Source organism: Capricornis sumatraensis, chromosome 5, assembly GCF_032405125.1.
Source record: "Capricornis sumatraensis isolate serow.1 chromosome 5, serow.2, whole genome shotgun sequence".
Classification (NCBI taxonomy): Eukaryota; Metazoa; Chordata; class Mammalia; order Artiodactyla; family Bovidae; genus Capricornis; species Capricornis sumatraensis.
In genome coordinates this window covers 104,191,259-104,335,437 of record NC_091073.1, presented here as the reverse complement: position 1 = coordinate 104,335,437, position 144,179 = coordinate 104,191,259, and the positions used below count along the sequence as shown (strand labels likewise).

The window sequence follows — 144,179 nt, the reverse complement described above, 5'->3', positions numbered from 1 at the left end:
ATGCAAAGTCAAGTGGGCCTTAGGAAGCATCACTATGAACAAAGTGATGGAATTCCAGTTGAGTTATTTCAAATCCTAAAAGATGATGCTGTGAAAGTACTGCAATCAATATGCCAGCAAATTTGGAAACTCAGCAGTGGCTACAGGACTGGAAAAGGTCAATTTTCATTTCAATCCCAAAGAAAGACAATGCCAAGGAATAATGTATTGGCTGTCTTCAAATCTCCAACATTTGACTTTTAATTTTAATTTTTAAAAGAGCGTAAACCCCTCTGGTCAGAGAGATAGAGGATTCCCCTCTGCACAACACCATGGATACAGACTACAGGGAAAAACAGCTTCCCTATATGGCCTCATTATATGTATTTCAGGGTGACTGTTGGCAGAAAACCAAAAGCACTGGTTGCACATTTGCAGGTAAGGATTACTAGTGGATTGAAAGCATCATTGCTCTGTGTTCCACCCTCAGTTTCTGGTTCTAAGTGGACCAAGTGAATTTTCTGTTTGCCATTTCCATAATTGTTGATACTTTCTCACCTGCACACCTTCGCACACACTATGCCCTCTGGAATGGCCTCTCTCCTGCCCTTCCCCAACTGTTGACCTAAAAACTCCTGCTTATACTTCAAGACTTAGTTCAAATTTCACTTCACCCTGGCCCTATGAGACAGAGCTAAATACTGCTTGGTTCTACTGTAACATCGCACTTCCACCTTTATGAATTGCCATCATTACTCTTTCCATGCATTCCCCTCCTCTCAACCCCTACCTGTTAGCCTGAGAACTCTGGAAAGTATAAACTGCCTTCTTTAGGATCTGTATAATCTCCATTTCCTAACCTAGTGCCTGGCATGTGGTAACACATAAGAAATATGTGACAAGAGAGGCAGATGAAAAAAAAAGAGACACAGATACAGTGTCAGGAGAAAGACAGAGAGAAATAGGAAAAAAAGCCCAGAAAGAGAAACCAGAGAAGGCAGGAGAAGCCTTGATGAGGAAGGAAGGAAGAAAAGAAAAGTTAATTCATGAACATAATAACTACATAGCCCCCTACTCCTACAAAAATATTTGCTAAGTTCTTGCTGAATGCTGAAGACAGCTATCAGTGGAATAAAACTAGCCAGCACAGACAGGTACAAGGGCACGTGGAAATGGCTCAGAAGCAAAGGGGCTGCTCTGACAAACTGTCTAGAATCTAGGCAGACCTGCAGACCTTCATTCCCCCGCTCATCGAAGTGTAGGGGGAAGAGCGAGTTTGCTTGCTGCAAATATTCATGAATCCTCCCACGTGTGGAAGCTTTCTATTTCAACTGTGTTGTGAATAAGTGACTTATCTGCTTGCTAAGAGCATTTCCCAATTCTATTTGACTTGTCTCATAATTTAAATGCAGAAGAAAAGAGTTTAAATGGATTCATTTTTAATTTTGACCTCTAAACCCCATGGCGGGGCTGTGGGTCTCTTTGGTAACTTAAACATTCATGTTTGCGTCAGAAGGCACTTTCCCAGTAGTCACACCATGGATCTGCAGGATGAACTGTGAGTCACTCCTGCAGGTGTGGAGGTGTTAGCATGTGATTACATAAGCATTCCCAATAATGGAAAAATTTCTGGAAGTTATGGCAAAGGACAAATAAAAGCAGCAATATCCATCGAAATGTTGTATCTCCCTGTCATAATAAAAGATGGTCTGTGTATAAAGTAGTTTATAACAGCTAGCAAGCAAATCAACACTTTTTAGATGATGATCAGCCAAATCATCATGTACCAAAGAGGGAAAAAAAAAAAGAACAAAATATAAATAGAAATAATAACTAGCTGTCTGTTATTGTTTAGTCACTCAGTCATGTCTGACTCTTTTGCCACCCCATGGACTGTAGCCCTCCAGGCTCCTCTGTTGATGGGATTTTCCAGGCAAGAATATTAAAGTGGGTTGCCATTTACCTCTCCAAGGGATCTTCCTGACCCAGGGATTTAACCTGTATTTCCTACACATCTCTTGCATTGCAGGCGGGTTTTATATCACTGAGCAACTGGGAAAGCCCAATAATAACTAATAATAGTAACTATGACATGTCCTCATTTTTACATTGTTTCTTCCAATGAGTGGATTATTTCTTCACAGAGTAAGGAAGTCTATGACGTATACAAAGCATTTCCTATGTCTACCTTAAGGCGTCTCTACTAGGCTGTCAAGTCATAGTGGTCAAGGACCAAAGTAATTCCTTGGTTTGCATTTAGCACTAAAGCACATAAATAGGTTTTTATATTTCTTTCTTGGTGGTAGCAGTAGTTTTGTTTTAGGGGTTCCGTTTTCTAACATTTTGTTTCCAACTCCATGCACCCAGCATCTGCTGGGCACCTTCTCTTTAGCAAATACTGTGCTAAGACCTGAAAAAAATGTTGTAAAAAAACAAATGAGACTCGGGCTCTATATTCAAGGATCTCAGGGTCAGTAGATTAATATAGACATTCTATCTTCCATCAGCATGGTCCCCATAGTTTCCCCGGGGAACTTAAAGAGAGAGCTTAGAGGTCCACTCTGCCACCCTCCATCTCTCTTTCCCCTCAAGCATGTTTCATTGGGCTCATTTCACTCTTTCAACACCTATTTTATTTGCCTCTACATCAATGCCATGCATCTCCTTGCAATATCCTCTAAGCAGGTCATGGGTGTTTTCAGTACAATAATAGGTCTTACTTGTTTGATGTCATTCAGAGCAAGGAGACAGTACCTAGGCTAATAAACTGTTTTGTCTCATCTTCCTAATGCTTATTTGAAGACATGAACTATGTCTGATTTTTTTTTTTTTTTTTTTTTTGGTGATAGCCAAATACTCCAGCATAGCACAAATTCCACAGAACACTCTTAGGAGATATTTGTTGAATGAACTAATAGGAACATGAACTACTCAGAGCAGAAGCACTTTTGTCTGCTGGTCTAATCGCATTCTCTTCTGGCTCTGGAATTTTGTTCTGCTATTTTCTTTATTCCTCTAAGAATGATTTCATCTATCTCAAAGTGTGTTATGAAAATGAAAAACTTTGAAATGCTCTATACAGTTCTTGGCTCTCAGAGAGTGCCTTAGTAACGGTAGATGTAGTATAACTTAACTCTCAAGATTAGAGGATTAATCTCAGGATGAAGGAAGACCACCCCTCCAACTCTTACTTTGAGGGGTGAAGGAAATTGAACCTTCATACTCTGGCCTGAAATGTGTCTTCACCCTCAAAAATACTCAATTTGTCAGATTTATAGGTGGAAACTAAAGGAATTTCTGAGGGTCTGTGTGAGAGCTTAGCAAACAGTGGTTTTTAGCTTAGATGTCATGAATGGGCTTCAATCGATTCATTAATTCCCAAATGCTGATCCAAAATGTATGTGTAAGCATGAAGATGAATTTTTCTGTGCAATGATTACGCAGCTTTGATTAGGTATTCAAAAGAATCAAGGGCTCATGATAGAGTTAAGAACTCCTGCCATTGAATATCCTTAGGGTGAAGTGAAGTCGCTCAGTTGTGTCCGACTCTTTGCAACCCCATGGACTGTAGCCTATCAGGCTCCTCCGTCCATGGGATTTTCCAGGCAAGAATGCTGGAGTGGATTGCCATTTCCTTCTCCAGGGGATCTTCCTGACCCAGGAATCGGACCCAGGTCTCCCACATTGCAGGCAGACACTTTACCATCTGAGCCACCAGGGAAGCCTGCTATACCTTAGGGTAAGTTCTGCTATTCCCTAAAAATCATTGAAGAGAATTTTCTTCATGAGTTGAAGTGTCCAGGAAGATCCTTGCACCTAGGGCAGATGTCATATTTAATAAAGTCAAAGAATTAGTGATTTTAAAAAACAGAGAACTGAGAAAGAAGGGAAAGATCTGATATCCAGAAGCACAAAACAGCAAGATGCCCTATGAAGAAACAAGTTCCAATGATCAAAACCTGACATATGCTCACTCAACACTTGGGCTTGAAATATATTAGAAAGAAATGTCATAGCAATTAATAAGCTTCCATTACGGACACGACTGAAGCAACTTAGCAGCAGCAGCAGCAGCATACCTCCTCTCCATATTCATTGGGGGAAAAAATAAACAGAAGATGAGCAATTGCAAAAATCAAACAGCTGAGTTTCGTTAGTTCCACAGGAAATTCCAAAGAGAACATATTTCTTTTTTAATGGAGTATGCCACCAGCAGCCATGAGATGACATAAAGGAAGTTTTGTGGCAATATAAGAATATTGTTTCATGGGGCCAGCTCTGTAAGTCTGATTTCAATCATCTCAGATTTCAGAAGCCCATAAAATGCAGTGGTTCCAGATATTCTTCTCTTAGTATTACTATTTAAAACTACCCAATTATTTCCTTAACTAAAATTTTACCACTGCTTTCTTTCGGTGCTTTTATCCTGGTTTGTTGTTTGTAATCATTAATGAGTTCTATTTTACTGAATGCTTTTTTTCTGTATCTGTTGAATTATTTATATTTTTTATTAAATTATAGTTAATTTAGAGTGTTTCAGGTATATAGCAAGTGGCTCATGTGTTTTATATATATATATATATATATATACATACACAAATATATGTGAATATATATACTTTTTCAGATTCTTTTCCATTATAGGCTATAGGTTATTACAAGATATTGAATATAGTTCTCTGTGCTATACAGTAGGTCCTTATTGTTTATCTATTTTATATATAGTAGTCAGTTCATTCACTCAGTCATGTTCAATTCTTTGCGACCCCATGAACTGCATCAAAATTTGTCTCTAAGCTTCATTTGCAAAGTATAAAAATAATTCTGAGTCACTTTGGGGTTATAAAGATGTTCTAATTTTCATCACTCAACTCCATTGTCTTGACAATTGTAACATTTTTGGATTGCTCATATAATTTAAAAGCACATCGAAGAATCTGGAATTTTGCCCACATTTCTGCTTTGATTATGCTTATAAGATTTTTTAATGGACTTACATATTACTGGAATTTAAACTGCTTTTCTTGAAAGTCAGCTAAAAGCTTTTATCTGATGTTCCGAGCTTGAGTGATAGACCTTCACAAAACTGGTTGTATACACCTTTCTCCTAGCTTTGAAGATTCCATGATGTATTCTGAAAAACCTGGCCTTCTCTGATATCTTTAATTGCATTGCCTGATGAGTAAAAGGTTGTCTTCTATTGAAAAAAAAAAAACGTTTAGTTTCTATGTGGCTCTATGGTGCAGGCTTGTTTAAAAATATTTTTGTTGATTCTTACAATTTGATTTCAATGATATAGCACCTGTGGGACTACCAAAGTTTCTAACACAACCAAGGTCAACATCTACCCTCCACATCTAGTAAAGCTGGTACATGAACACAGCTAAGTGATGGCAACTTGTCAGGTTCTCTCACAAGCACCTGGAAAGTCTCTTTGGAAAGGTTTTCAGACACATCCTGATTTCAGAAATGTCACAATGTGGGAAATGTTCATCTTGATATCAATCTAATAGCTGATATTCTTTTATTGAGATAATACACCATAGACTTTTTCATGTAAGTAAATCACATGGTTTAATTCATTTAATCTGCACAACAATCTAGAAAGCTATAGCTCCTATGCCCATTTTACAAATGAGGAAACTGAGGTCATGAGGTTAATTAATTTCCTGAAGACCACCAAGTTAGATAATAATTGAGTGAGATTTGAGGCCAGCCCATCTGATTCCATATCCCATGTGTTTAATCAGTGTATCAAAATGCTTCCTAATTAATTACATCATAGCCAATAAAAGTCATTAAGAGAAAATGAACCATCAGAATCAATCTATCTTGATATTATTCAATAACTGAGCTCAGTTCAGTTCAGTTCAGTTCAGTCGCTCAGTCGTGTCCCACTCTTTGCGACCCCATTAATCACAGCACGCCATGCCTCCCTGTCCATCACCGACTCCTGGAGTTCACTCAGACTCACGTCCATCGAGTCCGTGATACCATCCAGCCATCTCATTCTCGGTCGTCCCCTTCTGCTCCTGCCCCCAATCCCTCCCAGCAGAATCCAAGAAATGCAGACAGCGCTACTAAGCAGTTAATGTATACATCAACATAATTTCTGGCACTAAGTTGGATAAATCACAAGTCACATGTACTTAGTTCTCTCATCTTAAAATTCAAGGAACGATTTCAAATGACAATAATAATAAGTGGGAAATAACTTGCAGTTAAGGGGTTTTGAGGCGCTGAGCTCTTGTTTCACCTCTTCTGGTCCAGGCGGCTGGAGCAGGACAGTGCCATCCTAACCATCACTTTCACAGGATGAGGGACCAAGCAGATGAACATGAAAGGCCCCTGCCCCTTTCTTTTTTATTCATGTATTTGCTTTTATTGACATATAGTTGGTTTATAACATGTTAGTTTCTACTGTATAACAAAGTGAATCAGCTAAGCATATACATATCTACCCTCTTTTTTTAAATTTCCTTCCTGTTTAAGTCACCACAGAGCATTGAGTAGAGTCCCCAGTGCTATAAATAGGTTTTCATTAGTTATCCATTTTATATGCAGTATCAATAGCCTATTTTATACATAGTATCAATAGTGCATATTGATATAGTCTCAATTTTCCAATTCATCCTATGCCCCTATTTCCCACCTTGGTATCCATATGTTTGTTCTCTACTTCTGTGTCTCTATTTCTGCCTTGTAAATAAGATTGTTGATACCAATTTTTTCAGATTCCGCAAGGATGTGTTAATATATATGCATTGTTTTTCTTTTTCTGACTTTTTCACTCTGTATCACAGTTTCTAGGTCCATCCAGGTCTCTACAAAAGACCCAATTTTGTTTCTGTCTGTGGCTGAGTGATATTCCATTGTCTATGTACCGCATTTGCTTTATCCATTCCTCTGTAAAGGGACACTTAGGTTGTCTCCATGCCCTGGCTATTGTAAATAATGCTGCAGTGAACACTGGGATGCATGTGTCTTTTTGAATTACGGTTTTCTCTGGGTATATGCCCAGTAATGGGATTGATGGATCATATTATAGTTCTACTTTTAGCTTTTTAAGGAACTTACATGCTGTTCTCCACAGTGGCTGTATCAGTTTACATTCCCAGCAATAGTGCAAGCTGCTGCTGCTGCTGCTGCTGCGTCGCGTCAGTCGTGTCCAACTCTGTTGTACCCCATAGACGGCAGCCCACCAGGCTCCCCCGTCCCTGGGATTCTACAGGCAAGAACACTGGAGTGGGTTGCCATTTCCTTCTCCAATGCATGAAAGTGAAAAGTGAAACTGAATAGTGCAAGAGGGTTCCCTTTTCTCCACACCTCCTCCAGCATTCTTTATAGATTTTGTGATGTTGGCCATTCTGGCTGGTATGAGGTGATATCTCATTGTCGCTTTGATTTGCATTTCTTAATAATTAGTGATGTTGAGCATCTTTTCATGTGTTTATTAGGGTTCCTGACCCTTTCACATCAGGACTGGTACCAAAGGAATGGGAATGGTACCAAGGGGTGGAGTGTGGCACAGCAGGATGTCACTCGCCTCAAAGTGTCAAAGGACAACTCAAGCACAGTAGCTGTTGCGGAACATTAATGCCATCTAAGGGCCTATATTCTTTATCAGGAAACTGATGCTTCCTCATCCAGACCTGCCAGGATGGGTGAGGAAGGCCTTCCTCTGTGCTGTGCTGTGCTTAATCACTCAGTCATGTCTGACTCTTTGAGACCCCATGGACTGTAGCCCGCCAGGCTCCTCTGTCCCCAGGCTCCTCTGGGGATAATCCAGGCAAGAATACTGGTGTGGGTTACCATGCCCTCCTCCAGGGGATCTTCCCAACCCAGGGATTGAACCCAGGTCTCCCGCACTGCAGGCAGATTCTTTACCATCTGAGCCACAGGAAGCCCAGACCTTACTCTAGCCACAGCCAATAGCAAACATCTTGCCTATTCAGTTAAAGTGCATCAATAAAGTTTGCAATATTATGCTTCAAGCACAAGGAACGTTTGCAATCCAAGCATAGTAACTCAATCAGGTCACCATCAGGTTCTTAAGATTTCCTTCTCTGATTCTGGAAACCCATCCTGGAAAGCTTTATTGACTTTCCAAAGTGGTCAATGTGATTATTTGTTTTTCTTTAATAGTTTATCTAATGAACTGAAGAAACGCATGATTATTGTTTAGAGAACTAAATAGAAGGCACAGCAACTTTCTGTGTGGGCGTTAAATGTGTTTGCCTTATTTCTCATCAGGCGCTGGGCTTGCTCTGTTGCCCATTTTTATGGCTTCCTTCCTTTGACGTTTCCATCTCCCTGCAGCTCATCATGCTCATCCTTGTGACTTTTAGGTTAAAACTGGTTACCTCTGGTTGATGTATCCTTTTCTTTCTTTCATTTATATTTTTCATTTATCTGTGCTACAAACACTGACTGAGTTCCTACCACATCTCAGGTGCTGCTAAGTATGTGGTCCTCATTCACTGGGAACATTGCAGTCAGTTCAAACAAACACCAGCTTCATTCAATAACAAACAGAAAACTCAGTTCTATTCTTCCTTGGAATTGCAACTGGCTTCTGAGTTGCCTTGGGACACTCTTAGAACAGAACCTAAATCTGCCTGTGTTGAAGTCTCATGCATGCTGTGCAGGGGGAACCTCGGCCTTTGGAGGATTATGGATTTTGGCCTTGTTCACTTCCCATCCAAATTCTATATCAACTACTAGGTGTGAAATCAGAAATAAGTTTCATAAATTCTCCAAGTCTCTGTTTTCTGCATTTAGTAAACGTCATTTTACCTTTACCTCAGAGTAGTTCAGAGGACCAAACGTTACTGTAAGTAATGACGAACCAGGCAGTCAGTAAATGTTACTTCTCCAAGGACTTACCTCATTCTTATTTATATATTCCTCCTATTTACATTGTGTTACATATTCATTCTTCATCTGTTTACTGAGCCCCTATTATGTGCAGGCCCTGGGCCAGGCTTTGAAGACCCAATGGAAAACAAAATGACTCTGTGGCACATCCCATAGAGTTTACTGCCTGGCAAAGGTAAACTCTTAATTGAATACAAAGAGAGCTAGACATTTTTCCTCTCAAATGGGGCAGAAAAGAATGACAGTTCTGGAAGTTCTAAATAGGAAGTTCTTACAGGCACTCTGATAGAATGGAGACTTATCTCAAGGCTTTATTTCCAAAGCAAGCTAGCTTTCTACTAAAATCTCTGTCCATGGGGTTGGGACTGGGAATGCTGATGGGCGGTACAGCCCTACCCACACTGCACCAGCCAACCTCCCCGCAGAGAATGCCTCCTTCTGCTTACACCTGAATTGCTTCAGCTATTGATACTGCAGGCCTGATCAGTGCATGGAGGTGTTTCAGGCTGCCCTCACTCATGAACCAGATGAAAAGAAGTTTCCACGGCTTCCCACATCCTTGTCCAGAGTTCCCAGCTCTCGTTCCAAACTGGCTTCCAGGAAGGCAACCAACTGCTCTGCTGGTTCATCTTTTCTGCCCTGGCTGTGGATGAGGAGACCTCTTAAGCCAGCTTCCTTAGTCACTGGACTCTTTTTCTTCTACTCACATGTCCATTGCTTATAAGGCAGCCGTAGTTCATTTAATTACTAGTGATAAAACCTATTTTTTATTTCCTTTGTTCTTGGGTTTGGAAATGAAATGCTTTTGTGCATATATATTAAGAATATCCATTTAGTGTTCTTTTAGGCCACATTTCACACACCTTATCTCATTTAACTCTTAGGACAACCCTGAGATATAGGTGTCATTACTCCTCCTATTTTGAAGATTTAAAAAAAATCAAAACATAGATTGACATGTAGGAGTCTTCAATTCCATAGGCTCGTTCCATTACCCCAATATTGAAGAATTACTACAAATATTCTGCAGACAAATTCATAAGTAGAATAGGATACAAAAACTGTATGTGCAATGGCCAGCTGATGCATGCACTGAACTTGCCTTTATTTTTCACTTGTTAAATATTCAATCCTAAGCACTCAGGCATCTTCTACTCTATAGAGAGCACTTGAGTCTAAATTTTGAGAAAGCAATATCTCAACTTATTCATCCCTATCAAGCTAGTATTCAGTAGTATATTTTCTTAAGCATCAGTAGACCAGAGGACTTTATAAAAGTAATGGAGTACAATTATTACCATGCACATCAATTCTTTGTGTCTGTGTTACACTTATTTACTGACAATGTCCCCCCAGGGTCAGCACTGTATCTTTAATACAGCTTTAGAAGAGAATTGTGTTCTCCTCTGACTCATACATCTCTAACAAAATTACTAGCAAAGATCCAGTTCTCAATTACAGGCACAAAATAGCCTACATTTTAGCATATATCAAACCCATCTAGTTCAACAAGTGCTCTCTGACACTGATTAGGGCGAACAGAGAACAATGATTAGTATTCTTTGACACTGATGTATTTCCTCAGGATGGGACAAGTCAGTAAGCCTTACAAGTTCCCCTAATGTCATATTATTAGATTGTATTTTTCTTTTAGATCTTCACTTTTTGCCTTCACATCCTAAAATCAATAGTGATCAGTTTTAAAGTAGATTTTTTAAGGCATATGTAACTTTGAAATGGACACCTCACCATCAAGATGGGAAAACTTTAGCAAATTTGCCCAAGAAAACTCCTCTAATTTTATGTGAAGTTTTGGGGGGCAACCAACTTACTGCTTTATTCTTACTCACCCTAGTAAATGTTCAATAGTATAATATATCCTAAATGTTACAATATGAAGGCCTGCCTTAGTCTTCTCGAGCTGCTATAACAAAATGCTATAGACTAAGGGGGCTGAAACAACAAACATTGGGAAGTCCAAGATAAGGTGCGGTTATGATCACATTCTGGTGAGAGGTCTCTTCTTGGCTTACTTGGCTACCTTCTTGCTGTGTCTTTACACAGCAGAAAAAGAGTATGCAAACTCTTTAGTCTCTTCTTGCAGGGCATTAATTCCATCAAGAAGAATTTACCCTTATGACCTCCTCTAGACCCAATCACTTCCCAAAGTCTCTACCTCCAAATACCATCACAGTTGTGTTGGGGCTTTAATACATGAATTTTCGGAGGACATAAACATTTAGTCCATAACAATGCCCTAACCATCTAGGATGATTCATAGATTCATTCTGTGATGATCTGTCTAAAAGGCTTTAAATTGCTGGTCCTATCCCTGGCTTGTGTTCACTCCAAACTATGCCTAAAGTATCATTTGCTAATCATAACAAAGCAACAAAAAGCCAGGGTCTGACCAGGGAGGAAGAGTAAGAGGCAATAAGTTAGGATAATAAAAAGAAGAGACAGTTCAGAGTTCAGGGACCTGGACCCTGTACAGCTCTGTCACTATTTCTGTCTCCTTAAATTGCGTCATTTGCTTGGGCTGCACCTTACTTACCAGAAAAATGAGCGAGGCAGAATGATCTCTAAGGTATCACCAGTTTCAATAAATAAAGATTCTATGATTATATGAATAATGTATATACTGAGATTGTTGAGAAAACATACCACAGACTGCACTGAGGAAAGCTTTACAAAGAATTAAGTGTGAACAAAGCCATAGTGAATAAAGAGTGGCTACTGACTGCAATAGTTATCTTGCTAGGTTCTCTGTTTCTAAGGGGAACAAACTTCAGTGAGATCAACAAAATTTTCCTGCTGGGAACAGACTAAGTAATAAAATGTGAATTTATAATCTATAATACAAGTAATGCTTGCCATCTGTTGGGTTGATATTCTGTGCTGGGCACTTTATGTCTTTAGCTCCTGTGATCCTTAAACAACCCTGCAAAGTAGACTCCATCACTGCCTTCTTCTCTCTGCTCCAATCACATTAGTTTTCTGGATCCTTCAGATACAGCAAGCTCACTCACACATCTCCTGGCTCATCTTGCTTCTAGTTTTATCTCATCATTTGGGTGTCTACTCAAATGGCACATATCAGCTGAGAGTTTTTCCCCGACTAAGTACCTACTCTGCCTTTATTCACAGTCACTTTCTATCCCATTGCCCTGTATTCTTCATACCACTTATCACTATGTGAAATTATTTTAAGTGTGTTTTTTCTCCCTCCACTCTCTACCCTGGCTGCAGTGTGAGCTCCATGAAGTCAGGTACTTAGCTTGCTCACAGCTAGATCCCCAGAACTTAGGACAGAGTTAGCTTAGTTTCTACACATTGAATAAGTGAAGGTCATCCTCATTTTACAAATACAAAACTTCCAGCCCAGAGAGGTTCAATGACTTCTGTGAGGCTACATACCAAAGTTCAAGGGCCAAGGTTTCAAGTCCAAGGTTACTGAGCCCTAATATCCATGAGCTTCCCAGTGTTTCCCAAATTCATAGATGTCGGAATCCTCTCTACAATAGTTTGTTTTTTGGTTTGGTGGTTTTGTTTTTCTGGTAATCTAAAGTAAGCATGTTCAGAATGATATATCATGTCAGCTTATTACTTTAAAAATAAATACATCTCCCAAATTTGGGGGCTTGGCTTGCTCTTGGATTTGCCATGACTTTAACACCGTCTAAGCAAACACACAAAGGAGGCTTTTTTCCAAGAGAAGACTAAGTGATATAATGACATACGATAGGAAATAAAAGTTTACAACAGTTCAAATGCGAAAAAATGGTAGAAGAATGGAATCATCACTTGACTTACGATGATTTAAACATGCCAAATTCAAATGAACCGGTGTCCTAGCATCTAGCACCAAGACACAATGAGCAGAATTGTCTGAAAATCGTCCTAAGAACTCACTCTGAGTCACCTGAATTACAAGCCCAGTGGCCACCTTCCCCCAGCAGGACAGTCTGGCCAAAACCCAACTCTGCATGGATTCCTTAATGTTTCCAAATAGCTGCTTTTCTCAGACAACTTTTTTAACACTGGAATCAAAAATTCAGATATCCCAAGGAGTTGAGGAGTCTGTCTCACTGCTAACATGACTCCTTTGCTGCATTTATACTATAAAAAAGGTACAGCAGTAGAGGGCAAAGAACCTTCCGGAAATCACACACCCACAGCATGTCCAGTTAAGCTTGCTAACTCCAACCTCCCTCCATAGACAACCGTATGTCTTTCTTCTCACAGATTCTTGCCTTGTAAGTTTCCCCTAGTGAGACCTGTTCCCTATTCATTCTGGCTGGCATTGTGAAATTATTTCTGAACCCTCTTGCAAGATGGATAGTAATCATGAAAGGACCTATCTTCAAGGAAAGGTGGTAGCTACAAAGTATCCACTCACATAATGAAAGGTAATTTAGTTTTTAACAAACCAGCATTAAATAAGTGTCCCAGATTTGGATTCTGTTGATCTTATATGTTGTATCTAATTAGTTTGTAAATTTGATTCGTATGATAGTTATGTAAAAGCTATAAGCATAAACTATTGATATCTGGTTCTGGATTTATTCATATGGTCATACCTCATCTTACTGGGCCTCACAGTTACTACAGTCTGGGATGGGGGGAGATTTTTTTTTTTTTAACAGGTTAAATGTTTGTGGCAACCTGTGTCAAGCAAGTCTATCAGCATCATTTTCCAACAGCATTTGCTCACTTCATGTCTCTGTGACATATTTTGGTAATTCTCAAAATATTTTCATTATTATTATATTTCTTATAGTGATCTGTGATCAGTGATCTTTGATGTCACTATTGTAATTGATTAGGGGCATTGTAAACTGTGCCCAAATAAGTAGTTTGGTGGGACATATATATACCACTTCTTTATTCATTCATCTGTCAATGGACATTTAGGTTGCTTCCAAGTCTTGGCTATTGTGAATAGTGCTGCTATGAACATAGGGGTGCATGTATTTTTTGAATTACAGTTTTGTCTGAATATAAGCCCAAGAATGGGATTGCTGGATCATATGGCAATTCTATATTATTTTCTTGGTAAATCTCCACACTGTTTTCCACAGTGGCTGTACCAATCGACATTGCTATTGACAGTGTAAAAGTATTCCCTTTTCTCCACACCCTCTCCAGCATTTGTTATTTGCAGACTTTTTAATGATGGCCATTCTTTCCTGATTGAGGTGGTACCTCACTGCAGTTTTGATTAGAATTTCTGAAATAGTTAGAAATTGTTGAGCACCTTTTCATGTGCCTGTTGGCCATCTCTATGTTCTCTTAGGAGAATGGCTGTTTGGGTCTTCACCCATTTTTAAATTGTGTTGTTTTGTTGCTGTTGCTACTGGCTTGTATAAGCTCTGACTAGCACATTTCTGTTTCCCTATGGAAAGAACTCCCTAAGAGGGTGCATCTTGGTAACAATGAGTTTCTGTAGTCCTTCACTGACACTACCTAAGCAGCATCCCAAACATGTGGGTAAGAGTAAGCCTGAATGAGGAGGATGCTATTCAACCCTCAATATTATAAAACATACTTTGGGCTGAGTTTCCCCTTGCGGTCATAAGTTGTACTGAGTCATACATGGTTCTCCCAGAGGTTGATGGAAGAACCCCTTGATATAGAACATTTTAGTCTTAAACTACTTCAGCAAAACCTGACCTTATCAAAATTTAAGATTTGACTGGAGTACAGGAAGGGAACATTCTATAATACTCCATCCCTACTGGAGGACTGAAAATATTCCCTTGAGTTTCCCTATGGAATCAAGCAGTCCCAGGCCCCCTTTCTGACACCAACACTGAATTTGCCTAAGAAACTTGGAACAGTAAGAGTTTTATCAGACACAGGAACCCAACCAAATAGCACAAAGGTGAAGGATAAATCACTGGACACATTCATTTTTCTCTCCCTCATTGTACTTTTTCAAATCTGTAACCCCTAGTTCCATTTCTGCTTCTCCCTCTGCCTTTAGGGAAATCTTGCCAAGCATGTGATCCCTTGGAAATTAAGCCCTCATGACTACGTCTCTAGTCAAGTTAAGTTGGGTTCTTCTCTCATTTGTTTTTCCATAAATCATTTGAGCTTTTGAGTTTGCCAACAAGCATGATTCATAAATTCATTTGCTGTTGAGTTTCTCAATATAATTTTAATTCTGTAGTTTAATGAACTGGCTTATAACAATATTCTAAAGACATCAAATCTCACTGCTGATCCTGTTTTGGCATACTGTGTTCACCCTGCCTCCTACCTACATGTTTATTCTTTCAGAGAATTAACTTATTAAGTCAAATTTCCAGAAGAAGACATTATTTAATCCCGCTGCTGTTTCTAACTCAAAGCAAGTGCAGTAATTGGTTTTGTATACAGAAGAAGCAGCCAACTACATTATTAATATATAACACTATCAAAACATATATGTCAAATGCTATTTTAATGTGCTGGCTATTGTTTAATAAATTATCCAAATATTATCAAAATGTAATGTTTCCATGTGCTTTAAACCATGCATCTGTTTAACACTTCTTTAGGAAAGGGTTTGTATAATTGTTTTCCTGTTTTGTATTGAATTAGACTAAACAGACCAGTAGAAAGCTCCTAGGAACTGTTCAGAAACCAGAGATAAAAGCTTAAAAATAGAACAATACTTTTTTAGTGTTTATTAAAAACATTCCCCATAAGGCTTTTGAAAGGAATCATTTGAAGAGCTATAGCAGTTTAGTTGTTCTGGAAATGAGGTTTTATTAAAGAGAGAGGAAAAAAGCAAGATGTTACCAAAGAGATGGAATTTCAAAGAAACTGTGAGTTAAAATTAAAAAGTAATTAAATATCTCAGTTCATAGGACTCTTAAGACTTCAGCTCAAATTTTAGACATGACTGAAAATATGATAGGAGTATTCTGATGACCACACTCTTCTCCCCTCAGTGACCCTCACTGACCCTCCTACTCAGACCCTTCATTTGGAGAGACTCACAAAAGAAGACTGTCTTCACACTTTCTTTATTGGGCATCTCAAGAAATGCCCAAGAAATTAAGATGTAACCTGTCACAATTAAGAAAGGGAAATAAAGACTCTAGTATTAAAGAAAAAAAAAAAGACTCACCCAGAGATAAATTTAAGTATTGCTCAAAGAAGCTCTCTGTGTGTGTGTGTGTGTGTGTGTGTGTGTGTATGCGTGCATGTGTGCTAAGTCGCTTCAGTCATGTCCAACTCTTTGCAGTCCGTGGACTGTAGCTCACCAGGTTCCTTTGTCCATGAGATTCTCCAGTCAAGAATACTGGAGTGGGTAGCCATGCCCTTCTCCAAGGGATCGTCCCACCCAGGGACTGAAACCATGTCTCTTAGTCTCCTACATTGGCAGGCAGCTTCTTTTCCACTAGTGCCACCTGGGAAGCCATATATATGTATACACATATATATACACCCACAAACACACATATGTATATAAATGTATATGCATATATATACCACAATCCATATATCTATATACATGTATATGGGTGAATAGACCATATGTCTATGTATATATATGTGGAAAGAGAGAGCATGTGTTTTCTTTAGGAAGATTTTGTTCATTTCTGGTTTAGTCTTTCTGTGCATAATCCTTTAAACTTATATATTTCAAAGAGCATCTGTATGTCAATATCAGTATAGATATATATTGATAAATATACAGATACAAATATGTTAACAGTAGCAACATAAAGAGTTTTTACAATACTTTAGGATTGAAATGCACACACTGCTATATTTAAAATAGATACCTAACAAGGACCTACTGTACAGCACAGGGAACTCGGCTCAGTACTCTGTAATAACCTAAATAGGAAAAGAATTTGAAAAAGAATACATATATTTATGTATTTATCATTTTTCTGTACATGTGAAACTAACACAAGATTGTTGATCAACTCTGCTGCTGCTGCTGCTAAGTCACTTTAGTCGTGTCCAACTCTGTGTGACTCCATAGATGGCAGGCCACCAGGCTCCCCCGTCCCTGGGATTCTCCAGGCAAGAACACTGGAGTGGGTTGCCATTTCCTTCTCCAATGCATGAAAGTGAAAAGTGAAAGTGAAGTCGCTCAGTCGTGTCGACTTTTAGTGACCCCATGGACTGCAGCCTACCAGGCTCCTCCATCCATGGGATTTTCCAGGCAAGAGTACTGGAGTGGGGTGCCATTGCCTTCTCTGTGATCAACTCTACTCCAATACAAAATAAAACTTTTAAAAAATACCTAAGAATAAATTTAACTAGAAAGAAGCAGAACCTTCTTGAAGCAAATGTTTATCTATATTGAGGTCCATAAAAGAAGACTTAAATACATCACATACCCTGTTCTTGGGCTAAAAATCTTAAGCTTGTAAAAATGTCAATTCCATTTAGATTAACGTACAAATTTAGTGAGATCCAAGTAAAAATACTGGAAAGTCTTTTAAGCTTGCATAACTGCAATTTTTTCCTTTTGTATAATTTTATTGGCTAATTCTTTCAGAAAAAATTAAATAATGATGGTAATAACTATCACCTTTTTTTTATTTTTACTATACTTTCCATCATTAGGAGTTAGGCCAGCATTGGTTGATACAACATACACATACTGTAATTTTTTAGTTACAGGAAATAAACTTAACACTGAACTTCTTAAATTCAATCAACACTGCTTATCTGCCTTTCTGCTTTCTTCTTGTGGCTTCGTATGCCACCATACACTCCTGCCTCTTCTTCACTATGGTCCCTTGCTGTCTATACTTCTTTATTCTGACGTCTAAAAGTTGAAGATCCCTCGAGTTTTTCTTTATCTAAACTCTTGTTCATGTAATCTCATCTGGTCCATCGATAAAATCCTAAATTAAAAGAGCCAACCTGGGCCTCTTTCCCAAGTTCCTTCCTCATATCCAACTCCCTTAATGACATCTCCACTTGCGTGTCAAATAGGCATCTCAAGATTATCATGCCCAAAATAGGACTCTCTGTTCTCTCTGCCCCCAAACCTATTAGTCACCTTACACACTCTTTGTCTCAGTAAATACCACCAACAACCCACTCAGTTGCTTAAGTCAAAAGCTGAATTCTTCTTGATTCTTCCTTTTCCCTCATACAGTCCTTTCGGCTGTACCCCCAAAATATCTTTCACATTTCTTCCTTTCGATTTCTATTCCTCCATTCCAGTGCAAGCCACCATCATTTCTAACATAGACTCCTACAGCAGCCTCCTGGCCAGTCTCCCTGCTGCCACTCTACTTGTGCCCCTGAGCCCACAGCCCATCCTCCGTGCAGCAGCCAGAAGGATTGTTTTAAGCATTAACCACATCTTGTCACTCCTCTGCTTAAAGTCCTCCAATGACTTCCCCTTGAAAGTATCATAAAGTCCAAGCCTTTCTCTGCACCCCAACCAACAAAATCCCTTGCTGGTAGGATTCCCACTCACTCCTCCAACCTCAACTCACACCACACTCTTCATCACAAGTTTCCAGCTTTCTGGCCATAAACAGAGAGGGATCTGATTAACTTTTGATTTCCAAATCAATAATTTTCTCTTGATGCTGGTGTTTATATATACAATTTTTTCAATGTAAAGTTATGATATTTTAAAGGAGTCCTCTGTTTTACCCAGCCTGTTGTCACTTATTGATGTATAGCTAGTGTTGCATTTAAACAATTCTTGTCCTTTGCACCAAATCTAAACTCCCTTCTACCACATACAGTCAACACTTTCCCACTCCATCAGGTGCACAAAATATCTTTACTGAGATGAGCTTATATTCAGTGAAACAGGCAAACCAAGAAAAAAAAAAAAAGGTTGGATAGAAGGATAATTATGCTATACAGATCCCTCCAGGGGATCTTCCCGACCCAGGAATCCAACCCCAGTCTTATAGGTCTCTCACTCGATTGGGTTCTTTACCACCAGCAGCACCTGGGAAGCCCCATGTGGAAACTGACACTCCTGTGAAATTTTGTGCATGTGCAACTGAGCTCAGAGAAAGACTTTCACACACGGCTTCTGATTATGGGCATCCAACTGAAGCAGAGCAAGTTTGGGGGTTCCTGTCCCCCCCTTATCTTAACCTTTTTCTTGCTCCCTACCTCACAGTACTTCATGCTTCCTGCCTCCCACTTCCTCCACCCCGAACCAGAAGTCACTCAGCATCTTCACTGGCACTTGTCTGGTGTGCATTAGTGAAAATGATCCAAGGCTCATTGTAAGCATTTGTCATTTAAACTTTTATAAAAATAAAGAAGAGAAGGACTTTGTTTCCTATTAAAGGCTTTGGGAAACTTAGGGAAACCCTCCATAGTCACACTGTCCTGTGCTTAGTCACTCAGTCACCTCCGACTCTTTGCGACCCCATGGACTGTAGCCTGCCAGGCTCCTCGGTCAATGGGATTCTCCATGCAAGAATACTGGAGTGTATTGCCATGCCCTCCTCCAAGGGATCTTCCCAACCCAGGTATTGAATCCAGGTCTCCCACATTGCAGACAGATTCTTTACTGTCTGAGCCATCAGGAAAGTCCCCATCGTCACATTAGGTTATGTCTTTTAGGTAAAATGTACACATTCTTTAAGGACACTTGTATATCCAAGCATGTTTTGTAAAGTCCTTACATTGATTATTTTAGGTGGTAGAAGAAGTACAGAAAAGTGGAATTAACCATTGTATTCACTTCCTACTGCTGGGGCAACACCTTTCCAAAAATGTGGTAGTTTGAAACAGCACAAGTTTATTTTCTTCTCATTCGGTCAAAATGGGTCTCACTTGGTTGAAATCCAGGGGTCAGCCAGGCTTCTGTTTTTTCTGGAGGTTCTAGGGAGGAATTGTTCCTTGTTTTTTTCTGCCTCTAGAGTCCATACAAAAAAGATCTTCATGACCAATATAATCATGATGATGTGATCACCAACCTAGAGTGAGACATCTTGGAGTGTGAAGTCCAATGGGCCTTAGAAAGCATCATTACGAACAAAGCTAGTGGAGGTGATGGAATTCCAGTTGAGCTGTTTCAAATTCTGAAAGATGATGCTGTGAAAGTGCTGCACTCAATATGCCAGCAAGTCTGGAAAACTCAGCAGTGGCCGCAGGATTGGAAAAGGTCAGTTTTCATTCCAATCCCAAAGAAAGGCAATGCCAAAGAATGCTCAAACTATCGCACAATTGCACTCATCTCACATGCTAGTAAAGGAATGCTCAAAATTCTCCAAGTCAGGCTTCAGCAGTACATGAACCACGAACTCCCTGATGTTCAAGCTGGTTTTAGAAAAGGCAGAGGAACCAGAGATCAAATTGCCAACATCCTCTGGATCATGGAAAAAGCAAGAGAGTTCCAGAAAAACATCGATTTCTGCTTTATTGACTATGCCAAAGCCTTTGACTGTGTGGATCACAATAAACTGTGGAAAATTCTGAAAGAGATGGGAATACCAGACCACCTAACCTGCCTCTTGAGAAATCTGTATGCAGGCCAGGAAGCAACAGTTAGAACTGGACAGGGAACAACAGACTGGTTCCAAATAGGAAAAGGAGTGTGTCAAGGCTGTATATTGTCACCCTGCTTATTTAACTTCTATGCAGAGTACATCATGAGAAACGCTGGGTTGGAAGAAACACAAGCTGGAATCAAGATTGCCGGGAGAAATCTCAATAACCTCAGATATGCAGATGACACCACCCTTATGGCAGAAAGTGAAGAGGAACTCAAAAGCCTCTTGATGAAAGTGAAAGAGGAGAGTGAGAAAGTTGGCTTAAAGCTCAACATTCAGAAAACGAAGATCATGGCATCTGATCCCATCACTTCATGGGAAATAGATGGAGAAACAGTAGAAACAGTGTCAGACTTTACTTTTTTGGCCTCCAAAATCACTGCAAATGGTGACTGCAGCCATGAAATTAAAAGACGCTTACTCCTTGGAAGAAAAGTTATGACCAACCTGGATAGCATATTCAAAAGCAGAGACATTACTTTGCCAACAAAGGTCTGTCTAGTCAAGGCTGTGGTTTTTCCTGTGGTCATGTATGGATGTGAGAGTTGGACTGTGAAGAAGGCTGAGCGCCAAAGAATTGATGCTTTTGAACTGTGGTGTTGGAGAAGACTCTTGAGGGTCCCTTGGACTGCAAGGAGATCCAACCAGTCCATTCTGAAGGAGATCAGCCCTGGGATTTCTTTGGAGGGAATGATGCTAAAGCTGAAGCTCCAGTACTTTGGCCACCTCATGTGAAGAGTTGACTCATTGGAAAAGACTCTGATGCTGGGAGGGATTGGGGGCAGGAGGAGAAGGGGATGACCGAAGATGAGATGGCTGGATGACATCACTGACTCGATGGACGTGAATCTGAGTGAACTCCGGGAGTTGGTGATGGACAGGGAGGCCTGGCGTGCTGTGATTCATGGGGTTGCAAAGAGTTGGACATGACTGAGCGACTGAACTGAACTGAGAGTCTGTCAATGTTCCTTGGCTTGTGTTCACCCTCCATCTCCAGAGTAAGCATCTCATGGCCGCTGACCTCTGCTTCTGTCATCACACCTCCTTCTCAGATTCAGACTCTCCTCCCTCCTCCTTTTGTTTATAAGGACCCTCGAGATTACACTTGGGTGAGACTGGATAAACCAGGATAAAATCCTCATCTCAAAACCTTTCATCACATCTGCAAAAATTCTTTTGCTGTACAAGGTAACATATTCTCTGGTTCCAAGGATTAGGGCATGGACATCTTTGCAGGGGAAGGTGTAACTAGTTTGCCTATCACAGTGATGAGGGGGGAAAGAATAAAATAGAGCAAGAGAAAGGTAAATTAGCAGTAGAAATAATAGTGTATCTGTAAATTCCATGCATCTGAGATTAGAAACTCCTTGTTTCACCAAAGTATTGTACAACCCAGTGATTCTCAGCCTTAGCTACATGTTGCAATCACCTAAGACGTTTTTAAACCTCCTGAAAACTAACCCAGGGGCTTCCCAGGTGGCTCTGTGGTAAAGAATCTTTCTGACAAGTAGGAGATGGGAAGTGGGAAGATTTCCTGGAGAAGGAAATGGCAACCCACTCCAGTATTCTTGCCTGGAAAATCCCATGAGCAGAGGAACCTGGTGGCCTACAGTCCATGGGGTCACAAAAGAGTCAGACACAACTTAGCAACTGAGCATGATCACAAATAACCAACCCACACCCCAGGCAAGTTAAATCAGAATCTCTGAACATGGGGAGCATCAGGAGTCTTTTTTTTTTTTAAGCTTTTTTTTCTTTTTTTTTTTTTACTTTTAATTTTTACTTTATTTTACTTTTCAATACTGTATTGGTTTTGCCATACATTGACATGAATCCGCCACGGGTGTACATGAGTTCCCAATCCTGAACCCCCCTCCCACTACATATCATCTCTCTGGGTCATCCCCATGCACCAGCCCCAAGCATCCTGTATCCTGTATCGAACATAGACTGGCGATTCATTTCTTACATGATAGTATACATGTTTCAGGGCCATTCTCCCAAATCATCCCACCCTCTCCCTCTCCCTCAGAATCCAAAAGTCCGTTCTATACATCTGTATCTCTTTTGCTGTCTCGCATACAGGGTTATCATTACCATCTTTCTAAATTCCATATGTATGTGTTAGTATACTGTATTGGTGTTTTTCTTTCTGGCTTACTTCACTCTGTATAATCGGCTCCAGTTTCTCCCATCTCATTAGAACTGATTCAAATGTATTCTTTTTAATGGCTGAGTAATACTCCATTGTGTATATGTACTAACCCTTTCTTATCCATTCATCTGCTGATGGACATCTAGGTTGCTTCCATGTCCTGGCTATTATAAACAATGCTGCAATGAACATTGGGGTACATGTGTCTCTTTCAATTCTAGTTTCCTTGGTGTGTATGCCCAGCAGTGGGATTGCTGGGTCATATGGCAGTTCTATTTGCAATTTTTTAAGGAATCTCCACACTGTTCTCCATAGTGGCTGTACTAGTTTGCATTCCCACCAACAGTGTAAGAGGGTTCCCTTTTCTCCATACCCTCTCCAGCATTTATTGCTTGCAGACTTTTGGATCGCAGCCATTCTGACTGGTGTGAAATGGTACCTCATTGTGGTCTTGATTTGCATTTCTCTGATAATGAGTGATGTTGAGCATCTTTTCATGTGTTTGTTAGCCATCTGTATATCTTCTTTGGAGAAATGTCTATTTAGTTCTTTGGCCCATTTTTTGATTGGGTCGTTTATTTTTCTGGAATTGAGCTGCATAAGTTGCTTGTATATTTTTGAGATTAGTTGTTTGTCAGTTGCTTCATTTGCTATTATTTTCTCCCATTCATAAGGCTGTCTTTTCACCTTGCTTATAGTTAGCTTTGTTGTACAGAAGCTTTTGAGTTTAATTAGGTCCCATTTGTTTATTTTTGCTTTTATTTCCAGAATTCTGGGAGGTGGATCATAGAGGATCCTGCTGTGATTTATGTCTGAGAGTGTTTTGCCTATGTTCTCCTCTAGGAGTTTTATAGTTTCTGGTCTTACATTTAGATCTTTAATCCATTTTGAGTTTATTTTTGTGTGTGGTGTTAGAAAGTGATCTAGTTTCATTCTTTTACAAGTGGTTGACCAGTTTTCCCAGCACCACTTGTTAAAGAGATTGTCTTTACTCCATTGTATATTCTTGCCTCCTTTGTCGAAGATAAGGTGTCCATATGTGTGTGGATTTATCTCTGGGCTTTCTATTTTGTTCCATTGATCTATAATCTCCTGTCTTTGTGCCAGTACCATACTGTCTTGATGACTGTGGCTTTGTAGTAGAGCCTGAAGTCAGGCAAGTTGATTCCTCCAGTTCCATTCTTCTTTCTCAAGATTGCTTTGGCTATTCAAGGTTTTTTGTTATTTCCATACACATCTTGAAATTATTTGTTCTAGTTCTGTGAAAAATACCGCTGGTAGCTTGATAGGGATTGCATTGAATCTGTAGCTTGCTTTGGGTAGTATATTCATTTTCACTATATTGATTCTTCTGATTCATGAACATGGCATATTTCTCCATCTATTAGTGTCCTCTTTGATTTCTTTCATCAGTGTTTTATAGTTTTCTATATAGATTCCAACAACACGTTAAAAAGATCATACACCATGACCAAGTGGGCTTTATCCCAGGGATGCAAGAATTCTTCAATATTCGCAAATCAATCAATGTAATTCACCACATTAACAAATTGAAAAATAAAAGCCATATGATTATCTCAATAGATGCAGAGAAGGCCTTTACAAAATTCAACATCCATTTATGATAAAAAAAAAAACTCTCCAGAAAGCAGGAATAGAAGGAACATACCTCAACATAATAAAAGCTATATATGACAAACCCATAGCAAACATTATCCTCAATGGTAAAATATTGAAAGCATTTCCCCTAAAGTCAGGAACAAGACAAGGGTGCCCACTTTCACTGCTACTATTCAACATAGTTCTGGAAGTTTTGGCCACAGCAATCAGAGCAGAAAAAGAAATAAAAGGAATCCAAATTGGAAAAGAAGAAGTAAAACTCTCACTGTTTGCAGATGACATGATCCTCTACATAGAAAACCCTAAAGACTCCACCAGAAAATTACTAGAGCTAATCAATGAATATAGTAAAGTTGCAGGATATAAAATCAACACACAGAAATCCCTTGCATTCCTATACACTAATAATGAGAAAGTAGAAAAAGAAATTAAGGAAACAATTCCATTCACCATTGCAACAAAAAGAATAAAATACTTAGGAATATATCTACCTAAAGAAACATCAGGAGTCTTAAATGTTCCTCAGGTGATTCCATTTGGCAGCCGAGTTAGAAAACCCCTGGTCTAGGTTCTTGATGCTTAGTAAAGACCTCTTCCTGTGGTTTTTCACTAAAGACTTGTTCCTGATTGGTTAAGGGACCTGGAGCTCTCCCAGTTGACTGCTGCCGACTTCCAGCTACGTTCACCCCTGACTGGGTGCTCCATTCTCAGGTGAAAGATGCCCCATTCTAGTTACTGTCCCCAAGGGCTCCTGACTCCTCCTTCGAATCCGACCCTCCAAGCTGCCAGGGTCCAGTCACCATCTCACTGTGCTCTCCACCTACCTCACGATAGAAACTGCTGCCTAAATCTCTTCTACTCCATCCTAACTTCCTCGCAAAGTATTAGGACAATGCTTTGCTCTCGGGAAAGGTCATTCCCAGTTCCTTGGCCCCATCTCTCTTTTAGGCCTCCAGCATCCAGCAGAGCAGCCTCTGAAACACTCAGAGGGTGGAAGCGAGGACATGGAAGGAAACACAGGAAAAACACAGCTGCCTAAGATCTTAAGAATTGAGAGGTTAGTTCCAGACAGTGTGTGTGTGTGTGTGTGTGTGCATGGGTGTTTTAAACTGCATGTGTAAAAAGTACAAGTGATTATCATTTTGAATAACTCATGGGAAGAAAAACTGTAACATCTCATCTTGATTCCATAGAAAGTAATACCAAGTGATTTTCATGAATTGTTTTTTACTTGCATAATCATTGCATAACATGAATATTATATACAATTGTATGCTGCATAAATATGTGTATGTATATATCAGATAAACTTCACTTAACAATAACCCTTATAGCTCCTTGTATTACGTATGCTACAGGTTTTGGTTTGTAACATCATACAGGAAATTTTGGTATATGAGATTCAGTTTTGAAGTCCATTGTTTGATCAACAACATACCCAGTTAATGCCAAATGAGCCCTGTTCTATCCAGTGATTCTTCACGGAGCTTTTTACAATGTTCTGTCTGATAAGATGCCACCTTTTCCTGTGACCTGGTGTAGAAACAAGACTGATTAACTGAAATATTTTCAGTACACTGAATAGGTACAGATAGTGTATAGAATATTCATTCTTCCAGCAGGGGGCTGTCTCACCATTATAAGTGTAGCTGGGAAAAATTATTTAAAATTATCCACATCACTGTACATTCAGGTACCCATCCACCAAAATATCATTGAGTGCCTACTAACTGCCAACCTCTGTTACTTTCCAGGAATACAGTAGGAAGGCCTTGGTTTCAGGGAAATTAGAATCTAATTTCTAAATTTTAGCTACCCTTAATAAAAGTAATCATTGTTTCTTAAGTAAAAGCTGTTATTACTAGGACATTCATTTGGGGATTGGGTGATTCTGGTTGCTGAGAAAGTACTTCGAAAAGATTTGGAGTATACGTTAAATTTGATTTTGTTCTCCTCTGTGCTCTGAGAGATATACTTCCTGTGGCAACTAGAAAGAGAAACTGCCTCTGTTCCTTTGATATACTCTTCTGAGATCCAGTCAATGTTCAATTCTGAGAGAAAATGACTGAGCTAAAGGTAGAAGCTTCCTATGCCAACAATTTCTAACTGCTTGTTTTAGAATCAATTATTCTAAGAGCTGGTGGTTTCCCTGGTGGTTCAGTGGTAAAGAATCTGCCTGCACAGCAAGGGACACAGGTTCAATCCCTGGGTGGGGAGGATCCCCTGGGGAAGGAAATGGCAACCCACTTCAGTATTCTTGCCTGGAAAGTTCCATGGACAGAGGAGCCTGGTGGGTTACAGTCCATGGGGTTTCAAGAGTCGGACATGGCTTAGCAACTAAACCACCAACCACCACCATTCTAACAGCAATGAGAGAATGAGAAACAATATTCAAGATGCAGAGACCATAAACATTCTCTAGTACAATGCTTGTCAAGCAGTTTTATATAATGACTAGTCAAGAAAACTCAAGATTTTTCAGGTTACATTTCTGTCTTCCTTCCCAGTGAAAATGGCATAATTGCTTCTTATGGGAGAAAACCATTCCTACAACTTGGATTTTCCACTTTAATGAGTTTTTTAAATGCAAATGAGAAGATTGGTACTGTTTTAACAACCAGTAAAACATTAACATGAGAACATATTTGAGAGGTAAAACATATTGGCAGCTTCTAATCTTCCTTCTTAACATTTCAGGCTGGATGCAGCTTCAGGGCCACAGAATGTACCTTGATCCCATATGCAACCATCTCATCTTGCAGATTAAGGTCTAGAGCCCAGTGACAACTCAGGATTTGTCCACATTGCACAGTGAGTACACAGGACATCTTTTTTTTTTTTTTTCAGAATTAGTTCTTTAAAATTGTGAAACCAGAGATTCTGTGAGTTAAAAAAGCATCTTAGGAAGTCAACCAATTCAACCAGCCCAAAGTGAAAGCCAGTTCAGTAACCCCTCTGAAAAGACATCACTTAAGAAATGACAGATTGCTAACTGCCTTCACCCCCTCACAGGAGCCCACTCCACCCTGAGAATTCTCATCTTATAAAATCACACTTTGGGCCCAAAGACAACTTCTCATTGTTTCTAGTTTTGTTCTCTGCATCTGTATAAAGGGTTTCACTATAATTATTTAGGAACAACCATCATAACTTCAGTTCTCTTTTCCAAGTTCAGTTCAATTCAGTTCAGTCGCTCAGTCGTGTCTGACGCTTTGCAACCCCATGAATCGCAGCACACCAGGCCTCCCTGTCCATCACCAACTCCCAGAGTTCACTCAGACTCACGTCCATCGAGTCAGTGATGCCATCCAGCCATCTCATCCTGTCATCCCCTTCTCCTCCTGCCCCCAATCCCTCCCAGCATCCAAGTTAAACATCCTCAATTTTTTCAGGCATTTTGCATTTCCAAAGTTTCTCCCTAAATCCCACCCAGATCCTAACATGTGATGTCTAATGTGAAGTTATTTCAGAAGAATGTGACAAGCAGTGAGTACAAAGCAGTGAGTGGGATAATCAGAGAAACAAAATATTTCCATTTACCAGAAAATATTTTATCTACAGATGAGAGAAAAAAGAATAATCACTCTGAACAACTAAAGGAAAAAATTTTGCCTTTCATGCCATTTCAATCAATAGAAGGGCTTTTTCAGTTTAGCCAGTTCTTCAACCTTAAGAATGAGTTTATTTGGGGGGTGGGAGGGGGACAAGACATTTCATCCATATGATAGCAATTTACAAATCAACCCAGAAATTCCAGACACCTCTCCTTCCTCCCGAAAATCCCAGAGGGGTCCAAAGGGATCAATGTGTACCTGGAGGTTCAGTGCTCTTCTGGGGGATTACATTGTCCTGAAACACATAATCTCCACTGTCTGGGATATAAGAGGTCTTTGGATTAAAATAATAAGCATACCAGAAAAACCACCAAGGTGTCATCTTCTATTGGTAAGTAATTCTAGATGTGTTTATGCAAATCAATGAGTAAAGGATACTCTTTACAACAATTTCCAAATACAGTTCCTAAAACTAGTTTTAGCTGATCAAATATGGTAAAAATGAATCCATTGTCCTCGCTCAGGCTCTTCATCATTGAGCGAATCAATTGTCACTCAGAATAGTCCAGCTTAAGGCCAGCAAATCTGTATTGACAGGTGTTCAAATTTCACACTAGCCCCTAACAACTTACATGATTTGTCCTTTGAATATTTTTAATTAGAAACCAGCCATGTGTTCATCTTGTTACCTGTGTGTCAAGGCAGAGTTTCTTTTCAGAGACTTACAGTGATCATATTCACTGTACTGAATTGGAAGTCAGAAAACTGCATTCTAATTCTACCCTCCCCAACTACTCCTGTGGGTAAGTAATTGCTTGGAATCTGTTGCCTAACAGAAAGCCCTCACGTAAAAATAACTGAACTAGTTCAGTTCAGTTCAGTTCATTTGCTCAGTCGTGTCCAACTCTTTGCAACCCCATGAACTGCAGCACGCCAGGCCTCCCTGTCCATCACCAACTCCCAGAGCCCACCCAAACTCATGTCCATTGAGTCGGTGATGCCATCTAACCTTCTCATCCTCTGTCCCCTTCTCCTCCTGCCTTCAATCTTTCCCAGCATCAGGGGGGGAGGGTGGTTTGCCTGCTGCAGGAGGTTCTTAAACCTCTTAAACCTCATTCACTCCTGAATGAGTGAATGAATGAAGATTCTATTCTGGCTGAGTGGTTGTTCCAGGTGTAGCACTTCTATTCCTCACTGTGGAGTGTAAAGTCTCTTGAAATGATCAAAGGAAAGATAAGGAATCCTTCCCTGAAGAAATATGAAAATTAAAAGAGCAATGGAAAAGGAAACTTTTCACAAATTAGGCATATGTCTGCTTTATTAGGAGGACAGGCCCTGACATCAAATAGCTCAGATTCAAAGCCCAGTACTGCATCTTCCCAGTCATGTCCTCAAGTTCTCTGTGCCTCAGCTTGCTCATAGCACACAGTTGTCAGGAATCAGTGAGTTAATAGATGTAGTGAATTTAGAACAGTACTCGGCAGAGAATAAGCACTCCAGTTACTATTATTATTATTACTGCTACTGCAACTACCAAGTTTCGTGTTGAAATGAATTTTCTGCTTTTATAGTTGTTAATGAGATTCTTATAAGTTAATAATTATATCATTTAGGGTTCTTAGTTGCAGGCAACAAAACCCAACTCCAGCTGACTTAAACATGAAATGGAGTTCATTAAGGAGTGACTCCCTGATTCACTGGAAGAATTAAAGAAATGGCATGGGGCTATGTAATCAATAACAATACCCCAAATCATGAGGCAGAGCCTGTCTGGTGTGGCCCCCTCTTCCCTCTTTCCCCACTATGGCACTGTCATCTCTGAATCTCAGGTTTATGGCTTGCACTGCTGGCAGCCCCAGTTCCAGATGCTGTCCTGAGGAACTCAGTCTTCCTTCAGCTGTCACAGCCACCATATCACTGGCTGTGGGCTCCAACTGGCATCATCTAACTGATGGAGGCTAGGTCTCAGAGAGATCCCAGAAGAGCAAGGATATAGCATCTTCTTCTATGGTTGTGGCTAAGCCCACCTCCTTCCAAGATTCATTAGAAGGGGGATTTCTAAAACCTAAGATGAACATCTTAATAGTTGATGGCCAAAACCATTTTTAAAGGTGAATGTCCACTAAAGTGGTCATTAATGATTTCTCCCTGATGTTGTTCAGTCACCAAGTCATGTCCAACTTTTTGCAACCTCATGGGCTGCAGCACGCCAGGCTTCTCTGTCCTCCACTATCTCCTGGAGTTTGCTCAGACTCATGTCCATTGAGTCAGTGATGCCATCCAACAATCTGTCACCCTGTTCTCCTCTTGCCCTCAATCTTTCCCAGCATCAGTTTCTTTTCCAATGAGTTGGTTCTTTGAGTCAGGTGGCCAAAGTGAATGATTTTTTTAATACATGGGCAAATAATCTGCTTGCAATGCAAGAGACACAGGAAATGCAGGTCTGATCCCCAGGTCGGGATGGTCCACTGGAGGAGGAAATGGCAACCCACTTCAGTATTCTTGCCTGGAGAATCCCATGGACAAAGGAGTCTAGTGGGCTACAGTCCTAAGGGTCACAAAGAGTCGGACATGACTGAGTAGTTAAACACATATTAAAATTTCAGGATGTTTCTGCAGGAAAGTTCTTTTAAGGATTTACATCCCTCTTTAGATTCTTTTCAAAGTTATAATGGTATTCTTGGAGCTGAAATGAAAGTTTCGATCAAAATACTAATTGTTTAATTTATTTGCATTACTATTTTTTCACCAATGGATTTTCCTTCATCAGGAAATCATTAATTGCATATTATACTTCTCCAGCAATCCTTGTGTTCTTTCAACACTCAGAAGCTGTGATATTACAAGCCTCTTGCCCTGTAAATATTAGGTGGTCTTTATTCATGACTTCCTTGGAAGAAGTTCAAAATCTTATTGCTTATGGTATTTTAATTTTATTTTTCTAGGAGACAGTCATAAGAGCATCTCTCATCAGAAACTTTGGAAGAGATGGCTCTGGGCTGTTGTAATTCAGTACTAAAGTTAAAGTTAGTCACGCAGTCGTGTCCGACTCTTTGTGACCCTATGGATTGTAGCCCACCAGGCTCCTCTGTCCTTGGGATTCTCCAGGCAAGAATACTGGAGTGGGTTGTCATGCCCTTCTCCAGGGGAATCTTCCCAACCCAGGGATCAAACCCAGGTCTCCCACATTGCAGGCAGACGCTTTACTGACTGAGCCACCAAGGAAGCTGTGATTCAGCACTAGTGAGCTTGATGTGAAGTAGAGACTCCACATGGTAAAGAAGGAGTTGCTGACACCAACATCAAGATCATTTTACATGCCTACCAACAGCTTACATTTAATGTAAAAGAGGAAGACAAGATATTTCTGCTCCAGGTAATATTCTACTGCCATTATCTCAAGAATCTGGAATTTTTCTCTAGTCTTTTACCTTGAGACCACAATTTCCTCTTTTATTTATACCTGATTTTTTGTTGTTGTTTAGCGACTTAGTCTCTAAACATGACTTAATCTCTAAGTCATGTCCATTTATTTGCCACCCCATGGATTGCAGCCCGCAAGGCTCTTTGGTTCATGGGATTTCCCAGGCAAGAATACTGGAGTGGGTTGCCACTTCCTTTTTCAGGGGATCTTCCTGACTATAGAGGGTCACCCAAAAAGCACTTGACAAGTTAATTGCATTGCTTTAAAAAATACTTTACAATAGTTTGAAGCAATAAAAAAAAAAAAATACTAAAATGCAGTTCATGTGCAGGCTGGTAAACACGAAGTTTAAATCTTCATTATTTAATTCAGCTTGACTCATCTTAAATAGTGGCTCAACCAAGGCAACTTTGTCCCTTGGGGGACATTTGGTAATGTATGGAGATATTTTGTCACAACTAGGGATATGGATAAAGCAGAAATAGATGTTTTTCTGGAATTCTCAAAAAAGCAAGAGAGTTCCAGAAAAACATCAAATTCTGCTTTATTGACTATGCCAAAGCCTTTGACTGTGTGGATCACAATAAACTGTGGAAAATTCTGAAAGAGATGGGAATCCCAGACCACCTGACCTGCCTCTTGAGAAACCTATATGCAGGTCAAGAAGCAACAGTTAGAACTGGACATGGAACAACAGACTGGTTCCAAATAGGAAAAGGACTCCGTCAAAGCTGTATATTGTCACGCTGCTTATTTAACTTCTATGCAGAGTACATCATGAGAAACGCTGGGCTGGAAGAAGCACAAGCTGGAATCAAGATTGCTGGGAGAAATATCAATAACCTCAGATATGCAGATGACACCACCCTTATGGCAGAAAGTGAAGAGGAACTCAAAAGCCTCTTGATGAAAGTAAAAGAGAAGAGTGAAAACGTTGGCTTAAAGCTCAACATTCAGAAAACAAAGATCATGGCATCCGGTCCCATCACTTCATGGGAAATAGGCAAACAGTGGAAAGTGTCAGACTTTATTTTGGGGGGCTCCAAAATCACTGCAGATGGTAACTGCAGCTGTGAAATTAAAAGACGCTTATTCCTTGGAAGAAAAGTTATGACCAACCTAGATAGCTGCGGGGGGGCGCTCCGCAGAAAGAGAGAGGCAGTGGAACTTCCTCAGCAAAGCCAAGGGGTCCCGAGGAGAGGTGAGCCTGCTGCCCGCCAACCCAGCCCCTCGGCGAGCGAGAGACAATCAGACGCGACAGGGGGTCCCTCTGAGCAGTTCCGCTTTATTGCCACAAACTCTTGGTTTATATAGGCAAGCAAGGGGGTTCTGCGAGGGACCTCCCATAGTTGCACCAATCATGTTAAAGGTCAAATTACAATATGCCATAGTTACACCAATCATGCTAAAGGTCAAATTATAATACGCATATAAGGTCAAGTCATCATGAGCTTGACAGGAGTCTATGGTAATCACACACTGTCCACGTGTACGGAAGTCAAGAGAGCCAATCAAAAACTTTAACATAGACCACGCCCCTATCTCTTCCGCCAGACGCCATCTTGGCTTCCAACCGCAAAAGCTAGCCCCCTTTTTTTAAGGTTTCCCACGTAGGGCCCCACAGATAGCATATTCAAAAGCAGAGACATTACTTTGCCAACAAAGGTCCGTCTAGTCAAGGCTATGGTTTTTCCAGTAGTCATATATGGATGTGAGAGTTGGACCGTGAAGAAAGCTGAGCGCCAAAGAATTGATGCTTTTGAACCGTGGTTTTGGAGAAGACTCTTGAGAGTCCCTTGGACTTCTTCTGGAGATCAGCCCTGGGATTTCTTTGGAAGGAATGATGCTAAAGCTGAAACTCCAGTACTTTGGCCACCTCATGCGAAGAGTTGACTCATTGGAAAAGATTCTGATGCTGGGAGGGATTGGGGGCAGGAGAAGAAGGGGACAACAGAAGATGAGATGGCTGGATGGCATCACTGACTCAATGGACGTGAATCTGAGTGAACTCCGGGAGTTGGTGATGGACAGGGAGGCCTGGCGTGCTGTGATTCATGGGGTCGCAAAGAGTCAGACATGACTGAGTGACTGAACTAAACTGAGGGATGGGGAAAGGCAATGCTACTGACATTGGTAGAGGCCAGGGATGTTGCTAAACACCCTACAAACAGCTGCCTACAACAGACAAAAAAATCATCCCACCCAAACGCCCAGGTCAGGAAACCCTAATATGAACACAGTGACTTTCCCCGGCATTTCCAGTTTTCCTTCCTCACGTCATAGTCCTTTCCCTTCCTGGTCTAGAGATATCTTGTGGCTCTCAGGTCTTTAAAGAAGCAAGATTCTCTCCAGATGGTCGCCCCAGAGCCCAGCGTCAAACTTGAACTGTAGTAGATGAAGCCTACTCTTCAATTCTGAAAATCCTTTGGGCAAATTTGCCTCGGTAAATACCCCTTCAGTTCAGTTCGGTTCAGTTGCTCAGTTGTGTGTGACTCTGTGACACCATGGACTGCAGCTCGCCAGGCTTCCCTGTCCATCACCAATTCTGGGAGCTTGCTCAAACTCCTGTCTATCAAGTTGGTGACGCCGAAAGATTGTTGCTGAATCAAGCAAAGACGCTGGGATTCTTGGCCCCCCGAGAAGAATTCAATCCGGGGCCAGAGACGAGGCTTGATCGCTCAGAGCTTTGTGTAATAAAGTTTTATTAAAGTATCAAGGAGATAGAGAAAGCTTCTGACATAAGCATCCGAAGGGGGCAGAAAGAGTACCCCCCTGCTAGTCTTCAGCTGGATATTATATAGTCACTAGCAGTTTGTTAATGAAAGAAAGGAATGTCTTCAAACTCAGAATGGCACGAGGTCCTCCCCCATAAGATGTATTTTCGGATAATCTTGGGGCCAAATGGTTCATCCTGGGCCATAAAATGATTAACTTGAATTTTAATGGACAGATTACCATACGAATAGTTTCATTTACATAGATTAGGGGAACAATATCTGAGTATAACATACTGGTTTGTCAAGTAGGTTCTGAGCCCAAAAGGCAGAACTGACTTGAAGACAGAGTTTGGGGTAAATGTATGGTACATTAGCATAGCTTAAGACAAACTTTTCCATAAGAAAAATGCATTGATTATCTCAAGGTTCGAGAGCAGTTAACTTCAGGTGAAACCAGGTGTCATTATGGCAACACAGTATTTTAAGAGAAACCTCCTTTTAAATTTGTATAGAGAAGGAAAAAAATATTGCTAGTTTGTTTCCTTCTGTTGCTTAAGAGAGATAAAAATGTCTGACACTTGCAGGCTATTTCCTCCTTTTGGAGACCCCTGGCCTTCCTGCCTGTTACCCTTTCAATGCCAGTCAACCATCTCATCCTCTGTTGTCCCTTCTCCTCCTGCCTTCAATCTTTCCCAGCATCAGGGTCTTTTCCAATGAGTCAGTTCTTTGCATCAGGTAGCCAAAGTATTGGAGCTTCAGCTTCAAGACTAATTTCCTTTAAGATGGACTCCTTTAGGACTTAGGGGTAAGTAATACGGCTTGGTTTTGAGCCTTTTCTGAAACACTCAGTTATGTATATTTGAACCTGAGATTTAACACACTTAACTGCTGTTCTCACCAAAGATGCATGTTTGTACACCCACCCCTGCAGTTTCTCTGAACAGTATCATCCTAAAGCCCTGATGGGCTTCCAGCTTCTCCACCTAGAGCTCACGTGGCCTTGGAAAGTCAGACAAGCTCTCCCTGCTTCATTTCCATATCTGCAAGATAATATAATGAAACTATTAATAACTATTAACAACAAGGTAGTTTTATGGTCAGATGAAATAATACAAAAGCATTTCATAATCAGTGAAACAGTAGAATGCTTTTGCCATTATCCTTCTTTTCCTTGCCAGTTCTTTTGCATACCTTACTCCCCTGTGGTTAATCTGTGTAGCCTCCCTGATAAGGATGTCACACAGCATGCCAGTCAAACATTTCCTTTTAGCCACAAAATCAGCATATCTATAACATGAGTTTTTGTTGCTCTTGCTCCTACCCATAGAGACAATGAATCTATTGATACATAATTACATATTTTAAAGCATAGAAAAGAGATGACAAGGGACTCACTTCCCTGGGAGTCCAGTGGTTAAGACTCACCTTCCAAGGCAGAAAGTATAGGTTCAAGCCCTGATTGGGAGCGAAGATCCCACATGCCTCCTGGCCAAAAAGACAAAACATAAAACAGAAGTAATACTGCAAAAGGACAATAATGAAATTGGCCCCTCCCCAAATCTAGCAGAAAAAAACATTATAGACATGGTTCAGGATTTTTACTAAAAGACACCTGGGGATAGAAAATAAAATGAATTATCACAAAATACCATATTTTCTATTAGGCACAGGCTTATGATTTGTGGTTAGGGAAAAAAAGAAAAGCCGCCATCAAATAAATCTAAGAAAGAACAAACAATAAACAAAATTCTATAATCTCTGAAACAGAAATTTACTCCAGCCCATAGAAAATAAACATAAATGTGTCAGACAGATCAATACATAATATTTGTGTTAGGCTTAACATTTATACGGAGAAGGCAATGGCACCCCACTCCAGTACTCTTGCCTGAAAAATCCCATGGACGGAGGAGCCTGGTGGGCTGTAGTCCATGGGGTCGCTAAGAGTCGGACACGACCGAGCGACTTCACTTTCACTTTTCACTTTCCTGCATTGGAGAAGGAAATGGCAACCCACTCCAGTGTTCTTGCCTGGAGAATCCCAGGGACTAGGGAGCCTGCTGGGCTGCCGTCTGTGGGGTTGCACGGAGTCAGACACGACTGAAGTGACTTAGCAGTAACATTTATAAAACTTTTTTTATTGATGACTCAGTTAGTTTATGTTATAAAAATACAGCTCATGGAAGTTTGAATTAGCGTCTTCCTTGTCCCTTAGGATGTTTCTCAAAACTTAGTATAAATAATCCATTTACCTTGGAAAGCCTTACAGTGTTAACACCATTGTTCATAGAGTCATTGCTGTATCTAAGCATTTGAAGCTTTCCCAAAGAACTTGAGTTCCCCATTGCCTCTGTCCTCCAGTATTGAATGGGAAAACAAGCCACATAAGGAAAACTATAAGAAAATGAGTGATGCAAAGGACAATCCCAGTCCGCTGGCTGTGAACATTGTGAACATTAATGAGTTGGCTGTTGATGAAAAGGTCAGTTTTCATTCCAATCCCAAAGAAAGGCAATGCCAAAGAATGCTCAAACTACCGCATAATTGCATTGCTCTCACATGTTAGCAAAGTAGTGCTCAAAATTCTCCAAGCCAGGCTTCAACAGTACATGAACCATGAACTTCTAGATGTTCAAGCTGAATTTAGAAAAGCCAGAGGAACCAGAGATCAAATTACCAACATCCGTTGGATCATCAAAAAAGCAAAAGAGTTCCAGAGAAACATCTGCTTCTGTTTTATTGACTATGCCAAAGTCTTTGACTGTGGATCACAACAAATGTGGGAAATTCTTCAAGAGATGGGAATACCAGATTACCTGACCTGCCTCCTTGGAAATCTGTATGCAGGTCAAGAAGCAACAGTTAGAACTGTACATGAAACAACAGACTGGTTCCAAATCGGGAAAGGAGTACATCAAGGCTGTATATTGTCACCCTGCTTGTTTAACTTATATGCAGAGTACATCAGGAGAAACACGGGGCTGGATGCAGCCCAAGCTGGAATCAAGACTGCTAGGACAAATATCAATAACCTCAGATATGCAGATGATACCACTCTCATCCCAGAAGAGAAGAACCAAAGAGCCTTTCGATGAAAGTGAAAAAGGAGAGTGAAAAGGCTGGCTTAAAACTCAACATTCATAAAACTAAGATCATGGCACCTGGTCCCATCCCTTCATGGCAAATAGATGGGGAAACAGTGGAAACAATAAAAGACTTTATTTGGGGGAGCTTCCAAATCGCTGCAGATGTTGACTACAGCCATGAAATTAAAAGACACTTGCTTCTTGGAAGAAAAGTTATGCCCAACCTAGAAAGCATATTGAAAAGCAGAGACATTACTTTGCCAGCAAAGGTCCATCTAGTCCAAGCAATAGTTTTTCCAGTAGTCATATATGGATATGAGAGTTGGACTGTAAATAAAGCTGAGCGCCGACAAATTGATGCTTTTGAACTGTGGTGTTGGAGAAGACTCTTGAGAGTCCCTTGGACTGCAAGGAGATCCAACCAGTCCATCCTAAAGGAGATCAGTCCTGACTATTCATTGGAATGCCTGATGCTGAAGCTGAAACTTGAATACTTTTGCCACCTGATGCAAAGAAGTGACTCATTGGAAAAGACCCTGATGCTGGGAAAGATTGAAGGTGGGAGAAGGGGACGACAGAGGAAGAGATGGTTGGATGGCATCACTGACTCAATGGACATGAGTTCGAGTAATCTCCAGGAGTTGGCAATGGACAGGGACGCCTGGCGGGCTGCGTCCATGGGGTCACAAAGAGCTGGACATGACTGACCGACTGAACTGTTAATGACAGAGCCTTTTGAGCAGCAGGTCTTAAAGACCCATCCTCTCTGCTTATCATGCTGCTCCCCTGAGTTACCTCCCAGACTTTACAGCAGCATGAAACACTACCTCAGAGACTGCAGAGTGACTGAGTCTATTCACATCAAGGTGAATCCTAGGTGTCAACTATCCAGCTACCCACATTTGATATCTACTTGTATTTCCTAGTAAACCACCTTTCAATTTTATAAAATGTGATTCCTTCACACCATATGTATTCTTTGGTTCGGTTCAGTTCAGTCGCTCAGTCGTGTCTGACTCTTTGCGACCCCATGAATCACAGCACGCCAGGCCTCCATGTCCATCACCATCTCCCAGAGTTCACTCAGACTAACGTCCAGCGAGTCCGTGATGCCATCCAGCCATCTCATCCTCTGTCGTCCCCTTCTCCTCCTGCCCCCAATCCCTCCCAGCATCAGAATATTTTCCAATGAGTCAACTCTTCACATGAGGTGTCCGAACTACTGGAGCTTCAGCTTTAGCACCATTCCTTCCAAAGAAATCCCAGGGCTGGTCTCCTTCAGAATGGACTGGTTGGATCTCCTTGCAGTCCAAGGGACTCTCAAGAGTCTTCTCCAACACCACAGTTCAAAAGCATCAATTCTTCAGTGCTCAGCCTTCTTCACAGTCCAACTCTCACATCCATACATGACCACAGGAAAAACCATAGCCTTGACTAGACAGACCTTAGTCGGCAAAGTAATGTCTCTGCTTTTGAGTATACTATCTAGGTTGGTCATAACTTTTCTTCCAAGGAGTAAGCGGCTTTTAATTTCATGGCTGCAGTCACCATATGCAGTGATTTTGGAGCCCCCCAAAATAAAGTCTGACACTGTTTCTACTGTTTCCCCATCTATTTCCCATGAAGTGATGGGACCAGATGCCATGATTTTTGGTAAGTATGTATAAAGAAGACATTTCAGGATTACTTAGTCAGGAATGTTATATATGCAGATACTTTGATGTGTGTATCCTAAATGGAAATCCACTCCCCTGTAGCTACAAGCATGTTTCTGGAAATTATTCTTGATGTATATGAAGTGAAGTGTTAGACACTCAATAGTGTTCAACTCTTTGCGACCCCATGGACTGTAACCTGCCAGGCTCCTCTGTCCATGGGATTCTCCAGGCAAGAATACTGGAGTGGGTTGCCATCTCCTTCTCCAGGGGATTTATCCAAACCCAGGGATCGAACCTGAGTCTCCCACATTGCAGACAGATTTTCTTTACTGTCTGATCCCCCACGGAAGCCAAATACTGTGTCTCTGTATTGTTACTGGAATCTGCACTGACAATTAATGGCTCCTGCTCTTGAACACATATTGTTGTTTAATAGTCCAGTGAGATTTCAGCTCTTCAAGAGGTCATTAGTTGTATCATGGACTCAACCTAATGTGGCAGACTTTGCAAGCTAAATCTCTGATTCTTAATCCATCCTGCCTGGTCTAGTTCCCTAAGGGTCCATTTTAGCATTTGCTATCACTTGTGGCAGCATGACCTTTGCCTTTTCTATCTTAGGTTCAGGATTGCAAAATTGACGCCTCAGAGACTATTCAGGAATATGCCTGAAAATTCAAGTGCTGCCAAAGCTGAGTAGAAGTCCCTGGCACTAGGATCCACATCAATTCAGTTCAGTTCAGTTCAGTAGCTCAGTTGTGTCCGACTCTTTGCAATCCCATGAATTGCAGCACTCCAGGCCTCCCTGTCCATCACCAACTCCTGGAGTCCACTCAAATTCATGTCCATCGAGTCGGTGTTGCCATCTAGCAACTCATCCCTTCTCCTGCCCTCAATCCCTCCCAGCATCAGAGTCTTTTCCACTGAGTCAACTCTTCGCATCAGGTGGCCAAAGTATTGGAGTTTCAGCTTTAGCATCAGTCCTTCCAAAGAACACCCAGGACTGACCTCCTTTAGAATGGACTGGTTGGATCTCCTTGCAGTCCATGGGACCCTCAAGGGACTTGTCCAACACCACAATTCAAAAGCATCAATTCTTCGGCGCTCAGCTTTCTTCACAGTCCAACTCTCACATCTATACATGACCACAGGAAGAACCATAGCCTTGACTAGATGGACTCTTCTCTTTCACTTTCAAGAAGAGGCTTTTTAGTTCCTCTTCACTTTCTGCCATAAGGGTGGTGTCATCTGCATATCTGAGGTTATTGATATTTCTCCCAGCAATCTTGATTCCAGCTTGTGCTTCTTCCAGCCCAGTATTTCTCATGATGTACTCTGCATAGAAGTTAAATAAGCAGGGTGACAATATACAGCCTTGACGTACTCCTTTTCTGATTTGGAACCAGTCTGTTGTTCCAGGTCCAGTTCTAACTGTTGCTTCCTGACCTGCATATGGGTTTCTCAAGAGGCAGGTCAGGTGGTCTGGGATTCCCATCTCTTTCAGAATTTTCCACAGTTTATTGTGATCCACACAGTCAAAGGCTTTGGCATAGACAATAAACAGAAATTGATGTTTTTGTGGAACTCTCTTCCTTTTTCCAAGATCCAGCAGATGTTGGCAATTTGATCTCTGGTTCCTGTGCCTTTTCTGAAACCAGCTTGAACATCAGGAAGTTCACGGTTCACGTATTGCTGAAGCCTGGCTTGGAGAATTTTGAGCGTTCACTTTACTAGCATGTGAGATGAGTGCAATTGTGCAGTAGTTTGAGCATTCTTTGCTATTGCCTTTCTTTGGGATTGGAATGAAAACTGACCTTTTTCAGTCCGTGGCCACTGCTGAGTTTTCCAAACTTGCTGGCATATTGAGTGCAGCACTTTCACAGCATCATCTTTCAGGATTTGAAGTAGCTCCACTGGAATTCCATCACCTCCACTAGCTTTGTTCATAGTGATGCTTTCTAAGGCCCACTTGACTTCACATTCCAAGATGTCTGGCTCTAAGTGAGTGATCACACCATAGTGATTATCTTGGTCGTGAAGATCTTTTTTGTACAGTTCTTCTGTGTATTCTTGCCACATCTTCTTAATGTCTTCTGCTTCTGTTAGGTATATATCATTCCTGTCCTTTATCGGGCCCATCTTAGCATGAAATGTTCCCTTGGTATCTCTAATTTTCTTGAAGAGATCTCTAGTCTTTCCCATTCTGTTGTTTGCCTCTATTTCTTTGCACTGATCGCTGAGGAAGGCTTTCTTATCTCTTCTTGCTATTCTTTGGAACTCTGCATTCACATGCTTATATCTTTCCTTTCTCCTTTGCTTTTTGCTCCTCTTCTTTTCACAGCTAAATGTAAGACCTCCCCAGACAGCCATTTTGCTTTTTTGCATTTCTTTTCCATGGGGATGGTCTTGATCCCTATCTCCTGTATAATGTCACAAACCTCATAGGTATGAATTAATAAAAGGAAAACCAGCATATTTTCCACTTGGTTGTATTTTGTTCATAACAATATATTTGTTTCTATAAACCAAGGTAGTAACAATAAATTATCCTCTAATAATTAAATATAAAGTGAAACATAATTCAGAACAAGGAAGAAATTCACACATCTCAGTAAATTCTCACAGATATCTGCAGTAAGTCAGGATCTTCCCATGTCTCTAAATATCTCTGTTTGGTCAAGTTATCTCACCACCTTCCTAAAATGGCCAAGGCTGTTTAATCTCAAATGACTCCCATTCTGAAAATGACTCTAGATCCTATGAAGTGGTGGTACCTAGCTCTAGCACTGTATTTGACAACTCAAGCTGTGTGCCCAGCCCAGACGTTGTGACCATCCAGATTCACAGCCATCCCCATTCACCCATCCACAAGCATACACAGCATGGTCTGTATGCTGCCCCCAGGCCCAGCTTTGACCTTGAATATCATCAACACTTGCTGCCTGGAACTCAGTGCTGATACCCAAGCATTAATTTGTGAGTGTTTAATTGGGACATGAAGAACAGAGTTCTTTAAAGCCTCATCTCTCTCTCTCTCTTTTTTAAAGTATTTGAACCATATGCAAATATATCCATTCATATTTTTTATAAAGTTTTTATGAGTTTGTTACAATATTGCTTTTGTTGTTTATGTTCTGGTTTTTTTGGCCATGAGGCATGTGGAATCTTAGTTCCCTGACCAGGGATCGAACCTGTGCAGCCCATGCATTGGAAGGCGAAGTCCCAACCACAGGACCATCAGGAAGTCCACCTTGAAACCTCATCTTGAAATTGTTTACATATAAGGGTCTTAATTCTTCATGACATGCATCTAACTGAGGCATCCACGCATGCTCAGTCACTCAGTTGTGTCCAACTCTTTTGTGACCCCATGGACTGTAGCCCACCAGGCTCCTCTGTCCTTGGGATTCTCCAGGCAAGTATACTGGAATGGGTTGCCATGCCTTCCTCCAGGGGATCTTCCCAACCCAGGGATCTAATCTGCAGCTCCTGCATTGGCAGGTGAATTCTTTACCACTGAGCCACCAATATAAACTCAATAAAAACTTGACCATAGCAAGAGAAATAGGAAACTGAATTTTATACTCATTAGACTATCTGTGTGATGTTAGTGCCATCTTAGCACTGCATTGTTTTCACCACATTTTCGGTAATATTCTATAGGTCATTCTTTCGTCTCCTCCAAGAAAACCCCCACAGCATATTCAGCAATCCACAATATTGTCGGGACTTGCCCTGGCTGTTCATATTCACCTACCTACTAGCTGAGCCCACTCACCTCCTGATTCTGCCAACCCTATACCCACCTTGGCCTTTGCAATTGCTGTTCCTTCTTCCTGGAAGTTTCTCCCTGCAGAAGCTTCGGTGGCTCACTCCTTCTCATCCAAGTCTCAACTCAAATATTCTGCTTCAAAGAGGCTGCCTTTTATCACCCTACTTAGCAAACTTTGCCCCCCTCCAACAACATTCACTATTATAACGCCCTTCTCTCGTTTCTTCATAGCACTAAACACTACCTAAATTAGCTTACTAATCTACTTGTTTATTATCCTCCACTAGACTATTGATCCACCTGAGAACAGGAATCTTATATGTTTAGTTACCACTTCCTTCTCAATTTCCCAAACAGTGTCAGGCACTAAATAAATATTTATTGAATTAACTACTTGTTGTAAATTCATATGATGTTTGAATATCTGATAGAACTATGTCTACCTCATTGCTCTTTCTTGTCACCTACCTTTATAATACTTTTATATTGCAATGACTGCAATTCATTTAACTGAATTGGACATAAACTCTACTCTAAATATTGAACATATATAGATATGCTCTAGATGTTAGATATCTGCTCTAGATATTAGATATTGTCACCCTGCTTATTTAATTTATATGCAGAGTACATCATGTGAAATGCCAGGCTGAATGAAGCTCAAGATGTAATCAAGATTGCTGGAAGAAATATCAATAACCTCAGATATGCAGATGACACCATCCTTACGGCAGAAAGCAAAGAGGTATTAAAAAGCCCCTTGATGAAGGTGAAAGAGGAGAGTGGAAAAGCTAGCAGAAGACTCAACATTAAAAAAACAAAAATCATGACATCTGGTCCCATCACTTCATGGCAAATAGATGGGGGAACAATGGAAACAGTTAGAGATTTTATTTTCTTGGGCTCCAAAATCACTGTGGGTGGTGACTGCTGCTCTGAAATTAAAAGACGCTTGCTCCTTGGAAGAAAAGTAATGACAAACCTAGACAGCATATTAAAAAGCAGAGACATTACTTTGCTGACAAAGCTCTGTCTAGTCAAAGCTATGGTTTTTCCAGTAGCCATGTACAGGTATGAGAGCTGGACAATAAAAAATGCTGAGCACCAAAGAACTGATGCCTTCAAACTGTGGTGCTGGAGAAGACTCTTGAGAGTCCCTTGGACTGCAAAGAGATCAAACCAGTCAGGCCTAAATCAAACCAGTCCTGAATATTCATTGGAAGGACTGATGCTAAAGCTGAAACTCCAATACTTTGGCCATCTGACATGAAGAGCCCATTGTTTGGAAAAGACCCTGATGCTGAGAAAGATTCAAGGCATGGGACGGCAGAGGATGAGATGATTGGATTGCGTCACCAACTCAATGGACATGAGTCTGAGCAAACTCCAGGAGATGGTGAAGGACAGAGAGGCCTGACATGCTGCAATCCATGGGTTCACAAAGACTTGGACACAACTGAACGACAAGAACAACAACTACTTAGATATATGACTTAATAAAGCTAATTCAATTTTTCTGATTCTTAATATTTGCTGATAGAAAACTTAGAAAATATGGGAAATATACAGAAGAAAGCAAGATATCAACCATGCTCCCATAACTCAGAGTAACATGATTAATCATGACATGATTAATATTTGATTCCTTCTAGTTTTTTATATGCATACACACACACAGTTAACGGTTTTGCACCCAGTTCTACTGTATGTGGAGAAGAGACTGGAAGAGTGTGAGAGGGGTTTCTCCACACCAACAAGAAACGTTCAGATATCAGCTGGATGTCCTACAGCTCAACCCAGTTATGACACTATCTAAAATGGCAACCAACTCCAGTATTCTCGCCTGGAGAATCCCGTGGACAGAGGAGCCTGGCAGGCTCTCCCCACCTCAGTCTCAGATGCTAATCACAAGCCCAGGTTGTTATCTGCGCCTTGAAAGTTCCATCCCTCTAATCATGTGGTTGGTTTTACGGGCAACCAGCCCCCATCCATAGATGGGATCCCAAAGTTATTTTATTAACACTATAAAATTCACTTTTATAGTTCTCAGCACTTAGGAGATTCTAAAGGTTTTAGGAGCTTTGTGTCAGAGATAAAGACCTAATATATATTTCTAATGATAAGTCACAATGGCACCATGATACTCCTTTTAAACATTTCTTTCTATCTTTGTTTTTGACTGTGCTGGGTCTTCACTGCTTCGTGGGCTCTTCATTAGTTGCGGTGAGCTGGGGCTTGTTTCTGGTTGCAGTGCGTGGCCGCCTCATGCGCTGGCATCTCCTGTTGCAGACCACAGGCTCTGGGGCGCGCAGACTTCAGTAGCTGTGGGCACTTGGGCTCAACAGCTGTCATTCCCGGGCTCTGCAGCGCAGGTTCAATAGTTGTGGCGCATGGGCTTAGCTGCTCTGTGGCAGGGATTGAACCTTTATCTTCTGCGTTGGCAGGTGGATTCTTTACCACTGAGCTATGAAGGAAGCCCCCAAAATACTCTTATAAATCCATTTCTGTATGTTTTTATTGTCTCGAATTTAACACACATACCATAGTTCCCCAGTACTGCTGAACATTGTTAGTGCTTACCTGTGGGAAAGTAAGTGGCGTGGTTTAAGAGAGAGATCAGAGACTGCAATAAAGACTGTTTTCACTTTATTACTCTATGTGCAGTGGTGTTTCCTTAAAATTTTAAAAACAGGCATACATTCACATAGTACTTTTGTAAATGGAAATTGAACATGGCCCTCCTACGATCATGCTCTGGTAGCTCAGATGGTAAAGAGTCTGCCTGCAATTCAGGAGGTCCCAGGCTTGATCCCTGGGTCAGTAAGATCCCCTGGAGAAGGGAATGCCAACCCAATTCAGTATTCTTGCCTGGGAAATCCCAGGGACAGAGGAGCCTGCAGGGCTACAGTCTGTGGGGTCGCAAAGAGTTAAACATGACTGAATGACTTTACTTAAGATTATTCTTTTTATGTGTTATTTTGAAGCAACCTCAAAATTTGTTCTGAAAACTCTTTAGGCCTGTTTATTATTGACTCATCACCATGCAAAATTGAGGTGACTATTCAGACACAAATTTTGGCTAATTAATGTCTTTCTTTAATTATGCTAAGAGAACTCACCCATATATTAATTCATGAAATATTTATTGAGCACCTACTATGAGCCTGTGAAATGAAAATATTTCCTGCCATATCAGGAGACAGGAATGTCACAGGCATCAGTGATTTCTGGCCTCCAAATGTGAAAGTGTGTGCTCTGTGCTAAGTCACTTCAGTCTGTCCAACTCTTCACACTTTCTGCATTAACAGGCGGGCTCTTTACCACTAGCGCCACCTGGGAAGCCAGGCAAAATGTTAACACGGGCTCCCCAAACTGTGATCCAGCAGATGCTGCAACCCTCTACGTTGATTGCTGAGGAGCTGAGGCAATGCAAGAAGCGAGGTGAACAAAGACACAGGATTGGCCTCAGGTAGCTAAGGTAAACATGAAAGGAATGAATTCAGTGAGCCCAGAGAATTGCTTCTTCCCATACAAAGAATGCTAAATTCCTTAACTTGATCCTTGATTGTTCAGACTGCCTGCTCCCTTTGTTGCAAACTCATATATAGCCTGACTTGCCCTCCTGCCTCCTTGCAGCAGTTTCCTCAGAGCTACTGAGATGCTGTCTCCTGGGCTCAGAGTCCTAACCATTCCCACCAAATAAAATAGCTCTCTACTTTTAGGTTGTGACTATCTTTTTTAGTCAACAAGCCAGTGTTGTGATAAATATCTGGTATATACCTTACAGCAAGATAGACAGGATTCTTATCCTCATTAAAAGCAGACAATAAATAGGTATCATTCAGGATAGGCTAGATTATTCTGCAGTAATATACAACTCGTTGATATGATACAACTCTACCACACATTAGCAGGGGAATCTGCTTCTCATAGTTACTCAAGAACTCGGACTGAAGGTTTCTTCTCTACTGGAAAAGGAACATTGGAGGAGCCCCCAATGGCAATTAAATGTTTGTGGGAATTCTCTGACTGTCCAATGGTTAGGACTTTGCACTTACGCTGCTGAGGGCCTAGAATTAAGAGATCTCGCATGCCATGCTGTCTGGCCAAAAAAACAAAAAACAAAAAACTCTTAAGGCCCAAAAGTGATATATCACTTATGTTCCTGGCTCATTTGCTGGAACTAGTCACATACCCCTACCCAATCACTAGGGGGCCAGAAAGTGCTCCCAAAGGGGATGACTGCACAAGCAAGACCGATGACTACCACAGTCATCCCTGCTCATCAGATATTAGGTTTACTTTTCTTCCCATGTGCAAAATATACACATATTCTCTTCCAGAGAAATAACACAAAAAATTTCATCCTATCACAACATCAAGCTCAAAATCCAGGATCTGACAGTAGTCAAGCCTAGATCTGTATCTTCTCTGGATCTGGAGACATATGAAGAAAAGTTTGTGCCACACCCCTTACCTAATAGATAATGACAGAGGAGAAACTGGGTAACTGCCATAAACACTTCCATTTGAAATGGAGAAAAATGGGAGAGAGATAGCAATCAGTGTCCGGCAACTGTGGAATCCTGCCAGGCAGACACTGCAAGGGTGTTGCCTCCTGGTCTTTCCACTAGGGTGGGGGATGTTACTTGTTAGGCCTCAGTTCTGATCCATGGTACACTCCCCTCCCCCACTGCATTGTTCTTCTCAGATCCTTAGCTCCATCTTCTACCTTCTAGGGAAGGTCTTTTCCTTCATTCCCCTGTGCCCTATAGACGTTGTTCAGTCACTCAGTCGTGTTCAACTCTTTGCAACCCCATGGACTGCAGCATGCCAGGCTTCCCTGTCCATCACCAACTCGTGGAGCTTGCTCAAACTCATGTCCATTGAGTCCAAGATGCCAGCCATCTCATCTTCTGTCATCCCCTCCTCCTCCTGCCTTCAATCATTCCCAGCATCAGGGTCTTTTCTAAGGAGTCAGCTGCTTGCATCAGAGTATTACTTTGCTATTAATGGAGCTTCAGCTTTAGCATCAGTCCTTTCAATGAATAATCAGGACTGATTTCCTTTAGGATTGACTGGTTTGATCTCCTTGCAGTCCAAGGGACTCTCAAGAGTCTTCTCCAACACCACAATTCAAAAGCATCAATTCTTTAGCACTCAGCCTTATTTGTGGTCCAACTCTCATATCTATACATGACCACCAGAAAAACCATAGATTTGACTATACAGAACTTTGTTGGTAAAGTAATGTCTCTGCTTTTTAATATGCTGTCCAGGTTTGCCATAGCTTTTTCTCCAAGGAGCAAGTGTCTTTTCATTTCACTGCTATTACCATCTGCAGTGATTTTGGACCCCAAGAAAGTAAAGTCTGCCACTTGTTTCATTTCCCCATCTATTTGCCATGAAGTGATGGGACCAGATGCCATGATCTTCGTTTTCTGAATGTTGAGTTTTAAGCCAACTTTTTCACTGTCCTCTTTCACTTTCATCAAGAGGTTCTTTAGTTCTTCTTCACTTTCTGCCATAACGGTGGTGTCATCTGTATATCTGAGGTTATTGATATTTCTCTTAGCAATCTTGATTCCAGCTTATGCTTCCTCCAGCCCAGTGTTTCTCATGATGTACTCTGCATTTAAGTTAATTAAGCAGGGTGACAATATACAGCCTTAACGTACTCCTTTCCCAATCTGGAACCAGTCCGTTGTTCCCTGTCCAGTTCTAACTGTTGCTTCTTGACCTGCATACAGGTTTCTTGGGAGGCAGGTAAGGTGATCTGGTATTCCTATCTCTTGAAGAATTTTCCACATTTTTTTGTGATCCACACAGTCGAAGGCTTTAGCATAGTCAACGAAGCAGAAGTAGATGTTTTTCTGGAATTCTCTAGCTTTTTTCTGTGATGTTGGCAATTTGATCTCTGGTTCCTCTGCCTTTTAAAATCCAGTTTGTACATCTGGAAGTTCTCATTCACGTACTATTGAAGCCTGGCATGGAGAATTTTGAGTATTACTTTGCTATCATGTGAAATGAGAGCAATTGTGCGGTAGTGTGAACATTCTTTGGCATTTCAATGAAAACTGACCTTTTCCGATCCTGAACATAAAGAATAAGTCCTCAGGTTTTGAGCAGTTTTCTCAAACTACCTCCTGACCACAGAAAGCTGAGGACCAAGGGTCATTTTAAGTTTTGCTTACAGTTTCTTTTAGCACTCACTGGTAGAAATTTTGGCACTACCCTAAAAATTTTAGTCATCTTCTTTATTTGATTCAAGTCATCTGAGACACAGATTTTTATTTTATATCTCTCTTGTGGGTAGCTTGAGCCCATGAGGCTTTGTTAACAGGAAGACCTGGGCCAGTGTATCCAACTTACTGGGCACCACTTTAATCCACTCAGAGGTTTAGTCATGAATGTGACAGGCATATCCTTGATCTGATCCTTGACATAAGACTGAGTTCTAATTAGCCTTTGTTGCTCATCTCATTTAAAGATGAGAATCATTTGTATCTTCCAACAGTGCAAGTTTCCAAATTTTTGGATTCTTTATAATCTCTTCCATTTCTAACTATAAACTCAACAATTACTCTCTGATTCGTTTTTCCTATAATGTCTTATGTAATCAATAATTACAAACATTCAAATGTACCTAACAAACATATACAGAATATTCTATCCGACAGTATCAGAATACACATTCTTCTCGAGTGTACATGGAGTATTTTTTAGGATAGAACGTATGAAAGTGTTAGTCACTCAGTCATGTCCAACTCTGTGTGACCCCATGGACTGTCGCCCACCAGGCTCCTCTGTCCATGGGATTTCCCAGGCAAGAATACTGGGGTGCCTCACCATTTCCTTCTCCAGGGGCTCTTCCCAACCTGGGTTTCCCACATTGCAGGCAGAGTCTTTACCATATGTAAAGGGGAAGAAGCCCTTACGTAAGGCAACAAAACAAGTCTCAAAAAATTCAAGATAGAAATTATATCATGTATCTTTTCTAACCACAGTGGCATGAAACTGGTAACAGGAGGAAAGCTAGAAAATTCACAAATATGTGGAAATATTTTTCATTAACTTGTTTATTTTAATTGGAGGATAATTTCTTCACAATACTGTGAAGGTTTTTGCCATACATCAACATGAATCAGCCATCAGAATACATATATTCCCCCTAAAATATGTGGAAATTAAACAACACAATTCTGAACAACCAGTGGATCAAAGAAGAAATCAAAAAGGAAATTTAAAATATCTTAAAACCAATGAAAATGGAAACACAACATACCACAACTTATGGGATATAGCAAAGCAGTTATATGGAGGGCATTATGCAAGGTGAAATGAGTCAGACGGAGAAAGACAAATACTGTATGGTCTCATTTAAATGTGGAACCTGAAAAATCCAAACCCACAGAAATAGTAGATAGGTGGTTACCAGAGGCTGTGAGGTGGGGGAAATGGGTGAAAATGGTCAAAGAGTACCAAATGCCAGTTACAAGATGAATAAGTTGTGGAAAATCTAATGTACAGCATGGTGATTATACTTAACAATACTGTTTTGTATACCTGAAAAATGCTGAGAGAGTAAATCTTCCAAATTCTCGCCACAAGAGAAAAAGTAACTATGAAGTGACGGTTGTGTTAACTATCCTTGTTGAGGCAATAATTTTGCAATATATACATATGAAATCATCATGCTGTATATCGTACACCTATTCAATGTTATGTCAATTATATCACAGTAAAGCTGGAAAGAAAATAAATAAAAACATGTCCTTCACCTCCCCAGCACCCCACCCCACCCTCACCAGGCAACACATAAAAATAGTTACCAACACATGCCACCAGCTTTCCATTTCCCATTCTCTTCCACCAGAGCCACAAGTTTACAGCATACATTCATTATCTGCCTTCCATGCCTCACCATGCTATCACAGGAGGTTGTTTTGCCAAATGTTTCTTTCCTGCGAATATGAATCACCATCCATATGGCTTCCAATATCACTTCCTTTGTTGTGTACCACCTAGTCCCAAAATCAATGCCATCTATTGAAGATTTTTGTTCTAGTAATAGCCCACCACTGTCAGTCGAGATTGACTCAGTGTTGCTGCAGTCATAAACACCACAATCTCAGTGGCTTGAAACAATGAAAGTTTAATTACTATTTTATTCATTATGGGGTGGCAGGGGAATTCTGCTCATTGCGGTCGCTCAGGAACACGGCTGACTGCAGCCACTGTTTCTAATGTTGCTGGTTGCTGCAGGAGAGAGAAAAGGGCCCTCTGAAGGGTCTTGCATTGGCAAGCCTGGAAGTGACTCATGTTACTTCTGCTCATAACTAATAGGCCAAAATAAGTTACATGACATTATCCAACCACAAGGAAGCCAGGAAGAGCAATTCTCTCTTGTGCCTGGGATGCCAGACGAAAGGAAAAATTGCTGAATGCCTGCCAAAACAGGTAACCAAAAAGCAATGAATATATTTGTGATAAGTGAGCTAAATTTTAAAAGAAAAAGTAGGTTATAGGCTAGACACAATTGAGGGGCCTATTTAAAGTGAATAGTGTGGGAGGCCTCTCTGAAGAAGTCACATTTGCGTTGAGACCTCCAAGTGAGCATGAATTAAGAGAACATTCCAGACAGGAAGCAACAAGCTTAACAGCCCTAGGGTGGAATAGGCTTGATTTTTACTGAAACTGCCAGAAGATGAGATCTATGAGAAACAAAAAAGTAAAGGGATGTGAGGGGAGTGTTATGGATGGGAGAAACCATCAGGGTCAAATCACAGAGGACCCTGAATGCCACAGCAAATAAATAGAATTTATTCTAAAATGCAATAGAAAGTCATTGAAAGGTCTTAAGATAAATACATGTTTGATTTATGTTTAAAAAAAGTAACTGGCTCTGTGGTAAATTACTCGGAAAAGGGTGAGAGTGAAAATGGGCATGCCAGCTGGGATGCAATTGTAGCAGTGAAGAGATGACAGGGTTAGGAAGGGCCATAGCGGGGTAGTCAGCAGGGAAGATGCCAAGAAGTGAACCACTTAAGATATATTTTGCAGAGCTTACTGATGGATGAAATAAAAGAAAAGTTGGGAGTGGCAGGAGTTGTCTATGACTTGCATTGTCAAGGATGAACAAAGCAGGACATTAGTTAATGTGGTAAGGACAGATTTTTATTAGTAATAACTACTGCTGTAAGGAAAAAAGACTCCAACATGAACTGAACAAAACTTCAATCTGTACAGAGATGAATAGGTGTTTTAAAGGAAGAATGAAGGAAAGGTGGGGGAGTCAAGTCAGGGAAGTAAAAAATTACAAAACTTAGTTAGTGTCAATGTGTCTGAGTCTTTCAATCCCATGCACTGTAGCCCGCCAGGCTCCTCTGTCCATGGAATTTCCCAGGGAAGGATACTGGAGTGGGTAGCCATTAGGAGGGCATGACAACCCATTCCAGTATTCATGCCTGGAGAATCCCAAGGACAGAGGAGACTGGCGGGCTACAGTCCTTAGGGATACAAAGAGTCAGACTCAACTGAAGAGACTTAGCACACATGGACGCAGTCAGTTTTGATGCATTAGGCCTGCTGTGTCTGCTAGTGGTGATGACTGGAGTTAGGATTCTACCCTCCTGTAGAAGCTGGGAGAGAGAGGTCCCAGTCTTGGGTGTTGACTGGAATAAACAGGGGCTTTGGCACCCTTGAATTTTCTCATGCAGGCACTTTAAGAGGACTGGGATTATTTTAGGATGTGGCCTCGAGAGGACCTATGTTCCTGTTTGTTCGAGTCTTTATAGACAGAGGTTGAAGCCTACTCAAGAGGGCTAATAGGAGTCTGACTATAGTTTAGTCGAGGAGAGAAAATTTGTTGCTATGTTTTTGGTTTTAGTGGCAGAGTGCTTGGTGATGTCATTCACAGAGAAGGGATGGTCTAGGGGACAACTAAATTTAGAATACCGAAGAGACCAAATCCTATTTTTGACACATTAAGTCTGAAACATTCAAATGAGTAAAAAGTTAAACATCAGAATGGATCACATAAGAGAAGTCTGGGCTAGAGATATAAATCAAGAGGTTTCAGCAGGATGTAACTCAGATCACACAGGTGGGAGTTAAAAAAGTCATAGGAACTTTAGGAGTTACCCAACAAACTCATCCTTGAGATTTGTTTCCAGAAATGTATCATCGTTAGGTATGTGAAATTGTATTTCTAATCGTCAGAAAGGAAAATTAACAGAATAACAATCAAGGTAGCTATTAAATATTTGGAGATTTTTTTCTATTTTTCTTTTGGTTTGAATCCTATCCCTATTTGCTATTGCTAAATCATAGGGCTTCCCAGGTGGTGTGAGTGGTAAAGAACCCACCTGCCAACTCAGGAGAGGTGGGTTCTATCCCTTGTTTGGGAAGATCCCTTGGAGGAGGGTACGGCAACCCACTCCAGTATTCATGCCTGGAGAATCCCATGGACAGAGGAGCCTGGCAGGCCACAGGCCATGGGGTTACAAAGAGTTGGACACAACTGAAGCGATTTAGCCACACACGCACAAATCATAGGTAATATATATGCATGTATTGAACACTGTTCTCATACCCACTTAACATACATGGAAAACTGTACAAAGAAGGGTTAAATAACTTGCCTGAGGTGACACAAAATTAATATAATTTGGGTCCTTTATTAAAACTAAGCATTCTGGTTCTAGTCTGTTTTCTGATCCCCTATTCTCTACAGCAAGCCTAGAAAAGTAGCTTGGTTTATCATTTATCAGTTTCAGTTCAGTTCAGTCACTCAGTCCGACTCTTTGCAACCCCATGAACCACAGTACGCCATGCCTCCCTGTCCATCTCCAACTCCTGGAGTTCACCCAAACTCATGTCCATTGAGTCGGTGATGCCATCCAACCATCTCATCCTCTGTTGTCCCCTTCTCTTCCTGCCTTCAATCTTTCCCAGCATCAGGGTCTTTTCCAATGAGTCAGCTCTTTGCATCATGTGGCCAAAGTATTGGAGTTTCACCTTCAACATCAGTCCTTCCAATGAATACCCAGGACTGATCTCCTTTAGGATGGACTGGTTGGATCTCTTTGCAGTCCAAGGGACTCTCAAGAGTCTTCTCCAACACCACAGTTCAAAAGCATCAATTCTTTGGTGCTCAGCTTTCTTTGTAACACAACTCTCACATCCATACATGCCCACTGGAAAAACCATAGCCTTGATTAGATGGACCTTTGTTGACAAAGTAATGTCTCTGCTTTTCAATATGCTGTCTAGGTTGGTCATAACTTTCCTTCCAAGGAGTAAGTGTCTTTTAATTTCATGGCTGCAGTCACCATCTGCAGTGATTTTGGAGCCCAGAAAAATAGCCACTGTTTCCACTCTTTCCCCATCTATTTGCCATGAAGTGATGGGACTGGATGCCATGATCTTAGTTTTCTGAATGTTGAGCTTTAAGCCAACTTTTTTACTCTCCTCTTTCACTTTCATCAAGAGGTTCTTTAGTTCTTCTTCACTTTCTGCCATAAGGGTGGTGTCATCTGCATATCTGAGGTTATTGTTATTTCTCCTGGCAATCTTGATTCCAGCTTGTGCTTCCTCCAGCCCAGCATTTCTCATGATGTACTCTGCATATAACTTAAATAAGCAGGGTGACAATGGGTCATAAATAATAGACTATACATATATATGTATAATATAATAGACTATATATAAATATATAGACTATATAAAATATATAATATAGTCTTGTATTATATATAATATATAGACTATTATATATATTGTATATATAATAGACCATATATATATACACATATAATTGTTCCAATAAGAGTTTTTATTGTCTCTCTCTGTGTTGGTATGTGCACGCCTGGATCATTAGGGTTAAAGCACAATTCACCTAGCGGCTGTGCCCCAGGTTATTAGAGTCAGTCTCTAGGAAAAGTGGAACCGGTTTTGCTAGAACGGTCCTGAAGCATCAAAGCAAAAAACAAAAATTCTTAAAACAATTTTTTTTTTAAATACAAATTGCAGCGGTCATCAAACTAAGGCATCAAACTAAGGTCTTAAGTCTCTGGACAGCATTTGCCGGTTAGGGAGATGAGTCAATTTTCCCTCCACAGAACATTATGTGTAGTATTTACACACAGCATTCACTTTGTTGTCTTGAGTATAGAAGAGTTCCTTGAGGGCAGGAATTGTTTTATGCCACCTTTTTTTTTTTTTTTTATCTCCTTGGAAGAAAAGTTATGACCAACCAAGACAGCTTATTAAAAAGCAGAGGCATTAATTTGCCAACAAAGGTCCATCTAGTCAAAGCTATGGTTTTTCAGTACTCATGAATGGATCTGAGAGTTGTACTATAAAGAAAGCTGAGCGCAGAAGAATCCATGCTTTTGAACTGCGGTGTTGGAGAAGACTCTTGAGAGTCCCTTGGACTGCAAGGAGATCCAACCAGTCCATCCCAAAGGAAATCAGTCCTCAATATTCATTGGAAGAACTGATGCTGAAGCTGAAACTCCAATACTTTGGCCACGTGATGCGAAGAACTGACTCATTTTAAAAAACCCTGCTGCTGGGAAAGATTGAAGGCAGGAGGAGAAGGGGACGACAGAGGATGAAATGGCTGGAGGGCATCACCGACTCAATGGACATGAGTTTGAATAAGCTCTGGGAGTTGGAGATGGACAGGGAGGCCTGGCGTGCTGCAGTCCATGGAGTCGCAAAGAGTCCGACGCGACGGAGCAACTGAACTGAAGCTTTTTTTTTTTTAAAGCATATTCTCTGTGCCTAGCGGAGCCTGACATGTAGTAGGAGCCCAAGGATGCTCGATAGTGGAGGAAGGAAAGGAAAGAGCAAGGAAGGGAAGGAAGGAGGGAAGGAGGGGAAAGAAAAGGGAAGGAATTCAATTTCTACTGAACACTTAGAAGGTGAGCAGGGTGCGCTCCAACATTATGAGTTGTTACTTTAAGTTTTTCCCATTCACGCTGCTCAGTTCCTCCACTAGCGCTCTGGCCCTTCTCGACCTCCAACCCAGCTGTCTGGTCTCCCACACATGCCCACTACTCCCCGACCCGCGTTCGCCCGGCGGCTCAGTCACTGCGTCTGCGCACGCGGAGCGCACCGCCGCCCGCCTTCGGGGCGGGGTCCCGAGCAGGGCGTTCCGCCGCGGGGAAGAGGAAGAGGAAGTTGGGGGACGGCCCTAGCCGGGAGTGAACCGGAAGTGCAAGCGCTCCTGCTGCTTTTCGGCCAGGCGGAACCTGCTCTGCTGGGCCCGGTGGCCGCAAAAAAAAAAAAAAAAAAAAAAAAAACCAACTTCTTTCTCCCGCCCTAACGGTCGCCGCGGCCAACTGCCTCGCCCGCCTGGCCGCCTACCCCGCCTTCTCTTCTGTGCGGCTACCGCGCGGCCCTGTGTCCCTCTCGCCCGGCGGGATCCGCTTGCCGCTGCCACCGCCTCCTCGTCTTGCTGTCCGGCCAGCCGGCCCGCCCCGCCCTGCTGCAGTGATGTGCGACAAGGAGTTCATGTGGGCCCTGAAAAACGGAGACCTGGATGAGGTGAAAGACTATGTGGCCAAGGTAAGTGGGGGGAATGAGTGGAGTCGGCGAGAGCACGGAGGTGGGATGGAGAGGAGGCCGAGGAAGCGGGGGCGACCTCCTGGATGGAGGTGGCGCGGAGAGAGTGGGAGGCCGGGAGCGTCTAAAGCCGAAAACTGGGTCCACAGGAAACGGTCGCGTTCTGGGTCCGATAACTGCCGTGATGACACAGGGTCTTGCCTTCCTGGCTTCTCGGGGGAGGGGAGAGTGGGTGACCAGCTCTTCTAGAGTCGCTTAAGAGCACTGAGGACTTGAGTTCGGCCCTGTTCGACGCCAGCATTACTTCCAATCTTTGGATGAGGTAATTCTCCATCTTGGACCTGCCCACTAATGAACGAAGTAACTTAAGTGATTAGAACCAGAGTAACGTTTTCTGTTTAACTTTGGGTCTGTTATGAATTTAAAGTATTCCTTGACCGTGAAAGAAAAAAAGGAGTACCGAAAATAGTAGTAGTTAAAATTCTGAAACTTGGTGTCACTTCACTGTGAACTCTTAACTTTGGGTGTGGCCTCTTTTCCTCTCCCCCGCTGCAACGAATAACTTAATTTGCTTCCAGTGGTCAAGTTGTCAGTTAGCATCTGGGAGTGTTTATGATACTTGAGCAGTTTTCAAACCAGCGGGTTAACTTCAGTGATTACATCTTTCTCCTAGATTCCATCAGAAGTGCTTACATGTGTAATAAAAAGTAATGTAGTTTAGTCACAGTACATTTAGAGGGAAAATCATGATGAAGAAAGCTAATCTCAAACCTAAACCCAAATGTGAATCCATGTTGTGATGGAGTGGTAAACTTAAAATTCCAACGGCCTGCCTTTGGACCCTGAAATTACCCCTGGTGTAATTATGAGAGAACTTATATGTGATTCTAATATGGTGGTGATCTAAAAAGAAATCTTCCAAAATAAAATAGGACTTTATTACATAAATATGGAGCACATGTTGTTTCTGAAATGTGTAACTTTGTGATACGATCATGGAGGGCATCTTGCTCAACTTCTAAAAGCTTGAGAATCTGATCCAGCTTCTAGTTCTTCAAAGGCTGTGACCACTGGTATATGATGCTGTGTTTCTGCTTCACAGTGGACTGTTAGAAGCAAGTAAGCAAAAGCAGAGTTTCTTAAAACTTACAGGGTTGTGCAGGGCAAGCTACTGTTAGTTTTTACTCTGTTTAATACCATTACAATCTAGACTTTGTGCATGCAGATTATCTTCTTAGTCCTTTGAGGTGGATTTTTAGGATACTGTTAACTGCCTTCAGCTAGTGGGAGTCTGAAACCAGTCTTCTTGGATGTTTCAATGTAAGGTTAAAGGAAAGAAGTTACTTGGAACTTTTCATGGTATAATTCCAGTGGTGAGACACTGCATGCAGTACTCTGGAAGTGAGTGGCCTTGTTTTTCTGCTAAAGGTGGCACCTAGTTTATTTTATATTCTTGAGATTTGAAAAGTTAAGGACTGAGCTTGCAGCTTCAAAAATAACATGCTTTACATAGTGTCTTCCAGTTAGATTATCCTTGTGCGTCTTGTGAAGTAAATCTTTGTATTAGTCCCATTTTACAGATAAGATTACTGAGGTACAGGGTGCATAAGGGGGAAAAAAAATCTAGTTACAGAGATAACAAAGGAAGGCAGAACTAAACTGCTGACTCCCAGACTTAGACTCCTTCACTGCTCCATGCAGTCTCACAGTCTAAACTGTAATTGTGAAAATTTATGATACCAAGATCTCTAGCAGGACATTTCCAAGGTCCACATCCAGGCAGATTATGCAGTTTTCAGTCACACAAAAACATTTGTGTAAAAATAAGTGCTAGTAACAATGGATTGATTTGTTTTTGGTTTTTAAGTTAGGTCATTCTATTCCATTTAATTTTGATTTTTCCCTAATACAACCATACTGCCTACACTCATTAACAAAAAAGATGTGCTTAAGAGGGAAGGGTAGACATCAAAAGAAAGTATTAAGAACTGATTTATCCAAAAAAGTAATTCTTTGAACAGATCATGGAGCTTTTTCTTTTCTTAGTGTTTATCGAGTAAAAACTAAGAGACTGTTGAGTCTCTTAAAATATCTTTTGCTTTGTTAATGAAAAATGATAAAACAGCCAGAAACTAGCCCTCCATTTTTCACTGACTGAGCTCTCCTGTTGTGCCTTTTTATATTTCAAGTCCTCCTAACATGGTTTCTTCTGCCCAGCTTCCATCTTCCCTGCTTATTCATAGATTTACCTTTTTCATCTGGTGGGCAGTCATTATTATTTTCTAAGTTTATGTGATCTGCATTTATCTGAGTTGTGTACAAAGAAAGTACATAAAGAAACATGTTCTCTAGTTTTCCTTCTAAGGGGTGAGAATCTTTAAAATACTCTTTCTGAGTACACCTGTGAAGATCTCTCACATTGTTAATGTATAAGAATGGACCTGTAGGTGAAGCAGTTTAGTATTTTTCCTTAAAATTAATGTTTTAAAAAGCAATAATTGTACTTTTCTACTGACTTCAAAGTCTGGAGTATGGATAGGCATAAATTGTTGGCTTGGGGTGAATTCTCGAATTCTGAAAAATAAATTCAAAGTTCCAAAACCATTGAAAATTATATGTTCCTAAATGAAAAAAGCAACATATAAAGAAAAACAGATTATTCCATGTTACATGCTTATCTGAATCATCATTAAAACAGTATCTGAAGCAGTTTGGTTTCTTGACTATAAGAAATTAAATATAAAGACTATATTAATTCTTCCATTTTTGTTGGGTACCGTGCAGGCCCCCAACACTTTGCTAATTTTGGCATGATAGTGATGCTCAGAAAACTTAGACATTAATGTTCAGCTGACCTCTGGAAAAAGCATTCATACTGATAAGGTAGCATGTAGATTAAAAGTAACATCTCACATGTAACAGTTTGTTCAATTGGAAAACAAGTGAAAGACACAAAGTAGGATATTCATCAGCAGTGGTAGTAGTATTCACCATTTTCAATCTGTGTGATTCATCTGAATGCCTTTTTTTTGCCTTCCATTTCTGCCTTTATGTTAATTTCTCCCATTGGTGTTAACTCAGCCTTCATTTGCACTCCAGACTTAGTAAATAACTGCATTCAGATAAATCCTGAATGTTTCTATTTTTCTTGTCCACCTTCTAATGACTTCATGACCCACCCATTTGCCCAAACTAGAAATTGGGGAATTTCCCCAAATTTTTGAGTGGTATCAAGACTACCTTATTTCTTAGTTCCTTTCTCTTAACATCGTCACTTGAAATTAACTGCTACTTGACCACCTGGACTGTATTTTCCTTGACTGTAGTTTCTCTCTCGTCCCTGGTCAGCTGGAACGTCTCAGCTGGAGGAATCTCTATGTAATAGGAATCTGAGCGTCTTTTTCAGCCATCCTCCTTCATTACTCTTACACTTTTGTGATTCCCCATTATTTATTTTTAAAAGGGCCAACTCCTCCTTGGTTTGGCATCCCAGATCATGAAGATCTGGCCTATGCTGGCCTTTTTAAACTCTCCTCTTTACACGTCCTCTGTTCCAGACCTCACCAAGCTGTTTCTTACTTGTATATTTTCTTCACCTGTGATCTTTCATCCTTCCTGACCAAGTCAGTTCACCGCAGTGCCTAAGTCCTACCTGGTGATCTATTAATCCTCTTAGCTTAACTATCACCTCCTCCAGAAAGGCATTTTGACTTCAAATGGAGTGCTGCTTCTACTGTTTCACTTACCAAATTGCTATGATTTTGTTAGTGTGTCTGTCTTTAATTAAAGGCTGTGAGCCTCTGGAGGATAGTTACATTATCCTTTTTCATCTTTGTATCTCCAGTATGGTGCCAAGGAATCTCACATATTAAAAGCATATGTTCCAAATAAATCCTTTATATTCTTAAGTTCACTGTAGTTTTAATATCCTGCATTAGTTATGTAATAATAATTATTGACAAGATGACTTATTTTGGCAGGTACTGGAAAGTAAGATTTGGCAGGTACTGTAAGATTTTTACCTCAATTTTTATTTGCCTTTTACCACAGCATTTCAGTGTAGATAATTGCATTCCCATTTTAAAGATTAGGAAATTGAAGCTAAAGAGAAGTAATTTGACAAGGTCACAAAATAAATAGCATACCTGGGATTTAAACACAGAGCTGTCTTTACAGCCCATATATTTTTCACTGGATCGGTCTGTCATGAAATGGTTATCTGGCTTCTTAGCTCACAGTAACTTACTTAGCATGAGCACCGTAGGAAGATGAGAAAGGGGCTTGCAAGAGGCAAGCACAAGTTATTTGATTATGAATAAGGCAATGGCATTCCACTCCAGTACTCTTGCCTGGAAAATCCCGTGGATGGAGGAGCCTGGTAGGCTGCAGTTCATGGGGTCACGAAGAGTCGGACACGACTGAGCGACTTCACTTTCACTTTTCACTTTCATGCATTGGAGAAGGCAATGGCAACCCACTCCAGTGTTCTTGCCTGGAGACTCTCAGGGACGGGGGAGCCTGGTGGGCTGCCGTCTATGGGGTCGCACAGAGTCGGACACGACTGACGCAACTTAGCAGCAGCAGCAAGGATATAGTAAAACGGCTATAGTTTTTTAAAATTTTAGCTGTTTCCTTTTAAAATTGTTACATTTGGAAATAATTAGCATGGAGACTTCTCTATAAACTTTAAGTCTTGTCAGGTGCTGTCTTCTCAAAAGTGTTCCTAAAGAAACTGATAGCTTCTGGAAATGTGTGCGTGCACGTGGGCATGTTCAGTTGTGTCCGACTTTGCTACCCCGTAGACTGTAGCCCGCCAGGCTCCTCTATCCATGGAATTTTCCAGGCAAGAATACTGGGGTAGGTTGCCATTTCCTACTCCAGGGGATTTTCCTGACCAGGGATCTAACCTGCATCTCTTGCATTTCCTGCATTGGCAGGCAGATTCTTTATTGCTCTGCTGCCTGTGAAGCCCTCATAGTCATACATAATCTTATCATTTGTATTAATAATTATCCTATGGAAAAAGTTAAGTTGTGTCTGTTTGCTTTAAGAAGAAACAAAAGTTAACTGAGGTATTGAGATTTCTATTCAGAATGGTTTAAACAAATGGCACTTTTTTCAAAAAGTATGTTCTTAAAACTTTATTTGAATACTGTGAAGCCATGTGGAAGTGTAACTGTTCTTATTTATCGCACCAACCCATGAACGCAGTTGATTTGTTAACCCAATATTAGAGGTTTTAGAGATGAAGAAACAAAGCCAAAGGTTAAACAACTTGCCCAAGGTCATAGAGCTCTTGATTGACAAAGCTGAGATTTTAAGTCAGTCTCTCTGACGTCAGAGCTTTTATTACGTAAGCATAACATTGACTTTCATTTTTCAGTGATGCTAGATAACTCAGGGATGATATATTATTGAGTATAATTAAGTATTAAAAATAATCACAGCAAGATGGTAATTATCCATTGAGACTACTTAGAGGTGAGCTTTGTGTTTAGTTTTGAGACTCCAGCTCTCAGGTGAACGCTTGTGAGTGGTATGGTAAGTAGTTACCTTAGACTCTCCAGCAGGTCTGATATATGTACTCTTGTTTACATGTGCTTCGGTTTCACTTGCTGTGAAACACTAGACATCAGGTCTCTAACTTCTTTTTCTCTGTGGTTTTCTTTCCCACTCCAGCCCCTTTCTAGTTACACCTGCCTTTGACATTCTGATAGGTTGAAAAGCAACAATTGTTCATCTTGTGAGAGAAAAGGATCTCTTGAACCTGAGGAAAAGTATCAACTCTAATCTTTAGAAATTGCATGACTTATTGGGATCATGTTTCACTTTCCTAATAAAATAGGCAATTGAAAAGAGGTCCTGATTCAAACTATCTTGCATATATCAGTTTTACATAGTTTCCTCTTTTTTGTTTCTTTTTTAAATTACCAGTTTGTTTCTTACAAAAATTTGTCACCGTGTTTAGGCCCTTTCTGCAGTAGGGCTTGTGACCCAGTCAGAAAGCCAGTAGGTCAGCTTGTGTAAAAAAGTGCCCTCAGTAGATACAGAATAGTTTAGATACTTTTCTGTGTGTCTCTTACTTTGAATTTAAAATGAGACGATCTTTTTTACTTTGCAGGAGGAGTGTTTACTCATATGTACATCAGCTATTTGTCATGTTTTGCTTTGAGAATCTAAACATTATACAAAACTAGGGCAAACAAGTAAAAGTGTAATAAAGCTGATTTAAACTTTAAAATAACATACTTATTATTTAAAGGATAAAGCTGTATTGATAGAATCATCAGTTCAGTTGCTCAGTCATGTCTGACTCTTTGCAACCCCATGGATTGCAGCATGCCAGGCCTTCCTGTTAATAAAATACAACAAAATACCCCTTGCCCGTTATCCCTACTGGAGTGTTTTTTTATTTAAAATAAAGATTTTATTAGGTTTTTTAAAGACAGAAAAGTATAAAAGACAACATTTGGTCTGTAATTCTGCTCTCTAGATAATTACTGTTAACTTTAACAAGTGAAATTAACTCAGGTACAGACTAGAAAATACAGCACCTGTGGCTCTCTGTGCCAGTACCTGTGAACTAAGTTAGCCATTCTTAACAGCTTCCTGTAAGTAATTCCAGAAAAACATTGGGAAACCCACTTACTCATCCATTTCCCCACTTTAAAAAATTTCTAGGCACACTTCTGCACTTTGCTTTTTTTTTAATTCCTTAATAATTTATCTTAGGTTCTACATGATTACCTTTATATATATAGAGAGAGAGACATGTTCGTATGTGTGTACACACCTTGACAGTTTCTGAGGCCATAGCTCTATGACCCTCCGAATGAGTTTTATCAACTTAGACGCAAGTAAGTAGCACACGAGACTGACCATTCCCTAATGACATTGCATTTTTGCTATTTGAATAGGTGATTTGCATTTCTTTAATGAGGAAATGAAACATCAGAACTTTTAGCATTTGTATTCATTTCCTCAGATTTCTTGTTTATACCTTTCTTTCATTTTTCTAGTAGGTAATCGGTCTGGTTTTTTAAATTGATTTGTATGAGCCTTTTATAAATTAAGTTAGTTTTTATCATACGTTTTGCAAGTGTTTTTCCCGGTTTGTCTCTTGGCTTTATCTTTTGTTGTTGTGTTCAGTTCAGTCGCTCAGTCATGTCCAACTCTTTGCGAGCCCATGAATCACAGCACGCCAGGCCTTCCTGTCCATCACCGACTCCCGGAGTTCACTCAAACTCATGTCCATCGAGTCGGTGATGCCATCCAGCCGTCTCATCCTTTTGGAATAAAATTCTGGCTAGCTTATTAACCTGATCACTTTCAGTGAGGTAGTTCACTGCTTAGAGCTTGAATTTCCTCAATTGGAGAAAGTGGGGATAATGATACCTACTTAATATATGTAAACTGTATACTATTTTCCCTGGATTATAGTGAGTGCCGATAAATATTAACCATTGTTATTAATAACAACCCAACATTTGTTTAGAAGTGAAACTACTCAAAGATCATCTAGTCTACCTTCCTCATTTTGTAAATGAGGAAAAATTAAGATATTAAAAGACTTGACTCAGATTATACTGCTAATTAGGATTAGGGCTTCAGTTCACTTTTTCTGTCCTGAACAGGTGCCTGTTTCACTGCATTGCACTGTTTTCTAATGAAGTGCTTTATATAGCTATTACCACTGTTATATTCTTTTTTTGTTCCACTCTATTTGCTTGGTAAATTTCTGCTTATTTTTAAAGTTTTTGTTTTGCATAACATTTCCTGTATTATTAATCTCTCTTTTAAGCCAGTGTAGTATGCTAATAATATAGAGCTTTCTTATCGTATTATGTTTTAACGTAGAGTTGCTTAAACTTAAGACTTATGGGCTTTTGGCTTGACTAACAAGTCATTGGATTTGAGTTTGAAAAACTGTGTGTGGCTTAAGAAACCCTTTCTCTGTGGAATATATCTCTTAAGTTTTGAATGTTCCAAGAGTTTTTTCTTAATGAATGGTTAAAAAAGCAAAGGTGCCAGGTATAGGAGTTTATCACTTGTTATTATTTAAGTATTTGACTAATGCCTTTCAAACTGAGAACACAGAGACTCCTCAAAATATTTCTGCAAGTCTCGATTTAATTTACAGTGTTGGTAGAGAGGCGTTTGTTTTCCTGGGGGTGGACCTTGCAGCCTTTGAGCCCCTTCCTATTTTTGAAGACTGTCCTGCTATGTATATGGCTTCCCTGGTGGCCCAGAGGGTAAAGCAGTCTGCCTGCAATGTGGGAGACCTGGGTTCGATCCCTGAGTCAGGAAGATCTCCTGGAGAAGGAAATGGCAACCCACTCAAGTATTCTTGCCTGGAGAATCCCATGGACAGAGGAGTCTGGTGTAGACTATAGTCCATGGGGTCGCAGAGTCAGACACAACTGAGCGACTTCATTTTCTTTTCTGCTATTTATATATAGTATGAATCTTGGTGAAATGCAAGGCCTAGCTCCCACTGCACAAGCAGAAAAGGACAAATAAATTGCTTTCTTATTGCCCAAAGTTTAGGAAATGGGCCATAACCCAAATATGGCTAATTGGATGCTTTTATCTGGAGCCAATACTCAGGCACAGGAAAAGATGAAGTGTCTGCAATAAAGCATCCAGTTTCCAAAAGGAGAAGTAGTGTCTGTTGTGGTATCTTTTCTCTACCCAGGTGGTTCGTGTCACAAATTTTGATTTTGATTTCTTGCCTTTAAGCCTCCTCACTTGGTTCCTACCCATTTCCTGAGTGTGGTTCTTCAAATGTCTCAGCAATTCTGAGAGCTGCTTTTAATATCTGTACGTTTCTGTTCATCAGTGTAAATTGGTTTCTGTTGCTTGCTGTTAAGAACCCTATATTAATTTTGCCTGCCTGTCTGCCCTGTTATGCTATATAGTTTTTGAAGTTAGAACTTATCTTTGTATTTCCAGTATTTATCACATTATCTCTTACCCACCTGTAGCTTAGTTAAATTTGAAGTATCTCCAACAATTGACCCTTCCTTTGTTTTTTCCAAAGTTTTTTTTTTAACCATATTCCTCTTTAAAACATATGTTCTTAGTATAAATATTTCTTCATTTCCTCACTTAAAGCTCAGTTTCAAACTACTCTATTCACCTTTTCCTTATTACTATAATAGTTGTGAAAAACAATAGTAATGATAGCAGTTGTATAGGTATAAAACTAACTTCCACTTATAACCTCTTATGACAATCATTTTAGAATTTCAGTTAAGTATTTTCAAATTCTTAATTTCACTACAGAATTATTTACAATAGGCAAGATATGGAAGCAGTCTAAGCATCCATCAGTAGAAGAATGAAGCATGTGCCATGTGTATATATGAAGGAATATTACTCAGCCGTAAAAAGAGAATGAAATAATGTCATTTGCAGCAACATGGATTGACCCAGAGATTATCATATTAAGTGAAGTAAGTCAGAGAAAGACAAATACTGTATAGTTTCACTTATATGTGGAATCTAAAAAGCAAAATAAGTAATCAAAACATAACAAAACAGATGCATAGATAAGAGAACAAATAGTTGGTTGCCACAGGGGAGGAGGGTGGGAGAGTTGAGTGAAATAGGAGATGAAGAGTTATAATCTTCCAGTTACAAAATAAATGTGTCACAGAGATGAAATGTACAGTGTAGTGAATATAGTTAATATGGTAATAACTTTCTGTGGTGACAGATGGTAACTATACTAATCATGGGGATCATTTTGGAATCTTTATAAGTGTGATATCACTATGTTGTGCACCTGGAACTAATGTAGTGTTGTGTGTAGGTCATTTATATTTCAGTTAAAAAATAAGATTACATACGTGAAAAAAGCTTTTAGTAATAGCATTTGAAAATATTATTACCAAGAAAAACACTCAAATATATAAATAAGTCCTAAATGTGTTTCCGTTTTCAGTTCAGTTCAGTCGCTCAGTTGTATCCGACTCTTTGCGACCCCATGGACTGCAGCACACCAGGCCTCCCTGTCCGTCACCAACTCCTGGAGTTTACTCAAACTCAAGTCCATTGACTCGGTGATGCCATCCAACCAACTCATCCTCTGCTGTCTCCTTCTCCTCCCACCTTCAATCTTTCCCAGCATCAGAGTCTTTTCAAATGAGTCAGCTCTTCGCATCAGGTGGCCAAAGTATTGGACCTTCAGCTTCAGCATCAGTCCTTCCAATGAATATTGAGGACTGATTTCCTTTGGGATGGACTGGTTGGATCTCCTTGCTGTCCAAGGGACTCTCAAGAGTCTTCTCCAACACCACAGTTCAAAAGCATCAGTTCTTCAGTGCTCATCTTTCTTTATGGTCCAACTCTCACATCCATACATGACTATTGGAAAAACCATAGCCTTGATTACCCCAACCTTTGTTGGCAAACTAATATCTCTGGTTTTTAATATGCTGTCTAGGTTGGTCATAACTGTTCTTCCAAGGAACAAGCATCTTTTAATTTCTTGACTGCAGTCACCATCTGCAGTGATTTTGGAGCCCCCCAAAATAAAGTCTGTCACTGTTTCCACTGTTTCCCCATCTCTTTGCCATGAAGTGATGGGACCAGATGCCATGATCTTAGTTTTCTGAATGTTGAGTTTTAAGCCAACTTTTTCACTCTCCTCTTTCATTTTTATCAAGAAGCTCTTTAGTTCTTCTTCACTTTCTGCCATAAGGGTGGTTTCATCTGCTTATTGATATTTCTCCTGGCAATATTGATTCCAGCTTGTGCTTCAGCCAGCCCAGTGTTTCTCATGATGTACTCTTCATATAAGTTAAAAAAGCAAGGTGACAATATACAGGCCTGACGTACTTCTTTCCCTATTTGGAACCAATCCGTTGTTCCATGTCCAGTTCTAACTGTTGCTTCCTGACCTGCATACAGATTTCTCAAGAGGCAGGTCAGGTGGTCTGGGATTCCCATCTCTTTCAGAATTTTCCACGTTTTATTGTGATCCACACAGTCAAAGGCTTTGGCATAGTCAATAAAGCAGAAATAGATGTTTTTCTGGAACTCTCACTTTTTCAATGATCCAGTCGATGTTGGCAGTTTGATCTCTGGTTCCTCTGCCTTTTCTAAAACCAGCTTGAATATCTGCAAATTCATGGTTCACGTATTGCTGAAGCCTGGCTTGGAGAATTTTGAGCATTACTTTACTAACGTATGAGATGAGTGTAATTATGCGGTAGTTTGAGTATTCTTTGGCATTGCCTTTCTTTGGGATTGGAATGAAAACTGACCTTTTCCAGTCCTGTGGCCACTGCTGAGTTTTCCAAATTTGCTGGCATATTGAGTGCAGCACTTTCACAGCATCATCTTGTAGAATTTAAAATAGCTCCAGTGGAGTTCCATACCTGCACTAGCTTTGTTCATAGTGATGCTTCCTAAGGCCCACTTGACTTCACATTCCAGGATGTCTGTCTCTAGGTGAGTGAGCACACCATCATGATTATCTGGGTCATGAAGATCTTTTTTGTACAGTTCTTCTGTGTATTCTTGCCACCTCTTCTTAATATCTTCTGCTTCTGTGAAGTCCATACCATTTCTGTCCTTTATCGAGCCCATCTTTACATGAAATGTTTCCTTGATATCTCTGATTTTCTTGAAGAGATCTCTAGTCTTTCCCATTCTTTCTTTTCCTCTATTTCCCTGCACTGATTACTGAGGAAGGATTTCTTATCTCTCCTTGCTGTTCTTTGGAGCTCTGCATTCAAATGGGTATATCTTTCCTTTTCTCCTTTGCTTTTCGCTTCCCTTCTTTTCACAACTATATGTAAGGCCTCCTCAGACAGCCTTGTTGGTTTTTTGCATTTCTTTTTCTTGGGGATGGTCTTGATCCCTGTCTCCTGTACAGTGTCACAAACCCCCGTCCATAGTTCATCACGCACTCTAGCTATCAGATCTAGTCCCTTAAATCTATTTCTCACTTCCAGTGTATAATCATAAGGGATTTGATTTAGGTCGTACCTGAATGGTCTAGTGATTTTCCCCACTCTTCAATTTAAGTCTGAATTTGGCAATAAGGAGTTCGTGATTGGAGCCACAGTCAGCTCCCGGTCTTGTTTTTGCTGACTTTAAGAGCTTCTCCTTCTGCAAAGAATATAATCAGTCTGATTTCAGTGTTGACCAACTGGTGGTGTCCATTGTAGAGTATTCTCTTGTGTTGTTGAAAGAGGGTGTTTGCTGTGACCAGTGCATTCTCTTGGCAAAACTCTATTAGCCTTTGCCCTGCATCATTCTGTACTCCTAGGGCAAATTTGCCTGTTACCCAAGGTGTTTCTTGACTTCCTACTTTTGCATTCTAGTCCCTTATAATGAAAAGGACATCTTTTCTGGGTGTTAGTTCTAGAAGGTCTTGTGGTGTTCTTAGAACGGTTCAAGTTCAGCTTCTTTAGCATTACTGGTCAGGGCATAGACTTTGGATTACTGTGATATTGAATGGTTTGCCTTGGAAACAAACAGAGATCATTCTGTCTTTTTTGAGATTGCATCCAAGTGCTGCATTTCAGACTCATTTACTGTGATGGCTACTCCATTTCTTCAAAGGGATTCTTGTGCACAGTAGTAGATATAATGGTCATCTGAGTTAAATTCACTCATTCCAGTCCATTTAGTTCACTGAGTCCTAAAATGTTGATGTTCACTCTTGCCATCTCCTGTTTGACCACTTCCAATTTACCTTGATTTATGGACCTGGTGGCTCAGAGGTTAAAGCATCTGCTCAGAGGTTAAAGCGTCTGCCTCCAATGCGGGAGACCTGGGTTCGATCCCTGGGTCAGGGTTCGATCCCTGGAGAAGGAAATGGCAACCCACTCCAGTATTCTTGCCTAGAGAATCCCATGGATGGAAGAGCCTGGTGGGCTACAGTCCGTGGGGTCACAAAGAGTCGGACACGACTGAGTGACTTGACTTTAACTTTAACTTTATGGACCTAACATTCCAGGTTCCTATGTAATATTGCTCTTTACAGCATCGGACCTTGCTTCCATCACCAGTCACATCCACAACTGGGTGGTGTTTTTGCGTTGGCTCCATCTCTTCATTCTTTCTGTAGTTCTCTGCTGATTTCCAATAGTATATTGGGCACCTACTGACCTGGGGAGTCCATCTTTCAGTGTCCTTTCTTTGTCTTTTCATACTGTTCATGGGGTTCTCAAGGCAAGAATACTGAAGTGGGTGCCATTCCCTTCTCCAGTGGATCACATTTTGCTAGAACTCTCCACCATGACCTGTCCGTCTTGGGTGGCCCTACACAGCATGGCTCATAGTTTCATTGAGTTAGACAAGGCTGTGGTCCATGTGATTCGATTGGGCCATTTTCTGTGATTGTGGTTTTCCGTCTGTCTGCCCTCTGGTGGCGGAGAAGGCAATGGCACCCCACTCCGGTACTGGAAAATCCCATGGACGGAGGAGTCTGGTGGGCTGCAGTCCCTGGGGTCGCTAAGAGTCGGGCATGACTGAGTGACTTCCCTTTCACTTTTCACTTTCACACATTGGAGAAGGAAATGGCAACCCACTCCAGTGTTCTTGCCTGGAGAATCCCAGGGACAGAGGAGCCTAGTGGGCTGCCATCTATGGGGTCGCACAGAGTCAGACACGACTAAAGCGAGTTAGCAGTAGCAGCCCTCTGTTGGAGAAGGATTAAGAGGCTTATGGAAGCTTCCTGATGGGAGAGACTGATTGAGGGGGAAACTGGGTCTTGTTCTGATGGGCGGGGCCATGCTCAGTAAATCTTTAATCCAGTTTTCTGTTGATGGGAGGGGCTCTGTTCTCTCCCTGTTACTTGACCTGAGGCCCAACTATGGTGGAGGTAATGAAAATAACTCAACCTCCTTCAGAAGGTCCCATGCATGCGCTGCTGCACTCAGTGCCCCCAGCCCTGCAGCAGGCCACCACGACCCACGCCTCTGCAGAGACTCCTGGACACTCCCCGGAAAGTCTGGGTCAGTCTCTTGTGTGGTCCCTGCTCCTTTCTCCTGGGTCCTGGTGCACGCAAGGTTCTGTTTGTGCCCTCCAAGAGCCTATTTCCCAGTCCTGGGTAAGTTCTGGCAGCTCTGTGGTGGGGTTAATGGCGACCTCGTCCAAGAGGGCTTATGCCATACCCAGGCCTGCTGCACCCAGAGCCCCGGCCCTGTGGCAGTCCACTGCTGACCCGTGCCTCCACAGGAGACGCTCAGACACAGTTCTGTCTCAGTCTCTGTGGGGTCCCTGGGTCCTGGTGCGCATAAGGTTTGTTTGAGCCCTCTGAGCGTCTCTGGCAGGAATGGGGTTTGATTCTAAACACGAATCCACCCCTCCTACCATCTTGCTGGGACTTCTCCTTTGCCCTTGGGCATGGGGTATCTCACAGCCGCTCCAGTGCCTGCTGTCTTACTGGGGTTTCTCTGACCTTGGATGTGGGGTATCTCCTCACAGCCGCTGCTCCTGACCTTGGATATGGGGTATCTCCATTTTATTTACTATGTATTTATAATAATTGCTTTAAATTGTCATTTAATCCCAGTAAAACTTGTTTTTAAAAAATAAATAAAAATTAAAAAAAATTTTTTTAAACCATAAAGTCTCAGTAAAAGTAAAGGTAGTTTTTATGCTCATTTCTTGTGAAAAGTAAAAATCATTTTTCTTTCATTGGTATTAGTGGGCAGATATTAAAATCTATACTTAATTCCATGCTTACATACTAAGTAGTACTTACTACTACTACTGCTACTTATAAGTAGTAGTACTTACATACTGTTTACAGTATAAAAGCATGTGGACCATCAAACCAATAAAATTGAAAGCTTTCTAGCCACAGACTAAGTCCTTAGAAAACACCTTTAGTTTTATTTTTAAAACCCCCTGAAGAAGAGTAATTATTCTTCTACTCCTGTTTCCAGTAGACCTAGGTTTGACTCCCGGTCCGCCTGTTAACTTTGACCAGACCTCAGCTTTCCCATCTGAAAACAGGAATTATAATAGTACCCAATTCATATGTTTTAACCATAAATTTTATCTAAAAATTTTACCCAATGTTTAAAGGAGATAGTTAAGGTAAATTTTAACAAAGCAATGCCTAACATATTGTAACTGTATAGTAAATGTGTGCTGTTTTTGTTGTTTCAGACCCTTTTCTTAGTGTCTCTTTTGGCTTAGGTTTTGTAAGCCTTACAGTCTCTATCGCTTTTCATGTCTGTTATTGTTTAAAAGCAGCTATAGGTGATATGTAAACAAATGAGCGTGTCCAATAAAATCTTATTTACAAAAATACGCAGCAGCCTAGATTTGGCACATGGGACATAGTTTCTTCACTCCTGTGTAACACTCAAGTTCCCAAAACTAGGTTGTCCAGTAAACTAAATTTCATTTTTTCCCCTTGAGTTTTTGAGAACTAAAATAATTAAAAGATATGATCAAATATAAAACTTATTTTGGGGATCAGCCTTTCCAAAAAAATTATCTTTATGGTTTAGATACTGAACTATAAGGAAAAGCAAGTCATGGAAAGTCATGTGTAGATTGGGATAAGAGAAGAGAGGCTGAATGAAGTTCTCTAAAAGTATTGAGCTTTTATCGTAAATCTGAACCTTAGGCAAGAGACCGTTACTTATAAACATGCAAACAAGCTAATTTAAATCTTAAAACTGAAAGGGAATTTTACAAAGTCTTCTTGGCTATCAAAGGTCACCCATCCTCAGAAATGTGCCAGATTCTTCTTTCCAGCATTAGTGCCAGTCACATGACCTGGCTTGATTTCCAACTCTAGAAGTGAAAAAGAAGGCTAGTTAGCACAGTTCTCACTGGTTCATTCACAGTTCATTCAGCCAGTATCATTTGAGACCTGCAGTGTTGGCCAGTGTATTCAGTAACTGTTGAGGATGAGTTTTCCTGGGTAGGTTCTGATAAGAGGGTGTATGAAACGGAAAATCATCCAGTTGTGTCTGACTCTTTATGACCCGATGGACTGTATAGTCCATGGAATTATCCAGGTCAGAATACTGGAGTGGGTAGCTGTTCCCTTCTCCAGGGGATGTTTCTGACCCAGGAGTTGAACCGGGGTCTCCCACATTGTAGGTGGATTCTTTACCAGCTGAGCTACCAGGAAAGAACAAAAAGGGTGTTTAGCACCAACAACAAATAAGGTAGATAGTTATGTAGGTTTTCAATGAATTATTTCCCTGTTTAATACATGATCTATGAATAAAACTTAGCAACTGTAAAAACGCTTTAAGAAAACATACAACTGTATAAAAAGGATAAACAGCCTTAAGAGCCAAGAAGTTATGTTTGGTTGCAATATAGAGGAGAATGAATGCTACAGAACATCAGATTCAGAAGGGAAGATAGTGAGAGTATATGCCTTCTCTTTGAGTACTTACGCCAGCTATGGTCCCACGTAATTAATGAACAGACAGATGTGTGTGAAATTTAATCCTTATATCTATGCATGTAGGTCATTTTATAGTTAGGGAAATGGAAAGTAAGTAAATTGCCTGCAATTCTACAACTGATAAGTGGAAGGATTGGATTTGGTCTGACTCATTCCAGCAGAGTATTCTTTCTGCATCATTTGCATTGAAATATTTCAGAACCACTTTTGAAATACATCAGTTCAGTTCACTTCAGTCCAGTTGCTCAGTCGTGTCCTACTCTTTGCGACCCCGTGAATAGCAGCACGCCAGGCCTCCCTGTCCATCACCAACTCCCGGAGTTCACTCAGACTCACGTCCATCGAGTCAGTGATGCCATCCAGCTATCTCATCCTCTGTCGTCCCCTTCTCCTCCTGCCTCCAGTCCCTCCCAGCATCAGAGTCTTTTCCAATGAGTCAACACTTCGCATGAGGTGGCCAAAGTACTGGAGTTTCAGCTTTAGCATCATTCCTTGCAAAAAAATCCCAGGGCTAATCTCCTTCAGAATGGACTGGTTGGATCTCCTTGCATTCCAAGGGACTCTCACGAGTCTTCTCTAACACCACAGTTCAAAAGCATCAATTCTTCAGCACTCAGCCTTCTTCACAGTCCAACTCTCACATCCATACATGACCACAGGAAAAACCATAGCCTTGACTAGACGGACCTTAGTCGGCAAAGTAATGTCTCTGCTTTTGAATATACTATCTAGGTTGGTCATAACTTTTCTTCCAAGGAGTAAGTGTCTTTTAATTTCATGGCTGCAGTCACCATCTGCAGTGATTTTGGAGCCCCCCAAAATTGTTTCCCCATCTATTTCCCATGAAATGATGGGACCGGATGCCATGATCTTCGTTTTCTGAATGTTGAGCTTTAAGCCAACTTTTTCGCTCTCCTCTTTCACTTTCATCAAGAGGCTTTTTAGTTCCTCTTCACTTTCTGCCATAAGGGTGGTGTCATCTGCATATTTGAGATTATTGATATTTCTCCTAGCAATCTTGATTCCAGCTTGTGCTTCTTCCACCCCAGCATTTCTCATGATGTACTCTGCATAGAAGTTAAATAAGCAGCGTGACAATATACAGCCCTGACGTACTCCTTTTCCTATTTGGAACCAGTCTGTTGTTCCATGTCCAGTTCTAACTTGCTTCCTGACCTGCATATAGGTTTCTCAAGAGGCAGGTCAGGTGGTCTGATATTCCCATCTCTTTCAGAGTTTTCCACAATTTATTGTGATCCATATAGTCAAAGACTTTGGCATAGTCAATAAAGCAGAAATAGATGTTTTTCTGGAACTCTCTTGCTTCTTTGATGATCCAGTGGATGTTGGCGATTTGATCTCTGGTTCCTCTGCCTTTTCTAAAACCAGCTTGAACATCAGGAAGTTCACAGTTCACGTATTGCTGAAGCCTGGCTTGGAGAATTTTGAGTGTCACTTTACTAGCGTGTGAGATGAGTGCAATTGTGTGGTAGCTTGAGCATTCTTTGGCATTGCCTTTCTTTGGGATTGAAATGAAAACTGACCTTTTCCAGTCCTGTGGCCATTGCTGAGTTTTCCAAATTTGCTGGCATATTGAGTGCAGCACTTTCATAGCATCGTCTTTCAGGATTTGAAATAGCTCAACTGGAATGCCATCACCTCCACTAGCTTTGTTCATAGTGATGCTTTCTAAGGCCCACTTGACTTCACATTCCAGGATGTCTGGCTCTAGGTGAGTGATCACACCATCGTGATTATCTTGGTCATGAAGATCTTTTTTGTACAGTTCTTCTGTGTATTCTTGCCACCTCTTCTTAATATCTTCTGCTTCTGTTAGGTCCCTACCATTTCTGTCCTTTATCTAGCCCATCTTAGCATGAAATGTTCCCTTGGTATCTCTAATTTTCTTGAAGAGATCTCTAGTCTTTCCCATTCCGTTGTTTTCCTCTATTTCTTTGCACTGATCACTGAGGAAGGCTTTTTTATCTCTTCTTGCTCTTCTTTGGAACTCTACATTCAGATGCTTATATCTTTCCTTTTCTCCTTTGCTTTTTGCTTCTCTTCTTATAGGTGGAAAAGAATTGAAGATTGAGTGTTACAATAAATAAAACATTGTAACTAGCTTTTGCTGGTTAGGGAAGAACTTATAAGTTTGAATTGATTGATAGAGATACAAGTTTGCAGAAAAAAGACCCCAGATTGGAAATAAGAGGGTCCTTGTATTTCTGTTTAAAATTAATAAGCCCAAATGAGGAGCAAGATAGATGATGCTGGCTAAAATGATTAACTGAACTTTGTTTTTTTCTTTTTTTAGTCTGTAAACTTCTGGGCAAAATAACATTAATTGCTAAGAGGTTAACCTTTGTATTAGCTATGATGTTACTAGAAAACAGTGAAATAAGCAATTCTGTCAGGAATAAAAGATACAAAGAAATATATTTAAGTTGTCATTCACATATGATGGTGACAAAACAGTCTTAAGAAAGTATATACCGCCCCCACTTCTCACTCAACAAATTTCTACAGCGACCATGCCTGAAGTTGTAGAGAGATAATTTTTCTTTCTTCTTTCTTGCTCCGCTCTTTTCTGTCTTTTCCCCGTCTCTCTTCCTATCATAGGATTATTTACAGATGTTGTTTTTAAGAATGTAGACCTTTAGAACAGAACACAGGGTCTTTCCCTGGCTCCATAAGTTTTTGGGAATATATTCCAATTGCAGAGCCATGAATTAGTTTATTGAAAATGAAGCTACTTTTTATCATACTAATCTTTTTTCCACATTCAGTTACTGCTATACTGTTTTGGATGGACTTTATTAATTTTGGTAGTTTTTATTTACATAGAAAAACGTATTTTGTTAAATTAAAAATTTTATACCACCAGTTAAGTCGCTTAGTCATGTCCAACTCTGTGACCCCATGACCCACAGCACGCCAGGCCTCCCTGTCCATCACCAACTACCGGAGTCTACCCAAACCCATGTCCATTGAGTCGGTGATGCCATCCAGCCATTTCATCCTCTGTCGTCCCCTTATCCTCCTGCCCTCAGTCTCTCCCAGCATCAGGGTCTTTTCAGATGAGTCAGCTCTTCTCATCAGGTGGCCAAAGTATTGGAGTTTTAGCTTCAACATCAGTCCTCCAATGAACACCCAGGACTGATCTCTTTTAGGATGGACTGGTTGGATCTCCTTGCAGTCCAAGGGACTCTCAAGAGTCTTCTCCAGCACCACAGTTCAAAAGCATCAATTCTTCAGCGCTCAGCTTTCTTTATAGTCCAACTCTCACATCCATACATGACTACTGAAAAACCATAGTCACCAGTAAAAAATTCTAATAGTTCACATTTTCAGTTATTAGGTTGGTACAAAAGTAATTGCAGTTTTGCATTGTTGAACTTTGCTGTTTGATATTAGAGTACATTTCTAAGTAAATGTGGTTATGTTATACATCATTTGAATTCACATTTCTGACTTTATGTTTTTGCTAATGATTTATTACTTGCTGTGTCGTTGTTCAGTCACTAAGTTGTGTGTCTGACTCTTTGGAACCCCACAGACTGTAGCAAGCCAGGCTTCCCTGTCTTTCACTGTCTCCCGGAGTTTGCTTAAACTCATGTCATTGAATCGGTGATGCTGGCCAACCATCTCATCCTCTGTCACCCCCTTCTCCTCCTGTCCTCAGTCTTTCCCAGCATTAGAGTCTTTTCCAGAGAGTTGGCTTTTTGCATCAGGTGGCCAAAGTACTTGGGCTTGAGCGTCAGTCTTTCCAGTGAATATTTAGGGTTGATTTCCTTTAGGACTGACTGGTTTGATCTCCTTGCAGTCCAAGGGACTCACAAGAGTGTTCTCCAGCACTGCAATTTGAAAGCGTATTTTATATTTATTTTAGACTAGAGAAATGATTGGAGAAGGCAGTGGCACCCCACTCCAGTACTCTTGCCTGGAAAATCCCATGGATGGAGAAGCCTGGTAGGCTGCAGTCCATGGGGCCTTGGAGAGTCGGAAACGACTGGGCAACTTCACTTTCACTTTTCACTTTTGTGCATTGGAGAAGAAAAAGGCAACCCACTCCAGTGTTCTTGCCTGGAGAATCCCAGGGACAGGGGAGCCTGGTGGGCTGCTGTCTATGGGGTCGCACAGAGTCGGACATGACTGAAGCGACTTAGCAGCAGCAGCAGGGAAATGATGTTAGAGCAGATTCGAGTGATTTTCTTATTCGAGTTCAAAATGTGTTGTAAAGCAGCAGAGATAACACCCAACATCAGCAACGCATTTGGCTTAGGGACTGCTAAGGAATGTACAGTGCAGTGGTGGTTCAAGGAGGCAAGAGCCTTGAAGATTAGGAAATGCAGTGAAGGGCCCTCAGAAGTTGACAACAACCAGTTGAGAGGATCATTGAAGCTGATCCTCTTACGGCTATAGGAGAAGTTGCAGAAGAACTCAACATTGACCCCTGTACAGTCATTCAGCATTTGAAGCAAATTGGAAAGGTAAAAGGGCACAATAACTGGGTGCTTCATGAGCTGACCACAAAAAAAAAAAAATTGTCATTTTGAAGTGTCATCTTCTCTTATTCCATGCAAGAACAGCGAAACATATATTGATCAGATTGTGACCTGCAACCAAAAGTGGATTTTATACAACAACTGGCAACAACCAACTCAGTGGTTGCAGTTAGAAGATGCTCCAAAGCATTTCCCAAAGCCAAATTTGCACCAAAGTAGGTCATCGTCACTGTTTGGTGGTCTGCTGCCCATCTGATCCACTACAGCTTTCTGAATCCCGGTGAAACCATTACATTTGAGAGGTCTGCTCAGCAAATTGATGAGATGTACTGAAAACTGCAACGCCTGCAGCCGGCATTGGTCAACAGAAAAGGCACAGTTCTCCACAACAGCACCCGATGACTGCATGTTGCACAACCAGTGTTTCAAAAGTTGAATGAATTGGACTACAAGGTTTTGCCTCAGTCATCATATTCACCTGACCTCTCGCCACTGACTATTACTTCTTCAAGCATCTCGACAGCTTTTTTGCAGGGAAAATGGTTCAACAACCACCAGGAGGCAGAAAAAGCTTTACAAGAGTTCATTGAATTCCAAAGCACGGATTTTTATGCTCCAGAAATAAACAGACTTACTTCTCATTGGCAAAAATGTGTTGATTGTAATGGTTCCTATTTTGACTAACAAAGATGCGTTTGAGCCTAGTGAAAGTGAAAGTGGCTCAATCATGTCTGACTCTTTGCGACCACATGGACTGTATAATCCCTGGAATTCTCCAGGCCAGAATACTGAAGTGGGTAGCTATTCCTTTCTCCAGGGGATCTTCCCAACCCAGGGATCGAACCCAGGTCTCCTGCATTGCAGGCGGATTCTTTACCAGTTGAACCACAAGGGAAGTCCAAAATTGAATTACTTTTTCACCAGCCTAGTAGAAACTATCCAACTCTAACCTATTGCTTTTAAACCTTTGCTTCTTTCAAAGAAGAAAAGTGTGCTTTTAATAAGTAAATCAGCTATTTAAAACTAATTTAAATGCCTGAAGTAGTCATTTTGAAAAGAAAAGAAAATTTGAAGATTCTGTATCGGTATATAGATGGTATGTATGGGAACATATGGTAAGATTTGAGGCCTTAAATTATTGCAGGATTCCACTTCAAAGTGTTTTTTTGTTGTTGGAAAGATAGATGCTTAACACTTTAACTGATTAAAAATACTTAAAAAGACTACACATTTGTGCTTAACATGTTTTCTGGCACACATTTTATTGATATCTCTTTGCCTTCTCTTAGTTCTGTGTGATGCTAATAAGTCAGTTAATGAACATAAAGCCTGTAATTTGAATATATACTTTCAGAACCTTGAATAGTCCTAGGTTAAGAATCCCAGAGATGGAGATACATAATTATTTGTAAAACTGTGTTAAAAACACAGGACTTATTTTGTAGTTCTCTGATTCTTAAACAAGGCATATGTTTTTTGTTTTTTACTGTGAACAGTTTTGTTTTTTCTTTTTGGCCAGATTCTCAGCCGTTGCTGCCATTGCAGTATGTCCATTACAAGTGAACTACAAGTGGTAGTACCTCTACAAGTATTAGTAATTTTGTCAGTGAAAATAACCCTCAATTGGGAACATGTCTGAGGTGACTGATCCATTGGATTTTAGAAGGTGATCACTTTCATCAGGATCAGCCTAGTATTTGTAGCAAGTAACAAAAAACTATTGTTTAAAACACATTCGAAGTGTTTTATGAAACTGTGTCTTCATATATTACATTTATTAAACAGGTGTTCACTAAATAAATGATTATTTGTTATGGATGTCATTGTTCATTATTTTGAAATGAATTCATATTGATAATATTGAGAGTTCATTGCATTTGGTGTGAGAGAACTCTACTGTTAACTTTGTAAAAACTATGTAGAGTAAGGGCAAGTTGATCTTATTTTATACTTCTCAGGCTTTCTACCTTTTTGTTGTACCATCTGTTTTTCTTATATCACAAAGTTCCATGTAAAGTATTTAAAGTACTGATATTATAGATTTGAATCCATAGCTATGTTGTAATTTATAACTCTGGTACTGTTTTACCCACTAATGTCAACAGTGCAGTAATACATGATTTTTCTTGCAAAGTAATACCCTTAGGAAAATCCCATGGACGGAGAAGCCTGGTAGGCTGCAGTCCATGGGGTCGCTAAGAGTCGGACACGACTAAGCGACTTCACTTTCACTTTTCACTTTCATGCATTGGAGAAGGAAATGGCAGCCCACTCCAGTGTTCTTGCCTGGAGAATCCCAGGGACGGGGGAGCCTGGTGGGCTGCCGTCTATGGGGTCGCACAGAGTCGGATACGACTGAAGCGACTTAGCAGCAGCAGCAGCAGGGACTTTTAACCTTGAGTGGCAGGGGAGGGAGGAGGACAGGAGATTCATAGGAAAGGAGAATTGATTGCATCCATCTGGTTCTCAAAAGGATCTGTCATCATGACAAAACTAACCACTCAGCCTACAGACTCCTGAATTCTGAGTGAGGAAATGTAGGGTTAGCTGTAACTGAATTACTGGGGACATTGACTCAACTATTTAGGATTTAAATATAATAGTTTTACCGCATTCTACAATCAGTCAGGTGTCTAGTATTAATTTACATGCTGTGCTCCAAAATGGTCACACCTGTGCTAATTTACTCTGTTAAGGAGCTTTTCAGCATACTGATTTCTTATGACAGTACAGTATGTACTTTTTTGCTTTAGAGCTCAGCAGTGTGTACATATCTTATAGATCGAAGGAAGATAAATAGTTTCTTTTTACCTGAAGAAAGACCTAAAAAAGAAATCATTCAAGTGAACTATATGCTGTGTAGTAGAGGCCTGTAAGAAGTACTGGCTCTATGGTAAATATCTCCACCAAACTACACTTCTGAGATGCATTTTAAAAATTTTACCATTAAGGATAGGAAATCTAAAACTATTAAAAATACATTTTTATTCCATATTAAAGCCATTCAGAAGAGTGAGGAAGGCAAAGATGGAAACAAACTGGTAGAAATTTAGTGAAAGGAAGTGAAGTGAGTGAAGTTGCTCAGTCGTCTCTGACTCTTTGCGACCCCGTGGACAGTTGCCTACCAGGCAAAATCCATGGGATTTTCCAGGCAAGACTACTGGAGTGGGCTGCCATTTCCTTCTCCAGTGAAAGGAAGAGTGAGCTCTAAAAAAACAGAAATACTAGGTAAACTAGACTCTTCTTGATTTACTCTGTATTTGGATTGTGGGTGTTAGAATAATTCTGATCATAAAGCTCCTTGAACTTGCCTTTTCTTCACCAGTGTACCTAAACTGTTGCCCTTTGTTTGCCTAACTCATAGCTGCATTTACAATGAAATAGTAACAGCAGTCCAACAGGAGAAATTTTTTTCTTTGGACCATATGTGATTAGAATAGTAATATCCTTAGAACACAGATTAACCAAACCAGAGGCCTAATTTTTTTTTATTGAAATATAGTTGATTTAAAATGTGTTTGTTTCAGGTATACAGCTGAGTGATTCAGTCTTAAATATATTTGTTGTTCAGTCATTCAGTTGTGTCTGACTCTTTGCAACCCCGTGGACTACAGCACGCCAGGCTTCCTTGCCCTTCACCATCTCCTGGAGCTTGCTCAAACTCACATCCATTGAGTCGATGATGCCATTCAACCATCTCGTCCTCTTTCTTTTCCATTATAGGTTATTATGAGATATTGAATATAGTTCCCTATGCTACACAGTAAATCCTGTTGTTTTATATATGGTAGAGAAAGTCAGTGTTAGTTGCTCAGTCATGTCTGACTCTTTGTAACCTCTTTGTAACCTGAAGCCTGCCAGGCTTCTCCATCATGGAATTCTCTAGGTAGGAATACTGGAGTGGGTAGCCATTCCATTCTCTAGGTATCTTCCCAGCCCAGGGATTAAACCCAGGTCTCTTGCATTGCAGGCATATTCTTTACTGTCTAAACCACCAGGGAAGCCCATGTATGGTAGTATGTACCTGTATTGTGATTATTGTTATTTCATAGCACAGGGCAAATCTTAGGTCTCTAGTCATAGAAAACAAACCGAAAAGGGGAGAGAAGGGGGTAAGGGATAAATTGAGAGTATTGGATTAACAGGTACCTGGACTGGAGGCTGTGGTCCCTGTTTAATGTCAGGTTGTTTACTTAGTGCTTACGTTTTTGTGTCAAAATTTTGTTTCAAAAAAACCATTAAAGATTGTTTTTTCAGATGAGATGAATGAGACTTGGAGAAATTCAAGTAACTTGCCTAGGATAACCAAGCTAATAGACAGCAGAGCCAGAATTTGTTTTTGGACCCATTAGATTCTGGAAACCACTCTAATTCCATTACAGGAACATGAGTATTATTATTTTTATTTACGATTAAGAGGGGAGAGGAAGAATAGAGTTTGAACTTTTGTTTGACTTAGCACAAACCTATTGTCAAAAGAGAAACTTTCAGAACTTCAGTGACCATAGTCCAGCTCATGCTGAGTAGGTTACAGCCATGACTTGACCTGATGAACTTTGCCTTTTTCGTTCATGTCTGTATTTCTATCACTGAGGATAATGTATAAGCTCATAATGGGAGCTCATAAATCCTTGAAAGACTGACTGACTAAATGACGAGTGACTAATAATAAGCTCTTTAAAGCTTCAAGGTCTTAGGAAAGATCTAGAGCTGTGCATACCAGGGTAAGAGGAGTGTGTGTATAGAAAGAGCTTGCAGCTCCTCTTTATCCAGAAGGCAGAATGGAGATCAGATTAAGGAATATCAGATCGAGGTGAAAGTCATTGGCAAAATTTGGAGCCTAAATAACAGGGAAAGAGGAGCATCCACAGTCTGAATAGGAAAAAAAGCATTAGCAGAGTTTGGATTTAGCAAACTGGCAGATAGGGTGTCTGGATGAGTAGGGATGGAGGAGGGGAGTGGGATCCTTACAGGATTTGATTCTTGTCAACCAGTTGATTACAATGTGGGTGGGTTGAGGGGAGAGTGGTTCTGAGTTCTTTGATACTTTTAACTATTTTTACTCTTCTAAGGTGAAAATAAACAAAGGACAGGAGATCAAATAAAGATGCCAGACTGCTTTGACTTAATCATGTGAAAAAAATGGTTCAGCATTTCAGCCTTTGTAATTAAATAATAATTTAACTTAAGTCATTGTAAACGTCTTTACCTTTGGCACAGAATGTTGCTCTTTTAATTTTTTCCTAATTGTATTTCAAGAGAAAACAGTCAAATTGCTACACAGTACCACCAAAGCCAGATATTAGTTTGCAAGTTTTATTTAAAGTGAAATATTAATTCAGCAGCTACTTTGGCCCAAAATATTAATACTTGTATTTTTAAATTAGCTTGGAGATATTCATCAGTTAGTGCTGTAATTGCTACGCTAAGTTGCTTCAGTTGTGTCCGACTCTGTGCAACCCCATAGACAGCAGCCCACCAGGCTCCTCTGTCCCTGGGATTCTCCAGGCAAGAATACTGGAGTGGGTTGCCATTTCTTTCTCCAATGCATGAAAGTGAAAAGTGAAAGGGAAGTCACTCAGTCGTGTCAACTCTCCGCGACCCCACGAACTGCAACCTACCAGGCTCTCTGTCCATGGGATTTTCCAGGCAAGAGTACTGGAGTGGGGTGCCAGTGCCTTCTCCGTGTTTCTGTTTAGAATACTTATTTTTATAAGGATATATTTTGAACAGTGTCAGGTTTGGGAATAAGTATTTTAAAGGAAATATTGATGGAATGTATTATTTTTTATGTACGTGTAGATATATTTATAAATATATATATAAATACTGGGGTTTTTTCTCAAGTATTAAGAACTCTATTTAATGAACTCTTCTTATTAACACTGATTTTCCCAAAACTGGAAGGATAGATCTTTGAAGTCAGATGTTTTTGAGGTTAATTTTCAATTTTCTTAGGAGGGAAGATGGATTGAATGATGTTTCTAATCAGACTTTGTTATGGATTTTTAAATTTGTAAAGATTGTCATTACCGTTCAGTTAATATGAAAAGTTATCACAGTATACTTAAAATTTTTGTCAGGTTTCCCTAGTGATCCAGTGGTTAAGACTCCATGCATCCACTGCAGAGGTCACGTGTTAGATCTCTCATCAGGGAGGTTCCACCTACTGCACAGTGCAGACCCCTCTGCCCACCAATATTTAAAAAGTGTTTTTTGTTGTTTCAAGACTTAAGCAGAATTAGAAATGTTTCTGAAATCTAATGTGAAATAAAAGAACTGTGACAGACTTCAAATTTGTACTTTGGATTTAACCAACCATCTCACAAAAACTCACTTGGTTTTTTCACAGTCAGTTTTGGTTCTGACTATGAGTAATATTTTGTAATATAATTAATATTTTTTATTTTCAAAAGAGTCTGTAATTCTAGTATTGTGTTCCTTTTTACTCCATCAGTAATTTAGGATGTTATGTTTGTGCTTTGTTTTTTGTGTTATTTTTGTTCTTTGTTCTCTTGGTTTTTGTTCTGCTTTGTATTTGTGCTAAAGCTTTTGGTATTAATTTTTAGTTATATTGCATTGTGATTAGGGAATAGGTTCTGTAAGCTTCTGAACTTGGGAGTGTATTGAAGTTTTCTTTGGTCTGTGAATTTTAATACTCCATGGAAATAGAAGGTGTTGTTTCCATAGAGTCCATAGTTTAATATATACTCATGCAGTCTCATTAATTATTAATCAGGCCCTGCTATATTCTTACCTACCAGAGACTCAGATTATTATGATAGAGCCTCACTACAGTGCTGTTTTTTTAATGTATACTTCTTTTTGTTGATTCCTTCATCTTTCTTTAACAGGAGATTGACAGATTGTTTTGAAGTATAGTTGCTGTACAGTGTTATATAAGTTACAGATATACAACGTAGTGAATCACATTTTAAAGGTTATATGCTATTGCTACTATAAAATATTGGCTCTGTCCCCTAGTTGTGCAGTATATTCTTGACGCTTACTTTATGCCTAATGGTTTGTATCTCTTACTTCCTTACGCTTCCTATACCACTCCTCTCCTGCTTCCTCTCCCCACTGGCAGCCATTAGTATGTTCTCTCTGTCTGTGAGTCTGCTTCTTTTTTGTTATATTTGCTAATTTGTTGTATTTTTAGATTCTTCATGTAAGTGGTATCATGTAGTATTTGTCTTTTTATGTCTGACTTATTTCACTTTACCATAATGCCCTCTAAGTCTGTCCATGTTGCTGCAAATGACAAAATTTCAGTATTTTTAATGGCTGAGTAATATTCTACATACATACACACATACACACATACATGCATATATATATATATATATATATGAAAGTTGCTCAGTTGTGCCTGACTCTTTGCAACCCCATGAACTGTAAGCCTGCCAGTCTCCTCTGTCCATGGAATTCTCCAGGCAAGGATACTAGAATGGATAGCTGTTCCCTTCTCCAGGCACCTTCCTGGATCTTACTTCCTTATCCTAGAAGATCTCCAGGGGATCTTCCCAACCCAGGGATCAAACCCAGGTCTCCCTCATTGCTGGCAGTCTGAGCCACCAGGGAAGATACATACATACATCTCTTTTTAATGTTTTTTATCCATTCATCTGTCAGTGGGCATTTAGGTTGTTTCTGTGTCTTGGCAGTTGTGAATAGTGAGTGCTGCTATATACATGTGTCTTTACAAGTCATTGTATCTGGTTTTTTGGATACATACCCAGAAGTGGAATTTCTGGGTCATATGGTAGTTTTATTTTTAGTGAGAAACCTCCATACTGTTTTCCATAGTGGTTGCACCAATTTATATTCCCACCAATGATGTCCGAGGGTTCCCTTTACTCCACATCCTCGTCAGCATTGGTGGTTTGTGTTCTTTTTGATGATAGCCTTTCTGACAAGTGTGAGGTGCTATCTCATTGTGGTTTTTGATTTGCATTTCCCCGGTGATTAGTGATGTTGAGCATCTTTTCATATTCCTTTTGGCATCCTTATTTCCTCTTTGGAAAAATGTCTGTTTGGTTCTGCCCATTTTTTAATTGATTTTTTTTAATGTTGAGTTGTGTGCACTGCTATTTATGTTAGTTGTTTTATTGATATTTTTCAGATAAAAATTCATGACTACTTTCTACATTTTAAAAAATGTAAAATAAACATCTTTTCCCCATTTACTTTCCTTTGTCTCTAATTCTACTTTGTTGTATATTAATATTAGTCTTCTTAGTTTTTCAGATATATGTGCCTGATATGTTTTTGCCCATTCTTTTAAAGTCTTTCTCATATTACTTTGTTTTTTGTTTTTAGTTGTGTTTCTCAATATCAGCTTCTGTTTGGGTTTTTTGTTTGCTTTTCTTTCTTTTGTAATTTAACAAAATCCAAGATTGATTCTTTTTATCTTCAGTAGATAAACCTATTCACATTTAAAATTTCTGCTTTTTAGACTTCATTTTCACTTTGTTTAAATTTGCTTTCATTTTTTAGGTGTAGGAATTTACTTCTTTTTCTTCCATGACTTGAAAGTCTACTTAAGTCTACTAAAACTTTAATTTCATCAGAAAAAAAATGTTTAGGTCTAGATTTTGCTAAGCAGCAGCCTTTAGTTTTTCAAAAGAAAAATGTCTATCTTGCTTTGACTAAAAGTAATATGTGCTCATTTTTAAAAATATAGTAGTATTACTGAAATACAAAGGTATAAATATTCTCATAATCCTCTTATTAAAGATAACTACTAATAAATTTGTTGTATGTATTCTCTGAAATTTTATGATTATAAGCATCATCTGAGTTTTGAAATAAAGGGGATCATACCTCCTTTACTGACTAAATAGCGTGGTCATCTCACATTTCAACAATATGGAACTTGGATGAGTTACCTTGTCTGTGCCTCAGTTTTCTTTCTTTTTTTTTTTTTTTTGCCTCAGTTTTCTTGTACAAAAGGAGTACTAACTTCCTAAAGCTTTTGTGCTTATGAAGTGAATTAGGAATTAATACCCAGAAAGTACTTACAACAGTGCCTGGCATGTTGTAAGCATTCAAGGAGTATGAGCCATTCTCATTTTCATTTTGAATGATTCCGCATAGTATTTCAGGGAGAATATGCTGTATTTATCTAAAAACCTCCCAGGTACAGCATTTAGCTCAGTGTGTCACTTAATAAGACCTTATATCTGACAAAATCTAATAGGCTTTTTATTTTCTACCCATTACTACTTTATATAAATGTGTGATTATTTATGCTTGTTACATGGTATATCTTCTTTCTCAAGATTTATTTTTTAATCATATTTGCCTAAGTAAAGGCTCACTTAGCTTTACTTTTCATTATTCTTTTATGTCAAACTCCCCATTTTTGTGTTCTAATTTTGAATTCCTCTCTTTTGTTTCACTGGATTAGCAGTTCTCAAAGTATTATAGATCTCCTGGGGCCCCAGAGACCTTTTCAAGAGATTCATGAGGTCAAAACTCTTTTCATAATAGTATTAAGACTTTTATTTTCTCTTTTGATTGTGATACTTTTACTGATGGTGCAAAAACAAAGGTAAGTATACCTGCTGTGTGAATCAAGGCAGTGGCATCAAAATGTATAGCTGCCAGTTGTTGTGAACTTTACCTACACACATGTGTTGTTGAAAAACAGGCCCTTGTTGAAGTGAGTGAGTGTCTGAGTGGAGTCGCTCAGTCATGTCCAGCTCTTTGCGACCCCATGGACTAGTAGCCTACCAGGCTCCTCCCTCCATGGGATTCTCCAGGCAAGAGTACTGGAGTGGGTTGCCATTTCCTACTAAAAATTTATTTCTATTAAATGTTTGTTAAAATTTTATATATTTATTTTTTGGCTGAGCTGGGTCTTTGTTGTGTGTATGGGCTTTCTTTAGTTGTAACTAGTGGAGGCTACTCTAGTTGCCGTGTTGAGGCTTCACATTGCAGTGGCTTCTCTGTTGTGGAGCATGGGCTTTAGGTTGTGTTGGCTTAGTAGTCGCAGCGTGTGGGCTCAGTAGTTGTGGCACCTTGGCTTAGTTGCCCTTCAGCATGTGGAATCTCCCTAGACCAGGGAGCAAACCCATGTCTCCTGCCTTGGTAGGGAGATTCCCAACCCCTGGACCACCAGGGAAGCCAGGCTTTTATTAAATCTTGATTGTGGAGTGCACATCTTCACTATTCTGTGTGCAAATGTCCTACATTTGTTGGACTTGCAACTTAAACTAGCTGCTTTTATATGAAACTTTAAAAAATATATATATTTTTTATTGAAATAGGGACTCAGGAGAGAATCTGCCTGCGATGCAGGAGATTGAACCCAGGGTTCAATCCTGGGGTCGGGAAGATGCCCTGGAGAATGGCAACGCACTCCAGTATTCTTGCCTGGAAAATTCCATGGATAGTGGAGCCTGGTGAGATACAGTCTATGGGGTCACAGAGAGTTGGACACGACTGAGCGACTAATACACACACACACAGAGTTGACTTACAGTCCTTCAAGTACACAGATGATTCAGTTGTACATATACACATTATTTTTGAAATTATTTTTCATTTTAGGTTATTGCAAGGTATTAACTACAGTTCCCTGGGCTATACAGTAAGGTTTTCCTGCTTGTTGCAAATCTGTTTTTTTTTTTTTTTTAATTAGAAATCTAGCGTTCTGTTCATGCTTAGTCAAACAAGTGGAATCAAAATGTCATAAATTTTTTAGGCAAAAATTCATGTTTTCTAAAATATATATTATATATATGTATATAAAACCTTTTTCCACTATGCTTGATAAAGCCTTGAGAAAGAACATAAAAAACAAGAGATGGAAAAATAAATGAAATGAAATGGGAGCACTGAATATGAAATAGAAAAAGAGAAACAAACTAGATAAAAGTAAAAAATCATCATATAGTCCAGTTGTTTTTAAACATGGCTGGCTCACTAGAAACATATCTGGAACTTTGGAGGAAAAAAAAAGCAATACTTAGGCATTTGTATTTTTCAAAACCTTCCAAGATAATTCTGATAGGCATCTGGATTTTAAAAAGTGATTAAAGGTTTTCCTATCAATGGTAGTTTTGGTGTTATAGAATTCTGTTATTTTCCTGTTGATCAATCATGATACAATGGTATTAAGTGAGTAATAGTTACATAATCACAGTAGTAAAGTATGTTCATCTGTTTTCACAATCCATAGCCATACAAAAAATAAAAGATAATTACAGTTGCAAGCCATAATAGGAACATGATTAACCTAACAGTATAAAATAAATGCATACATTTCGGGGGGGGTGGTCAAGGGGAGTGATGTGGTAAGTGAAAGAGCATAAATGCATGTTTTCATACAGCCTGTCTTTGTCTTTTGGTTGATACATTTAACCTGTTTACATTTAAGGTAATTTACAATATATGTATGGCTTCCCTGATGGCCCAGATGGTAAAGAATCCACCTGCAATGCAATAGACCTGGGTTTGATCCTTTGGTTGGGAAGATCCCCTGGAGGAGGGCATGGCAGCCCCACTCCAGTATTCTTGCCTGGAGAATGCCCGTGGACAGAAGATCCTGGCAGGCCACAGTCCATGGGGTTGCAAAGAATTGGACACTGGTGAGCAACTAAGCACAGCACATTATCCTATTACTGTTTTCTGAATTGTTTTGGGTTTATTCTCTGTCCATCTTTTTCTTCTTTTGTTTCCTGTCTAGAGAAGTTCCTTTAGCACTTGTAAAGCTAGTCTAGTGGGCCTGAATTCTCGTTTGCTTGCCTGGAAAGCTTTTGATTTCTCCATCAAATATGAATGAGAGTCTTGCTGGGTAGAGTATTCTTATTTGTAGGTTGTTCCTTTTTATCACTTTAAATATATCGTGCCATTCCCTTCTGGCTTGTAGCTTTTCTGTTGAGAAATCAGCTGCTAACCTGATAGGAGTTTCCTTGTTTGATGTTTTTCCCTTATTGGTTTTAATATTTTATCTTTGTCTTTAATTTTTGTCAGTTTGATTCCTGTGTGTCTTGGTGTGTTCCTCCTTGGGTTTATCCTGCCTGGGACTCTGTGCTTCCTGGGCTTGGTTGATATCGCCTTTCCCATGTTATAGAAGTTTTCAGCTATTAACCTCTTAAAATATTTTCTCAGGTCCTTTCTCTCTCTCCTTTCTGGGACCCCTATAATGCAAATATTGGTGAGTTTAATGTTGTCCCAGAGGTCTCTTGGGCTTCCCTTGTGGCTCAGCTGGTAAAGAATCCACCTGCAGTGCGGGAGACCTGTGTTCAATCCCTGGGTTGGGAGAAGGGAAAGGCTACCCTCTCCAGTATTCTGGCCTAGAGAATTCCATGGACTGTATAGTCCATGGGGTCACAAAGAGTCAGACATGACTGAGTGACTTTCACTAAAGAGGTCTCTTAGGCAGTCTTTTTTTTTTTTTTTTTTTTCATTCTTTTTTCTGTATTCTGTTCTGAAGCGGTGCTTTCCACCATTCTACTCTCTGGATCATTTATCCATTCTTCCACCTCAGGTATTCTGCTGTTGATTCTTTCTGGTGTATTATTCATCTCTTTCGGTTCTTTAGTTCTTGTAGGTCTTTGGTAAACACTTCTTGCATCTTCTCAATTGTTTTCCAGAGATCTTGGATCATCTTCGCTGTCATTATTCTGAATTCTTTTTCTGCAGGGTTTCCTGTTTCCACATAATTTTGTTGTTTTTCTGGGATTTTATCTTGTCCCTTCATCTGGGATGTAACTTTCTGCTTTTTCATCCTGATTAACTTTTTGTAATGTGGTTTTCATTCTAGCCACTGTGAGACTGTGATTCTTCTTGCTTCTGTCTGCTCTCTAATGGAGGCTAAGGGGGTTGTGTAAGCTTCCTGATGGGAGGGACTGGTCATGGGAAAAACCAGGTCTTGTTCTGGTGGGCAGGGCCTTGCTCAGTTATGCTTTAATCCAATTTTCTGCTGATGGGTGGGGTTGCCCTCCCCCCTCCCCATTTGTTGTTTGGCCTAAGGCAACCCAGCCCTGGTAGCTCTATGAGGGCCTCTGCCAAGGGGGACCTTCCAGGACTGCTGCTGCCAGTGCTCTTGTCTCTGTGGTGAGCCCCTGCTGATCCCTGCCTCCGTGGGAGACCCTCCGGCACTAGCAGGTAGTTATGGTTCAGTCTCATGTGCGGTCATTGCTCCTTTCCTCTGGGTCTTGGTGAGTGCAAGATTTTGTTTGTACCCTCCAAGACTGGAGTCTCTTTTTCCCCCCAGTTCTGTGGAAGTCCTATAATCAAATCCCACTGGCCTTCAATGTTAGATTCCCTGGGGGTTCCCAATCCCTTTGTTGCTTCCCCAGGCTGGGAAGCCTGACTCAAAACCTTCACAGCAGTGGAAGAGCTTCTTTGGTATTATGTTTTCTAGTTTGTGGGTCACCCACCCAGCGGGTATGGGATTCGATTTTATTGTGTTTGCACCCCTCCTACCATCTCACTGTGGCGGCTTCTTTGTCTTCAGACATGGAGTATTTTTTTGGTGGGTTCTAGTGTCTTCCTGTTGATGGTTCAACAGCTAGTTGTGATTTTGGTGCTCTCACAGGAGGAGATAAGCACACGCCCTTCTAGTCCACCATCTTGAACTGGAAGCCCACATCAGTTTTTTTTTTTGTTTGTTTGTTTGGTTGGTGGTTTTTTTAAACCAGTTGATTAAATTATAAGTTCAGTTATTCAGACTTGAATATTTGGCAGATACTGTCTTGAGGATGAATTTAATGAGACTCAATTCAAGGAAAACAGGTGATAATTTTATTGCCAATGACAAAATTCACATTTTCAGAGAAAACTAAAATTTTGGAACATTTATATCTGCCATTCTGAGCTTGATAACTTCTCAGTACTTAAAGACTTTTTCAGTGAAATCTGAGATGATATCAATGAATGTGATGTTTTGCTGTTGTATAAAGAAAATTGTCAACATCAGGAAGATTTGCATAACTCTAAATATAAACCAATGTATTCTAATATATTGAAAAACCAATATTGGTAAACCAATATATTCTAATATATGGGTAATCCAGTATATTCTAAATGGCCAGGGCATGAGATTACAGAATCATGCTGCGTGGATAGCTATTCAAAGTGTAAGTAGACTGACTGATGGATTTTAATGTAACAGTATGAAGTTCATTGATACAGTTTCAAATTGCCCATTGTAAATAACCTTTAATAAACTGCCATTTGTTTAGTTTTTATTATAATGTCAAAGAAGAATATCCATAATTGACTAAAAAGACTTAAAATTTTTTTTACTTGTTAAACTATGTATCTTCAGGAGGCCACATTTTTCTTCATATATTTCAGCCAAAACAGTATGTCAAAATAAATTGAATGTGGAAGCAGATATGAGAATTCAGCTGTCTTCTGTTGAAGCAAGCATTTTAAAAATTTACAAAAATATACAGTACCACCCTTCTCAATTTTGGGGTGGGGGAAATATGGTTATTTTTATTAAAATTGCATTTACATTAGCATGTAATGTCATTATTTGTATATGAATTAATAAACATTTAAAAAGCTTTCTAATTTCACAGTCAATAAATACCTACAGATATAATCCCCTTTAAAAGAAAAAGTTCTTTGGGATCTTGGAACTGAAATGTTGGCGAATACTGCACTAGAATTATTAAGATTTTCCTCACCTTTTTCTCCCACACTCAAGGGAGCACAGGTGATCTATTTTCTGATTTGCTGATTCCCAAGACTGCCTTTACACATGAATATTGATTTGCATAATGTATTCTTTCCAAACTGGAGATCAGAGATTCTCAACCTTCTGCCAACCCTCCAGCACGTCGCACATCTCCCATTAGTATTAGTGTCAGTAACTCCTCAGGGGATTGTATCTGATATCCAAGCCTCCCCTGGATACCTTTGTTGTAGATTGTTCCTCTCTCTTGAGAACTCTGTGTTGTGGAGAGGTCAAAATAAGATTGGGCTAATTTAATTTTCTTTTGTATTAATGTATTTTTCTTTTTTACACTTTTTGTTTTTGCTTTATTCTTATAAAAAATTGAAAAGCTGTATTGATGGAGAGGATCTGTTCAGTTTCGTTTGTAATATAATTACCTTTTATGGTCAGCAAACTCAGGTCTTTCTTGAGCTCAAAAAAACTTGCTTTCATCACTATTTCTGCTCCCTTTGTTCTGTTTCTGTGTTTATAGTTTTGAACTTTAGACATACCAATTATCCTTTTTTTTGAATTAATTTTATTTCTTTATCATCTTTATATTCTTGAAGATAAGCTTGTTCTCAAGTCTTTATTTAATTTTTCTTAACTTGAGTAGTGCTGCCCAGTACTACTGACTTTGGTGCAGATTTTAGTTTTGCTATTACAGTTTTCATTTTCTTGCTACATTTTACTTTCTTAGCCAACTTGCTTTTCCTATCAGCTGGCATCTCAGTTTGTTCACTGTGTATGTTTGCCTGTTTTCTTCTTAAAATACCTGTTTCAAAGAAACCATGTCTTTTGGATTCCATTTTGGTCACACTATAAGTGCTTGCTAAAATTAAGTTTCTTGAGATTTCAATGTGATACTCCTTTTCTTTTGCTATATGATTAGTTTTTATGCATTCTCATATTGTTTTTCTTCTGTTACTTACCTTTTAAAGTGGGAAAGCTGTCCAGTTTCAGGGTATGTGAACAGATAGGATGGGATGATTGCTTCTGCCTCGTGGGCTAGAATTCTAGTTTGAGGTGACTTTGTTGGCCTGATATGAGATATTTTATACTTTATATTGATATTGCCTGCTTCTAATAAACTTCAGAAAAAAATTCTTCAGACAGGAGTGTGCCTTAGGTCTCTTTGAATCTGCATAAGACGATCCGTTGTGAGTAGAGAAATAGTAGATCACTTTTTTTCTCTCTCATGGGAGCAGGCTCTGCAGCTAAGAATGAATATGCAAGTAGTTTTCTGAACTTTTTTTTGGATTGTCTTTTCTTGCTTGTTTTCCCAGAAGTTAGGACAGGCATATCAGAAAATGTTTCCCTTAGAATATGTTACTTACACTGGAGTTCAGTTTACTTTCCTTTTAAGTCTGTGGACATAATTCAGATAATGTCAGAACTTGTAAACATTTATATTAGCATTGGGGTTTAATGTGTCCTTTTGGGGTTTAACTTGAATCTCTTCATTGTGTCAAAATCATATAAAATTACTTTCAAAGTATGAAATATTCTGTTCTCTTTTTTTCAGTTCTTGACTGTTAGATAAAGGAAATCTCAAGCATTTCATTGAAACTATGGATGATAGAATGTTATGCTTGGGGCCGTATGGGAAAGGATGGTTAGAAGAGAGTGTGATGAACTAGATCTAAGATAGTTTGAATGGTAGTACGCAAATACAATACCTATCTCTTTATGCAGCAAATTGAAGGAAGTTTTCTGACACTCGTGGGGCTCATTCTCTAGTCTTTTTCTTATTTAATTTTTTAATAAATGTCTTTAGGTGACCATAATGAGGATAGGTGAGATACAACTGGAGGGAGGGGCAGATGAGGGCTAATAAAACTCTTTAATAAAATCTAGAAAGAACTTGGGAGCCTGGAAAAAGAAGATGACTGTTTTAAGATGCAGTTTAATAGCAGTTTATGTCCACCATGTATACTCAGAAAGTAACTGAAATTCAAGATGACAGCAAATCATATAGAAAAAAATCTCATTTTAGTACCGTGGCTGCTGTTGCTGCTGCTGCTGCTGCTGCTGCTAAGTCACTTCCGTCGTGTCCGACTCTGTGTGACCCCATAGACGGCAGCCCACCAGGCTCCCCCCGTCCCTGGGATTCTCCAGACAAGAACACTGGAGTGGGTTTCCATTTCCTTCTCCAATGCATGAAAGTGAAAAGTGAAAGTAAGGTCACTCAGTCGTCTGACTCTTCGCGACCCCATGGACTGTAGCCTACCAGGCTCCTCCATCCATGGGATTTTCCAGGCAAGAGTACTGGAGTGGGGTGCCATTGCCTTCTCCGAGTACCATGGCTACTAAACAGTAATCTAATGAAAGGGGGAACTCCTTGTTCCATGTGTCCCCAAAGAACAGGTTCAAAACCAGTAAGCAGTGAATTTTCCAGCATTTAAAGCAGGGATAGACTGACTTGTAAGGTCTTGAATTGCCTTACTTTAGAGAAATTCAGTTGTATGCTGGGCATACACAAGCAGGGATTCAGATGCAATACAGGTGGTTGAATTAGATGACAGAGTCCTTTCCAACAGTGAGATTAGGTGGCTTTCATACACTCTTAACAGTGTTTTTTAAATACCTCTTTATATTTGTTTTGTATATGTTTTGGTAAGCAAAAGGTTACATAGTGTGACAAACGTGGTATAAATGAGTACACTAATTCTTTAAATTGGACTCTTATGTACAAGTCACCCATAGACGTAGGCAGTGTATACATAAGGCATTGTCCTTTCTTTAATGGCGTTATCATCGAAATGACATACACCTAATTAAATAAAGGTAAATGTAGTAAAAGGCATATAAATAAGAACTATAAGAATTAAACGGAGGAAATTGTTTATCAAGAGTATCAAGGGTGGAAGGCAGGGAGAGTATCAGGTAAAAGTTTCATAGATAAAACAGATCTTCAAGGGCAATGGAATTTCAGTAGACCAAGAAGAGCAACAAAGTGAAGTTTCCCAGATACGTTGGGAGCAGTGTGTCTGAGAATAAAAAAGTCCAGAATGGTAAGTTGGTACTGAAGATGCCTTGAGTATCGTGGCGAAGATTTTCTGTTTAACAAAAGGGAGCAGGTGAAATTTTTTTGTGTGAGAAAGAGGTGTGATCAGTGTTCCTGTGTTACTCTTCAGGAACATTGATTTACATTTTTTAAATTGTTGAAAGTAGGAAAATTGATTGGAAAACTATTCAAATGAGAACTATTGAAACCTCTGATAATATTATCAGTTAACATTTATTGAGTGCTTCCTGTTCCAGATACATTACCTTATTTCAGTGAAGCCTCATGGCAACAGGGACTTCTCTGGTAGCTCAGCTGGTAAAGAATCTGCCTGCAGTGCAGGAGACCCCAGTTCAATTCCTGGGTCAGGAAGATCCTCTGGAGAAGGGATAGGCTACCCACTCCCTTGTTCTTGGGCTTCCCTGGTGGCTCAGACGGTAAATAATCTGCCAGCAATGCAGGAGACCTGGGTTCGATCCCCTGGTTGGGAAGATCCCCTGGAGAAGGGAAAGGCTACCTACTCCAGTATTCTTGTCCATGGGGTTGCAAAGAGTTGGACAGGACTGAGTGACTTTCAGTTCAGTTCATAGCGACAATGTATTGTAGGTGCTTTCCAAATAAGCACCTGGATTTCCTGAAGGTTTAGAAGAACCATGTTTAAAATTATGGTACAAATGAAAAAGTATAAGATGTGGTGTCTGACCCCTAAGGCCATTGAATTAACAATACAAGATATAAATAGATGAAAAGTTAAATTGCAGTAAAAGATGAATTGCCAACAAAGTTGTCGAACATTCAGTTCACTAAGGTTCCTCTGTATTTTGTAGTGCTTAACTAAATGGCATTCATTTATTTGCATGCTAGCTTCCCAGGAAGGTAGCAAATTCTTTTAAGCAGAGTTTGGCCGTCCTATTTTATCCCAAGCAAGTAGCATGGTGCCTAACTTATATATAGTAGGCTCAGTAAATGTTGAATTAAATTGATTGCAAGTAGTGTGTCTTTTCCAAATACCATATTGCATCTTTTTAAAAACCACTGCCTACTTTTGTTAGCAAAACAACTCTAAGAATAGGTTTGAAACACAGTTTTTTACTTTGAAATGTAGATGTATTTTTTACGTGATTCATGTTGTTGTATTAAACCTTCATGCTTGGTCCAGTTTGTGTGAAAAGTTAAATGTACCTATGTAGCAGCCATTTTCCACTTCCAGTCTGTTAAGCTACTACTCTGTTTTCATGGCCAGAAGTATAGAAACACCTAATTTCTCAAATATAAGGGGGAACAGTTGTAGACTTAAGAGGCCATCTGCTCCAGCTGCAGAGTTTTCAGTGAGGAAACTAAGATCTTCCAAGCTTCTTGCTTCCTCATTGTGGGCAGTTGCAAAGGTAACTTAGCACTAAGGGTTTCGGTCTGGTGGTCTTTCCACTGTTTAAATACTGCTTCCCATCATAAAGTAGAAAAGCTAAAGGAAGGGGTTCCTAACTTCTCAGGGATCATGGTACCCTTTGAAAATCTGATGAAAAGTGACCTGGGCTCTTTACCTAGAAAATGTATACACACAAAAGAATTTGTAAGCTTTTTGAAAGTCTTTTCAGTGATTGTCAAGTAGAATATATCATATTTAGAAACAAAATAGCTTCAAAACAGATTTCTTGGTACAAGAAAAATATAGTAAAAAGTATAATTTTAATGTAACAAAAATCTGTTGTATATTTAACAACCAACAGGCTTCACATTGTGATGATGGAAAGGAGAGTAAAACGATACTAGATAAATTATTCTTGCTAAAAAAGGAAAAGTGAAGCTAAACCAGCCTGGATGTGTTGACAAGTTAGATTTGTCAGCCTGCTTTACCTGAACTGTATGTGGTAAACAGAAGCTGTGTGCAGTTATTAGTCACCTGCCTGGTTTTACACACCCATAATGATGAGAATTTATTGCTGCAACTCTGACACATGATATGATACTATTGCATGATGTTGCTGCATGATGTCTTCAAAAACATGAAAACTATCACTGAAGAAGTAATCAAGGTGTATACTATTACTGGACTATAAAGCTAACCAGTTTTTATCAACTGAATTATATATGATAATCAGAATTCATAACCAAGGTCTCAAAAATTAGTTTTAAACATCTCCTGCTGCTGCTTGCTAAGCCGCTTCAGTCGTGTCCGACTCTGTGCGACCCCATAGACGGCAGCCCACCAGACTCCCCCATCCCTGGGATTCTCCAGGCAAGAACACTGGAGTGGGTTGCCATTTCCTTCTCCAATGAGTGAAAGTGAAAAGTCAAAGTGAAGTCGCTCAGCTGTGTCCGACTCTTCGCGACCCCATGGACTGCAGCCTACCAGGCTCCTCCATCCACGGGATTTTCCAGGCAAGAGTACTGGAGTGGGGTGCCATTTCCTTCTCCAAACATCTCCTAGAAGTGGACAAATCAGAAGAGGAAACAGCAAAGAAATAGCAGAAGGAAAACTACTATAATGTGGTGTCCCTAAAGCCAGGGGAAGAGAGGGTGCTTTAAGAGGGGAGAAGTGATCCACTTTGTCATGTTGGGACCTCAGTTAAGGTGAGGGCTAAGAGATAACCTTTGCATTTCACAACATGGAGGTCTTTGACCTCAGCAAAAATGGCTGTAGTATAATAATGAGGATGGAAGCCAGATTAGAACAGAAAGTAAGAAACTGGAGATAGCAGATATTCACAGTTGTTTTGGCAAGTTTAGCTATGAAAGGGAGGAGAAGGAATAGTAACTAAAAGTTGGTTTCAGGCCTAAGGATAGATTTTTATGTTGCTGTTGCTTTTTTAATGAAGAGTTGTGAGTGGCATATTCTGTTGAAAGGGAGCAAGTAGAGCAAGAGAGGTTGAAAACACAGGCAAGAAAAGGGATAACAAAGGAATGAGTTTTTTTGTAAGACAACAAAAAAGGATGATATCCAAAACTTACGTGAAGGATTGTCTTTAGATAAGAAAGGATTTGTTAGTTGCAGGAAAGTAGAGAGAAGTTCAGGAGGAAATTCACGTCTGAAGACCATTTTCTGCTTGGAGAAGAATACAAGGTTAACTGCTAAGAATAAAAAGAAAGGAGGCTTACAAAAAGTGGAAGAGATTTAAAATAGTCTCTGTGCAACATGGAAAAGCAAGAAAAACAGGAACGTGGTAGGATTGCCATGTAACGCTAAGGGAACAGTTGAAATTGTGCATCTCTCACTTCTAGCACCAGAATCTGGGTGACAAAATTAGGGTTAGATTTTTCTCCGTAGCTGGTAATGTTTCATGAAGTTAGAATGAAGGTGAAGAATATGTCTGACATCCTCTCTTCTGATCGCTGATGCCGACCAAGAGTGAGGAGAAAGGAACTAGATGGAGCACTGCCTGCCTTCCCTATTTCAGCACCACTACTGAAGTTAACACCTCTCCAACTGCTGGGGAGCTGGTTAAATTGTCATTCCAATCCCTCCGACAGTAAACAGCACTGGTCTCAAGTTACTGCTGCTATTACTGGATAAGTAATATCAGTAGTTGCTTGAAGTAGAAGATGGTGTGTATGACTTACTTCCAAGTCTGTCACTTGAGCAACTTCACATTTGTTCAGTATAGAAGCTTCTATTATGTAAAATTTACTATGTATCAGAAACTATATAGGCATTAGAGCTGCAAAAGTAACTAATAGTGACATGATGTGTGACCTGCGTTCATAGAGGATACAGATAGAGGCAGGTTGAGTTGAATGTGACACAGGGAAATAAATACAAGCTGCTTTGGGCTCCCCTGTGAAGGTCATATTACTCAAAGATGACTTTTCAGAGGAAGTGTGATTAAAGCCTGATTCTAAAGGATTAGGAATTAACTGAGTAAAAGACAGTGGAAAGGAATGGGGTCGACATACTGGGGCTGGAAGTTGAGGTGCCGAGTAAGATTTTTTTTTTCCAGCAGTGCAGACAATTGTTTTGCTATCTGAAGCCCACCCAGCTAGTAGGGGCCATACTGATCCACACTTACTCCACCTTAAAACTTTTCTTCCATCTAGTTTGTTGAGTTACAGAATACAGAGGTCGGGAGCTTTTCATTTAGCATTAACAGTGAAATAACTTGACCCCAAGTAGCTTTTCCTTTTAAGTCTCCCATGAAGGTACTACTAGTCATCACTGCCCCTCTTCTACATCAAATTTTAGTTAGCATCAAGAATAGAGCCGCAGAGACTTGATTTACGAAAATCTATGTTATTGAGGTATAATTTAAATGCAAGAAATTGCAGATATTTAAAGAGTACAACTGGATAAGTTTTGACATGTATATAATCATGAAACTGTCGCCACAATCAAGATAATGAATTTGGTGGATTCCATCACCCTCAAGTGCCCCTTCATAGTCCCTCCCTTCCATAATACCCCAGTAAGCAACTACTATTCTGGTTTTTTATTAGTATATATTAGTTTCCATATTTTATACCTTAATGCCAGTACCATGCTTTCTTGATTACTGCAGTTTTTAATAATTTTTGAAGTTGGATATTGTTAGCTCTCCAGTTTGTTCTTTCTTTTCAAAGTTGTTTTCGCTGTTCTGGATTGTTTGTTTTTCCACATGAAATTTAGGGTCAGTTTGTCAATTTCTTTTTTTAAAAGCCTGCTATGATTTTAATTGGTATTGCGTTGAATCGGTATATCAATCTGTGGAAAATTGGCATCTTTGCAATATTCAGTCTCCCCACCCATGAATGTGCTTATCTCTCCATTTATTTATTTAGATCCTCTCTTAATTTTTCTCAACAGTGTTTGGTGATTTTAAGTATATAGGTATTGTATTTTTTGTTAAGGCTTATTACCAGATGTTTTATAAATTTGTATGCTATTGTAGATAATACTGGTTTTAGTTTTGATTTGTAATTATTAATTGCTGGTGCTATATAAAAATGCAGTTGAGTCGGTATATTGACCTTTTGTTCTTTAACATTGCTAAAATTACTTATTCTGGTAGCTTTTTGGTAGATTCCATTGGACTTTCCTCTACATAGCTATCATCATCTATAAACAAAGACAGTTATACTACTACTTTTTCATAATGGATGAGGTTTGTTTGTTCCCTAGTTGCACTGTTCAGAACCTCTAGAACAGTGTAGAATATAGGTGGTAGAAAAAAGATGTCCTGGTTTTAGGAGAAAAGCATTCATTCAATCTGTCACCAGTAAAGTATGATGTTAATTGTACTTTCTCTGTAGAGGCCCTTCATTAGTCCAGAGAAATGTCCTTTTCCTAGTTTGCTGAGCTTTTATCAGTAAAGGATGTTGGATTTTGTCAGATGCTTTTTGAGATGATTGTACGGTTTTTCTTTTCTCAGTTTGTTAAAATGGTGAATTATGTGGACTGTCTTAAAATATTCAACCAACCTTGTATTCCTGGGATAAATACTACTTAGTCATGGCCTCTTGTACTTTTATACGTTATTTGATTGAATTTGCTAAAATTGTTTAGAGTTTGTGTTCATGAGGAACATTATCCTGTGCTGTTCCTGACTTGTAACTTCTTTGTCTCAGAATCAGAGTATGTTGACGTCAAAGAACACATTTTGGCCTTCCTATTATTTTGGAAGAGTGTGCAGAATTATTATTATTAATCATTTTTTCTTAAGTGTTTGGTAAAACTTACAGTGTTTCCATCTGTGACCTGGGAGTTTCTTTGTGGGAAGATGGTCTGTAAAATCTGCTATTAGCACTTTCTGTCCTTTTTTTCCCCCTAATCATTCTAGCCAGAGATCTATCAATGGTATTGATCTCAAAGAAATCACTTTTGATTTCTATTATTTTTCTGTTTTCAATTTCATTGATTTCTGCTCACTTTGAATTTAATTTTTTTTTAATAGACTTTATTTTTTAGAGCATTTTCAAGTTTGCAGCAGGGTACAGAGATTTCCATATGTCTTTTTCCCATGCATTTTCTTACTGTAAAAGGACAAAGATGGTTAATTTGAGACCTTTCTACTTTCCCAATATAGGTATTTAGTACTATAAAGTCCTCAAAGTCCTGCAGAAGAAGATGCTTTCTTTCCTGTCAGTCACACTAAGCCTTTCCAGTATTGTCATTTTTGTCTGCTAAAATAAGAATTGTAAAGGCAGCATCTGCAGGGATAAAGGGGAATTTAAACTCACAACTGTTCTTTTTCATATGCCTTTTGCACATTTATACCAAGTTGAGAAGGACAGTATCACATATTTTAATTAAGGAAAACAACTTTTGACAAAGCTGTCTTACTGACTACTTACTGCAGTTATTTCTTTACTTTGTCCCACTAAAAAGGCCTATCTAGTTAATCCTCTCCAGTTAATATTAACATGAATAATGGAAAGGAAGTGAAAGGAAAACTAGTTTTATCTAAATAATTTTAAGCAATACTTCTTTGCCTCAAAGCCTCACATTTCTGCAGTTATGAATAAAGATTAAGCTGGTATTCCAGGTTGGCCTTGCTTTTAAATTTGCTTCTGAATAAAACGTATAGTAAGTCATGATATTTCAGCCATTATTCTGAACCTTCATTAACCTAATTTTGGATTGTCTTTTAGAGCTAGTGAGAATCAGTCCACAGCAATAATACTTAACCTTTAGTAAACACACTACCTTGTCCAGTACTGTTAGATACTCTGCATGGATTATTTCATTTGATGATACACTAAAATCCAGTGAGGTGTGTTTTAAGTCCCATTTTATAGATGGGAGTAAAAATGGGAAGAAAGCAAAAATTTAGAAAGTAGTCTAAGGTCCTACAACTCAGTGGTAGAATTGCAGCTCTCACCCAGTCTCCAGTGATATTAAGTATGTTATACACCTTCTTTCTACTAATGTGTTAATTTACTGTATAAGGACCCCTGTTGTTGTTCAGTTACTCACTTGTGTCGGACTTTATGACCCCATGGACTGCTTCATGCCAGGCTTCCCTGTCCTTCACCATCTCCCAGAGTTTGTTCAAACTCATGTCCCTTGAGTCAGCGATGCCATCCAACCATCTATCTCATCCTCTGTCATCCCCTTCTCCTGCCTTCAGTCTTTTCTAGCCTCAGGGTCTTTTCCAGTGATTCGGCCAGTGAATATTCAGGGTTACTTTAACGTTGACTGGTTGGATCTCCTTGCAGTCCAAGGCACTCTCAAGAGTCTTCTCCAGCACCACAGTTTGAAGGCATCAGTTCTTCGGCACCCAGCCTTTTTTATTATCCAGCTCTCACATCCCTACATGACTACTGGAAAAACTATACAGAACTTTGTAGGCAAAGTAATGTCTCTGCTTTTTAATACACTGTCTAGGTTTGTCATTTTCTTCCAAGGAGCAAGTGTCTTTTAATTTTGTGGTTGCAGTCACCGACCACAGTGATTTTGGAGCCCAAGAAAATAAAGTGTGTCACTGCCATTGTTTCCCCACCTTAATCTTTAGGTTCCTCTTCGCATTCTGTCATAAGGGTGGTATCATCTGCATATCGAAGATCATGGCATCCAGTCCCATCACTTCATGGGAAATAGATGGGGAAACAGTGGAAACAGTGTCAGACTTTTATTTTCTGGGGCTCCCAAATCACTGCAGATGGTGATTGCAGCCATGAAATTAAAAGATGCTTACTCCTTGGAAGAAAAGTTATGACCAACCTAGATAGCATATTCAAAAGCAGAGACATTACTTTGCCGACTAAGGTCCGTCTAGTTAAGGCTATGGTTTTTCCAGTGGTCATGTACGGATGTGAGAGTTGGACTGTGAAGAAGGCTGAGCGCTGAAGAATTGATGCTTTTGAACTGCGGTGTTGGAGAAGACTCTTGAGAGTCCCTTGGACTGCAAGGAGATCCAACCAGTCCATCATAAAGGAAGTAAGTCCTGAATATTCATTGGAAGGACTGATGCTGAAGCTGAATACTCCAGTACTTTGGCCACCTCTTGCGAAGAGTTGACTCATTGGAAAAGACTGATGCTGGGAGGGATTGGGGGCAGGAGGAGAAGGGGACGACTGAGGATGAGATGGCTGGATGGCATCACCGACTCGATGGATGTGAGTCTGAGTGAACTCCGGGAGTTGGTGATGGACAGGGAGGCCTGGCGTTCTGCAATTCATGGGGTCACAAAGAGTCGGACACGAGTGAGCAACTGAACTGAACTGAACATCTGCATATCTAAAGTTATTGATAGTTCTCCTGGAAGTCTTGATTCCAGCTTGTGCCTCACCCAGCTCAGCATTTTGCATGATGTACTCTGCCTGTAAGTTAAACAGGGTGACAATATTCAGCCTTGACATACTCCTTTCCCAATTTGGAACCAGTTTGTTCATTGTCCATGTCTGGTTCAAACTGTTGCTTCTTGACCTGCATACAGGTCTCGCAGGAGGCAAGTAAGGTGGTCTGGTAATCCCATCTCTTGAAGAATTTTCCACAGTTTGTGTGATCTACGCAGTCAAAGGCTTTCATGCAGTCAGTGAAGCAGTTCAGTTCAGTTGCTCAGTCGTGTCAAGACTCTTTGCAACCCCATAGACTGCAGCACTGCAGGCTTCCTTGTCCATCACCAACTCCCGGAGTTCACTCAAACTCATGTCCATCCTGTTGATAACGCCATCCAACCATCTCATCCTCTGTCGTCCCCTTCTCCTCCCGCCTTAATCTTTCCCAGCATCAGGGTCTTTTCCAATGAGTCAGTTCTTTGCATCAGGTGGCCAAAGTATTGGAGTTTCAGCTTCAGCATCAGTCCTTCCAATGAATATTCAGGACTGACTTCCTTTATGATGGACTGGTTGGATCTCCTTGCAGTCCAAGGGACTCTCAAGAGTCTTCTCTAACACCACAGTTCAAAAGCATCAATTCTTCGGTGCTCAGTTTTCTTTATAGTCCAACTCTCACATCCATACATGACTACTGGAAAAACCATAGCTTTAACTAGATGGACCTTTGTTGGCAAAGTACTGTTTCTGCTTCTTAATATGCTGTCTAGGTTGGTCATAACTTTTCTTCCAAGGAATGAGCGTCTTTTAATTTCATGGCTACAATCACCATCTGTAGTGATTTTGGAGCCCCCAAAATAAAGTCTGTCACTGTCTATTTCCCATGAAGTGATGGGACCAGATGCCATGATCTTCGTTTTCTGAATGTTGAGTCTTAAGCCAACTTTTTCACTCTCCTCTTTTACTTTCATCAAGAGTCTTTAGTTCCTCGCTTTCTGCCATAAGGGTGGTGTCATCTCCATATCTGAGGTCATTGATGTTTCTCCTGGCAATCTTGATTCCAGCTTGTGCTTCAGCCAGCCCAGTGTTTCTCATTATGTACTCTGCATATAAGTTAAATAAGCAGGGTGACAATATACAGCCTTGGCGTACTCCTTTCCCGATTTGGAACCAGTACAGTTCTAACTGTTGCTTCTTGACCTGCATACAGATTTCTCAAGAGGCAAGTCAGGTGGTCTGGTATTCCCATCTCTCTCAGAATTTTCCACAGTTTATTGTGATCCACACAGTCAAAGGCTTTGGCATAGTCAATAAAGCAGAAATAGATGTTTTTCTGGAACTGTCTTGCTTTTTCGATGATCTAGCGGATGTTGGCAATTTGATCTCTGGTTCCTCTGCCTTTTCTAAAACCAGCTTGAACATCTGGAGTTTCACGGTGCATATACTGTTGAAGTCCGACTTGGAGAATTTTGAGCATTACTTTATTAGTGTGTGAGATGAGTGCAATTGTGTGGTCGTTTGAGCATTCTTTGGCATTGCCTTTCTTTGGAATTGGAATGAAAACTGACCTTTTCCAGTTCTGTGGCCACTGCTGAGTTTTCCAAATTTGCTGGCATACTGAGTGCAGCACTCTCACAGCATCATCTTTTAGGATTTGAAATAGCTCAACTGGAATTCCATCACCCCCACTAGTTTTGTTCATAGTGATGCTTCCTAAGACCCACTTGACTTCGCCTTCTAGGATGTCTGGCTGTAAGTAAGTGATTGTACCCTCGTGATTATCTGGGTCGCGAAGATCTTTTTTGTACAACTATACACAACTGTGTATTCTTGCCACCTCTTCTTAATATCTTCTGCTTCTGTGAGGCCCATACATTTCTGTCCTTTATTGTCCCAATCTTTGCATGAAATATTCCCTTGGTATCTCTGATTTTATTGAAGATATCTCTAGGCTTTCCCATTCTATTGGTTTCTTCTGTTTCTTTGCATTGTTCACTTAAGAAGTCTTTATCTCTGCTTAATATTCTTTGGCACTCTGCATTCAGATGACTTGAATAAATAATCCATTAGAAGTTACTGCTGTAAATTACTCATGTCCTCGTAACTGCAAAAGGTTGTTTTATCATTGAGGAATTAAAAAGGAGAAAAATTATTTTTGATTAAATTCTTGACATAGAGACAATATATTTAAAACATACATCAGGCCTGGAACTCAGAAACACTGTGTGTAATTTAGTTTCCTGACTTAATGCTCTGAGGCCTCCACTGATGTGACAGGCAGGTGGTTTTACCTCTTGGAATGCCTTTTTTTTTTTTTAAATGTACCAGCCCTTGAAAAACAAGATGATAACGCTAATACTTTCTGGAGGATGTAAAACCCTGGAGGTAAACTTTTTCCTTAAGGGAAAAAAATACCTCTGTATATTTTATGATTTCAAATTGTTTGAATTCAATGATTTTATTGTTTGTAAAATAGATGCTTTATCTGTATAATGACCCTTGGAACTAAAAAGCCTCTTGATGAAAGTGAAAGAGGAGAGTGAAAAAGTTGGCTTAAAGCTCAACATTCAGAAAACGAAGATCATGGCATCCGGTCCCATCACTTCATGGGAAATAGATGGGCAAACAGTGGAAACAGTGTCAGACTTTATTTTTTGGGGCTCCAAAATCACTGCAGATGGTGATTGCAGCCATGAAATTAAAAGATGCTTACTCCTTGGAAGGAAAGTTATGACCAACCTAGAGAGTATATTGAAAAGCAGAGATACGACTTTGCCAATAAAGGTCCGCCTAGTCAGGGCTATGGTTTTTCAGTGGTCATGTATGGATGTGAGAGTTGGACTGTGAAGAAGGCTGAGCGCCGAAGAATTGATGCTTTTGAACTGTGGTGTTGGAGAAGACTCTTGAGAGTCCCTTGGACTGCAAGGAGATCCAACCAGTCCATTCAGAAGATCATCAGCCCTGGGATTTCTTTGGAAGGAATGATGCTGAAGCTGAAACTCCAGTACTTTGGCCACCTCATGCGGAGGGTTGACTCATTGGAAAAGACTCTGATGCTGGGAGGGATTGGGGGCAGGAGGAGAAGGGGACGACAGAGGATGAGATGGCTGGATGGCATCACCGACTCGATGGACGTGAGTCTGAGTGAACTCCGGGAGTTGGTGATGGACAGGGAGGCCTGGCGTGCTGTGATTCATGGGGTCACAAAGAGTCGGACATGACTGAGCGACTGAACTCAACCTTAAAATGAAAATACTGAGTAATGGATTTGACTCAGTATTTAAATAAATACTTATTTATATAGGTAGCTTATAATAATAGCTAATCATATATCTGCTAATTTTAGCTATACCACCTTATTTTCAGTGCTTTGCATGGATCAGTTACTTTAATTCTCACAACTCCATTAAATGTATGTTTAATTATGTGATTATTAGATTACTATCTGCCTCCCACACTGGGTGGTAAGCTCTGTGAAATCAGAAACCATTTTTTATTTTGTTTACCATTGTTCACTCTGTCCACAGAGCTGACCATACAGTAGAGCTTAAATTTGAATGAATGAATGAAATGAATTCTTAATAGCTAATACTGATTACCTTTTGATAGTGATGTCTGCCTCCATCAAAGTAGTGATGCTTTCTCTGAAGTATTAAAATACATGTCATATGATCTGTGTAAAATCTTGTATTTAAACTCAACATTTTTTCTTTGCTGGTTACATCTTGACATCATGGTGATTAAAATTCCTTAGAAATGGAACACAGTAATATATTTCGTTACATTTAGCATTTTTTTAAAATTGTTTTCAGCTTACCTAATGGTTTGAATTGCAGTCATACTGTGTGCTAACCATTTTGCGGAATTTAATTTCAAGTTCTTGGTTGCTTGTTTTCACTTGACAGGAAATGTAATTCTTTGACGAAACCCTTGTAGCTTTAAGAAAGTAAAGCTACCAGGTGCCTCATTTCCCTTCTTCAGTCTACCATCTTTAGGAATACTGTTTTCATTTGGCTTCTAAGGGAGAAGATGTCAACCGGACACTAGAAGGTGGAAGAAAGCCTCTTCATTATGCAGCAGATTGTGGACAGCTTGAAATCCTGGAATTTCTGCTGCTGAAAGGAGCAGATATTAATGTATGTAAAGAACATTGTCATTCTAGAAAAAAGATTCCTGTTGTATGCTTTTGGGTAGTTGTTTTCAGTAGATTTGTAAAATAGTTACTGGTGGAAATCTCATGTGAATTAAGAATATAGTCTGAAATTTTGCCAGATTTCTGTAGCTTAGAAGTACATGTTTGTGATTTTTTTTTTAATAAGCAGAACAAGTTTATTTTTTTAAACTGATAAAACTAGGGGGTGGGGGACACGGGATAGATAGATTCAAGCTTCCTTTTCATGTTCTAAAGCATTTTGAGAGTTAGCACTATCTGTAGGTGGCAAATGGCTATCACCCAATGGAGGATAGGCCCTGTAGTCATACGAAAAATCTAAAAGTGGATTTTTGGACAACCGTCAGGCAGCAGTTATCTCTTGATTCTTGCCTTTTGTAGCTTCTGCATTTCAGAGTTTCAGAAAAATGTTTAACCATAACAGCAAGTGAGATGAACTTTTCACATCTCAGGGGCTGCCATGACCTGGCCCTACTGTGGGCATCTGTTACCTCTTCACACTGGCGTGCCTACAGTAGTGGGGAGTTGAGGCTCAGAGAGGTTAAGTAACTAACTAGTCACACAGTTAAGTGCCAGAGTCCAGATTTGAGCAGGGGTCAAAGTCCTGCTCCTTCTGTTTCACGGGCTTCTAAGGAGAAACTGCTTGTGAGCCTAGGCCTCTGTCAGCTCTGTAAGAGGCTAAAAATGGGAGAACATTGATTTTCAATTATTTATAAGCATTCCTTAATGATCTAGAGAGAAGGAAGAAATGAAAAATGGATAAAGTGATCTGTCTCTCATTCTTTCATAGGCTCCAGATAAACATCATATCACACCTCTTCTGTCTGCCGTCTATGAAGGTCATGTTTCCTGCGTGAAATTGCTTCTGTCAAAGGTGAGGTCAATTGCTGATTTTTATTGCTTTTTCTATTGTTTTATAACCAAGTAATTGGTTATTAATTTACTTAAATTTTGTGTGGCATCAGGAACAGAAAAATTAGAGGTAAATTAGCCAAAATTGAAGTCAAGAGCAATGTTACTTGAAAGAGCCGATCCACACGCTGTTACCGGTTCTTGGTGGGTAAAGAGCCTGAGCTAGAAAATAAGTCAACACAGTCTCCTTCATCAAGAATATCTTGCAATTTTTTTTTAAGTTAGCTGAACTAGACATTGTACTTAAAATGTTGTCCTGTGCTAGTAACAATTTGCAGACTGGTGCCATATTCACATACCACATTTTTATTAACCTTGCCTTTGACATTTGTAAACTTCTTTGTATGTAGTGATCTTTCTGAGCAAGATTATTGAGGATTGCTGTAAGGGCTCTCCAAGTCATTTGGTTTCTTGATGTGATTGAGATCATGGTACATTTGGAGTTTTCCAATGTTTTGTCTTTGATTACAAGCTCTCAAATGAAGATCAGAGTCCAGCCCTAGAAATTAACCAGTCAGTTGCAGCCATTCTAACTGTATTAGATGGAAACTGCAAATGTTGGAAGACAAGAAGTAGTCATAAAATAAGGCACTCACATTAATCCCAAGATTATCTTTTCATGGCCATATTCTGGAAAATGTTCATAATGTTTAATTTGGAATTTTCAAATAAGTCCTGCTAAAAGAAGCAAGAAAGAATTAGAAATAAAATGAGTAAATATATATGAAGCATTTTGCACAGTACCTGACACATCATAATAGTCAAAAAATAGTAGCTTTTATTATGCTTAAGACTAAAGAGGATTTTATGCTTCATAGATTCAGTTTCAGTAGGATTTGGAGAACATTGGGAAAGAAAGTAGTACTTTTGTCCCAACACTTTATTGACAACTTTTCAAAGGTACTATCTGAAAGCAGTTAATCCAGGTCCTTTAAAATTCGTGGGTTTTACCCATACCTTCAGCACAAATACCGGATTTCTTGAAGTGTGTGGTGGTGGTGGTTTTTGCAAGTTTTGGAGAGTTGGGAGGTTTGGGGTAATTTTTAGATATTATATACCACACTGATTTAAAAAGCCAAAATAAAGGAACACATTATTCTTTGCCACTGTAATGGATGCAGCATCTTTGGTAGGATGTGGTCATGAAGATTTCCAGCCACTGTATCTTTCTCCTGTCTTCCTGTCCCCCACACCCATGTAAAGATTAAAAAGAACCTTTGAGAACTATGGATAATTTCAGCCTTGGGGGAATGTTTTTGTATTATGTTAAAAACTGGTTGTCACAGGCTACAAATACTAGTTTACAATTCATGAAAGATTTATTTAATTGTAATATTTTATTGGTTAGGACTCTCTATTGAAAGTAACTAAACCCAGCTTAGACAGGCTCAAGCAATAAAAGAGATCATGTTGACTCACATAGTTCTAGGTTGAGGCACAGCTTGTCCGTGGGTTTAAGCAACATGACCAGCATCTGATTTCTTTGTGTGTATCTCAGCTCTCTTCCTCAGGGTTGGCTTAATTCTCCCACCTCAATATGTCTTCTGAGTGTAGAGCAAAGAAGCAGCAATACTATATTATATTTGAGAGCTGCTTAGAGCTTAAAAGTTCTCAGAGGAAAAAGTTTAAACTATGTGAGGTGATTTTTATTTAAACTTATTGGGGTAACCATTTCACAGTACATACACATATCATTTTGTTGTATACCTTAAATTGTTATTAAACTATAAGTTATATCTCAATTATAAATTAATAAGTCAGAATAAAGAAATGAATGACTACTCCTCCTCCTTTCTCCCTCTTTCTGTGACCTTTTGTACCTAGCCAAGGGTTTTTGTTCTCTGAAAATAAAAACCTCCATGGGATCCTCTTTTAGCTTAGGGCTCTGGTCATTTACCAAATGAGGTACCCCTAAGCCAGCTCCTTCTTTGTAGTCAGATCTCAAACTGTAGATCAGAACTGTATTTCTTTGTGATAAGCCTTTCTTTCCACCTGAGTTCAGTTCAGTTGCTCAGTCGTGTCCAACTCTTTGCAACCCCGTGAATCACAGCACGCCAGGCCTCCCTGTCCGTCACCAAGTCTGGGAGTTCACTCACACTAATGTCCATCGAGTCGGTGATACCATCCAGCCATCTCGTCCTCTGTCGTCCCCTTCTCCTCCTGCCCTCAATCCCTCCCAGCATCAAAGTCTTTTCCAGTGAGTCAACTCTTTGCATGAGGTGGCCAAAGTATTGGAGTTTCAGCTTCAGCATCAGGCCTTCCCATGCACACCCAGGACTGATCTCCTTTAGAGTGGACTGGTTGGATCTCCTTGCAGTCCAAGGGACTCTCAAGAGTCTTCTTCAACACCACAGTTCAAAAGCATCAATTCCTCGGCACTCAGCTTTCTTCACAGTCCAACTCTCACATCCATACATGACTACTGGAAAACCATAGCCTTGACTAGGTGGACCTTTATTGGCAAAGTAGTATCTCTGCTTTTCAATATACTGTCTAGGTTGGTCATAACTTTCCTTCCAAGGAGTAAGCGTCTTTTAATTTCATGGCTGCAATCACCATCTGCAGTGATTTTGGAGCCCCTCAAAATAAAGTCTGTCACTGTTTCCACTGTTTCCCCATCTATTTCCCATGAAGTGATGGGACCAGATGCCATGATTTTCGTTTTCTGAATGTTGAGCTTTAAGCCAACTTTTTCTCCTCTTTCACTTTCATCAAGAGGCTTTTTTAGTTCCTCTTCACTTTCTGCCATAAGGGTGGTGTCATCTGCATATCTGAGGTTATTGATGTTTCTCCCGGCAGTCTTGATTCTAGCTTGTGCTTCTTGTAGCCCAGTGTTTCTCATGATGTACTCTGCATATAAGTTAAATAAGCAGGGTGACAATATAAGCCTTGACTTACTCCTTTTCCTGTTTGGAACCAGTCTGTTGATCCATGTCCAGCTCTAACTGTTGCTTCCTGACCTGCATACAGATTTCTCAAGAGGCAGGTCAGGTAGTCTGGTATTCCCATCTTTTTCAGAATTTTCCACAATTTATTGTGATCCACACAGTCAAAGGCTTTGGCATAGTCAATAAAGCAGAAATCGATGTTTTTCTGGAACTGTCTTGCTTTTTCCATGATCCAGCGGATGTTGGCAATTTGATCTCTGGTTCCTCTGCCTTTTCTAAAACCGGCTATCTGGAAGTTCATGGTTCATGTATTGCTGAAGGCTGGCTTGGAGAATTTTGAGCATTACTTTACTAGCATGTGAGATGAGTGCAATTGTGCGGTAGTTTGAGCATTCTTTGGCATTGCCTTTCTTTGGGGTTGGAATGAGAACTGACCTTTTCCAGTCCTGTGGCCACTGCTGAGTTTTCCAAATTTGCTGGCATATTGAGTGCAGCACTTTCACAGCATCATCTTTCAGGATTTGAAATAGCTCAACTGGAATGCCATCACCTCCACTAGCTTTGTTCATAGTGATGCTTTCTAAGGCCCACTTGACTTCACATTCCAAGATGTCTGGCTCTAGGTGAATGATCACACCATCATGATTATCTGGGTCATGAAGATCTTTTTTGTACAGTTCTTCTGTGTATTCTTGCCACCTCTTCTTAATATCTTCTACTTCTGTTAGGTCCATACCATTTCTGTCCTTTATCGAGCTCATCTTTGCATGAAATGTTCCCTTGGTATCTCTAATTTTCTTGAAGAGATCTCTAGTCTTTCCCATTCTGTTCTTTTCCTCTTATTTCTTTGCACTGATTGCTGAGGAAGGCTTTCTTATCTCTTCTTGCTCTTCTTTGGAACTCTGCATTCAGATGCTTATATCTTTCCTTTTCTCCTTTGCTTTTTGCTTCTCTTCTTTTCACAGCTATTTATAAGGCCTCCTCATACAGCCATTTTGCTTTTTTGCATTTCTTTTCCATGGGGATGGTCTTTATCCCTGTCTCCTGTACAGTGTCATGAACCTTCGTCCATAGTTCATCAGACACTCTATCAGATCTAGTCCCTTAAATCTATTTCTCACTTCCACTGTATAGTCAGAAGGGATTTGATTTAGGTCATACCTGAATGGTCTAGTGGTTTCTCCTAGTATCTTCCATTTTTGTCTAAATTTGGCAGTAAGAAGTTCATGATCTGAGCCACAGTCAGCTCCTGGTCTTGTTTTTGCTGACTATATAGAGTTTCTCCATCTTTAGCTGCAGAGAATATAATAAATCTGATTTCGGTGTTGGCCATCTGGTGATGTCCATGTGTCGAGTCTTCTTTTGTGTTGTCGGAAAAGAGTGTTTGTTATGACCAGTTTGTTCTCTTGGCAAAACTCTATTAGCCTTTGCGGTGCTTCATTCTGTACTCCAAGGCCAAATTTGCCAGTTACTCCAGGTGTTTCTTGACTTCCTACTTTTGCATTCCAGTCCCCTATAATGAAAAGGACATCTTTTTTGGGTGTTAGTTCTAAAAGGTCATTTAGGTCTTCATAGAACCGTTCAACTTCAGCTTTTTTCCACCTAGGACAAACAAAATAAGGAGTGATTACTCTTAAGATAGCAAGAGCACAGACCATTGTTCCATATTTCTTATTCCCAAAACACTATGCTGTAGGTCATTAAGACCTTAAATCTTCTACTTAGATAAGTTCCTGAAAAGCTGGCTTGATTTGAATGTATTGTAAGCCATTATATGTTATCCCAGAAGGGTCTTCATAGATATATACTATATTGCTGAATTATCGGTTATAAGTTGAGTCCTGACTTTAAAGTAGTTTTTAATTTTATTTGTGCCTATAATTTTGTCCTTTCATTATATCTGAGCCTTAATTTTTGTAGCTAAATTAGTGACATTCAGTGGTGGCTATATTGATAGCAAACCAATTGTAACCATGTAGAGTTGTTATTTTAGATGAAAGAAAGATTTTCTTTTTGTTTTTGAAAGCAACATATTACCTTTTTAAAGCAATGTAATACAATGTGGTGGTGGGTTTTTTTCCAAAATTAATTATGTTGATTTTATTTTTGCATAAGCTTCTTAATGGATACCCAGTAGCTCTGTTAACAGAATTTTTAAAGGAGGAAATTGTGCTCTTTCAAAAATCCTTAATTAACTAAAATGAGGCTATTCCAGTGCATTTATTTAAAGTCCAGTCAGAGTTTATATTATGTAATCTGGTTTGTCCTGCTTTTTATCAAAGTTAGAATCCTTATCAATTACTATGAATTCATTTGAAAGTACATAGTTTTAGAAGTTTTCCAGATTTATTGACAGCTCTAATATACAACTGATTCTTGAACAACAAAGGTTTGTATTGAACCAGCACACTTACATGCAGATTTTTTTCAGTAGTAAATGCTGAATATACTGCAAGATGCATGGTTGAGTGAATCAACAAATGCGGAGGAACCACAGATACGAAGAGCCAGCTATAAGTTACAAATGGATTTTCAGCTACACAGAGGGTCAACTATATCATTCCACTGGTATATCATTAGCATAAGGGAAAAGCCAAAATAATATTTTAAAACTCAGTATGATCACAAGTAATGGTAAAAACAAAAAAGTTGCTAGAATGTATAAAATCAAACTATGTGATTTGATTTTATATTAAAACAAGCTGTGCCAGTTACTGGACAATTTTTATTTTAATGCAGTAGAAGATGAAGTTATGACACAAGTAGGAATATAAGATGTTTAATTCTTTATTATCCATATGGCAAAAAAGGAAGGTAACATCTATGGAAAATATAACTTTTGTTTATGAAATCTCCAAATACTTAAGGTGACCATAAAGGAAGTTAAACAACTTCCTAAAGTCTAACAGAAAGTAATAGAATCAAGATTTTTTCCAAGACATGACTCCACACATGTTCTTTCTCCTTGAGAGTTCCTTTTCAGACTTATCATCATGGACAATTATGAGAAATGATTATATTTCTGCAGGTAAAAGCTATTTGGCCTGATTTTTTACTGTTACAACTCATGATTGAAAAAAATGTAGAGATCAACACTTGTGAGCCTTTCACTTCAAGACCGAGGTCTGAGCATGTGCCAGGGTATCCCGCTTTAACCCTCTGATAATAGAAAAGAGATTTTTTAAAATAAATGAATCGACATCTGCTTTAAACCATAAGATGGGATTTATGAGACAATAAATTATCCTTGAGAGACAGAAAACAGGTGAGATGAAGCTGAAGAAGAAGGCATTCCCAAACATAAGCAAGAGAGGACTGTTGCAAGTTACGAGTCGATCCAAGGCAGCTTGAAGCCCAGAAGTGGTCAGCACCCTGGGGCAACAAACAAGTGAAAAAACAAATTAAACCCAAAGGAGAAGACTGAGATGTAAAAATGAATATGCAAGAAATTACTACGTGAATAAAAACAATTATTGAAATATAAAATCAACATGAATGTTTAAAAATATAAGCTAAAACTATAGAACTGCTAAATAATACTAAATAAGATTCAAGGAATGTGAACAAAACTCCTGGTACTCACCAAATCCAGAGTACCTCAGAAACAGTGGTAAAACTGGTGAAAGGAGAGAGATGAAACAGATTCAAAATTCAGGCTCCAGAAGCATCCTGGGGAATAGAGTAGTCTTAAGCCTGTGTGAGGGTATGAAACAGAAGTGGCAGGAGCCCCACAGTCACTAAAAAGACCAAACCTAACAGACCTTGACCTAATGTTATGAAAGCAAAAACAGACCATCTAAGCACCTGTCATTTTTAATTGTAATTATCTCACAGTTGAATAAGATTTTTTTTTTTGCCTGAAAAAAATCTTAAAAGGAGACTTTTGAAATAAAAGATATTTAAAAGATGTATAAAAATATTACTGACTTCCTGACTAAAATCGCAAATGCCTGAATAATAGTAATGTTGCAGGCACACATTATGTAGAAGAGAGTTAATCACAAAATGGTACTCTTGAACTATGTTATAGCTGATGGATATTTGTAAGTCTAAATTTCATTTATTTTCACAGTTACATATAATTTGGCAGCATCTAATTTCTGTGTGGTTAAAAAAACAGTTCTCTCTGAGAAGTAATTGTTTGCCTATAACATTAATACACTATCAGGCTAGACATTTCCTCTAATATTAACATTTCCTCTAATCTAGTATATAGTATTTAATATATATATCAGATTTCTATATTTATACTTACTAAAATTCTTTATGTAATTCTCTTGATAATAAAAGATTTTAAGAAGTCTTGTTAAGAAAACTGTTTCTAAATAATCCACTCTAGGGTATTGTGGGGAAAAGGGAAATACTTAACATCAAAGTAACATTTAAGTTTACTATCATTTAGAATTCAGACAGATAAGCATTCATTACTCTAGTATATGTTTATACTCTGTCCCTTATATGCGATATACTGCTATTAAAAATGACCACTCAACTTCCTATTAAATAAGAATTCTTTTAAACAGAGAGAAAAACATAATTACTGTTTTATTATTACAGAATCAAACTGACAATATACTTGTTATTATAAATTCATTTGTTGGTAGAGACAGCATACTAAGCTATATCTGAGAGAGAAAAGTCCAGAATAAACTTGGCTCTTTTGTTTTCTGTTATTTCTCTGCTTTACACTGTGTCACAGAATTTACCTCCTTAGGACGTCTCCTGTAACCTTTCAAGAGAAATATGTAACCACTGATGTTTGTGCAATGCTGATTCAGACCACTCTGTGTTCATTGTGTGGATAAATGAGTGAAAAACAGATTTACTCAATGGCCTTCCTTTTATAAAAAGGAAGTTAAAATGATTAACATCTTATGTACAACTGCTGTAGAGAATAAAAAGTACTAAAACTGCTAATATTAGAAAAGCACCTTACCTGATAATGCTGAAAATTTTGCTCAATATGTTTTCTGTGCTGTACTTGAAAAAACTCAAGCAGCCAGTTGGTAATAAAATTTGAATATCCCTCTCAAATAGCAGCATTGTTAAAAGAGTTGTCTGTGGTACAGATTCTGCTGCTTGAATTGAGAATCAGGATAAAAGGGCTTAGAGGTCAACCCCTTTTCAGCTTAAGTAGATGTGTGGTAGGTAGAAACATTTTTTTACTCAAATTACTCACTATTCCACTCCTGGTAAAATCTAAACAGTTTTGCATATTCTCAAAGCACACATATTATTGATTATTGCTTTAACCCCCAGAGTTCTTTCCCATGTTACATGGGCAAGTTTAGTTTCAAAAAAATTTAGGACTAGTGACCTGCAAAGAACTGAGCAATACCTTTTCTGAATTGCCTTATTTTAAGAAACTGCATGAGGAAAGAACTAGCAGGCTTGATATAGCTAGAATAGTACCCCCCAGAGACTGTAGAAACCAGTTGTTATACTGTTTTGATGCACCTTACAAATCTCATCCACAACTATGTCCTTTGTAAGCTTTTTTTTTTTTTTTTTAACCTATTTAGCTCTTTCTGACTGGAGTGCATTGTTATTTTAGATAGGTTCTGTTAGTGACATAAAGTGTGTGCTGTGATGTCACACACCTCCAAGTTTGGCTTTCAGTTCTCCTTAATAACTTCGTGGCTTTAAATAAATTCCTCATCGTCTCAGCCTGAATGTTCTCTTCTGAGACATGGGGCTAGTACTTACCACATAGAGTTGATGAGAAGGTAAATGAATTAGCTCCTAGTTAAAATAGTACTTATACCTAAGAAATGTCGTGTAAGTGCTTTACATATATTGATTCATTTAATCACAGTAATCCCAATGAAGTGGGTACAGTTTTTAATCCCCCATTTTACAGATGGGGAAACTGAGGCACCAAGCATTGGGAAGGTTTCCCAGGATCGCACAGCTCATTAGGAGGAGAATGAGGATTCAGTTCAAGCCCCACTACTTTGACACCAGAGCTATAACATAAGAACAAATCCAAGATCATTATATATGCAGCTGAAAATGAACTGTAGTCACCGTCTCCAAATGAGAAGTACAGTGAAACATAGACTGTGTCTCATTGCTCCGGGGGTGGAGAAGGGGCTTCATTTGTTAGGTTTTGTTATGTAAATAGGTTGGAGTGGCTACTTTTCTCTGTAAGAGTTAATCGAGGTTATAAGAATCAGTTTTTTATATTTTTTTTCAAACTAAAAGGTTAAAATAGCAACACAGCCCACCACATAAATTAGAAGTCCTCGCAAGTATTGTTGTTCATACATGCCATTTCCTGTTGCTTGTTTAGCACATTGTTTAGAGAGGCAGACAGGGTGCATGGTCCTGAAGTTAGCAAAGACAGATTTAATACCTGGTCCTATGCCTTCCCCAGGTTTGATTCCTGGGTTGGGAAGATCCCCTGGATAAGGAAATGACAACCCACTCCAGTATTCTTGCCTGGAGAATTCCATGGACAGGGGAGCCTGACAGGCTGCAGTCCACAGGATTGTCTGAGTGGAACATGACTGAGTGACTAAACCACCACCTGTGACTTCACAGCCAATAATAAAGCACAGTTAGCAGATAATTAAAGACTGTGACAAACACTCTTAAGAGAAGTGGAATTCAACTGTAACAAAACTCCTGCTACAGAGATTTAAACAAGAAAGTGGCTTCCCCTTTTGTGGCTGAATAATATTCCACTATTTAACTCTTACTTTTAAGAGAGATTAACAGAATTTTTGATGGAGGACTTTGTGCAGAGGTCATGTAAGCCTTACCATTTCATTTACAGATTGTAAAGCAAACAAAGCATCTGCAGACAGGTTAAGGATCGCCTAAAGTCACACAGCTACCTCAGGGTAGGATTGGGATCCACACCACCTGCTTGATTTTGTAGCTGTACAATGTTGTATAAGTTACAGGTGTACAGTATATTTTTTTTAATGAAGTATAGTTGATTTACAATATTGTGTGTTTCAAGTGTACAGAAAAATGAGATTATACATATATATGTGTATATCTGTTCTTTTAAAATTCTTTTCCATTTTAGGTTATTATAAGATACTGAATATAAACCCTTGTTTATATATGGTAGTGTGCATCTGTTACAGCTTATCCCTCCCCTCCCCTTCCACTTTGGTAACCACAAATTTGTTTTCTACGTCTGTGAATCTGTTTTTGTTTTATATGTAAGTTCATTTGTACTGTTTTTCAGATTCCACATGTAAGTGATACCATATAATGTTTGTCTTTGACTTGCTTTATTTAGGATAATCTCTAGGTCCATCCGGTGATTCACAATTTTTTAAGATTATATTCCATTTATAGTTATTATAAAATATTGGCTATATTCCCTGTATTGTACAGTATATCCTTTCCAAAATTTGTGACAGCATGGAGGGACCTTGAAGGCATTATGCTGAATGAAATAAGTCAGAGAAAAATACCATATGATCTTATTTACATGTGAAATCTAAAACAGAACTCACATATACAGAGAACAAATGATGTTGATGGTTGCCAGAGGTGGGAGGGTTCAAAAGATACAAGCTTACAGTTATCAGATAAATAAGTCCTGGGGATGTAACATAAAACATAGTAACTATAGTTAACAATACTGAATTATACATCTGAAAGTTATTAAGAGAGTAAATCTTACAAGTTCTCATCCTAAGGAAAAAACTTTGTAACTCTGTGTAGTGATAGATATTGACTCGTCTTATTGTGGCAGTCATTTTGCAGTATATCCATGTATCAGATCATCATATTGTACACCTAGTGTCATGTTCTGTGTCAGTTATATCTCAGAGGAAAAGTGGCCTGCAGGTATGACAGTCCAAGGCTGAATGACTGGCTCCCCTTGTCCTTTCCCCTAGTCCTTACTGTCTCAGGACAACTAAGGATTCTCTCGTCCCTGGGGCTTTATGGAGAAAGAAAGCTGTCCACAGGAGAGGCCAGCTCTGTGCCAGAGGGCCGCCTACAGCTTTAAGGGAGTCTGGGGATTCAGTTTCTTCTCTGTAGGGGAGGAAAGCACAGAAAAAAAAGGGGGCTGTACTAGACTTTAGATAAGCCAAGCTACAGTGTCTGCCTTGCAGTGTGGTCGACAACATGCCCTTGCATACAGGAGGAGAGAAGCCAGGCCAAGTCACTGTCTGGAAAATTCCAGAAGGGCTTCACAGAGAATAACAGTTGAATAAGAGTTAGTCGAGTGGTTAAAGGGAGAGGACGAAGAAGTGCTTTGTTCCTTTACATTTTAAGAGTCCTGTGGGACATTTAATACCAGATATTCAGGCATTCGTTTTGTATTTGATTCTAACTCGCTTTCTTTCCAAAAGTGAGTTGAATATATCAAACCACAGTTGCTAAGTTTTTATTTAGTGGTTATAGATCCATGATATTAATGTACTTTACGATTAGATTGAATTTTGGTTGCTGTCTCGTTAGTTGTATTTGTATTTGAAGTAGCGTCAGACACGACTGAGCAACTTCACTTTCACGCATTGGAGAAGGAAATGGCAACCCACTCCAGTGTTCTTGCCTGGAGAATCCCAGGGACGCGGGAGCCTGTTGGGCTGTCGTCTGTGGGGTCGCAGAGTCGGACACAACTGAAGCGACTTAGCGGTAGCAGCAGCAGCGTAGTGGTTATATTCTATCAGTTCAGTCACTCAGTCGTGTCCAACTCTGTGCGACCCCATGGACTGCAGCATGCCAGGCCTCCCTGTCCATCACCAACTCCTGGAGTTCACTCAGACTCACGTCCATCGAGTCGGTGATGCCATCCAGCCATCTCATCCTCTGTCGTCCCCTTCTTCTCCTGCCCTCAATCCCTCCCAGCATGAGTCTTTTCCAGTGAGTCAACTCTTCACATGAGGTGGCCAAAGTACTGGAGTTTCAGCTTTCACATTATTCCTTCCAAAGAACACCCAGGGCTGATCTCCTTCAGAATGGACTGGTTGGATCTCCTTGCAGTCCAAGGGACCCTCAAGAGTCTTCTCCAACACCACAGTTCAAAAGCATCAATTCCTCGGCACTCAGCTTTCTTCATGGTCCAACTCTCACATCCATACATGACCACTGAAAAACCATAGCCTTGACTAGGTGGACCTTTGTTGGCAAAGTAATGTCTCTGCTTTTGAATATGTTGCCTAGGTTGGTCATAACTTTTCTTCTAAGGAGTAAGCGTCTTTTAATTTCATGGCATCAATCACCATCTGCAGTGATTTTGGAGCCCCAGAAAATAAAAGTCTGACACTGTTTCCACTGTTTGCCCATCTATTTCCCATGAAGTGATGGGACCAAGATGCCATGATCTTCGTTTTCTGAATGTTGAGCTTTAAGCCGACTTTTTCACTCTCCTCTTTCACTTTCATCAAGAGGCTTTTTAGTTCTTCTTCACTTTCTGCCATAAGGGTGGTGTCATCTGCATATCTGAGGTTATTGATATTTCTCCCGGCAATCTTGATTCCAGCTTGTGCTTCTTCCAGCCCAGCATTTCTCATGATGTACTCTGCATAGAAGTTAAATAAGCAGGGTGACAATATACAGCCTATGCTTCCATGTCCTAGCTATTGTAAACAGTGCTGCGATGAACATTAGGGTACATGTGTCTCTTTAAATTCTGGTTTCCTCAGTGTGTATGCCCAGGAGTGGGATTGCTGGGTCATATGGCAGTTCTGTTTCCAGTATTTTAAGGAATCTCCACACTCTTCTCCATAGTGGCTGTACTAGTTTGCATTCCCACCAACAATGTAAGAGGGTTCCTTTTTCTCCACACCCTGTCCAGCATTTGTTTGTAGACTTTTTGATGGCAGCCATTCTGACTGGCATGAGATGGTACCTAACTGTGGTTTTGATTTGCATTTCTCTAATAATGTGATGTTGAGCATCTTTTCATGTGTTTTTGAGCCATCTGTATGTCTTCTTTGGAGAAATGTCTGTTTAGTTCTTTGGCCCATTTTTTGATTGGATCATTTTTCTGGTATTGAGCTGCATGAGCTGCTTGTATATTTTTGAGATAATTTTTTGCTTTCAGTTTTTCACCATTGAGGATAATGTTTGCTGTGGGTTTATCATATATGGCCTTTATTATGTTGCGGTATTTTCCTTCTGTGCCTGCTTTCTCGAGAGTTTTTATCATAAATGGGTGTTGAATTTTGTCAAAGGCTTTCTCTGCATCTGTTGAGATAATCATATGGTTTTTATCTTTCAGTTTGTTAATGTGGTGTATCACATTGATTGATTTGCAGATATTGAATCCTTGCATCCCTGGGATAAAGCCCACTTGATCATGATGTATGATCTTTTTAATGTTGTTTGTTGGATTCTGTTTGCTAGACTTGTTGAGGATTTTTGCATCTATGTTCATCAGTGATATTGGCCTGTAGTTTTCTTTTTGTGTGTGGCATCTTTGTCTACCCAGAAGTAATTTAAGCATTGTTTTTATATTTTATCTGTAAAAGTCTATCAGTATTCAGGACTAGATAGCTTTACTGGTGAGTTCTACCAAACATTTAAAGAAGAGTTAATATCAGTCCTTCTCAAACTCTTCCCAAAAACATCAGTACAGATGGGACCACTTCCAGTCTCATTTTACAAGGCCAGCATTTCCTCATCCAAAACCAGACAAGGATGCCACAAGAAAATTGCAGGCCAGTATCCCTGATGAACATAGATAAAAAAATCCTCAACGAAATGTCAGCAAACCAAACCCAGCAATACATTAAAAGGTTCATACTCCATGATCAGATTATTCCAGGGACATAAGGATGATTCAGAATCTGCAAATCAATCATTGTGATATAATGCAATAACAAGGATAAAAATCATATGATTATTTCAGTAGATGCAGAAAAAGCATTGACATAATTTAACATTCATTCATAATGAAAACAATAAATCGGATGGAGAGGGAATATACCACAGCATAACAAAGGCTGTATTATGACCACAACCTGTATGTCATACTCAACTGCGAAAAACAAAGCTTTTCCTCTAAGATAATGAACGAGATGAGGATGCCCACTCACACCGCTTATTTAACATAGTACTGGAAGTCCCTAGCCAGAGTGGTTAGAGAAGAAAAGAAATAAAAGGTATCCAGTTTGAAAGAGAAGAAGTAAAATGTTCTCTATTTGCCAATGACACAACATATATTATAGAAAACCCTAAAGACTCCACTAAAATAGCTGTTAGAACTATTCACCTAATTCAGTTAAGTATCAGGATACAAAACCAGTATCCAAAAATCTGTTGTGCTTCTGTATACTAATTACAAATTATAAGAGAATTTAAGTTCCACTTAAAATAATTGCATCAAAAAGAATGAAATACCTAGGAGTAAATTTAACCAAGAAGGCATCATTCGTATGCTGAAAACTACATGGATGAAATATATTGAGAAGACACAAATAAATGGAAAGATACTTTGTGCTCATGCATTGGCAGAATCAGTATTGTTAAAATGTCCATAATGCCCAAAGAAGCTTTAATGCCGTTTCTATCAGAATTCCAATGGCAATTTTTATAGATTAAACAGTGCTAAAATTTGTATGGAACCACAGCAGATCCTGAATACTCAAAGCAATCATGAGAAAAAAGAACAAGGCTAGCGGTGCCACACTTCCTGATTTCAAACTATATCACAAATATGTAGGAAGTAAAATTGCTCCCCAGGTGGCCCAGTGGTAATAAATCTCCCTGCTGGTGCAGGAGACACAGGAGATGTGAGTTCAGTCCCTGAGTTGCAAATAGTAGGAAATGGCAACCCACTCCAGCATTCTTGCCTGGGAAATTTCATGGACAGAGGAGCCTGGTAGGCTATGTACATGGGGTCACAAAGAGTTGGACATGACTGAGCATACATGCATAAGAATCAAAACAGTACAGTATTGACATAAAACGAGATACAGAGGTCAGCGGGACAGAAAATAGAGAACCCAAAAATAAACCCACATATATATATACACACACACACACACACACACACACGAAATTAAAAGACGCTTGCTCCTTAGAAGAAAAGTTGTGACCAACCTAGACAGCATATTCAAAAGCAGGGACATTACTTTGCCAACAAAGGTCCATCTAGTCAAAGCTGTGGTTTTTCCAGTAGTCATGTGTGGATGTGAGAGCTGGACTATAAAGAAAGCTGAGCGCCAAAGAACTGATACTTTTGAATGTGGTGTTGGAGAAGATTTTTGAGAGTCCTTTGGACTGCACAGAGGTCCAACCAGTCCATCCTAAAGGAAATCAGTCCTGAATATTCATTGGAAGGACTGATGTTGAAGCTGAAACTCCAGTACTTTGGCCACCTGATGCAAAGAACCAACTCATTGGAAAAGACCCTGATGTAAAAGATTGAATGCAGGAGGAGAAGGGGATGACAGAGGATGAGATGGTTGGATGACAGAGGATGAGATGGTTGGATGGCATCACCCACTCAATGGACATGAGTTTGAGTAAACTCTGGGAGTTGGTGATGGACAGGGAAGCATGGTGTGCTGCAGTCCATGGGGTCACAAAGAGTCGGACACGACTGAACAACTGAACTGATATACACACACGGTCAATGAATTTACCGTTAAGCAGCTAAGAATATACAATCGGCAAAGGACAGTGTAGTCAATTAATGATATTGAAAAGTGGGCAGTTATATGCAAAAGAATGAAACTGGACCACTATCTTACACCACACACAAAAATTGACTCAAAATGGATTAAAGACTTTGAAACAAGACCTGAAACGATGGAACTTCGAGGGAAAAAAACATGGTTGATAAGCTCGTTGCCATTCATTTTGGTGATAAGTTTTTGAATTTGGCGCCAAAAACAAAAGAAACCATCAACAAGATGAAAGGGCAACCTATAGAATGGGAGAGAATTATTTGCAAATCATATATATGATAAGGGGTTAATATCCAAAACAAAATATTCACATAACTGGAAAAAAAAGTTTAAAAAATCTTGTTTTAAAATGGATAGAGGATCTGAATAGACATTTTTTACAAAAGATACTCAGATGGCCACCAGGTACATTAAAAGGTTCCTCAACGTTAGTAATCATCAGGGAAATATAAATCAAAACCACAATGAACATCACCTCATACCTATTAGAATGGCTGTTATTACGGATATAAGAAACAGTAAGTGTTGGCAGGGATGTGGAAAAAAGGGAACCCTTGTGCACTATTGGCCAGAGAAGGCACTGTCACCCCACTCCAGTACTCTTGCCTGGAAAATCCCATGGGCAGAGGAGCCTGGTGGGCCACAGTCCATGGGGTTGCGAAGAGTCGGACACGACTGAGCAACTTCACTTTCACTTTTCACTTTCATACATTGGAGAAGGAAATGGCAACCCACTCCAGTGTTCTTGCCTGGAGAATCCGAGGGACGGGGGAGCCTGGTGGGCTGCCGTCTATGGAGTCGCACAGAGTCGGACACGACTGAAGGGACTTAGCAGTGGCAGCAGCGCACTATTGGCAGGGTGTAAGTTGGTGCAGCCTCTGTAGAAAACAGTATGGAGGGGCCTCAGAAATTAAAAATAGGACTACCATATGATTCAGCAGTTCTACTTCTGGGTGTTTATCTGAGGGAAACAGAAGTCCTAACTCAAAAAGATATCTGTACTTTGTGTTCACTGCAGCATTATTTACTGTGACCAAGACTTGAAAATAACCTGTGTGAATAAAGAAAATGTGATATATGTGTGTGTGTATGTGTATATATATATACACACACACTGCAATGGAATATTATTCAGCTATTTAAAAAAAGAAAATCCTGCCATTTGCAACAACAGAGAGGCCTTGAGGGCATTGTGTTAAGTGAGATATATTGGAGAAAGACAAATACTGTATTATCTCAGTCAGATGAATCTCAAAACTCATTTGGGTGCGAGGAATGGGTGAAGGTAGACAAATTATCTTACAAAGCAGAGATACTGTCAGAATTGATGGAACAAGAAACACAGGTTTAAATAAATACATCACAAATTTACAGAGAAACAAAACTGCTGTTTTTAAGTATAAGAAATTGGGAGGATCTGGGGTAGAAGGTGGTAGTGTGTTAGAGCCGCATCTGTGTAGTGAGGAATCAGAAGGTAATATCTAAAGTTAATAACTCTAGTGGCATGAGTGTATTAGTTACAGCCATGAAACGGTTCTTAGAACTAATAACAATTGATTGAAAATGGTTTCCTCAAGGAAGGGATGAGGCCAGATGTTTCTTAAGTTCTCCAGTCAGCTACCAAAAATCATTTTCTTTTAATATCTTTTTCCATGTTGACAGAACTGCTTTATCACTTTTAGAAGAACTGGTTTGAGTTAATTAAATTTATTCCTAACATTTATTTTTGATGCTATCATAAATGGAATTGTTTTCTTGGTTTTATTTTTAAATTTTGGATATTAAGCCTTTTAATAATACGAAATGTCCCTCTTTGTCTGTGGTAATACGTCTTTATCTTAAAGGCTTCTTTTGTGTGGTGTAAGTCACTGTTTCTCTTATGGTTACTCATTTATTTTTAAAAGCAGTACATGCACATATATATTTAGGACATGAGTAGATAGAAACACTAGAATGTTAATGTTAGTTGTATCTGGCTTATAGAATAATGAGTATTATGGGGGTTTTTTTGGTGTGTCTGAGTTCTGTGATTAGTTTGTGTTATAATTAGGAGAAAAGAGATGGCTTATATAAAATTTTAGATACTTTTATCAGCCAGATTTTGGGGGTTGCAAATAGCAGAATTTGACTCAAGTAGAAGATAATTGGCCTAATCATAGAATCAGTTGGCAAGTTGGAGTACTGGGCTGAGAAGAGGCCAGAACTGTGCCAGCTGTGAGACTTTAGATAGGAGACACTTCACTCCTTGCTGCCTTTTCTGGGTGACGCCACAGAAATAAGAGAGCTCTGACTTCTTGTTGCCTTTCTTTTGCTCTTTTCAGTCAAGATTCAAAATCCAGGAGTGAGTGTCCTGCTCTTATGGTTGGCAAGAAAAGTACCTGGCACCTTAAGTTATAGTTTGAGGAGTCCACACAGTGGTGACAAATGATTCCCTAGAATGAAATTAGGATGCTGTTATCAGAAGAAGGGACGTGAACTCTGGCAGCTGAAAAGCAACAGATGTTCACTGTGATATTTGACTTTTTGTTAATGCAGAATTAGAGTTTACAATGCTAGTCATAAAAAGTTACCAATAAGAATAAGAAACATTGTTTTGTTAAAAATAGAACCACCATATGATCCACTTCTGGCCTTATAAGCCAGACGAAACTATAATTCTAAAGAAGATAGATGCACCCCTCTGTTCACAGCAGCACTGTTTAGAGTAGCCAAGACATGGAAACAGCCGAAATGTCCACCAACAGATGAATAAAGATGTGGTGCATATATATACAGTGGAATACTCCTCAGTCATAAAAAGGAATGAACGTATGCCATTTGCAGCAACATGGATGGGCCTAAAGATTATCATACTAAGTGAAGTAAATCAAAAAGAGAAAGACAAATACCGTATGATATCACTTATGTGTGGGATCTAAAATATGACACAGATGAACCTGCCTATGGAGCAGAAACAGGGACACAGGATAGACGGGTGGCTGCAGAGGGATAGTGATGGAAAAGAGGCATGGATTCCAAGTTTGGGGTTAGCAGATGCAAACTGGTACGTATAGAATGGTGAACAATACGGTCCCACGTAAACCATAATGGAAAAGAATATGAAAAAAATGTATGTACATATAACTGAGTCACTTTACTGTACAACAGTAATTAACACAACAGTGTCTTTCAACTAGACTTCGGTAAAAAAACATTTTAAAGAATTTGTTTTGAATACAACTGACCCAATTATTGTCACCAAACCTGGATGTGAGAGTTGGACTGTGAAAAAGGCTGAGCGCTGAAGAATTGATGCTTTTGAACTGTGGTGTTGGACAAGACTCTTGAGAGTCCCTTGGACTGCAAGGAGATCCAACCAGTCCTTTCAGAAGATCATCAGCCCTGGGATTTCTTTGGAAGGAATGATGCTAAAGCTGAAACTCCAGTACTTTGGCCACCTCATGCGAAGAGTTGACTCATTGGAAAAGACTCTGATGCTGGGAGGGATTGTGGGCAGGAGGAGAAGGGGACGACAGAGGATGAGATGGCTGGATGGCATCACTGACTCGATGGACGTGAATCTGAGTGAACTCCGGGAGTTGGTGATGGACAGGGAGGCCTGGCGTGCTGCGATTCATGGGGTCGCAAAGAGTCGGACACGACTGCGCGACTGAACTGAACTGAACCTCTGTTGGCAGGCTCGCCACTGAAGTTCTCACTTGCAGATTTCTCTGTCACTTGACTGTAAGTTCCGTGTGTCTCATAGTGCAGTTAAAATCACTTAGAAAATGAGAAAGCAAACCTTTATATTCATAATGGGAGGACTTTGTGATAATTGAACACTTGCTAGAATTTCTGTCATCTCCTTCCTGGCTCACTTAATCAGCTTGTCCTTACTCATCAAGACCCAGCTCAAGCATTACCTCATCCAGAAAGACTCCTGCACCCTCCTTCCTCATCCCGTTCTGGTTTATGGGCCACTCACCCCTGTGCATAGTGCTCTTTTTGCTCTCATCCCATTGTATCATATTTGTCCATTTGTTTGTCTCTCACACGAGCCAGACTGGCAGAGTGTATCTTGTTTTTCCTTTGATTCTCCAGCCCCTTACGCCTGGGAAATTCCATCGAGAGAGGAGTCTGATTGGCTACCATCCATGAGGTCACAAGAGTCGGACAAGACTTAGTGACTGAATCACCACCAGCCCCTTACACAGTGTCTATACCTCAGGCATTCAGTCAATATTTGTAGAATGACTGAATGGGTTCCCCAGAGAAAGGAGGCAGAGCATTCCCTATGGAACCCAGCAATGTAAAGGTGTGGAATGGTGAGACATTCTAGAGGATCAGCACATTGAACGATGAATGGGAGCAGAGACTGGTGAATTTGACTGACATTGGTCTCTACAGGACCATGTACTGCCAAGTTTAGACAGTTGTATAGGCCTCAGGAAGAGAAGAGCCTTGGCAATGGTAGGAAGACAGGACACTAGAGGTTATGTAGTGAATACATCCTGGTTGGGCTGGAGCTGTCAGAGAGCCCTCAGACGGCAGAGTGTTGCTGTCACTGGGAGTTAGAGAGCTCAGACATGGTTTGGGAGCAAATCCACCTCCTGTGTACCAGGCACTTGTTTAAATACTGGGGACACAGTTTTTTTCTAATAAGGGAAGATGGATAAGAACAACAGACACCAACCAAAGCATACGTACACATTCTCAAAACCGAAGTGCCGTGTTGCAGGTAAAATGTCCAGAACAGCACTCTCCTCCAGAAGCACAAGGGAGCAAACTGGAGAGGATCTGTCTGGAGTACAACAGGGACCCTCCTTTCCTGGCTCACATTCCAGTGGAAGTATAATGACCAGTATCATACATGTTCTTTAGGAATTTGTCTAAAAGATTTATAAGTTCTAGATTTTAAAAATATGTGTGTAATATTTATGCACTCTCCAAAAAGTGTTGCAAAGAAGACAGTGTTGTCACAGTAATGCTTTTTTTAGCAAAAGTGTTCTCTCCCCACCCTCATTATATACTACACACAGGAATCTTCCTGTTTAAAACTTAATTGGTTGGGTATTATAAATAAAAACCAGTCATTGCCTATATTATTGGCAAGTTGTGTTTATAGTTTGTATATTTCTAGTGCCTGAAAAATAATCTGATACTTTTACAGCTTAATCTGTATCCTTGACAACTTGGGGCTTTTCCTTCAAGGGAACAGATTCCAGGAGCAAGAAGTTTTGTATGTGCCAAGTAATCTAGCCTTTCATTCTCTTCTCTTGGTTGTAGGCTTGTTTAATGATAAAGGTTCTTTCCTCTGTTTTCCAGGGTGCCGATAAGACTGTGAAAGGTCCCGATGGACTGACTGCCTTTGAAGCTACTGACAACCAGGCAATCAAAGCCCTTCTTCAGTGATGGACGGATGGGCTAACAGCTCTGGAAGAATGACTCTCCTGTGGCCTCACACTGCTGCCTGTCTGTCTGTTACTCTCTATCTGCCAGCTTCTTCAGCTAAAATACTTTTAGAGGGGTGAGGGGAGAGAGAAATTCATAACAAATCAGACTACCAGGAACAAAAAAAACAAGATCAGGCTTTTACTAGGATTTCTGATCAGGTCAGCCTCTTTTCCATTTCCAGTTTAAAAAAAAAACAGTTGATACCCATGGGAGAGCAAAAGACAAAACATACCGTTAATATTTGACCTTTTCAGCTCCCTAGCTAATTTATTAGATTGTGTTGAGGGTCTGATTATACCAAGGCCAACTATACATTTGGTAGCCCTATCTGTGTGAGCAGTAGTGGCTGCTGTGACGAAACTTAGGGTGCTGAGACAAGCAATTAGCTCTAGCCTTCTGCCTTAAGATGCACTCTAGTGGGGATTTCCCGGCATAGTTAAGAGCGCTGCCTGTGGTTGGTGACCAAATCTCCCCTGGTGACTTCCAGCTTTACATGAGAGCTCGGTTAAGGCGAGGGGGCACATACTCCTCCGCTGCTGGACGGCTGGACTTTGGGTTTCCTCTCCCCCTTCACATGGATTTCATGTATCTTTAGGTAAAACTGACTAGTTATATTTATAAAATCTCAAATTTTGGAAGTCTAAAGGAGAAATCATTCCAGTCTGCATTTTTTTTCCCGTCCTCTAGATTCACACATAGATCATTGAAACACTTTTCCAACTCCTGCTGGTAGTAAAAGGGGATTTAAAAATAGAATCATAGCCATAAGCCTGTTAGATAAAGAGAGAACAGTTGTCTTAGTACCTATGGATTTTCTTCATTTGCTGTTTGAATAGATTGGCCTCAGTTCTGTTTGGAGAATCAAGGAACATTCTTTTGGAATGCCTCTGTCAGACCCACCTTGGATGCTGATTACTTACTACACCAAAGCTCTCACTGGGGTGAGATATACTGTTCGGACCAGTTTAACCCCATCTCTTAAAAACACGCATGTCACCAGGTTTCCCAGAGTTGTTGATGGGCTTGTGCTGAATGTATGCCAGCCCACCTGCCTAATATATTTTTCTTTTCTCTTATGCACTGCATACAGTGGGACACCTTCAAATTATATTCTGTATTAAAAATACAGTGCCCTAAAATGGTGTTCTGACCTGCAGAAAATAGTTAGGCACATTTTCTAATGTTTATTTCTTGAGCAGTACAGCTAATTAAAACATACATATACCCTTAAATTTGCTGTCCTGCATATAAAGTAAGATTCATTTGACTTGCCATCCATATATGCTTACTAAAAATACTAGCATTTTTCCTTAGCCATGTCATGCAATAATTGAATGTACCTCAAATTTTTAAAAGTGGGGGGAGGGTGGGTTAGGGACTTATATTCAGATTGTGGTTAATAAAGAATTAATGACAATTTTTTAAGGCCATGTAGCATCCTAACAACAGGGTTAAACTAGTACCAAGAACAGTCAGCCTGGCCAATAACAAATCTTACCAGTTGCTGATTGGTTGGTTGATGTGTGGGTTTGTTTGTGTGTATTTTTCCCCGGTGAACCCTTTTTTTATCCTGTGGCTTTTTCACTTAAAACTAGCCTAACCCTGGAATTTTCCTGCGTCCAAGAAAACAATCACAGAATACTGGTTTAAATACTTTGATACCTGTGGCTAATTCTGCTGTCTTGATGCAAGCTATTAGAGTTGGATTAGAAGTCAGTAATTAGTGCTTTATGACATCACTGAACTGAAACACAGTGATCCTCGCTGAAGATGGAGGGCACTCTATCAGGTGTTCTGATATCTTTGTTTTCGCTTCTTGGCATACTGCTGTTTAAAAGGCTCGACTTTTACTCTCTGCACAGTTTTCACCTTTACTTTCCGAGTGTTTTCTGTAGTGGGCTACTGTAGAGAGTGTGCTGTTCTACCATTCCTAAACCTGGTCTGCTTCCTCCAGTCACCTGGTCCAGAGACCATGTGATTCTTTGTACAGTTTATCCTGGTGTTCCTTGTAATGCAGTAGAGGCTACTTTGCCTTCCCTCTTCTTTCTCAACCATTTTGTAAACCCCGTAATTATGAAGCGGTTGCTTGAGAAAATAACAGATAAACATAGAATAGACTGACCAAGATGGTTTAGAGTTTCTTTTTTTTTTAAACTAGGTTATTTATAATGTATTTCTGAACCACTTGGCAGAGAAATTTACAACACTTAATGTTCATATTTTGAATAAAGAAAGCTAAAACTTTGTCTGCTTTTTTGGTACTACATGCATTAGTAAAAGGTTAAGTAAGTTTTGTTCTCCACTGCAGTAATATTTAACATCTCAGAAAAAAATCTTGCATGTTCTGTAGTTTTGTATTAAGTCAGTCTTTTCATATGCACTATTTCAAGTGAAAGCAGGTGGTTTACCTGTCTACATTAGTATCCTAACAGATTCCCCCTTGCAGCTTCAGACTGGCGTCCGCAGACTTACAGGTCAGCTAACGGCCCCGGAATCGACCCAGTAGTTCTCTGCACAGCTCACCTTCTAAACCCAGTGGGGCCTGAAGGAGAAGTAGGTGGATGCCATGGGTGGAAGCTGCCAGCAAGCAGGCCCTTCATTCATTGATTTCCTTCCCCCAAATAAGGGATTTCAAATTTATATGTACCTATTTGATTTTTTCCCCTAAAACTTCAACTAAGCTGCTGTTTTCTTCCATGCAATATTGTATACTCGATTGTGTATAGAAGAAGCTGGTGAGAGTGCCCTCCTACATAAGCAATTGCAGTGTTTGCATGCAAAATTTTAAAAAATTTAAATTGTCCTGATTCTATTTTGTAAATGGAGAAACAATCATATCTTTCTAAGCAGTAATGGAGGAAGACTAGTGCTTTGTGCATTTTGATATATTTGAGTTCATTTTTTCCACAGTGTAATACATTTGACACAGTTGGGTTTCTCATATTATCCTAGTTCATGTACATCAGAATGCTAAATAATACTGTGTTTAAGTTTTGTGTTGCAAGAACAAATGGAATAAACTTGAATTGTGCTACAGCCAACGTGTCAGGGTTTTTCATTTTTCTCTTCCCTTGGTTACTTTGGGTTATTATCACCTTCCTCCTCTAGTCTTCTTTATAACTGTACTGGTACTTTGCCTTAAACTTTACCTGATCTGAGTTTCCCCCCTTTATTCCACTTCTAGAGAGAAAATAAGACTAGGAAAGATTTAACTGAAATAAACTGTACTACTCATCTCATTGAGAGGTTCTGCTCATCTGTCAGTTTCCCAGTACACACTGTTTGTAACAAATGATGAGTTTTATGAGCAGGCTGTAACTGGGAAACATCGGAGTGTCAGGATCTTAATAGGTGTTAGAATAGCATCAAGCTAAACCTCATTAATCCTTTCACACGCTTATTTAAGCTATCTCAGAACTTTCACAATATATCAGACTGTTAGATTTTGTCTTTCTGTAAGATCAGTTATTCTCAAAATGTGGCCCCTAAACTAGCAACTGTAACCTGGAAACTTGATAGAAATGTCCAGCCCGGGCCCAGCAGTCTGTTACAATGAGCCCTCCAGGTGAATCTAATGCACATGAGTTTGTACAAGACAATAAAGAGAAAAACAAAAAGCCTCTAAACAAGATGTCATCAAGGGTGGCTTCCTGGAGAGAAAGTAAACAGAAGCTGCTAACACATGCAACAGCAAAACCAGACACCCGAGAGAATTTTAAGATAAGCTTCAAAGTTATGTTCTGGATAAAAAGATTAAGATAGAATAGCGGTTCCAAAGATGTAACACTGGTAAGAATGATGTGTGTATTCACTTAGTTGTGTCCAACTCTGCAACTCTATGGACAGTAGCCCACCAGGCTTCTCTGTCCATGGGGATTCTCCAGACAATACTGGAGTAGGTTGCCATGCCCACCTCTGGGGGATCTTCCCAACCCAGGGATTGAACCCAGGTCTCCTGCATTACATGCAGATTCTTTACCATCTGAGCCACCAGGGAAGCCCAAGAATACTGGAGTGGGAAGCCTATCCCTTCTGCCGGGGATCTTCCTGACCCAGGAATTGAACCGGGGTCTCCTGCACTGCAGGCTGATTCTTTACCAGCTGAACTATGACCCTTCATTATTAGGATTTTTCCCTGAAGGATTAGGGAAAATAGGATTAGGATTGTCCCATCAATGGCTGTGGACAGTATTTCCATGGTCTCCAGCAGCAACTCATGGTTACAGTTCTCATAGCTGAATTGCTGAGGCTTGAGCCTTGTCCAAGTCCTTTGAATTCCTGAGTGAGGGAAACATGCAAGGAATTTGGGGAGATATGTCATAAATCTCATGCTTATGGCACAGGTCACAGGGATGGCTCTAGTCCAGCTGTGTCCCTGCTGGCTTCTGCCTGGCAGTCTCCTACATCAGGAGAGCCCTCTGGGAGAAAAGGTGCCGTCTCAACTCTGCTGTCCTATGGAGGTATCAGTGCTTTGGATATGGATTCACTACTGCAGCGGGTGTACCACCAACTCGGAAACAGCCACCCTTGTGCCAACAAACCATCTCCTGTTTTAGATCCACCATCTTCCCCAGACACTAACTGGATCATCACACGTCTGCCATAGGATATTTTTCTAGAGTCAGACACGACTGAAGAGACTTAGCACACACAGTAGAATTTATCAGCAGCTTTAGGAACACCTGATACATAGCAGACTTTCACTGTATTTGCTCTGAACCACTAAGGTCAAATCATTATACCGTCAAACGCAAGATAAACTTTGTTTTAGTAAATCCTAGCTAAAGGATTACTGGCTATTAGGATCGTGGGGCTACACCTAAGTGTCATTGTACTCAAATATTGGCCAAGCAGCCTCAAAAGTACCACTGAACTTACAGACCCAAATCAATTACATGCTGAGGAAACGCTGACCATGGGGTCAAATGCAGGTCACTGAGCTATTTGTAGTCTATACTAAAACACAGCTGTAAATAGAGTAGCGACACAAAGGATGGTCTGGCCACCCTAGCAACTTCTACGCTTTCAGCAGCTGCAGCAGAGCAGCCTCATTCACATCATTTGGATAGAACGATGGGTCACAGGTCTGGCAGTGTTGACAGGCCACAGCATCTTATCACACAAAGAAAAATAATGTATAGACAACTCTTAGCCACTGGATGCTGATTTTGAAGACTATTAGATAACTTTCTTTTTAAAAAGAAGCTGTGTTTCTCTAAGGTTTTTCTAACTAACAAATCTAAGGCTGTATCCGATATCTGTGTATCTTCTTGATATCTAATAATGTCCTATATGTTTATGCACACCCACCAAGTCTAGCCATGTACCCCTGTTGGTGAGTCCAATTTCAGTAGGCTTGAAAGTACTCGATCTAAGTTAATTTAATTTTACTAGTAGAATTTTAATAAATAAATATTGTGTTACAGCTAGGAGTTGTGCTGAGAACTTTTTACTCTGGTGGTGGTTTAGATGCTCAGTCGTGTCCAACTGTTTGCAACCCCATGGACTGTTACCCTTGCAGGCTCCCCTGTCCATGGGATTTCCCAGGCAAGAATACTAGCGTGGGTTGCCATTTTCTTCTCCAGGGGATCTTCCCAACCCAGGGATTGAACTTGGGTCTCCTGCATTGCAGGCGGACTCTTTACTGACTGAGCCAGCAAGGAAACTGCCCTTTTATATTATCTTACTCAATTTTCATAATAATCATGTTAAAAATATCATATGTTAAGGAAAAGAGAGTATAAAGTTAAATAACTTGCTCACAGCCAATAGTTCTGTTTGATTTTAGAGCCCACACTCCTTCAAATTAAATGAAGAAGAAAAACTATTCTCTTCCAAAACCAGAGCTTATACCTAGGTGCTCCCTTGCAGAAAGTTCAAGGAAGCCTAGCAACCCTGGTACCTCTTTTTCTTAATAATAGGTCTCCAGAACTTATTTTGCATAACAGAAAATTTATGGGGGAGGGAAGGGCTGGGAGTTCAGGATTAGCAGGTGCAAGCTATTATATATATGATGGATAAACAATAAAGTCTTACTGTATAGCACTGGGAAATATGTTCAATATCCTGTGATAAACCATAATCGAAAAGAATGTGAAAAAAAGAATGTCTACATCAAACCAGGCAATCCTAAAGGAAATCAACCTTGAGTATTCATTGGAAGGAGTGATGCTGAAGTTCCAATGCTTTGACCACCCAATGTGAAGAGCCAACTCATTGGAAAAGACCCTGATGCTGGGAAAGATTGAGAGCAGGAGGAAAAGGGGTAAAAGAGGATGAGATGGTTGGATGGCATCATTGACTCAATGGACATGAGTCTGAGCAAATTCCGGGAGATACTGAAAGACAGGGAAGCCTGGCATGCTATGTAGTCCATGGGGTCGCAAAGAGTCAGAGATGACTGCACATGAGATGACTGTGTATAACTCAGCCACTTTGCCATACAGTAAAGACTGGCACAACACTGTAAGTCAGCTATATTTCAGTGAAAAGATAAAATTATAAAAAGTAGATCTGCCTAACATTTATTTTGCATAACATGAACTTTGTAACCTTTAGCCAACACCTCCCCACTTTCGCCTCCCCTAGCGGTTGGCAGTCTCCATTCTGTCTCTGCTGCTGTGAATTTGAATCCTTTTGATTCCACACACAACTTGTTTCTGACTTATTTCACTTAGCGTAACACCTATCTTGCCGCAAATGGCAGAATTTCCTTTTTCCAGGGCTAAATAATATTACCCCTATATCACATTTTCTTTGTCCATTTGTATAGCAACAGATATTTAAGTTGTTTCCATGTCTTGGCTATCACGAATAATGCTGCAAGGAATGTGGGAGTGCATTCAACTATCATTCAACTATCTCTTTGAGATCTTGGTTTTACTTTCATTGGTTATATACCCAGAAATGGAATCACTGAATCAAATGGTAATTCTATTTTTAATATTTTAAGGAACCTCAATATTGTTTTCCGTAATAGTTGCATGAATTTACGTTCTCACAAACAATAAGGGTTCCCTTTTCTCCACATCCTTACCAACATTTGTCCTTTGTGAGGTTTTGTTTTGATAACAGCCATCCCAACTGGTGTTAAGGTGATATCTCATTGTGGTTTTGATTTGCAGTTCCTTGATTAGGGATGCTTCCCAGGTGGCTTAGTTGTAAAGAATGTGCCTGCCAATGCAAGAGACTCAAGAGACACAGTTTCAATCCCTAGGTCAGGAGGATCCCCTGGAGTAGGAAATGGCAATTCACTCCAGTATTCTTCCATAGGAAATCTCATGAACAGAGAAGCCTTGCAGGCTACAGTCTATGGGGTCACAAAGGAGTTGGATACAACTTAGCGACTAAACAACAAAAATGATGATTAGTGACATTGAGCTCTTTTTCATATATATGGTGGCCATTTGTATGTCTTCTTTGGAAAAATGTCTATTCAGACATTTTTTATCAAATTATTTGGGAATTTGCCCATTTTAAAAATCAAATTATTTGGGTGGCTTTTTTTTTTTGCTATTGAATTATAGAAAGAAAGTGAAGTCACTCAGTCATGTCCTACTCTTTGCAACCCCATGGACTGTAGCCTGCCAGGCTCCTCCATCCATGGTGTTTTCCAGGCAAGAGTACTGGAGTGGGTTGCCATTTCCTTCTCCAGGGAATCTTCCCGACCCAGGGATTGAACCCAGGTCTACCCGCATTAAAGGCTTTACTGCCTGAGCCACCAGGAAGATCCCGTTGAGTTATATAGTTCCTTATATATTTGAATATTAACCCCTTATCAGCTATATGGTCTGCAAATATTTTCTCCTATTGCGTAGGCTGACCTTTCATTTTGTTGATGGTTTCTTTTGCTGTGCAGAAGCTTTTTAGTTTGATGTGGTCACACTTAATCTTGTTTTGCTTCTGTTGCCTGTGCTTGTGATACTATATCAAAGAAACTATTTCAGAAACCAATGTTAGAAGCTCTTCCCCTGTATTTTCTAGGAGTCTTATTGCACTGGGGCTTTAAGTCTTTAATCCATTTTGAGTTGAGTTTTGTATATAGTGTGAGATGAGAATTCAATCTTATTCTTTTACACATGGATATCTAGTTTTCCCAACACTGTTTATTGAAGACTGTCTTTTCCACATTGAGTCTTCCTGGCTCCTCTGTCAAATATTAGTTGAGCATACATATATGCCAGAGTTTATTTCTAATTTCTTTTATTCTGTTCCACAGTCTGTCTAAATGTCTGTTTTTATGCCAGTACTATACTGTTTTGATGATGGTAACTTCATAACATGTTTTTAAAATCGGGGAGCTTTGTTCTTCTTGCTCAAAACTGCTTTGGCTATTCAGGGTCTATGGTTCCAAATGAACTTTAGGATTGTTTTTCTATTCCTGTAAAAATGTCTTTGGGAGTTTAATAAGAATTACATTGAATCCATAGATCATTTTGGTAAATATGGACATTCCAACAATATTAATTTTTCCAGTCTGTGAATGTGGGACATCTTTCCTTCTGTATTTCTTTTATCAATGATTTGTAGTTTTTAGTGTACAAGCTTTCACCACTTTGGTTGTTAACTTTATTCCTAAATATCCTATTCTTTTTTACACTATTGCAAATGGAATTGTTTTCTTAATTTCCTCTTTGTTTTTGGCTACACTGCACAGCTTGTAGGATCCTACTTCTCTGACCCAGGATTGAACCTGGGCCTTCAGCAGTAAGAGCACAGATTCTTAACCACTAGACCACATTAGAATTCCATTTTCCTTTTTGGAAAGTTGTTTGTATATAGAAATGCAACTCATTTTTGTAGACTGATTTTTGTATCCTCTGACTTTACTGAACTTGCCTATTATTTCTAATAAAGTTAAAATTAAGTTTTTGAAACTAAACACTATGAACCTGGAAATCCTATCATGTACCCAGGCTTATCAAAAATTACTATTTAAGGGAATTAGAATTTTATGACATTTTGATGTTTGTTTCACATTTTAACTGAGCATCTATTATGGTCTGGTCATATGCTAACTATTTCCTATGAACTAACTCATTTTCACTTCATAAAACTATAAGGTAGGACTATTTTCAAATGAGAAAACTGAAGCTCGGAGAAGTCAGGTAACTTGCACATACTCAACTGCCATATACTAGTGGTAGGCTGTGCTTTCTACATAAATTGCCTCTCCAACTCTCACTGAACCAACTTATGACATTTTATTCAGTAAATACACACTTTCCAAGTTCTTAAACATTTTACGACTCTATAAGAAAACATTTTATGAGTTTGTTTATGATGTTAAGCAATTAGATGAAAAGTATCCCATAACATGCCTTGATCAATCACTTGTCATGACAAAATCAAATTCTGCAGAGATGACATTTAATTTTTCATTTGAAAAATAGCACTACTTGAATGCACTGTTTTTCTGGTATCTAGAATTAATATATAGATCAAGAATCAGCACACTATGTCCCACAGACCTAACCTGGCCCACCACCTGTTTTTCTATAAATACAGGTTTTTATTGGAACACAGTTTTACATCCATTCACTTGCATATTATTTATGGTCTCTCACACACTTCAAAAGGAGAGGTGAGTAGTTGTAACAGAGACTTGATAGCTCACAAGGAAGGAAAGCCTAAAATATTTACTCTCTGGCCCTTCACAAAAAAAGCTTGCCAACTCCTGATATACTTGTTTAGGTCAGATAAGTTAAAGAAAACTCTGTAGGACCAACCAGGACCTAATTAGAGAGTGATCAGCAAGTCACTGGAAATTGTAATGTGTTAAATGAAACAAATTATTAATAAAAGCCAAGCCTATAAATGGGCTTCCCTGATAGCTCAGTTGGTAAAGAACCTGCCTGCAATGCAGGAGACCCTGGTTCAATTCCTGGGTCAGGAAGATCCCCTGGAGAAGGGAAAGGCTACCCACTCCAGTATTCTTGCCTGGAGAATTCCATGGACGGTATAGTCCATGGGGACAAAGAGTCGGACATGACTGAGCAACTTTCACTTTACTCCAAGCCTATAAATAATGCACCTCTCTTCATACCTAGAGTAGATTATTACAGTAATGGTCTCCAGTGAGCCATGTCTGGGTATGTAGGCTTTGGGACAACCCTTTCTCACACTGACACTAGGGCTTGGCCATGTGACCTACTGGGGCCAAATGGGCATCGAACATGAAACCAGGAGAAGCAGGAACAGGTGTTGCCTTGCTGGGGCTTGCCTCCTTAGAGCTTAGCAATCTCAGCATGGAAAGTAATCTAGAGTTATACCTCAGGAGAGACCACATGAGGAGCTGAGGTATCCTAGTCCACAACACCAGCTACCCACCAGACAGATGAGTGAGACCATCTTGGACTATCCCACCCCATTTGGGCCCCCAGAGAACTGTAGCCATGAGTAACCTCAGGTGAGATCAGAAGAAACACCAACTGGACCTAGCTCAAATTGCAGAATTATAAACAAATATATATGGTTGTTTTAAGCCACTAGGGTTTGGGGTTTTTTTTAATGCAGCAAGAGACAATGACACCCCACCCTAGATGGAGGAAATCTGTTGATGAAACATCAGGAGCGTCACCTAGGGACAAGAAGATATGTCTCATTAAAAGGAAACCATCATCCTTTTAATCATGACCAGATCACGACCTCCTTATTGCAAAATTCAGATTTAAATCGAAGAAATAGGGAAAACCACTAGGTCATTCAGGTATGACCTAAATCAAATCCCTTATGATTGTACAGTGGAGGGGATAAATAAATTCAAGGGACTATATCAGATAGACTGAGTTCCTGAAGAACTATGGATGGAGGTTTTAATATTGTACCAGAGGCAATAACCAAAACCATCCACAAGAAAAAGAAATGCGAGAAGGCAAAAAGCTTGTCTGAGGAGGCCTTACAAATACTTGAGAAAAGAAGAGAAGCAAAGCCAAAGGAGAAAGGGAAAGATACACCCATCTGAATGCAGAGTTCCAAAGAACAGCAAGGAGAGAGAAGATATTCTTCAATGAACAATGCAAAGAAATAGAGGAAAACAACAGAATGGGAAAGATCTTTAAGAAAATTGGAGATACCAAGGGAATATTTCATGAAAGGATGGGCATAATAAAGGACAGAAATGGTATGGACCTAACAGAAGCAGAAGAGGTTAAGAAGAGGTGGCAAGAATGCACAGAAGAACTATGCAAAAAAGTTCTTAATGATCTGGATAACCATGATGGTGTGGTCACTCACCTAGAGCCAGATATCCTGGAGTGTGAAGTCAAGTGGGCCTTAGGAAGCATTACTATAAACAAAGCTAGTGGAGGTAATGGAATTCCAGTTGAGCTATTTCAAATCCTAAAAGATGATGCTGTGAAAGTCCTGTACTCAAATATGCCAGCAAATTTGGAAAACTCAGCAGTGGCCACAGGATTAGAAAAGGTCAATTTTCATTCCAATCCCAAAGAAGGGAAATGCCAAAAAATGTTCAAACGGTTACACAATTGCACCCATTTCACATGCTAGCAAGGTAATTCTCAAATTCCTTCAAGGTAGGCTTCAACAGTATGTGAACCAAAAACTTAAGAGAGATACAAGCTGGATTTAGAAGAGGCAGAGGAATCAGAGATCAAACTGCCAATATCTGTTGGATCATAGGGTTTCCAAGGTGGCACTAGTGATAAAGAACCTGCCTGCCAATGCAGGAGGCATCAGAGACAAGTGTTCAATCGGGAAGATCCTCTGGAGGGGGGCACGGCAACCCACTCCAGTAGTCTTGCCTGGAGAATCCCAAGGACAGAGGAGCCTGGTGGGCTACAGTCCATGGGTCACAAAGAGTCAACACAACTGAAGTGACTTAGTACACACAGTGGATCATAGAAAAAGCAAGAAAGTTCCAGAAAAACATCTACTTCTGCTTCGCTGACTACACATTTGACTATGTGGATCACAACAAACTGGAAAATTCTTAAAGAGATGGGAATACTAAACCAACTTACCTGCCTTCTGAGATTTGTAGGTAGTTAAAATGCAACAGTTAGAACCAGACATGGAACAATGGACTGGTTCAAAATTGGGAAAGGAGTACATCAAGGCTGAATACTGTCACCCTGCTTATTTAACTTACATGCAGAGCACATCATGCAAAACGGTGGGCTGGATGAAGCCCAAGATGGAATCAAGACTGCTAGGAGAAATATCAATAACATCAGATACGCAGATGACACCACCCTAAAGCAGAAAGCAAAGAGGAACTAAAAATACTCTCACAAAGGTGAAAGAGGAGAGTGAAAAAGCTGGCTTAAAACTCAACATTCAAAAAAACAAAGATCATGCCATCCAGTCCCATCATTTCGTGGCAAATAGATGGAGAAACAATGAAAACGGCAACAGACTTTATTTTCTTGGGCTCTAAATTACTGCAGATGGTGACTGCAGCCATGAAATTAAAAGACACTTGCTCCTTGGAAGAAAAACTATGACAAACCTAGAGAGCATATTAAAAAGCAGAGACATCACTTTGCTGACAAACGTACATCCAGTCAAAACTATGGTTTTTCCAGTAGTCATGAATGGATGTGAGAGCTGGACTATAAAGAAGACTGAGCACCGAAGAACTGATGCTTTCGAACGGTGGTGCTCGAAGAGACACTTGACAGTCCCTTGGAAAGCAGAGATCAAACCAGTCAACCCTAAAGGAAATTAACCCTGAATATTTATTGGAAGGACTGATGCTAAAGCTGAAGCTCCAGTACTTTGACCACCTGATGTGAAGAGCTGACTCACTGGAAAAAACCCTGATGCTGGGAATGACTGAGGGCAGGAGGAGAAAGGGGCAACAGAGGATGAGATGGTTGGATGGCATCACAGACTCAATGGACATGAGTTTGAGCAAACTCCAGGGGATAGTGAAGGACAGAGAAGCCTGGTGTGCTATAGTCCATGGGGTCGCAGGGTCAGACAGGACTGAGTGAACAACAACCATGAAGGGTCCAGCATTTCCTTTCCTTTCAGCTCTTGAAGAAAAGAAAAAACAGTCTAAAAGCAAAATACTTTGGCTTTCTGTCTAAGAAACGTTGCTGCTGCTGCTAAGTCGCTTCAGTCGTGTCCGACTCTGTGCAACCCCATAGACGGCAGCCCACCAGGCTCCCCTGTCCCTGGGATTCTCCAGGCAAGAACCCACTGGAGTGGGTTGCCATTGCCTTCTCCAATGTATGAAAGCAAAAAGTGAAAGGGAAGTCACTCAGTCATGTCCAACTTTTAGCAACCCCATGGACTGCAGCTTACCAGGCTCCACTGTCCATGGGATTTTCCAGGCAAGAGTACTGGAGTGGGATGCCATTGCCTTCTCTGGGGATTTGCTGGTATGAGTCAAAACATCCATGCCAAACTAGTGACTTTATGGTAAAATACTATAATCACTTAAGTAGTATGGGGAGGGGGTGATGGAAAAAGGGGGCAGCATGGAATAAAGAAGAGCCACCAGGATTAAGCTTCTCTCCTGCCATTCCCATGCTAACTGCCAAGTAAGCCTACGCACACCATCCTGCTGTGTCAGGTGGCACTGACGCAGGCTAAGACGAGGGAGGATGGTGGTGGGTGGCAGCAGCACTGAGACCAGACGAGACATCGAGCAGACCCTGCGGAGGACCGCCTGGCACCCGGTGAACGACACTGCCTCCAGGGCAGGCCGGGCAGTGATGTCCCAACGCCATCTCTCCACATCGTGCATGCTCACTGGTCAAGGAATAGCAGTAGCGGGGCCCCACCCAGCCTCTCTAACCAGACTGTCCTGATGGGACCATGCAGGAGCCAGCAGCTCAGAGCTCTCTATCAGTTCAGTTCAGTCACTCAGTCATGTCTGACTCTTCTCGACCCCACGGACGGCAGCACGCCAGGCCTCCCTGTCCATCAGGGAAGAGCTCTCTGTAGGGAGCCGCTAATGCTTCCGGGTCCAGGGAGAGGTTGACCAGTGCTTGGCTTGCTTTACCAAACAGGAGTGAGGTCCCCAGGCTTTGTCGCCCCAAGGAGGATGTGCCTTCTAAATATCTACTCCTCACACTCAGCACAAAACACTAGAGAGTGGCTTGCCATCTTTTTCTTACTCTCCCTTCTCTTTTTGAATGCACCATCAATCCTGAGTTCGTCTCATTTCAGTAGCTGTGAGTTTAAATCTTGGTATCACGTCTTTATTAGCAATTCTTTTCATGATGATGAGAATCAGTACAAACCCCAATTAAAACCTGGACATCTGCCACCCAGTTGCCACAGGCAACGAAGCCCGTCACTCAGGAGGTTTGGCCGAGGTTTGATGATGTGGAAGAAAGAAGGGAATTCTCCCTGAGGATAGCCGAGCCGGAAACATATATTTTGATTGTGTGACCCAGTGGATTCTGTTTTAAAAGTTTAAACTCCCTCATTTAAAAGAGAGATGTGTGTTTTTTTTAAAAGGAGGTCTTATAGAGTACAGACTTGTGGGTCCAAGCAGGAGGGGTGAAGGGGAGGGATGGAATGGGAGGCTGGGGTTAGCAGACATAAGCTATTATATATGGAATGGATAAATGACAAGGCCTACTGCAGTAGCCCCCAACCTTTTCGGCACAAGGGACCAGTTCCAAGGAAGACAATTTTTCCCGGGGGCGGGGGGTGAGGTTGGGACAGGGATGGTTTGGGGATGATTCAAGCACATTAGAGCATCATGTGATTTATTTCTATTATTATTACATCAGCTCCACCTCAGATCTCAGGCATTAGATCCTGATGGTTGGGGACCCCTGTTCTACTGTAGAGCACAGAAAATGATATTCAGTATCCTATGATAAACCATAACGGAAAAGAATATTTTAAAAAAGGAATGTACATATAGATATAACTGAATCACTTTGCTGTACAGAAATTGACATTGTAAATCAACTATGCCAAATAAATAAATAAATGACTAAATATTAGGGAGTTTAAAAAAATCTACCACCTCTGGCTCAGAATGTTTTCATTTAATCCAATTTCCTTTTTTCTGAGATAGTCACTATCTTTTTTCTTTTAAAACTATCTTATTATAATATAGAGTCAAGGACACCACTTAATGTGCCTTCCAAACTGTGGAACGTTGAACAAAAAGAAAATATCTTTATTACAAGTTTTCTCCTGCCACAGTTATTTGAGTTATTCTGCCTTGTGCTTCCCGACATATTTTAGGAAAGAATTATGTTCAGTGCCTTGCCGTGCCTGTGTGCGTGCTAAGCTGCTTCAGTCGTGTCTGACTCTTTGCCACCCCATGGACTGTAGCCCGCCAGGCTCCCATGTTCATGGGATTCTTCAGGCAAGAATACTGGAGAGGGTTGCCATACCCTCCTCCAGGGGATTTTCCCAACCCAGGGATCGGACCCTCGTCTCTTGTGTCTCCTGAATTGGCAGGTGGGTTCTTTACCACCATGTCATGAGTTAACTTGACAATCTTTTTTGCCAAAAATCACATCCACACTTTTAGCCCTATTCTTTCTCTTTGAG

At 39.9% G+C, this 144,179-nt stretch overlaps 1 protein-coding gene across 1 annotated transcript; it reads left to right on the top strand.

Moving 5' to 3' along the window:
- The first annotated feature begins 55,777 nt into the window (after positions 1–55,777).
- On the top strand, positions 55,778–131,707 carry MTPN (myotrophin). The gene is made up of 4 exons (XM_068972645.1): positions 55,778–55,906; positions 106,701–106,814; positions 107,640–107,723; positions 128,562–131,707. The coding sequence occupies exons 1-4, from the start codon at positions 55,835–55,837 to the stop codon at positions 128,646–128,648; spliced, it is 357 nt and encodes a 118-aa protein (XP_068828746.1). The 5' UTR covers positions 55,778–55,834; the 3' UTR covers positions 128,649–131,707.
- The last annotated feature ends 12,472 nt before the right edge of the window (positions 131,708–144,179 follow it).

Coding starts and splice junctions, on each gene's coding strand:
- MTPN (XM_068972645.1), top strand. CDS start 55,835: ATGTGCGACAAGGAGTTCATGTGGGCCCTGAAAAACGGAGACCTGGAT. Junction 55,907..106,700: donor TGAAAGACTATGTGGCCAAG/GTAAGTGGGGGG, acceptor TTGGCTTCTAAG/GGAGAAGATGTCAACCGGAC. Junction 107,724..128,561: donor TGAAATTGCTTCTGTCAAAG/GTGAGGTCAATT, acceptor TCTGTTTTCCAG/GGTGCCGATAAGACTGTGAA.